Here is a 142471-nt window from a genome sequence, read left to right as displayed (position 1 = left end):
TTCACCTTTCAGGAAGATTTAACTTCTTTACAGACTTTGTGCACTCTCCAATTCTGCAAACTAAAGCAAATGGTAAAAATATCTTTCACCTGCCCAAGCAGGACCAGTGGAATTCTCCATCCCACCGGGGTGCTGACTAGTAGGGTATTCCCTGCAGACCTGTATCTCCTTCAGGAGAGCTAGGGAGAGCAAGTCGGTGTTGCGACATCAAACCTTTTTCTTCCTGTGTGGTGCTCAGTGCTAATGGGACTGTAAAGGAGAAAAAAGATCTTCTTTCTTGCCTCAAATCCTCCTACCCCTGTCCCAGTCCCAAGGGTCCCGTGTGATATGAGACATGTGTTTTCCTTTCATCCCTGCCTGAGAAACTCATGTTTCAGCATTAGCATGCAAGATGGAAGAGAGGCAGCATTTCTGGGAGGATTTCATCCCAGAGATTGCTTTCACCTTTTCCTGGCTATTTTCCCAACACTGACTGCAGCAGAAAACCCTGTCAGTTTGTTACCTGCTCACTCCCCGAGGTGGTGAGCTGAATCTCTTGACTCTGTCAGTGATGCACTTAGACATGGTGACAAGCACCTCTCACCAGAGGCTGCTATCGGCAGCTCAGGTACGAGGTGCTCTGTAGGGTGCATGGCAAAGGAGGCGTGGAGAGGGGAGGTAGCTTCTTATCTCACCAGTGAAGAGGTGTTAATTAAAGTGACTACTTTAACTTTTTCACGCCCTGACATTCTTTGTCAGCCTGATGAGAACGTGCATGACCCAAGTGGCCTCCCAGGAAACGCTGTGTGAGATCCACTCTCCTCCTTGGACACTCTTCACCATCCCCCCTTCGTCATCATCTCCCGCCCACCTCCCACCTCGGTGCTGCTAATGCATTTCCATTATTTATGAGACATCCCTTGGTGTTTCCAGTTCAGCCTTTCTCATTCTTCCTACTTTTTGCTTGGCATGTTGAGGTCCATGGCCCAGAAGTCAATATGGCTCAACACTCAGCTGCCAAACACAAATCCCTTGAACTTTTCCTTTCTAGCAGGGTTTGTTTTAAAGGAGCAATATGCGATCATTGTACATGGTTGTATGAACAAAGCAAAAGTCACAAGTTTTGGATTAATGGCTATGGAAGCCAGTGCCTTCTCAGGCTGGCTGTAAAATATGTAACCTATCATCAGCAGTAATGTGGACCAGAATCCTCTCAAAAGATGGAAAAGAGAATTCATCTCTTCAGACGCCCTCTGTTTTTTCAGACGCGCTCATGTTTTGATGGTTTATCTGTGACACAGCCAGCTGGTGCCATCATGGTTACAGGTTCCTTCTGCCTTGCTGTGCACAAGGAAACCATGTAACACATGATCAGTGCATTTCTCATGTACTGTCTATGTGAATAAGCCTTTCAGCTGCAGCACAAGTAGGTTTGAACTCATTGTAGTGAGTTCACTCGTTGCAGCACTGCTCTGTAGGGAAAAGGGGAATATATTATTCTTTTTTACAAGGCCTGCATTTGCACGCTGACAGAGGAGGCCCAGAGGAATGCTTCCTCACCAGACAGCAGCCAGACCTTAGCTGGATGACCTTACGGCTCGCAGACAGCAGTTTTACTAGCACATCCAAAATAAACCTGTCCTTTGTCCTGATGCAGAAACTGTACGGAGGCTGTTTCATTTAGAAGCCATTCCTTGGACAGCTTATTCCTCCAGTGGCCTGGGAAGGCTGTCAGCCTCTCCTGTGAACTATTTACCACATCTGCCTTTTGTAACACCAAGTTATTTTGCTGCCTTGTTCCCACTCCAGCCCCCACAGCAAGAGAATAATCGTGCACACCCAATTAAAGCCACGCACAACTCTCCTAACATCTTCTGCTGGCCTTCAAGGATGTCCATGGGTTTTCCCACTGAGAGTGAAGGTTTCTCATTTCCACTGTAATAGCCCAGGGCTTGTTGTCTAAATGTGATTTTGAATTAGGCAAAGGTCCATGGTTCCATGTCAATGCCAAGATGTGGGTGGGAGCGGAGGGGAGGATTTTTTCCTAGGGATTTGAAATCTCTTCTTACGCTGTTTCTGAAAGATTTCATCTCTCCAGGAAGCAGAAGTCTCTCGAGATGAGCTGTTTGTGCAAGACTCTGCCGTGTGGGCTTGAGCTGGAGCCTTCAGATGCAGCCAAACCAAAAGACTGCATTTTTTCTGGGTTGGGACCAGTCAGGATCCAAACTTCAGGGAAGGATTTTGGTCCAAGAAATTGAATCTGAGCTGCTCTTATCTTCAAGTGTTTCAGATGAAAGGGTCGCTTGAGCCCAAGAAGGCGTGTGAAATGCAGTCACCCTGACTTAGTTGTGCCTCCAGGCAGGAGATGTGCTGGGACAGTAAGGGCAGCTGCTCGTGGCTCGGGTGGGTGCGTGATGAAGTGACTTGACAAGGGACACACAAACAGCCTGTAGCAGAGACAAGGAAAAAAATTATCTAAATGTTGTTTTGTTATCCCTCTTTGATCCAGAGAGACTACTTTGGCTGGGCCAAATCCACAGCTGGCGTAAGGCCCTCCATATTATCCAAATGTCTAGGAAAGATGCAAACATAAAGATTGAGTTAGGAGTGAGTGGTCCTCATTTCTAACTGGAATTTACGACAGGAGCCAAAGTTGGAGTTCACATGAAACACATCCCATTTCAAATCACCAAAGCCAATGCCTGGGTTGGATTTTCTTCCATACCAAATATCAAGGCTGAAAGCGTGGCAATGCCTTGTCTTGAAATATATCTTATTTCCACGGTCTGGCTAAAGAGGTCCCTCACTCCCAAACCATTACAGCCTTTGTTTCTTTCCTAAATCTCACAGCACCGACGTTTGCCGTGAAATCACCAGGTCAGCATCCCCCTCCTGGCTTTACTCCTCCATTCTCTGTGAGCTTGCTGGGTTACACTCCAGGTTACACACAGGGAGATGAGCTGAGAATCCCCAGCAGCGACAGATAAAATGCTGCCAAGTGAAACCCACACTTGTTGCAGAGTCGTGTTTTAACCTTGTCCCATCCCTCCCCCTGTAGAAAGCCAGCCTGGGTGGGAAAGTCGAGGAGAAATAAGATGTTACGTTCATCCCGGGGAGCTGAGAGACGGGGGATTTGTAACTGGAGACCAGGGTGGAGGCGGGGGAGAAAGAAACACACAGAGATATTGATGACCCCCTATGTGGGCAGGTCGGCTGTCCCCGGCGCCCCTTTCACAGCACGTTTGGCATCTCTCGGCGCCATGCATCTCTCTACGTGCATGTCCCTGCATGCAGGCGCGGGCGGTGGGATTGGGGGGGGCGGCTCCAAAAGCCTCGCTGAGAAAGGTATTTCTTGTGGGGAGAAAGACGAGGGGGGGAAAGAAAGAGGGCAGGCCCCCTCGCTCCCCACTGAGTCCATTTCTCCTGCTTTGCCGGAGCTGTCAGCCTTGAATCCCGGTGGCGTCCCGTAACTAATTGACAGCAATGGGGGCCTTTGGGAGCCGAAGAATACGCATCCTTGCCGGGCGAGCGCTGGAGCAGGGGCTGCGCGGGCAGCTGTGGGGGATATAAAGGGCGGCTTTGAAAGCCTTTGTGCCTGCCCGCAGTGCGTGCGGGCGTGTGTGTGGCGGGTTTGTGGCGAGGTGAGGATGCCGGGCAGGGCGGCGGGGGGAGCCGCACGGAGAAGCCGCCGTGCACAAGTGAGGTTCTCCCAGGGAAAAGGGGCGGGGGAGGGAGGAAAAAGCCCCAAACGGAGCGAGGAGCGAGGTCCCCGCGCTCTCTCTCAGAGGCCGTCGGCGCTGCGAGCAGGGAGCTGGCGGGGGATTCGGTGTAAAAGCCAGGGCCGTCGCGAAACTAGATCTCTGTTTTTCATCCTGCCCTGGCCCAGACTGTAAAATATGACCTGCCCGCACGGCCGCCAAGCTGCAGCTTCGAGAAACAAAACCCCTGCTGTGCTTTTTTTCTGGGCTTTGGGAGCGGGCAAAGAAATCTTCCCTCCCAGGTGTAACCTGGCAGCTTTGTCCCTGTGGCCATCCTACCCCTTCCTGAGGATGCTTTGATGCCCACCAGAGGAAGAGCTGGATTTTTTTATTTTTGTCCTGAAGCCAACTGCACAACCACGTCTCAGCGTCACAGACAAAATATTGTCCGGGAGACATTTTTATGTTTTTGGCTTGACTCATGCAAAAATGCCCCATTGTCTGTGACATTTTAAGAAACAATCTCTGATAAAAGTACTTGCACATCTACAGCTGGAAAGAAATAAATTAACTGCTTGAATTTCTCCGGGGTCTGTCACTGTGGAATTGAATAACAGAAGCAACCAAATGGGGACAAGTGTGGAAGAAACAGCTCCCAAGGCAGCTGGGCAAGGGTGCTACTATCAAACAAGCCCAGCACAACTGTAGTGGCAACAAGGGACACTTATATTTTAGACCGAATTTGTACCCAGTTTTTGAGAAAGTGAGTGTTTGAAAGATGGAGCATCAGTTCATAGGTTTGAAGGTCAAAAGATATCATTAGACCAGCTAGTCTGATTGCTTGTGTTACAGAGACCCCAGGCTGATATCCAATTACCTTTACATTGAGCTAAATGACTTGTATCTGACAGTAGCACCTTTTTGGGTTTGGTTGTTTTTTTTTTTTTTTGGTCACAGTCTTTTGTCTCTTTATTTCAGCTAGGCCCTATGCAAAAAATGCTTGGACTCAGCCAGTCAAGAGATTCTGGGCATTTGGCAAAATGCAATTTTCATTCTGCGTTTGCCTCACTTAAGTAGAAGCTGTATTTTTGCTAGATCCTATGTGTGACAATACAGCACAGGAAGTCCAGCTCCTCACAGGTTTGCTTGCTGAGCAAGGCTAATTGCCCAGCTCTAGGCTAAAAGAGAGGTGCCCAGCTATCTCCCAAGTCAAGTCCAGAGGCCCTTGGAAGCACCCCAGTTCCCAAAACTGTTCATGCTGTGGGCAAGGCAGTGAGCCCTCATCCTTTCTGTTGCCGGTGAGTTATACACTACAGGAAAGGGGAGCTGGATTTCCTGGGGACTATAAACAGCTTTTTGCTTGGCCACAGGTCAGTGTGGGAAGGTTTTCTCCGCTAATCCAGAGTGGGCATGTTAAATGCAGGGAGCAGGGCAAGCCCTGGGTGGGCAGTTGGGCTTGCTCAGAGCATCCAGCCCATCTGGTACCCATCCAGTAGCTGGCTAGTGTCTCTGCTCCTGTGAATTAATGGTATTAAAGGGTGGATGATCAATTTGTGCTGTTGAAAGAGAATTCCTTGACCAACCAGAAAAGCAGTTCCTCATGTTGTTGGGGTTTTTTTTATAAGTAGAGAAAAGCATGAAAAAATATACTCATTTATCAATATGTTTGAAACACTTTTTTTTCTGGTTTGTTTGAGTCACATGGATGATGGTGTTGGTTTCTCTATGCCCCAAACACCCTCGGGCCAATACAGCTCTGTCCAAGCTCTGAAAGATGATGTTTGCTCCATCTAGTAACCGCTGGCTTCAGCCCAAGCTCCCAATGAACTCAGTAAAAAGATTGACTCAGCTTAAAAGGGAACATGACCTTAGTCTGTACCCTGAACAATAGTTCAGAAATGCCTGCCTGGCTGCGGGCTGCAGTGACCTGTTGCTGCTTGTGAGAGTTGCACTGCAGGCTCTGGGCAGCTCCGACCATCTTTAGGCTCCATGTTTGTGGAGCACCCAGTGTGGAATCAGTATCAGTTTTCTGATGGATGCTTCCACACATTGTTGCAGCAGATATGTGATAGCAGAGCCTGTCAGTGCAGGTGTGAGCAGGGATGGCACTGCTCTCCCCCTTCGAGCTCTGGAATTTCAGGCAGCTGTTTTGACAGCAGAGGGGTCGCTGGTTTGTGTGGGAAGAAAGACTGTGACTGCTAGCAGAGGCATCAGTTCAAGCCTACTGATTGCTCTCTCTTAGCTGACAGTAAAAATAACTCTATTTCAGATAGTACAGTGTTGTTCTTTCCATGTGGAAAAATCGGAAAGGCATGCAAAACTCTCCGTCTTTTTTTCCTGCCAACTGCCTTGATTTCTACTTCCACATTCCCAGCTGCCGCTCCTCTTCAGGTTGCCCTTTTTGACTCCTCGATTAACTTCTTTGTCCACCCGTTTACCACTCAGGACATGGCGACCTTTGGATGTAAATCTGCGCTGACGTCCCTCCCACTTGCGTGCTTTTGTCGGGGCTGACATCTGCGAGACTTCTTGTGGTGGAGATGGGAGGGAGCCGGGTGGATGTGGGATCTGGGCAGAGCCCTCCCCTGCCAGGGCTGCTGCCCACCTCTACTCTGTGTTGCTGGCTCCCCGTCCCACAGCTCAGCGCTTTAGCTTGGGATGAAAGAATCACAGATTTTGGTCTGCAGCTACCAGATGAGACTTGAGTGTAGGGGCAGCCTTCACTCTCTGGTGTCTGCTGGCTCAGGAGTTCCTGAGCTGCCCATGGGACAGCTGGCTCTCACCTCCTCAAGACACAGACCATCTTTATTATCAGGTTAATTTGGACAGGCATTCTTGGCGAGAAAGCCGAAGCCTGTATATGGGCCCAGCCCAGCCCACATGCAGTGCCCCTTGTTGGAGCTGCTGCTGTTTGAAATGGGAGCCTTGTTTGGAGGACACCCCCAGAGCCAGGACAGTGCATTTGCTCCTTATGTTACATCAGGGTGCAAGGTGTCCTCCCCGCACAGCAAGTCTCTGACAAGCCTTGCAGCTGTGAGGGGGCCACAGACCATTGCAGAGCCCAGCCATGCACCTCAGACCAGAGCTGACAGGTAGGGTGGGCACAGCACCATTTTCCAGAAGCAGGGCCTTGTAGACTTTTGAACCAGAGGCAACTTTTTCCCAAATGGTGTCCCAGGCTGCAGCATGAAGGCATTATTTGCTCTGAAGTGGGTTTTAGTCTGCACAGAGTTTGACAACTGGGATATGGAGTGCTGCCTCGTGGGTCCACTGTGATTTTTGGCAGTATCTCCTGAATCCTGCTCTGAAGCTTCCTGCTCTGAAGCTTTTCCGAAGTCCTGCCCAGAGCCTGCACCAGGGATGTGAGATGCCAGTTAAGGTTCAGCTTTCCAGCATCGTGTAGGGCTTTTGGCTTTAATTACACAGACAGAGCCCCCTTCCCCCAGCCTCCCCCTTGTTCCCAGCACAATGAGGTCAGACACCTGCAGAACTGAACTTTAGGGAAATGGCCCCAGAGCAAGACAAAGGCGTTGGGCGGTGGGGGACGGGGATGTAAGGGGCAGGCAAGCAGCTGCGGCAGAGGAGGCACAGCTGGATCCCCCCACAGCACTGCCTCCTTGCCTGCCCCTGCCTCATCCTTCTCAGGCCTGTTAGAGTAGTTCCTCCTTGAGAAAGCAGAGTAGTTTCTCCTCGAACTCCATGGTAGCACCACAGCTGCCAGGCAAAAGAGTCCCTGGACAAGCTCCTTGCTGAAAGCCTCTCTGAACAGTTAAGGGAAATGGTCTTGTTTGATGTTTACTCACTGAGCCCTTTTCTTCTCCTCAGCTTTACCCAAATAGAGAGAGACAACTTCGTAGAGGTGGAAATAGATGAGCTCTCCCCATCAGACCTGGAGACACTACGAATGGGCAAGCTCTGAATCCCTGCCTTGCCTCACTTAGATCAGTCTTTCTTCCTTCAGTGGAGGTGGAATGCAGATGGCATTGCTGAGCTGTGTCCAGATGCTTGAAAGACCTGCTTTAAATACTTTCCTAAAGGAAAAGGAACAATAAGCATTGCAACTGCATGAAGGGATATGAAGTTGTACTTACAAGCTCAAGAGGTCTGTGAGCTTTACAGAGCACTCTTGGCAAATGAGTTTTAGTGAAATCATACATGGGTTGAGCTATACCAGGTTTTTGTTTGTCTCTTCCCACTCAAGAGAAGGGAAATAAGAGGACATATCCATTCCTTAAAAAAAAAAAAAGAAAGAAAAATATTTCAAAAGAAGCAAACAAAAAAGAGAGGAGGACTAATAGGTGACCTACATTCCCACCACTGGTCTGCTTCTCTGTGTTCACATATGTTAAGTGGGAAGAAACACAGTGAGTAGATAATGAAAATGGGATGACAGATACAGTGGAGTAGGTGGATAATGAGAGGAAAAGAATTAAAAGGGTCATCAGTTCTCATGCTTATGGATTCAGCTCAATATACTAAGTGCCAGGAGAAAATCTGGGGAGTTGCATCATTCAAGTGCTTCCAACGAGATTTCCTGTGCTTCCTTTTGATGTCAGGCAAGTGGATCTTGCCCAATAGTACCTGCTTTCAGACAGCACTTCTCCCTAGGTTGCAGAGGGCATTGTATGAGCGCTGCATGAGTATAAGAAAGCATCTCTTTAATAAGAGATGACTGGTTGGAAGGGCCAAGTGAATTCCCCACTCCATAGAGGTCTGCAATGCAGCAGTTACAAGGCAGCAAGTTAAGCCTGAGCTTTGGACAGTGTTGGATTGAGGACTTCCAGTTTAGGCTCCATCTCCTTTTGGAAGGGTCTGTTCTGCCCTGGAATGGTGTCAGGCTTAAAGTCTTCTCACCTCACTGTCACACTGTGGGAATGTTGCTGAGGGGGTTCTGTGCCTCCCATCATCTCTTCTAAGGTACGACCCACTGTGCTGCTGCCTGGGCTGAGATGTGGTGGTGAGGGGTAGGGATGAAGGGGAGGGGGTGGGGGGAGAAGTTGGTGAAGAGGGTAAAGGAAGCAACTTTTTAAATAAAAAAAAATAAGTGATGAATAGATCGGCTAATCCCGGGAAACCTTGAGAATATAGAGCAGCGTCTGTGGAGCCTCCCTTTTTTCTTTTCTTTTTTTTAATTTTCCTTTCTTTAATTTCGCTGCAGCACGTATAATCAATTATGGCTTGAATCGGGGATAAGGGGAGGGAAAGTACTTCAATTCATAAATCAATTTTATACGGTCATCAGTCAGGTTGTGAATGCAAATACCTCTGTCGGTTTAGGTTATTCAGAATTAATTGACTCCCACCGGGCTGGGCTGCAGATGGAGAGAAGCTTTCTCACAAAGTCTGCTCAGGCTCAGCATGGGGGCAGGCAGGCGGGCTGGCTTCTTCCTCCTCCTCTTCCTCCTCTTTCCTCTCCTGGAGCATTATACTATTGGCGTTGAGGAGAGTTTTGTGTGTGCGTGTGTGTGTCCCCTCTGTGAGAGGGAGAGATGCTTGAAGAAAGAAAGGGATATGCAAAGATTAAAGTCACAAGCCCCCTCTTCAGCCCTGGCCTGCGCAGACACTTTTATGTGATTAGGAATGCTTTGCTTTCAAGGGTTTGCTTTTAAGCCTTGAGCTTCTCTTGAACTTCTCCAATAAGAAAACAAACAGCAGTGTCAAAGCCTCCCCTGTGCCTGGAATTCGAGCTCGAGTTGTGTCATTAAAGAGCCACTTCGCTACTGGGACTTTGGCATCTGAGTCACTGTTTCAAAGCCAGTCTGGGGCAGGAGAGATCGAAAGTCATTAAACATGTAGTGGTTGTTTTGGTGGCCTATTGAAAAATGAGGTTTGGAGGGTTTCAGGGCCACCGGGAGGACACAGAACAAATGCTGCCACCTGAATCCTCCCTCCTCCTCCTGCACCTTCTCTCCAAAGGCTGCATGGCTGAAATATCTGGCAAGCTGTATGGAGAAAACTCAAAGGATGGATTTGCTGGAGGGTGAAGAGGCAGCCCCTCTTTTTCTCTCCCATTACCACTACCCAGGTCAGCACTCCTCCTGGGCTAAAAGGCAGGGCAGAGCTGGCACTGCACCACAGAGGGGGCTCTCTCCATTTCCTCACACCCCCACACCCCAATCCCCTCGTGGGACTGCACCCATCCTGGAGGCTGTCACCCCACGTGGTACCCCAGGGCTATCACCCCACTCCTCTCCTGGCCCCATGACCCCTTCCCTCCTCCCTGGCCAGCTCCCTTTGTCTCAGTGGTTAGCTGATGCCATGAGTTTCCCCACACAAGGGACAGTCATCCTGGTTTTTGCATGGTCTCCCCAACCAGTCCAGACCTCAGACTGCCTGGCATGCCCACCACATCAGCCACCCTGCTCTGGAGGTTTGTGTCTGGTGTTGCCCTTTCCCAGATATCACACTGATGGAATGAGTGGGGAACACTACTTCATTGCACCCCCTGGGAAAGATAGCTGGTATTAACACTCAGGCACACGCCTTTCCCTCTTTGTTTTGGCTTGTCACACCTAGGCCTTTTCAGACCAGGACACGTCAGCTTCAAACTGCAGGAGCTCATCTAGAGAAGGAGGCCATCAGACATGCTTCAGTAGATACCTAACTATGAGATCAATTGCCAAAACCAGTCAGAGTAGGTAACCCTGTTTTCTGCCTGGGGAAACTGAGGCACAGATAAATATGTGGCTGAATCCAAAGCATCCTACTTTAAAAAGTGGCATAGCTGGGAATAAAGCCTAGGTCCTATTCTCTACACTCTTGTTATGGTACTCACCAGGACCCCGACAGCAGACCACCAGAGCTGAACCCATGGGGCATGTCCATGCCCTCTGCTGTACAATGGGCTAAGCACATCAGGTTTCAGCAGGGCCGGAGGCACTGGCACATTAGTGGAGTGCCGGAGATGACCCAGTGGAGCTGATCCTCACAATGCCATGGAAACAACAGGTCAGAAACACCAAAAGCTTGGAAGAGGCTGTGGAGGTAGCAATAACTGGAGAGGAAGCTTGGCTATGCTTAAAGCACCCCGGGAGGAGGAGGCTGCAAAGGAAGATGAAAGGAGCTGTCTGTAGCTGTCTGCAGTTAAGTGGGGAGGTGGGAAACGGCTTTGCAGTTCTTCAGCAGGAAGCGTGGGGAGCAGGTCTTGGCAAAGGGAAGCAAAAAGGAGAAGCAGAACAAAAGAGCCATGCAACTTCCACTCAATGCTTTCCTCCATTTTGGGCAAATCTGCTATTTGAACAGCAACCAAAGAGCCAGGTGCTTTGGATGGTCTTCTGCAAGGCTCTGCCAACTTCACAGCACCCCTCAGCTGCAAAATTCTCCGCTAGTTTTCACAGATGCAATTTCATCAGAGCCCCTTCCCACGACCCACTCTGCCCCCTCCGCCTCCACTGCAGTCACGGGCACTCCTACACACACCATCCTGCCACCCCATTTCCCCTCAGTGCTTCCCCTTCATGATAAACACTATGGATGGGAATTCATGAGAATATGAATGCCCCAAATTCGTCATCCTGTATTTTTTGAAATGAACTTGGTCCATGGTCTAGAGAAGGCAAACATGGAATTGTTAGCTCCAGCACCAACCTGGGAGCCTCAGGGAATTTCCCAGCCCTGCCACATGCCAAAGTACAACCCATTAGGAAGGATGGGCCCCGTGTTTGCAAGCCTGACAAGTCTTTCACACTGAAAATGAGAATTATGCAGACAAGTCAGCCTCTCTTCTGCTGAGCCTGTTGCACCTTGTAGGTTCCCCATGGCCAGCATGTTGTCTCTGCTGCGCCTCCTCTGTATGGCAGTGCCAGGGGGATGTCCTGCTCTGAGGCTGGCAGTGACTGGGCGCATGGCATGGGAGCGCACTGTATGTTTTGTGCGTGGTGTGGAAGGCCTCAGGCTTGTGGCAGTACCAAAAAGCTTTTGCCATATGGCTCTTCCCGTGGGAGTCCTGTGCTCCCTCTTCCTGTGACAAGCACCAGGAAATCCATGCATTAGATAAAAAGGTGTCATGATGGCCTTGTGCAAGTCCAAGTCCCATCCACCCACCAGCCTGACAGTAACCAGGTCTGACTCTTGCTAAACTCACATCCCTGGGGCCAAAAGCTGGAATCTGTGCTGCCTCTGCTAAGCCTTCTCTAAATTCCCTGCTGAATATCCCTGAGAAGATCTGCTTGGTGTTCATCAGGTTGGAAAACAGTTTTAAAAAAAACAAACATCCTTTGGGATCTTCCACCAAATCTGTAATATGTGAGAATTAACCTATTTTTAATGCACTGCCTGCTTTCCCCACACTCCCTTGCTGGCCTGAGGCTGGTTCATCTTTCAGAGCTGAACAATGCTTCGTGTGTTTCTGTTTGCTCAACATTTAGAGGGGAGGCCTTCCTCTCTTCAGTGTTTTCTTAGCATTTTTTAATCATGTTTATAAAGTCAAATACCTAAGTGACCAAAAGAGGGGCGAAACTGCTTCTCTGCTCTGCAGGGTACTGAAATCTCCTCTTGAAGTCAATGGGGAGAGCCATGCTCTGCTGAAATCCTGATCAGAGCTGGGGCTTTAGCAAAGGGGAGGAGTGAACCCCTTGCTTTATTACACAGCTCCTTTCACAGAGGCCCGGGGAAGGAGGGGAGAGGTGTGTGGGGGGGAATCTTTACATCCATGGTAGGACTTCTGAAGAATTTACAGTCATCTTTCCTAGAGACACTAAAGATTTTATAGCCTTGGTACCAGTGGTTACAATGCCCTATGGAGCACAGAGCTGAGTGTATGCCAGGGACCCCTTCATCTCACCAGAGGCTGGAAGGTGGCCAGGGGCTTCACACGGGGAAGTTTATTTCAGAGAGAGAAGGGAGTGAGGAAGCGGGAGAGAGAGAAGAGGGGAGAGAGGCCGAGCAGAGGGGGAGAGGGAAGGGAAAACAAAAGCATGTGAGAGTGAGGGAAAAAGGCAGGATGAAGAGCAAGGGAGGGGGAGCAGAGGGAGGCAGCAAAATGAGAGGATGCCAGCATGGGAGGGATGAGAGGAGAGACCCAGAAAGGAGGAACAGAAGGGAGAAATGAAAGGGAGAGAGAAAAACATTTTAGAAGTGGCAGAGGGAGGAAACATGAGATGAAGGAGTAACAGAAAAGGAGCCAGAAAGAGGGAAATGAAGAAATAGCAACTACGAGTAAAGTTAGAAAGCAAAACAGGTTCTGAGAGCAGGTACAAGAGGGAGGCTTGGAAGCAGCCTACAGCCCAGTCCCCCAGACAAACTCAGCACAGAAAATCAGGCTTTTCAGTGACTGTCCCCATTCTCCTGCCAAGTGTTTAAACTGAGAGAGGAGCCAGGGAGCACTTCTGCATACCCAATTCTGCACAGACCTGCACACCCAGGCTCCTCTTGGGCAGATATTCACAAAAGTGAATATGCATCTATACATGCATTGTGTGTGTGTGCATGCATGTGTATGCACCCTCACATGTATGTGCAAGCAAGTCACATATCCAACGCGATGGCATCTATGCTTTCCCCCTGCTCACACTTCTGTGCACCTGCTATGCCTGTGCAGGCTCTCCCTGTACCTTCACCTGCCTCCACAGCCATCCTCACACCCAGCTTGAGCTCCACTCACTCCTCAGCTGGCTGCAAAACAAGGCTGACACTTTGTGAAAAATGCTGAGGTTTGGATGTTTAGGTCCATTCCATGCTGGGGAGAAAATGAGCCTTTAAGAAGTTGGTTGTTCTTTTTCTTTTTTTTTTTCTGTCTTTTTTTCCACAGGAGGGAAAAAAAATCAGACAGGAAAATGAAGGCAGCAAGTGCTCCACCCTAGCACGTGAAACATGGACATTTAAGAAATGGTTTCTCTGACCTGGTAGTCTGTGAATGCAGATTTAATGACGATTGTGGTGGTCAGTTGTAGCCTGGTCATTTATAGCCCTAGGAGGCTATGCTTGAGGCCCCTAGCCAAGGAGTTACAGTGCTGTCAGGGCATTAGAGAGTCAGTTCCTTGTTCTTCATCCTGAGTCTGGCAAAATCAATATGCTGGCATATCTCTGGGTGCAGTGGGGTGATCTCTGAGCTCTGCATCTGCTTGGTTTGCAGATGGGGGGAGCGTTAGCCCAGGGCTCCCACACAGTGGTGTGCCTCCTGCAAGCGGAGCCAGGCAAACCTGGGGCTCTCGGGCCAGAGCGGATGTCGAGCTCCTGCCAACATCCCCTGCCCATCACTGTGTTTGTAAAGCACAATGTGCCAGCTCAGTCTCAGGGAGGGTCAGTGGCAATCATAAAGCTTCCTTAAAGCGAACATTGCACTCATCGTGCTTCTCTCTCATTATAATGGACAGAAAGGGGCTTGTAGCAGAGATTTTCTGTACTTTTATAGGTGTTGCCAGAGCCCAGAAAGGGTAGGGAACCAAAGGGCAAGAGACCTGGCAACTGTATATTGGGATGAAGAAGCAACAGCGGTTTATTATTCTATTAAAATTGCTCCCCACAAGCTGTGTAAACTTTCTCCTGTTGGAAAAACGCTGCACAAAGGCCCTGGGTAATACATTGTTAATGGGTCTCTCTCATACCGACAGTAACCACAGCTCCACGCTGGAGGACTCGGCAAACCAGCAGAGGAGGTAGATCTGTGCATGCCACCGCTGCAGGAGCATGTCCTGACATCTGAGCACCATAGCAGAGCCATGAGCATGCCAGGGGAGCATCCTCTCCACGTCAGTGTTAGTGTCAGACCTCCTGGGGGACAGCTGCATGTTTTTGGACACTTTAGGGGCATGCTGTCCCCTGCCATAATTTGGCACCAGTTGAGTGTATTTGACTTTAAATGGATGAAATGTAAAGAGACAGACCTTCAGTTAGACAGCTGTTGGAGAACAGCTTGAGGAAGGGATGCTTTTATTTCAAGACCTTCCAGATGCACGTTTCCTTCAGCTTGTAGTTCAGCCTTTCACTTGTTTGGCGGTGCTCATCTAATGCCATTGGCTTTTACAGCCTCCCTGTGAAACATCACTGCTTCAAAAATGCCCCTGTCCCCTCTCTCCCCATATTTTCTTTGAATTTTTTTGCTTTCCTGTAGAATAACCAAGAAATGTGTAGGGTAAAGTGCCTCTGGCAAGACAGAGAAAGCATGAATCAATAGAGTCACAGGAGTGCAAGCTGAGCACATCCTCTGTACCCAGCAATGGAAGTCAAATTTACTTTATTTTTTCTATTCTTATTTGGTCATCAGAGGCAGCCATAAAGCCAAGGCCATCTGCTTTGGAGATGTGTGGTCATTTCTGCTAGGAGAGAGTACCAGCAAGCTTGCATGTCAGGGCAGGAATAGAAAGGAACTGGCTCTTGTGCCAAGACTTTCTTGGTAATCCAAGGAATTCACCCACAAAAAATGCTCAATTAGTTCAAACTATAGTCCAGAGGGGCCCTGGCATCCTCAAGCTATAAACAGAGAAGAGAAATGGATCTGATAAAAAGACACATTTCTGGTAGGCTTGGAGGAATGCTGTGTGCTCAGTACATGAAGGGAATCTGCATGGCTGTGCACAGGTCTTTACTCTGGGGCCATGCACCACTGGTTGATTAAACCTTTTACTCCTGCTGGTGAATAATTATCCACCTGACCTGTTCCACCACAGGCAGCAAGAATACCCCATTAGTGACTTCTTCCCAAAGAGACTGGGGTGCTCATCCCTCATCTGGCTCTACTTGGCCTTTGGCAACGATGCTTAGGCCAGAGGTTTTGGTGCCAGGTGCTGGGTGCTGACAGGAACATCCCCAGGTTCAGGGACCCCTGCGGGAGACCTGGCTCTTGCAGGTGGGCAGAGCGCTGCCTCCCAAAGGAAAGAGCCTGGCACCTTGGGAGGTGTGGCCCAGGGCCTTAGTTCTGATGTTATTTTGTTCCCTGATTTTGGAAGGAGCAGTGGAAACAATTAGGTCTCTTAATTTCTCTGAGGCAAGATCCAAATACAGAAAAGAATACATCTCCCAGGCAGGGAGAAGTGGGGAATTAACTGCCTTTTTTTGGATGAGATCAGAGAAAGCTGATTTATGAAGCAGAGAGAAAGCAAAGTGCTTTTATGGGTAAAATGTTCCCTGCTTATTTCCTTTCTGTCAGACTACGTTCCTCCCACGCTTCTGGCTGTGAGCTTGCTCCTTGGAAGCCTGTTTAAGCATTTCAGCATGTGATGATTTAACTGGGCATGGATTCTGACAGATCTTTGCAAATAACATCCCAGGAGTTGCTGGAGGTGACAGCCTAACGCTGACTCGGGGCACGTTCAGGAGGACAAGGCTGGCAAGGAGAAACCCAGTCATCCCTGTGTGCTCCCAGCCTCTGCCAGGGCCCCTCTGAGCATCAGGCCCTGGGAGATACCCCTGGCCATCCGCTGAGATGGGGTGTGCCTGGCAACCTGCTCTAGCTGCTGTCTCCTTTGGACAGGCGGAGGAGACGCCGCTCCACGGCACCGAGGGCTGCAGAGCTGAAGCCTCGCAGGGTGCGGAGGCGTTGGGTTACAGCTCAGGCAGAGCGAGGGAAAGCAGAACAGGAGAGAAATTCAAGAAGTTGGGTGTGGAATGAGAAAGTTTCTGCAATCGAATTTCCACACACGGCGCTTTCAGCTCCTGCCAACGTACATAGGGGAAGGAATGAACTCAGGGGAACTCAAGAGGCTTATTCCTACTGAGGGAGAATGTAGCAAGCAACTAATAATGTTGAATTATGGGGCACCAGAACTGGGGCATCTCAAGTGTTGATGGCCAGGCTGTGCTGTCTGCCCTGGTGGCATGGTTCCTAGTGACAAAGACGCCCTGCCATGGTAGGTAAGGTCCTGGCAGATCAAGCTGCAAAGCTGCATGTGCTGCACCCACACTTGCAAGTACAGCCCAGTTTTCACTTATATAGGTGGGGGCATCAATATTGCCTGAACTGTGCAGAGGAACCACAAGTAGAGCCACAGTGGCGATCTGTGGAGCATGAATGTGGAGCAATTCAATGCAGGGATGTAGCAGGTTTTGGACACCCAACAGACCCTTCTGAGAATTGCTGGAAGGTTCTGGTACAACTGGCTGTCACTTCTGCTCAGGCACCACCCTGTTGATGAGGTATCAACCAGAAAGGACTCCAGAGCACCTGCAAGGACACCGTAAGGTCCAGGGATGGGAACAGTCAAACACTTGACATACCTTCAGAGGAGAAAATTAGCAAAGGAAGTGAAATTAAATCACCCCCCTATGAAATCAGGCAAAACAGGAAAATACAGTTTAATAACCAATAATGATATAGAGAAGCCCCCACGCTCAGACCCCAAACTGCGGTAGGTTTACAAGGAGGAGGGGAGGGCAGGGGTTGGAGCTGGGGGTAGGGAAGAGAAAGCTGTAGGAATTGACCTCTCTCCCCCCTGCCCCCTCCTTTTTCTTTAAATCCCCACCTAGTCAGGAGTGCTCATTAAGGATGGCTCTCGTTTCCCTAATTAGGCTGCCCCATTCCCTTCACAGGGCTCCAGACCTCTGCCATTCAGCAATAACAAGAATAACAAGAAACTCGTTATTTTACAACCTGGGCCGGGGAGGAGGGGAAGAGGGAGAAGATGGCTTTGTGATGTGCTGCTTGGAGGAAAACAAGCTCAGAAAAACCTGGGCCGAGGGAGGAGTCCCTCCTGTTAGGGAGACCTGGTCTCCTCTTAAACACTCTCTTGCCCTAGTACGTGCCTGCACTATAAGTAACGCTATAAGGAATGAGGATTTGTTTGAGGTGTTTTTCCCCCTTTCTGCAGGCTCATTCTTGAAAGTTGTTTTTCTTTCTAGCAATCATATGTATGTGTACTTGATTTTATGTGAAAAGTAACCTCTAGGGACTGTGACAAGGCATGAGCCATGCCAGCCCTGAGCTGGGGAGGAGGAGGTGGCAGCAGCGGCAGTGGGACAGTCCACGTGTTATGTGGTCGATATTGGGCATTCGGCAGCGCGAGGGAGGCTGTGATGGTTTGCCTCGGGGAGGGCAGCAGCGGAAGCCTGGTTTCAGCCCGGCTTTCCAAATTCCCTTTCCCTCTCGGATGCCGAGGCTGTGCACGCTCACCCAGTGGCCAGCCCGGCTGTGCCCCACGTGTGCGAGGTGCCCCCTCCAGCCACCCGCAGCTATGGCCCCTTTGTGACTTTGCCACCTCCATTCTGCATCCTGCTGCTGATCCCCTCTGGAGCGGCATCCCAGCAAACTTCCTTGCCAGCAGATGTTTGATTCCCAAAGCTGCTGTGGAAAAAAAAAAAAAAAAGCCAGACAAAGAAACCTATGCCTGTTTTATACCCATGGAGCAGAGATGGAGGATGAGTGAAGTGAGGGCTCCCTGAAAGACCCCTTGGGTCCCCGTTACAGCATCTGTAAGACGTGACCTTTCCTCTAAGCGTCGTGTTGTGTAGTATCCCGCCCCAGCAGCAAACAAGCCAAGTCAGCACAACCAAGCATGTGTTTAAGTGTTGTTCTGGATGAGAGGAAAAAAAATAAATGCTTGCCACCTTGCAAAATCAGACCCTCCCTGAGCATTTGGAATTAATTTTGTCAAAATGAGCTTATCATCTCCATAAATTGTTTCAAATCCACTCTGTTTTGCAGAGCTAAACATTTCAACATTTTATGCACATTACCAATGGAACCATCTTTGCTCAATTTATGCCTCATTTAAATAACTTATTACATCAGATACAGGGCTTTTTTTATAGCTCAGTTTTAAGCCTCTTTCTCATACTCTCTTTAAGACTTGTCTAAGTCTTTCAAGATGTTCTTTCAAGCCCTCAGACCAAATTAAAACATCATTCACTGGAGCTTCAGCACTTAGCAGTTTCTCAGAGATCTGGCAAATACTCTTTGAAATACCTCGGGAGCAGAAGAAATGCCAAATAATGTCTGCCTTAGTTTACACATTGAGATTTGAAGCATGAATGTCCAAAGTTATGCCTCAAAAGTAGGTGCAGGCATGTAAGCAAGGGATCCCAAAATTCTCTGAGGTGACAAATACCCCACAATAAAGTCCTCAGGGATTTATGATATCAATTACTTGGATTTTGCCTCCGAGCCTTTCTTACAAATGATGGTTCATATTGTTTTCTAAATTCATGTTCATGTCTTAACTCAGTTACATCTGCTAAGGGGTTTGGATTGTCCTGATTGTAAATAGACAAACAAGTATGTATCTGCTGGGACTGAGATTCACTGTGCCAAACCCTCTTTAAACACTCTTCTCTTCCACACACACAGGAAAAAAAAATTTAAAAGCCCAAACGCCCTAGATTTAGACCAAGGAAAATTGTTTCAGCTGAAACAGTTTTCTTGGGGTAGGATTTTTTGTGCCTAACCCCAGAACTTTGGGTCATCTGAAACATTTAGCAAATTGACATCAATTTTGCTGAATTATTTTGACTTAAAGAAAAGGAGCCTTGTCTGCAGGGGTAAAAAATCTCCTACTTAGCTCTGCACTATTTTTATGGAAGTGATGTGTCCCAGCATATCTATCAGATTAGGAAAGATTGTTGCTCAGCCTTTAGCTGTGATCAGCTTTCCCCCACCAAGAAACACTTAGCGAGGGCACGGGCTGGAGAGAAGGTGTGTTACAGCTTCATGGACAGCCTGGGCTGTTGGAGTCTCTTCCAGCCTATGGAAACATTCAGGACTTTACCTTTTCCTGCTGGTAAAACATAGCTTTGCCTTCCTGCCAAGAGGGGAACTTGGGGATGTTTTGTCTGTGCTGACCCTCCAGCTGGGGCCAGGACACGTCTTGGCCACAGCAGGATGGAAGAGAGTGCCCCGGATCACACAACTGGTTTTACATCTCCTCTCACTTCTCCTGTTTCAAGCAGAAACACATGGCAGGTATCTTTACAAGCAGAGGACATCTGCATTACACCAAGTGCATCTGGGTTGCACTTGGAGGGAAGCTCTGGAGTTGCTTCCAAAGGCAGACCTGATGTCTATACTGAAAGTAGTGGACATGGGAGTATGGGAAGGACCTGGTGTGCCACATGCTGGTCTGGAGGCATCAGCTTGGTGGCCCAGGGGCTGATGGATGAAAAGCACAATGTATTTGCACCTACCCTGGGCCCCCTGTGTTGAAGCTGGGCAGCACAGCTAGCGAGACACATTCCCTAGAGGCCTGAGTCACTCTACACTTTTCATTTTCTCCTTAGTCCACTCGTTAATTATGTGCTGCACTCACATCTGGGTGGACCAGTCGGGATCACAGTTGCTGGAACGATAGGCAGTCCCAGCAGATCTCACATCTCGTGGAGGTGGAAGTGGGGGAGACCTTACCTTCAGGCAACTGGGGCCCTGGGCCAGGGTCACCTACACCACAATGCCTGCCACGCTCTTTCACACGTGTGAGCACAATGGGAAGCGAGGCGCTCCCAGCTGGGAAAAGGCAGTTTGCAGCTATTCTGAGCCGTACTGGTTGGAACCCTCTTGTGAAAACAAACTGAGAGAGATGTCCCTGGTCGCCATTGACTAGCACTGCTGGGACAACACAGGCAGCTTTATTAGGTGAGAGAGGGGATGGAGGAAAAAGCCCCAAGTTCTCCTTCCGCCCTGCCCTGCTCCATTCCTGCTGCCCTGGGGCGCATTGTCCCGCTTTGTCCCCGACAAGCACGTGTGTCCGGTAGCACCGCAGTTATTTTTAGGCGGACTTGGCCAGCATCCATGGTGGTGGTGGCTTTGGTGAGCCGGGAGAAGCAGACTTTTCTCTCTCTGCCTTTCAGTGTTTGGAAACAGTGAGGCTGCCAAGGCAGCCTGTCTCCTGCTCTGCACTTCCAGCCCCTGGAAAGTGAGAATGAGCCCTGAAAAGCCTGGCAGGCTGACCAGGAGAGCCTGCCAGGCAGCCAGCAGCATCCTGCCAACACCAACGGCCCTTTGCTGCCATCAGCCAGGGAAAACTGGGGCAGGGGGGATGGAGAAGGGGAAGCAGCAGTGGAGGGAGAGGCTGGAAAATTGCACAGGTCCCTCTTGGGAAGAGTCTTTTCATTTCCTGAGCCTGACTCTGCATTTGTTATGGACGGGAGCAGCATGGGAGGTTGGAGCAGGGGGAAGTGGGGAAGGGCGAGGCATCCACTGCAGTCCCTCTGGGATTTCTTGTACATGTGTTTAGGACTGGGTCAATCTTCCTCAGAGGAAGGAGGCTGCTGGCATTAGCCAGGCTTGGAGACCAGAGCAACTTGCAAGTGACAATGCAGTTGGCCTGGGCCAGGACACTTGTGGGGCTCCCCCCTGCCTCCTGACACCTGGTTTGGCCATCCCAGGTGAGAAGGGACCAAGACATCCCTAGAAGGGACAGAATGAAGAAGCAAAGGACTGCTACACCAAGGGATGCTGCAGACCACGAGCAAGGCTGCATTGTGGGCAGCGCAGCAACTGGATAAAGGAGAGGTGTACTCTATCCCTGATGGAGCAAAGAGCAAGTCTAACAGTCAGCAGACCACTCAGCCAGCTGACACTGATAATGCTGTTTTTGCCTCAGCTACTCAAATCTCACCTCTGAATGAAACCAATTGTTTTCTTGAAAAAGAAGCAGGGGGCATGTTTTTCTACCAAAAGCTTTGCAGATACCCTGTGCCTCAGCAGGAGCAGCTAGGCCATCAGCAAGGCAGCAGTGGCAGCTGGGGCTGAGGGACAAATCTTTCTGAAATGCTGGCATGTGTTTCACTACAGACTCTTGTGGGAAGCCCACTCCATAGGGCCAGGAGCCTCTCCTCTCCTGGCTGCACACCAGGATAGCAGGGCCAGGGCAGTGGCTGGAGCCCCCTTTTTCTCTCAGAGCCCCTCCATTCCTGGCTCTGAGCCGTGCCACTGCCAAAAAGGCAAAGGACTCTAGTGTCTGAAGGGGAGGGAGAAGGAAAAGAGGAGGTGCAAGTGTGCGCGCGCGTGTGTGTGTGTGTTGGGGGGAGATGGAGACATCGGGTAAGAACAGCCCAGCTTTCAGAGTTTGGCTAACACCCTCTCCAGCCTCTCACTCAGCGTACACGGGGTCCCATGATCTGAGTAGCAGCCCCTCTCAAGCCATTGTGTGCCTGACCTGCTTAAATAAACGGTGTTATTTTAAGCAAGGGCAGTCGAGCATTTGCCGAAGGTCCTTCTCTTTCTTGCTCCCTTTCTCCCATCCTCCTTCCCCCCCTTTCCCGCTGCTTCAGTTTCCCCTCCCACCCCACTTTCCTTTACACAGCACGATTAATCCATCAAACCGAATGGGGGGGAGGAGGAGGGGCAATGAGCCCGCACTCCACTGAGCACTGAAGAGGCCCCCATTCATGGGTCAACAAAACCAGGGAGGACTCTTGGACTTAATCAGCCAAGGAGCGCTCCAGCCCTGGAGACAATTAACATCAAAGCAATGCAGGAGAAAGAGGAGACGGGACAGCCAGGAAGCCTGGAAACCCACATACAAATCCCGATTAAAAAGGGAGGGAGGTTAGGGAGGAAGTGGAGAGAGGGAGGATGCTCGGCAGCATGCGAGAGGAACTGATCCATGTCTGCCTCCAGGAGTGGGAAACTGAGGTGCGAGGAGGAGGCAAGACTTGCCCGAGGCCGATGTGCAGGGCAGCAGCATGGGCTTGCTGAGGGCAGGGTCCTCATCTCCTAAATTCTGCAAAAGCCCCTTGCTGAGGCTGCCCTGGGGTAGGAACCCACATCCTCAGCAGCTGTGGCACGTATCCCTTACACCAGCTGAAGTTTCATGAATGTCAGTGGGACTAGGATTAAGAAGCAACATGTGGCCGGGTGTTGCTAGCCTCCCACACCTCATTTTGAAGGTTGTTTCCAACAGTCTTGTCATAGTATTGTCACAATCCACATAATTGAAAAAACTTAATAATACTTTATTGTTACCTTTGGGCACTACATCAAAGACTGCATGCACCTAAACACAATAATCATATTTTGCCTTTGTACCAGATGGTCACTTGGCTGCTAATGTAAACTGGCAGTGGTCCCACTCAGTCCCAGGAAGCAGCAGGGGCTCCATGGCAAGAGCCTGGCACTCAGGCTGCATTGCCTATGGGGAGGGACAGCCGAGCCTGGAAACTCTCCTTGCACTGAAGCTCGGGGTTTAATTGCGGCTTCCTTTGGAAATAAAAGCGGCAGATGAAGTTATAGGTGAAGAAGGAGCAGCTCCTGCCCCTGTGGCTGCGGGCCCCTACGCACACGAGTGCGCTGAACCGAAAAGAAGGGGTTGCACACTGCTGAGAGGAAGGGTAATGGCAAAGGAGGCTGCAGGGCAATTTTCCAAAACTTTTGCTGCACGCTTCCCCCCTTCATGGGCCTCACTCTGCAGAGATCTTTCCACACCTCAGGAGCACCATGAGGAAATGTTAGGCTGCTAGTGAGCTGTTGCAGTTGCAATTTACCATCTTCTTAAGTTACTGTGGGATTATTGAATGGAAAATCAGATCTGTGCCACAGCTTGCTAGCACATTCCCTCTTCTCAGCCCCAGACTGTTACGGTCTCCTACCCAGAGCTCTGCAACAGGTAGTGCTGTCACCAGCCTGCAGCTGCAGCTACGGCTGTGCTGAGATCTTACAGTCTGTGTGAAAGCATCAGCTGTGATGGGGTTTGCATTACCTCCCTACCATCACCCTGAAAAAGCACCACAGAGGTGCCGGAGCCCTCCTGGAGGGGAGCAGGGTCTGTGGGCATCGTCTCGTTAAACCCTAGCAGCTCAGGTGTTCAGAGAGCAGAACACATGGTACACGTGGAAATGCCACCTCTCTTCCTGGTGATTCCATTGGCATTTTCCCTGATTGTACTTGCCTGTTTCAACCAGTAAAATCTCCAGGACTGGGACTTTCTCCTGTGGTGGGAAAGTATAAATCCTTAGAGCTCAAAAGGTGGCACAAAACCACTTGATTAAAATATATAGGGGGGAGTGCATGGTGCTTCATGATGGTTAGGCTTCTGATTTGGGGGTACGGGGCATTCTGGTTCATGGCTTTTGAGGAAACTCTTAAGAGGTACAATTCCATTGAAGGCTGTGAGCAGAAATCATGGAAAACAGAGTATAGAGACCAGGAAAAGCTCGGCAAAAACACTGCCAAGAGGACCTACCTCTTCTAGCTGAAAGATGACTTTCATATAATGAATTGCTAGGTGGCCCAATGAACCACTATGTTTCCATACCAGTATTTACCTCAGAGTCCATCACCCAATTCATACTATGTTTCTCAGTGTGTAAATGTTTGCTCCATCCTTCTGTACACTTGAAGCCCTGATCTACACAAGTGTCACTGTTCAGGGGCAGGCAACTGACAAGCTTTCCTGATGCTGATCTCCATAGCTTTGAACTGCGAGTGAATATCCCTGCGTACAGGGATAGAGCTAAGTGAATCCCTCAAAAATTGGGACCCTGAACAATGGGCTTGGGTCAAGATCAGGGCCCTGGGCCAGTTGCAAGTGGTGCACCAGATTCTGCAGGAGTAAGGGCTCTTTCCAGAAGGGTCGGGGCCACAGAGGGAGCAGGACATGAGTTGGGTCCCACCACCTCATGAACACATAGGTGGCAGCATGGGCAGGTCCATGCAGATAGTTATTCCCCACAGGAGAAAGGGGAACTTGGAAGCAGCCCACATTTCACACCACTAAAATTCCTTGTCCTGTGGGTTGCTCTGGCAAGGTTTGGCTGCTCTGGCTGAGTTTGGTAGCCATGCAGTAGCTCTGCACAGCTGGCTTCATGCCTGGCATTGTTGCCACCATGGGCAGACAGGCGAGGAGGAGGTGAGGGAGCACCGGCATGGGGGACCAGCTCTCAGTGTATCAGTTACATCTTAATTGCAGCTGTCTGGTTGCAAGGAAGAACAGGAAAGGGAGCAGAGAGCCAGCTTTGGCTTTTGTTTCATGCACTGAACTTTTGGGCTCCTCTTTCCTTTCTTCCACCCACCCTCTTTTGCTCAGATACAGCCACCCACAGGCTTGCACTACACTCACTCATGCTTTCTTGTTTTGTCCTGTCATGGCTCTTCTCCAAGAGCTCGGAGAGTCTCTTGAAGAAAAGGAAAGGGGGAGACAGGGTTGTGTGGAGGTAAAACACTATGCAGCACATTCCTTCACCTTCCTCCTCCTCTGCGCTGTCTCCTGAGCATCCCTCCCTTTTCCTCAGCAGGTACCTATGGAAAGTGACACTGTCAACAAACCCCCAGCAGGATCAGCCTTTGGTCTTGCTCAGGCAGCTGGTTCCCATTAAATGTTCTCAATCATGGAGAATTCTTTCTCTCTCATCTGAAATATTTTATTATTGCTTTTCCTTTCTTTCAGTTTCCTAAAGAGAAGGGAGGGAATTTGCATGTGTGCATGCAGTGAACTAAAGAAAGGGAATTTAGAACTCAGTCTTACCATGCTCATGTGGAAGGGTATGCATTAACCAGCTGCTGTAACATTTATTCTTTCTTACACACCCACTGAACTATTGCTCAGGTTTTCATTCCCCCACTACCTCAGGTGGAGTCCCCAAGGATGAGAAAGGTGCTGTTTCTTGAGCACGAGCCCCTCCATTTTCTTGGCTGCAACTAAAGGAGGCCAAGATTTAAACTGGGTTGGGTTGCCTGCAAGGCTGAGAGGTTTCATAGGAGCAGCTGAGAGCTGTGGCATTCCCATTTTGCCCAGGTGCCACTGGTTTTGGGGTATAAGAGGAATTACTTGGCTGAACAGTTTGTCAGCACCCTCTCTCCTGAGCTGACACATCTAAGACCACTGTCTGGTGATGCACGTAAGACCAGTGTCTGGGCTCTGCCTAAATCTGGTGAGGACAGGTCAGCCCAGCCAGGTGGGGACTGGTCCCAAGGTTGCTCCTCCAGCGAAAGGCACCCGGGGAAGCTGAACACGTGGGTTGGGCACTGCGTGTAGCTTCCCTGAGCTGTGTTGTTCTACTCCTGGCTCACAAGCCCTGGCAGAGGCTGTGCTGAGGCTCCCCTGAGGCAGAGCAGGGACTGTCCCTTGCTCTATGGCTGCTTCTAACACTGGGTTTAACACATGTAGGCCTGCTGAGGACTTGGAGACACAGTCGTGGGAGAGCACAACAGGACTGAGAGGCAAAGCACCCCAGGTGCAAGAGAAGACATATACCTCAGTCTTTGCCCAGGGCACCCCAGTCTTACCCCTCTGCCTTGCACAGTGATTCTTTTGGCCAGCAAGTTTTCCTGTTCACTCTGAGCACAGACAAGTGTTTTCAAGCCTGGGGCACCTACTTGCTAGGTGATTCCTCCATGCCTGTAACTCCCAGAGCTGTCCCTTCTTGCTGTGGAGCTACCGCGTTCTGGGACCTCCCCCAGGTCAGGGGCCCCCTCGCTCCATACCTCAGACCCTGCGTGGGGTGGATCATGCAAGATTGCCAAAGTTTGCCACAGGCTTCCAGCACTGTTTCCATGGGGAGATGCTGAAAGGAGCAGTAGGCTCTAACAAGGAGGACCATGGATGTGAGTGGTTAGGAGACAAAGAAGAGCTCCTTAAGAAGAGAAAAATGTATATGATTGCATAAAACCACGGTTTTGTTGAGACTGACTCATGGCCTGAGCAGCATAGCTGATCCTAGGGCTTGCTGCAGAGCTGTCTCGGCTCCAAATGACAGAATGGGTAATGCAAATTTTCCCTGGTAATTGTTCAACCTCTATTGCCTTTGAAAAGACAAAGAACACATGAAGCCCCCTGCTCTCTAATGAGAAAATGCCTGCACTTGGTTTTCTCCTCTGAAATTTCAACTCTTTCTCTCTGCTGTTTGTTTCTGCCCTGCTGCCTGGCTGTGGCCTGGTGTGATGCCTGCAATCTTCCTCCTGGGACCAGAGACATGTTTCTCCTCACAGCTCATTAGCAGCAACCACCATATCATCTTCAGCCATCTGAGAAAGTATCCTCATCTCCTTGCTTGCAACTGGCTTGCCAACAATTTCCCCGCAGGGCTGGATGGCAAAGGATCCTGCAGCTCTCCTGCCTTAACATGGACACATGAGAAGCAAATCAATCCCAAGTGCTTCGCAGTAGGGATGTAGCGCTGGAAGGGATCTCCTGTTTTACTATGTCTTGCCCCTTGCTATTGTCAGCAATCACTTCGTGCAATCTTCCGCACAAATGTGAAGATCCAAACAATCCTAATAAGTTTTAAGATTCTCCCACTACCCCAATTAGTAGACTCTTCCAGAACTTGACAGCTCTGAGGCTTAAACCATTCTGGTATTTCCAGTCTCAATTTATTCCTGGCTGGAGCATGCCCACTTGTTCTTGCGCCAACATTGTTCCAAGGCTTAAATAGCTCTGCTCCCTCCCTGGTGCTTATCCCTCTGATGTGTTTACCAAGAACAATCATATCCATTCTCAGCCTGCATTTCACTGGGCAAAATAAATCAACAGTCTCCTGCCTCACGATAGGCACTCTCTTCCCCTGACCACGCTGCTAGCCTTTGTCTGCATCCCCTATCAATGTTTCTCTTTCCAGTGCAAATGGCAAGAAGTGGAAACCATTCTCCATCACCTGTGCCCTGAATAGGGTCCTGAGCATCACTCCAGTTTTTACTGGTGCCTCAGTGGCCTAAGAAGGTCTGAGTGTGGTGATTTTTATAGGCACAAAGTGCTTCTCCCAATGGATTCTGGTTTTGACCCTTGAATGCTGAGTAAAGTAGTGCCTCATGGCAGTATTTTGACACCACTTAGGAGCCAGCAGCCCCTCTATGCTCTGAAGCTGTCATGCATGCTTTTGGTAAAGCACGCAAGACTTGCTCGCAGAACTATAGGGATAAAGTTACTCTCGAGGTTTTGACTCATTTGGTGGCACTGGCTGTTGAAGTTGGGTCTCTGATTTCCCAGCGTAGTGAGGCACCCTGGGCTGTATCACTGGATGGGCTTAGCTGAAGGATTTGTTACCTGGTGGTTTTCTTACAGTGCAAGAGGTCCACATAGGTTTTGTCAGTGATGCTTTCCTGGACATTTGGAATTCCTGTGAACACGATATTGAAAGGCCGAAATAAAATTATCTGGGTGTGAGTGTGCTTTTTTCATAATTTAGCATGTTATCTAATCACTTCATTTTTCACTTGTAAAAGGTGTACAAAGTGCAGGCGACAGATTTTCAGGCTAGGATATGCTGCAGTAGAAAGAAACAAATAGGTCTACTTTTCAGTTAAGCCAAACCTGGACTTCAGGGAAAAAAACAATCACTTTTGGCTTCTCAAAGTATAGGAACTCAGCCATGCTCTTAACTTTCTCTTACTGACAGCTGTCCTTCAGTTTCATTCAGTTCTGTTCTGTAGATCTGTAACAGCATTTCTTGTATCTTGGTGAAAATCCTGTTCTGATTTTGCTCGGTTCCAAGATCTCAGCAGACACGTTGTATAGAAGCAGCTCAGCAGAGTGATCTCCCTCTTGATGGATTGACTCCCTGCTTGAGAAAATGTTATTCTGACAGAGCACCTGTGGCCCAGACTGATTTGGGTCCTTCTCAGCACCAGACAAGTGTTGGTGTTGTACCATGGCATGCTTTGTGTCCATACAGAGAGGCTGAGGTGTAACAGGGAAAAAATACTCAAAAACTTAAATGGTTTCTTCCCCCCATTAAAGTCTTTTGTTTCTGAAACCAAAGCACAGTAAATCAAGGGGTTCTGCCTTAAAAGAACTTCACGTGCTCTTTATTTTTAAAAGAACAACCCCCAAACCAACCAAATCCCCAAGTCCCCAAAAGGAAGAGGAGGAGGAAAAAGATGGGACCTCAGAGAGGATTCATAAATCACATTGCAATGGACCTGGTTCCTGCATTCAGCCCACCAGGCAAAGCGCAGCACATAATGGGACTGGTGGGCCACGTGTGCAAGCAGACAGAACGCAGCTGACTTGGAGGAGACGTGCTCTCTCTGGCACATATAACACATGCTCAGTCCCTGCCGTGGCCTCACTCAGTCCCTCCTGCCAAAAAATAAACAAGCTGGATCAAACCTGTCATGGTCTGGAAGCCTTCAGCTCTCCCTTTATTTTAACATGGTAAGCATGGTCTGGTTTCCCAGCATTAATGCTTTGGCATAGTGCTGAAAACCTGTTCATTCTCCAGTTCTTGGACTGTGGCTTCCCACCTGGTCATCCAGGGTGTGCCCGGACCCCAGGCAGCAAGAAATTGGAAGGAGGGGAAGAAAAGGGCCACGCATTTCCCCAAAGCCAGACCTTTCCAAGATTTTTCCTGGGGGACTTCTTGCGGAGTTGCCCAGGAAGCCCCAGGAGGACAGCACCTGAAGTCCAGAACACCACTGCATCACCCCCACGCCCTGACACAAGCAGCCAGGGGCTGAGGCAGCATTTTGGGCACACAGAGCCAGTGAGGAGCCCTGCAGGCTGTGGGGGGGGGCATGCCCATTCCCACATGGATCCAGAGGCACGTCAGGCTGTGCGCCCACCTCCTGGGGCACAGGCTGCTGGGTGCTGCCACTGCTTTGCCCGCATACCGACCACAGGTGCAAAAGCATGGTCTGCCCCCAGATCCTCAATCCCAAAGCGTCCACATTCACATCCAAGCGTTTTGAGGCTCCTTCTCCAGTTATCCAAGCAACCAAAAGGTCACAGATGGTAGAAGGTAACAGCTCATGTGTCACCCAGCAGCCGTGCCCTCTATCTGGGAACAAGGGCAGTAGGTGGCAGATGAAATTAAAGGCCAGGTTTCTCTTTAGCTTCCTTCAAAATACAACTTCTCCTATTGCTCTGCTGAAGCCTGAAATGCTTCTGTTATCAGAAATGGCCTCAGGATGTTCACAAGGCTTTCCTTCAGTGTCCTTTGGTGGATACCCACAACAAGAAGATTGGAAAGAAGCTAAATCTAAGTCCTAACTGTTCTGCAACAAGCTGCAGTATGCAAGTATGATTTTGTTTCATGTGCATCTGGGTACTGACCTGACAGTATCCCAGGGAACTGATGAGTTCAGAGGGTTACTCACCTTGCCTTTGGCACCCCAGAGGCACAGAAACAGGCAAGTGTGATGTGATTTGGGCATTGCAGCATGGGATACATTGTTTTTCTTTTCTTTTTTTCTTCTTTTCTTAATTTGTCCTTTTTTCAAATAAAGGAGGAGGAAGGAATCACTCTCATTGGGACTGTTTCATCCTTTGTGTAAGGAAAGGGAAAGACAAATAGGGAATTCCAATGGCTTTTGGGACAGCCAACACCTGGGTGGTGCATTGTGCTTAAAATGGTCTCCAAAAATAACTAGGACCACAAAGGGGGAAAACTTAATAAGGATAATTAACTGGTTTCCATCTCCAAATGCTTTGGAGACATGAGCTAATCAGTCTGTAGGCGCATCCAAGCACACACAATGTCTGTAATTAGTTTGCTCTTCTACTTCCTTACCTCTTGCCCCAGAAGATTGCCCACCAAGATTCCTATCAGACAGAACAGGTCTCTTTCTGCCCTTTCTGCAGAGGCCTGACAGTCTTGCCTCCTCTCCTCAAAGTACACTGTCTCTCTGTCAGTCTGTCTGTCTACTTCCCTCCCCTGCTGGCCATGATCAAATTTCACTCAATGAATCACAGTCTACTGGAAACTCCCTCCGATCTTTGCCAAGAATTGCAAAGTTGATGAAAATGGGACTTGGAGCCAAAGGCATTTTAGCACAGTGTCTCACCAGTTCCAACCAACTGCATTCCCATTGCAGTTGGTTGCTTCTGGTTGTCCTGTTTCCGCTTTCAGCTTGGCACCTCTCCACCTGGAGCATCTTTCCCAGGATTATCATGATGATTACTTGATGCTGCAATACACCTCCAGGGCCCTCCTGGCAGATTCAGGCTTCCTTCCACCCCAGTGTTCCCTGGTTTGGGTTGGGTTTTTTTTCAAGGAAGAGGACTTGTTGAGACCAAGTGCCCATCTATCCAGATCACTTGTGTGAGTTTAAACATCTTCTCTGTTCCCAGTTATCTGGTACAGTTCTGCCCTTGAACCTTCCTTCCCTCTCTGACAATTTCATGGCTCTGCTGGTTCTTCATGCTAGACCTTCACAGTCTAGCAGAGCAGGTACCCCTTGACTGACAACCACAAGTCCTCTCCCAGGTGGGACCTGGATTCTTTGTGGAACCCAAGGCAATGTTACTTCACTTTTCTCCACCACTAAAATGAGCATAATAAACTCCATTAGGGGAAGACACTGGATTTAATGCTGGAGAGGTATCTCAAAATGGAGAGGAACCACTCTGAGTTCTCCTGGGGCTCTCCAGCACACAGAAAGGAGGTTTCTTCATGCCACCCTTAAGCTAACTCCCAAGGACTTAGCAACAACCTCTTCCTCAGGCCCAGGCTGAGATGCTGAAGCAAAGTCTCTTTGTGTTGATGTCGTCCCCATGTCCAGAAACAGACCTGTCCTTGGGCAGTTAAGCCTGGTGAGACACTGAGGAATAGTCCCTAGACATTTATGTGTTGATAGGAAGATTTTCATCCCTGAGGCTCTGCAGTGAGGTCCCAGGGCTCCCAGGCAGGACAGCATGCACAGTTCCCTTTGGGGCTCTCAGAGAGGCTGTAGCCCTGTCTGGCTCCTAGCACAGCCTCCCCAGGCCACAGTGCGGCTGTTGCAGGCTGTACAGGAGCACCACCTCCTTATTCTCCAGCCTTCACTTCTCCCTCTTGCCTTTCCACTTCTGCCCCTTGCTTTTGCTGTTTGTCGTACTTCCTATTCTATTTCCTCTCCAGGGCTCTTTTCTTATCCTGCCTGCCATCACCTCCCCCATCCCCTTCCCTCTTGTTTTCTCTCCTCTCCACCTCTGATCCACATCCAATCACCCCAGCTGGCTCCTCTTCTCCTGGAAGCCACCAGGGATGTGAGACAGATGCCCTGGATCAACAGGGAGCCACAGTTCAGTCCCAGCCCCCAGCTGGCTCCCAGCTCTCATGTCCCAGCTTCCCATCAGGAAAGCTCAAGCCCTGACCAGTCTGGGAAGTGATAAAGAGCCTTGCTGCCCCCATGCAAGGTTAAGTCCTCCCACAGGAGTAAGGAGCAGTACCCCAGCACAGGCGTGGGCTCTCTGACAGGAGAATGCAACGCGCCTCTGCCGCCTGCCATCCCGCACACGACCACCTAGCCTTGGGGGACAGCCACAAGCACTTATCAGTATTCGGCCCCTTGCCGTGAGAAGGAGGGATCGTTTTCCTTTCTGGGTCTCCCTGCTCCCCCTCTAGCCCTCTGCTCTCTCCTTGCCTCTCATCCATTTCCTTTGACACTGGTCCCAGGCCCACTGCCAAGTCTCAGATCCATTAGCGAGGTGCCTTGCTGACTGAAGCACAAATCAGGATGGATCCGGGTGCAATTAGCAGCTTCTAGCACCTCATCTGGAAGGCATTAGCTTGGCGTTTGGGGGAAGGGGTTATGGGTTGGGAGGAGAAGAGGGAATGGATATAGATGCCAAACAGAATAAATAAGCTATTTCTACCACTCCTAGGAACAGCCATCGAGAATCCAACAGCAACACATCCATGCAATAACCATCTGTGGGGGACACAGTTACTGTACCAAGCTGGCGTGACCCATAGACCTTTCCTCCTGGAGGATGTGGTTATCATGTACAAGAAGGTACCGAGATGGCATGAAGGAATGCACTTAGCTAACAGCTTGTGGGTGATAGCCCTCCTGGTTTTCCCTCACAAACAAAGGCTTGTGGTTATGGTGTCTGTAAGTGGACTTGGTCTACTTTGCCTTCCATCTGGCTCCCAGTGCACTAAAATCCCTGATAACATGATGGCATGGTGTCTGTCTGACGTGTGATGAGCCAAGACAGACTACCAGGTATTAGTTATCACAGCCCATTTGTGTGGTAGACACAATCCCCAATTAAACAGTTCTCATCAAGCCAGGGTTCTATATAAAATATATTGGCCTTAGTTTTCCTCACCTAGCCTTGTAGATACTTTTTAGGAAAACCTTGGCACTGCTCTCAGCAGAGACCCAAGCCATCCCCTGCTCTCTTATCAGCTTGCTCCAGGCTACAGCCAGGGTGCATGGATGCACAGGAGGCTGTGACTCCTGGGCAATCTCAGTCCCAAACAACAGGACAGAGCAAACATACTCAAAGCCTTTGTAGTCCCAGAAAGGTTCTGCTCTTTCACAGGCACAACGATGCTGTCACAGAACATGTCTCTGAGGGATTCCAGTATTACTGACCATTAGAAAAGGTGACTGCAAGAGTGAGAGAACCAAAGCCAGCCTGTTCATTATCTTTGCTTTTCCTTTCCCCTGGATCTCAGCTTTGGGGAGAAGGCAGGGTGGGAGTGGGGGACCTGGGGGCTGTCCTGGGCCCCTCTGTGGTGACAGAGCAGTCTGAAGGGAAGTTGGACCCAGAGGGAGACAGGGGGCCGCTAGCGGCAGGTGGCTGGCATGGCTCTGAAACAGTGCGTGTTGAACTGGGAGCATTCCAGAGAAAAACCAAACACCGAAACCCAGTCATCTCTGGCAGGAGAGCCCACCAGCCAGCAAAGCAAGGGGGCTGGCTTTTATTTGTTCATCTGTGTATTCATCTGTGATCCCCGTGCCCATACGCCAGATCCCCCTTGCCATAGCATGCACAGGCCATTCCACTTCCTGGGGCCACCTGCTGATGGCCAGGGGCTGGGGAAGCCAAGGCTTGCTCTGAGCCAGTGATCTCATGTTATTTCTGTGCAGGCAGCAGCTGGAAGTAGCTGGAAACATCTCTAACAATAATTTTTCCTACACCGGCTGTTGCCAGACGATGGTCTGTGAAGCCCTGCTGGTTAATGAGCTCATGGAAAGTGAGCTGCACCTGGGCTCCAGGGCCAGCCATATTCTGAAGACATCCAGCCCTGAAACTGTGGTGACATACGTGTGAGAGTGCCTTGTAGAAATGTTGAGGACTGATGATATTTATTGGTTCAAAGAGTTTGGCACATGTTGTTACATTCTCTGTTCTCTGCTGGTTACCCTGGTAGGTACAAGGTAAAGTTGGTGATGGTTTATGCCGTCAAGAGAATGGAGACTGGCAATGCATGATGCTGGACTAGCTTAGAAGGACAGTGGCTGGAAGGACCCTGTGACTGTTTTCTCTGGTTTTGGTACAAAGAGGCAAAATTGCAAGGCATGAGAGAAAGCCTGCACCTCCTCCTGCCCCATCTATGCCTCTTGCTAGCAAGCGGTGGCCAAAGCCAGGGATGGCAGAAACTGGGACATTCATCCTTTCAGCATCCTTGTTCACTGACCCAACGTGACAAGGAGGCAGCCCTGTGGTACTCAGTGTTTTCCAAAGAGCAGATGCACAATGCCTGGAGTACAACAGAATGTGGGAGCCTCCTCCGGGTGAAAAACACCAAGTAAATGTGAGAGGGGCAGAAAGGGGGGAGCGGATGTGCAATGAAGGGTGTGAGTGCCAGGGTGGCGGGAAGTGCACCCGTGCTGTGCTCTGGGGGTGCCACATGAGCAATTGTCTGCCCTCCCTCTGGCTGTGAGTGGCTGTGCCTTGCCTGCATCCTTGGAGGCAGAGAAGGACACCCGTGCACGCTCTGCCGGTGGCTGCCTGCACGTACTCTCTCGTTTTCCTGGCTGAAGCAGAGAGAGAAGGCCTGGTTTCGGTTAAGCCTCGGTCACACAAAGATGCCTTTCCTATTACTCTTTTGTTTTTCATTCTAAGCAATGTTCCTATTTAACTCTTGCAACTCTCCCCTGTTAGTGTAGCCTGCCCTGCCTGAGGGCTAGCCCAGGTCAGAGATAATTCAGGAACAAAGAGGAGTTGTTGGACTGTGGGGCTGGAAAACCCTCAGCCCCACCGAGAAGCTTTGGGAACCTCAGTATGTAAGAGGGATAATGCTGTTGAGAAGATCCGGGAGGCCAGGATGAAGATACTCCAGTGGTGTAGTGCTGAGCATGATAGAAATACCTAAAGAATCAGTCATGGCATTATCATGACTGAATTTGGCACCAAACTTCAAATCCACAGAGGGGGAGTGGGGGAGGCGGAAAAGAAAACATGCAAAGGCCTTTTCAAAACCCAAGACCACAAGAAAAAACTTCCTATAAACAAATCAAATGGAAATATTTTTTTAGTTCTATAAACATTTCCCCTTGAAGCGTTCAACCCAAATATTGCATCACTGTGCTAAGACATAAACAAATCTTGCAGTGAAAGAGATGCGCACCAACAATAGACTGCCCTGTTTGCCTTGTCCAGGCTGTGAGGAGTGCAAAAAACAAACAAACAGGGCAAAGAGTGACAAGCAGAAGAGAGATGTCTGAGGAGTACTTGTTTGAATATTCAAGGGAGAGAAGAAACACCACCCCACCCCCCCAAATCCCACTGAGCTTCAAGAAGGAAATTCATCTCCTTCAGGGTCCTTAGAAAGTCACAGCTCTGGCAGGTCAAGGACACCAGCCAAACTTGTCTTTCAGAAAGCAAGGTAGCTTCTGATTTTCCCCAAATATATTATTTAAAAATATATATTCTTTGACACAAGTATCTCTTGGGTAAAGATGTATTTATTTTGCAGCGATTGTAATGGTGGTATCAAGAACTAAACTGGCCAAACCGTGCTGTGATTTACACCAGTGTTGTACTTCCTATACAAGGAGCCCAGTCACACACCTATGGGAGGGTTGTCCTCTGAGAAGCATTTAGCAGGACTTCAGCAGGAGGCAGGGGTCTGAGGCCTGGCTTTTAGTTGGTAAAAATCCTTAGAGGCACTCTAGGAAGAAGAGTTTGGCACCAGATTAGAAAATGTGAAGTACCCCACAAGAAACACACCCCCAAGGAACAGCAGCAAAAGGTGATGCTGGGACACTCAGGACTGCCTTTTGCTCTGTCTTCCTCATGTGTAGGAACCTCTAATCCAGCTCTACCTCCTCCATTTCTCACGTTTTTTGGAATGCAGTTTGACCCTGTCGACATCATACTTCTGAAAGCAAACAAAGAGATTTGCCTCCAGTCCCTCCTCCTGCTCCTGTGCCAGGGAGAGCACTGTCCCTGCGTGGGAAAGGAGAGTGGACAAGGACATGCTGAGTGGCACCAGCAGTGAGGGACATGGTGTATTCACCATGGCACCATTGCACTCAGCAATTTTGGTGCTGCCTGGTGTCGTGTGTTTCAAGTCATAGTACCGTGCTGGGATCAGTATTTGGCTCATACCTCAAACAGACACTGTAGGAGCTGCCAGGGACCTACTGGCTTTGTCTCTTTCATCATGAGACACAGGCGAGGAGCTGCACAAGTCACTTGGGTGGGAGGGAATTTCATTCTTGTTCCAGCCCACACAAGAGACACTGTAGAAAGGGCCACCAAAAAAAAGCTTGGTTCGGTCTAATGGGAAAGTTTCACTACCAAAAAACTAGCATCAATTGAAAACTCTTGGGCAGGTAAACTGGCTCCGTATTCAGCTGAGATGAGACAGAAACACAGTTATCCATGATTCTTTGGCTGGGATCACACTACAACAAGCAGAAACAACCACAATTTCTCTGGTGGCTTAATGCCCTCCTTCCACAAGCCCTCCTGGCACTGAGCAATGCTGTGCGGGGTCCTCACACTCAGCAGCCCTGGCCGAGCTGCCTGCAGCACTGCAGGGAACAGTAAACCTTCTGAGACCATTTGATCTCCCTAGACTCTTGACAAAACCTTCTCCATGCATGCTTTCTTTGGTCTTGAGAAAATGACTTCAGGTGCTGCTGTGGGAGCTGATTTATGAGGGGAGGCTGACAGAATAAAGGGCCTCACACACTTCTCATGTTACATTGCATCTAGCTGGTGTGAATTCAGAGACATTTACACCCAGCTAACTGAGGGAGAATTGGGCCCAGACCCAGTTTATCTGTCTGACAACAGAGAGAATTAAAGACCTGTAAATGCTAAGCAGGGGTGGTCCAAAAATATTAGAATCAGAAGTAATGGAATGAAGTATACAGGAGTAAAATTTAAGTTGAAGAGAAAAGATTACAGCTGACATACATTCCCTAAGCCAAGTGTTCTGCCTTCCACAAGATGCTTCTAGGTATGGCTTACATCAGTCAGAAAAAGGGATTAAATGGGTTTTGGGTTCAGCGTGGTCTGGCACGCAGCAGGCAGACTAGATTGGGAGTATTTTGAGTACTGGTGTCTTGCAAGACATCAGAAGGCAGTCTGCAAGTGGATTACAGCATCCTTCTCCAAATTCCCACCCATACAGTCATGCTTCATGCAATATCTAACACATGCAGTCAAATGAAATGGCGACAAATAAAAGCAGCTGGTAGAAATGAAAAACGAAGAATTTCAAAGCTTTGCCTGATTTTTATTTGTCTATAACCGCTGGCTGCTGCTTCGTATCACGCCACGAAAGAATGTGTGGATTTCTTTTTTTCTTCCCTGAAAGATTAGTTTGTTCTTTGGCTTAAAAAAGGATCAGAAACACTAAGTTATATAACCTTTTAAAGTTCACCTAACCCTTGTTCTCAGAGACTGTAAATTCCTGAGCACCATGGCCTTAGCATCAGCCATGATTCTTTTTTCTAAGAGAAGACCTAGTTCCTAAAGTTTCAAAGAAATGACTGGTAGGTGCTTTGCTGTCCTGCTCTTAAAAATGCAGTAGAAGTGTATTTGTGCACAGCCTAATGAAAAGACAAAGCAGGGCATATATGCCCAGAGGCATGGAGCTGTAAGACCAGCTCTTTCTTTTTTTGCCTTTTACTGAGTGTCCAGATTGCAGTGGAGTGATGGTATCCAGTGGACACCATATAAAATAGAGAGGAGAGTATTAGGAGGACACTGCAGATAGGCAATGCATAGCCTGGCTGACCAGAAGGACAGGGACTCATAATGGTTCAAACATCAGCGTCTGCAAGGCTTAACACCAGAGAGTTGAAGATACTGAGGAAGATGATATTAAAGGTCCATATGAAGAATAAGGAACAAATAATGGAAAAGTGCAGGTTGGTAAAATAATGCTGTTCTGAGAGACATGTCCTCCAAGTTAAACAAGAGCAGCCTCCTTAAGGCTCCCCTAGCTGGGCTAGCCACTGGGACAGAGCAGGGGAAGGTAGGTCTAAGGAGAGTGACACCTCTGACATTGCTTGGGGTGTCAGGAATGTCCTTTGGCCAGCTGGTCCCTCTGAGGAGAGGGAGGTTATCCCAGGGTGCATCCTCACAACTTAGGGGCTTAGCCCTCCTTGGGCTCCATGAGCTCTTGGATGACCCCAAGAAGCAGCAGCTCATGCCTGGGACCAGGGGCTTCCCCACAGGCTGAGCCCAGAGTGGGACCTGCCAGTGCCGCGGGGGCTTCCCCGCGCTCCCTTCGGTGCCTGGCTGTCTCCAGGCTGCGGCTGCCAGGCTGGGATGTGGGTTAGCAGATTTTTTCCACGCTGTTTCTCCGGGATCCCTGACAGAGCCCATCAGAGCTGCCTTTTATCAGCACTGCACGCCTTAGTGAGCCTGTCATGACTCACACACAATGTGCTCTGTGCCGGATTAATCCGGCTGGCTTTCATGCTCAGGATGTGGGCGCCGGATGGGAGGGGGGCATTGGGGGCACAGGGACAGATGTAGGGCTAGTGGGGGCCCGGGAGACTGGGGATCCCCAGCCTTTTCACTTCCTGAAGTTAAGGACTTGTTTGAGGCTGTTCCAGAGGACAGGGTAAGCACAAGCCTTAAGCAATGAAAAAGAAAGATGGAAAGGCAACAGGTGGGAAAGAGGTAAGGGAAGAGAGATTATAGGTGAATAATAGGTGAATAAATGGACTACAACAAAGAGAGAATGTGATGCAAAGGGAGATCTGTGTGCCTTAAAAGGTAAGCTCCCTTGTTGATAGACATGACAGGCAGCTATTTCCCACAGGTGTAATTACCCAGGGACTGCGCTCCAGCTAAAGGGATCTTTTCAGTTTTCAGCATTAACCTGGAACACCTTTAAGATGCCTCCCCATCTTCACAGTTGTGGTCTGTAAACCACAATGACCTACTACAGATTAAGGGAATCATAAAAAGTGTGAAACCCTAAACCCAGCGGAGTCTGTACTAATAGGAATAAGCTTCCCATCAACTACTGTAGCACCAGGTTTCCATGCAGAGTCTCCAAAGAGAAAACAAATCTCACATGAGAAGAAAAAACCTGCTCTTTCCAACAAACTTCTACAAAACTAAAAATGGATAGCAGGGGGAAAGGATGAATCAAAGCTACCTAAGCCAACACCACTGAAACATCTTGGACTCTGCCATGATTTCCAGGTGAAGGGGTGCACACACACAGAGAAAAAAAAACCAAACTGATTTTTGAAGAGGTGGTGATGTTGCAGTTTTATGTACATACATATAATTTGAATGCATATGCTAAAACATTATATATATATCTCCTCCAATCTGAGATTCACAATGTTCACTTGAAATTATCTGTTCTATCTAATGCATTTCACCCATGAGAGTCCTACTTTCAGCACCTACTGCCCAAGTTCCCATCTCCACTTGGAAGGGTGAACTATTTTATAGAACGCTGTACTGTCTATCCATTGTACATGCATCCAAGAGTTTCCAAATAATTTCCTACTCAAGAATGAGAATAAGCTTGCCTGCCACTGAAATATCACTGTCTCTGGGTAAAATACAACACCTACTTAACAGCACAGAGCAACATTGTCACTGCGAAAGATGACATGCATGGTGTTGTTTTTACATCCTGTCCATCAGGGGAGCATTTCTTATCATTATTCTGAGACGGATTTTGGCAGTGAACCCAAAGGCAGGAGGGCATGTCCTACCTCTTTCTGCACACAGCAGGTTCCTGGTGCTCTTGTATCCAGTCTCAGGACTTCCCACATCCAGCACTGGCAGTGAGGTGTTTGGTCATGATCACAAACGTGGTTATATTTGCTTTCACTGCAAGAGAAGTTTTAAACTGTAGGAGAGTAGTTGCTGAGTTCTGAGGAAGGAAAGCACGATTCTAGGGTGGGGGAAGCTATTTATTTAGTGCATTTGTCTGATCTCCTTGCTCATGCAAAAAGCTTTACCAATTACCTTTGATAATTTCCCATTAACAAAACATTTTCTTAAAGACCCTGTCCTCTACTCAAAATGTTCAGTGACGTTGTAAAACACTTGCCAAACACAACGGGATCTCTCTGACTGCTGATCCCTGAACACTTTAAGGCAAGGAAACAAATGGACCTGAACCAAATCTTCTCATAGACTCACTGATTCTCCAAATATTTCCTATCAATGACCTGACTACAAACAGAATAGTAGTTCTTTACAACATCCCCTGTGGGTATGTGGCACAGAACATAGGCACAGCTGTACCCACCATATATAAAACATTTTATACCAAGATGTAACACCTTTTATACCAATATACGTACCACTGCAAAAAAAGAGAATGATACCTATGCGGGACTGTGTTTCTTACATACTGTTTTTACCATGTCTGAAACAGGAACAGTACTAATAAAACTATCTTGCTGCCAACCCCTCTCTCAAGAAGGAAAAGCTAGCACTGGTTCACCGCGGGTTTTTTTTATTTCAAAATACATACGTTATCCCTTGTGTGTGCTTTGTTCATGCATGAGGGGTAACATATATTCTGAAATGAAGGAAACACCAGTGAATGTATGATATTTCTGTCTGACATCAGGATGAGCTCGTCACAACCCAAGTCTATGTCCCTGACTTGGACCCTAGTGGTAAAACTAAACTGACATCAAGCTGGTTTAGTTTATGCCAGCAGAGATTTCCTAATATAGACAGGTCCTATCTCTTGTCCTTTCATCCCACCCCCCCTCTTTAATTTGGCTGAGTTCTGATGACTGAATCACTTCCCCCTTTGTTTCTCTGATTTCTTTCCTAATCTGCTCCTGAAAGATGCTTAGTTCCTGAATCCCTATACAAATACACTTTCCTTTCTAAGCTTCTCACCAGCCAAACAAGGTTTTATTTGTTTATCTAATTTGACATGCCAAGAGAGAAATGATCCCATTTCCTATGGATTATCAAAGTAACAAATAGCTTTACAAGAGGGTAAACAAAGTAAAACTCATGCTGAAACTCTTTTGAACTGGGGGCTTCCCAGTTCACAGCCCTTCGTAATGTGAGTCTTTCCCCTCTCCTCTACACTGTACACAAGATGACTTTCTGGTCACTTCGGACCATGGCCATTCCTAGAACTTAACTAGTCATCACTGCCTCATCCCTCCTTCCACAAACTTACCTTGAATTTCCAACAACATGGCCAGACAGCTTTGAACTCGCTCTATGATGGAGCATTTTATCCACCTTGTCTTTGCTTCCACAGCCTAATTCCCCCCATCAATTTTTCATTTTTGCAAAAATGCAGAGCTGGAAGAACCTGGTGGTGAGCTAAGAGCCTCCATGGAGGCAGGGATGCAGAACTGATTTTTGTTGGGAGTTTTGCCTAACTCAGGCGGCAGACATGGTACACCTAAAGCAGCACTCTGCAACACACCTCCTGCAATGTACATTTCTGGAGAATAATAGACAAAAGGACAAAACTCAGGCACGAATCTGGGCTAAAATTCGTAAGGACTCAGAGTCAGAGCTGCTGATGAGCTCCTCCCAGGACAGCAGACCCCAGCAGTGTGCAGCTTACATTTTTTCAGGGCACTTAGGTTTGGTGGCTGGGGCCTGGCTGGCTCCCCCCCACCCCCAACATCCCTTTCTGTTTATTACTCCTGCCGTAATTGGAAGGCATGTGTGGATGAATTAAACATAGCAGGACAGATGAGAAAACTCTCCCTCTTAGCTGGCTGAATGAGCAAATTTAACTGAGCCTGTTACCCACTGAGTATCGTGCCGACATGCCAGGGTCCGGTTTCCTTTGAGCTCGCCCTTTCATGCGGAGTCCCTCTGTGCCCCCTGCCTTGCTCCTCACAATATCAAACAGCTGGAGTTTCAGCGGCCCCGAGGAGAAGCCTTTGCATCCGACAGCAGCAGCAGTGGGAATTTTGTCTGGGATCAGAGAGGGACAGGGCCAATACGGGCAAATTGGTAGCTGAGGATCAGGGGGGCCCTGGCATCTCCAGAAGGAGATGGGACCCCCCCACCCCCCAGCCATGGGGCTGTGCTTGGTCAATGCCCAGAGTAAAAGTTTCCTTGTGCCTAAGGAACTGGGGTTAATGAGGGGGTTTCAGCTTTCATACTGCTTCAAGCTTCAGACAGGCCAGTGGCATCCAGAAGTCAGTTCTGGTGGGGAGTTTGAAACAAATGCGTGCCAGCCTAGAGCAGGCATCCCCAGTACAGCAACAAGAGAGCTTCCTGAAAGCAGGACTGCCACTGGCTTGTCCAGGGATGCCAAGGGGACATGGTTGCACAAGCCAGCACCCTGCTTTGTCCCAAGGCATTTCTTTTGGGAAGCAGGTGGGAAGAACAGCACAGGAAGGGCACTGCCGCATCCATCTATTCCCTCAGCCGCAGGGATAAACAGGGAATGTAATCCTGCAGGGCTGCAATCTTTTTTTCAAACTCTTTAACAAGCCCTGGGGCACTTCTTCGCACAAGGTAGCTCTAATTCTGCTCCCTCGCCTTTTTCTTCCCACCTCTGTAAGCCTAAAACCAGTTGGGGCTAATTCAATTCCGGCTTTAATTTAGGAGAGTTTACGACTGCTTTAAATTAGGAAAGCAGTGTTTTTCAGACAAGGCAGGTGCTAGAGGTCTTAGCACTTGTAAAAATTAGGCCACTTAGAGGGTGTCTACATATGGATTTAGCACTTGAGGGGTGTGTTACTGAGCAATATAAGGAAAAACTTGAAATCTTCGAAACAATTCTTTAAAAGATAATTAGACAACAAAGTTACCGTTTCAGAGGAAGGAAGTTTGTGTTTAACCTGATAAGTCTTTGTGTTCAACCTGATAAGCTTACCCATTGAAATGAAAGGTGAAGAAGCCATCAACACACATTCCCTTGGAACTCAAAAAATCCTACAGAAAAATCAGTTTTAATCTTTTCAGCACCCACGTAATAAAGCAAGGAAGAACCCCAAATCCAAATACAAAAACACCAAATCCTTTGCATCATCCTTATGTTCTCTTATGTGTGAGAAATGAGTAAGCCAAGAGATCAGAACTCTCCTACAGTGCCACTAAGCAGGAGTAACTCTGAAACCCAGTGGTGACATGATGAAAAATTTCAACTCTTTCACCTTCTTTGAAGACTGAAGGACTTCACGTTTAGAAACTACAGATCATGCTTGTCATCTATGCTCTTTTGTACATGGCAAAAAGGTGAGAAACCTATCCTGACCTTTCAGTGACAGATTTGTTTCAAGATAGTCTTTACTGAAGGGCCTTGAAAGACCAAAGATTTCCCTGCACTTCTAGGTAAATTTAAGTTTTGAGGCATGATTGATGCAGGGAAATGCAGTTACGAGGAACTGGTTTGGTTTAATCTTAGGGAGTGCTGTCATTGCTTCTCCTGAAAATTTGTGCCCGAAACACGTTCCGTGAGAGCAAGCACCTGCCAGGAAGGGATGGTTGGAAGAAAAGACCTTTCCATCCTTCTGGTATTTATTACAACTGAGGACCGCCGAGGATGGGGCGGGATGGCCGCCCAGGAGGGGCGCCCGGGGAGCTCCGGGAGCCGCTGGTGCCACTCCGGTGTGCGGTGCCAGCCCCGGAGCCCCGCGCCCGGGCGCCCCGGACCCGCACCCCTCACCCCGCACCCCGGGCCGGCGGGGCCGCCTCCCCCGCCCACAACAAACTTTTCGTCCCAACTTTCCCGCTTCCGCCGGGCGGGGAGCGTGGGGCGGCGGGGAGCGGCCCTGGGGGTCCGCGGCTCCCGGTTCGCCGTACCGGGGGGACGGGGATGGTGCGAGGAGGGGTACGGCGCTCCACCGCTATCCGGCTTTGGGGAAGGGGTTTTGAGTTTTCTCCCTCCTCTGGCTCCTCCTCTTCTTCCCTCCTCCTCAGGGGGAGGGGAAGGAGGGAGGCTCTTGGGGCAGGAGTAGCTGGAGCAGGGAATTGTTTGGGAGTTCAGTCATCCAAAAGCCGTCTCCCGTATGGAGGGTCTGGCTTCCCGCATCCCGGCGCCTCTTCCCTCCTCCTTCTCCTTCTCCTTCTCCTCCTCCTCCTCCTCCTCCCGCCGCGTCTGAGCTCAGCGCGGCCCCCCATCCCCAGCGCTAACCCGCAGAAAAAGCACAACCACTACCCCCAAACCAAGGGCCCCCCCACTTTCCCCTTCCTCCAAAATAGGCTTTCCCCCCCTCTTTTTCTCTCCTTTTTTTTTTTTTTCTCTCTGTGTGTGTGTGTGTGTGTGTGTGTGTGTGTGTAGTGAATTCCCCGCAGATCCGGCCTGGAAGTTCCCAGCTCCTGGAGTTAAGCCTCTTTGTTGCTTCCCTTCGTTTGGGGCATCTTTGTGTTTCCCCCCGCCTGCTCCACTGGAGACTGCGGTGAGTGAAAGAGAAGGGGGCCCGGGCCTGGTGGCCCTGGCGAGGGGCTGGGAGGACGCACGGTGGTGGCGGGCGATGGGGCGCAGGGCTTTCGCCCCATCCATCTTCAGGCAGCGGCAGAGTTCGGGAAGTTGGTGTGGGGATGTGAGGAAGGGGGTCTGCCTAGGGATGTAGGAGACATGACAGGGGAATAGTGGAGACCCGCTGGTCCCCACCGGGACGGGACTTGTTTTCGCGCAGGCAGGTGAGATGTGGGGGGCTCGGATGTTTCCTTCCAGCTCTTCCTCCTCGGCGGGTCGGCCAGAACTAATGGTGGGCCCATGGAACGCACACGCTCCGCGGTGCTCCAGGGCTCGCCTGGAACTTCTCCCGCAGCCTGGTCCACGACCTTGCCCCGTCCTCACTGCCGGCTGGGCGAGGAGGGACGGTGAGCAGTGGAGAGAGGGAGAAGCTGTGCAAAATAAGCCGCAGATCCATCCTCCATTGCTCGAACTCTTGTCAAAAGCTGCTGGGAGTTTACAGGCAAGAGCTGTCTCTGGCAGATGCGAAAGCATTTTGGTTTGTGCTCTGTGAAGGGGCTGCTGCTGCTGCAAAGAAAAGCAGGGATGGGTAGTTTGTTAGTAGAACTTTTGTCCTGTTCTGTGACCGTAGAGTTTGTAACCGTGGTGCAAGGATTAGGAGCGATTTGGGTCAGGGGAAGTAATTTTCTGCCTGGCAGTGGGATGTTGTAGAATTTGTGCACGCGTGCTTCCCTGCTTGGACTGCAACTTTGGCAGGTCGTCTGGATGGTGACGGTAAATAGAACATGTGCTGGGGAGAAAGCAGGGTGCTGAATCTGTAGCCATGTCCGAACCAGACTTTTTGAAGTGCTCTGAACATACTAATACTTACTTTGAAAAATAATAATAGACTTTAACCAATACCCCTGGCTGGCAAAAGGTACTTAATACAAATCTATCTTTGGGCATTTCCCCAACTAATTCTGGTATCCCACGTGTTATTTCACTGGCATTGTGTGAAAGGCAGTTCACGTCTATTAAAGTTGGGCTTTTTTGTCCTTGTTTGTTTTATAGAAACTCTCTTGACCTCTCTGCAGCATTATGTGAGTGGGATAACAGGAATCCATACACACACTCAGCACCCGCATGTAATTCCCAGCATGTCTTAAATGTTTTTCTTGGTGCCCAATTCTCTTAATTTCTACATTGCTACCGTAGTGTCTTTTTGATATGTTCATTTGCAATCTGTCATTAAAGTTTCTTTTCCCATGGGCTAAAAAACTACCATGGAAAATATTAGAAGAATGTGGGCGTTTTGTAAGTAGAATTTTATCTCAGTTTTCTTTTGAAACTAACTGACTCAGTGTGCCTACAATTAAGAGGAGGGTTCCTCCATATTTATGCCTATGTACTTATATGGCAGACACTTCAATTTAATGGGTTGAATATTGACGTTCATGGCTCAGGGAAGGATTTCAGCAGAAACACATCATGGGTTTGCAGTGAAGATTTGTTCTGTTTATTTAAGTGACCTAAAGAAATGAAGGTGAAATAACTTCCCATGCTACTAGGAGTCACGTGGGGATCTCCTGAAGTAAATAGGACAACTAGGAAGAGCTGTGAGCTCCCTGCAGGGTGCATGATATTCTCACAAGAAATAAATGGAGTTTTTTCCCATGTCCTTTTCTTAATCCTCCCCTTCAGATACCGTTACAGGGACTCATCCTGCGTATCCCAAGCAGAAGAGGTCCCAGTAGGTGTTTGCTGTGAGGGTTGAAGTCAGACACAGTGCAGTCCTCCCTGCTTCCTGCTGGGGAATGTGAGGCAGGTTCATCAGAATGGTGCACAGAGGTCCTGTGCAGATGGGAAAGGCAAGTTCATTTTTCTCCCACTCATACACACACACCCCCACAGGACCTTTATTTGAGAGGTAGCACAGTACAAGTAACTACCACACATTTCTTCTCTGCTTGGCACAATGAAGAAGTATTAGAGCTGCATAATTGTGCATGTGTGTGCTCCAAACTAGTGTGTAAGGTGTGTGAGTTCTGTGTATCCCTGCAATCTGGAGAAGGCAGCTTTTCTGTACTTTGTACTGGCATGATACAGAAGCACAGAGCGAGAGGTTCTTTGAGATTGCAAAGTGAAACCCAGTGCCTGGTGTTTGCAGAGGTCTTTCCAGCCTGCAGGGTGTGAGACTCCTGGCTTGGAGTTTTGCTCCCTTGAAGGACAGGTGAATCATTGCTCAGTCCACTTCACTCCATGAAATTCTTCTATATCCTCAAAACTAGCAGCAGACAGGTCCCTCCAAATCTTCACTACCAAACTGGCAGCCCTGCAATGCCTTCAGGATGCTGATATAGCTCCTGCTGTCTGACTGGGGCCAGCAGAATTGCCTCTTTGGGAGCCAGCTGGAGCCTCCTGCAGAGCAAGAAGCATCTCGGGAGGGGCTATGAAGCAGGCAGCCTGCTGTCCCCACGCTCCACAGTGCTGCAGAGGAGAAACTTCCTTTCCAGAGTTAGGAAAAGTTACTCATTTACGGCAGACCTGAATTTTTGTAGTTTCTTGTCATTGTTAGTGAAACACTTGACTGAAACACCACCAGATCTACCTGCCAGTGTTTCCTGGCCTCTTCCTGAACAATTATTGCTGCTTCTACCTGGGCTGTGGGAGGGAACATGGATGACAGGACAGGAAAGGCACTTCAGTTGGAAGGATGTATTCGGATGTGGAGATGTTTGAGCTGGGTCTGCAGCCCATGCACATGCCTTGTGTGACCTCACGTTTTCTCCACAGCCCTGTGCCTTACTGTTCCCATGCAGAAAATGGAACTGCACCCTGTGCTGGTGGGTTGAGCACTGGGAGGAGGGGCAGATATTGCTGTCTGTGTTGACTCTTAGTAGCTGACCTGTACCCACCCTCCTGTCTCTCAGAGCAGAACTCAGGTGCACTGGGGGGGACCCTCTCTGTTGTGCTCACCCTCCTAAGGACTGCCACAGGGCTGGAGAGGCACCTCTGTGCCTCCAAAATCGCTCTCTTCCCAGGCAAAGGCAGACTGTCTCCCAGCACTCCACCTTGTGTGCCTCATGAAGCAGGGGAGCAGTGACAGGGAAGAGTGTATTGGGAACCATGCTTTTTGTTTTAGCCCAGGTTGGCCTGCAGGTGGATTTTCAGAGACTTGGGCTCAGCTGGGCTCAGTTTAGTCACTCAGCCTGCATGATGTTACAACAGCAGTAGGCCAAGGTAACTCCAGGTTAACAAAAGTTCCTTTGGTAGTAAATAGTGGTGGGTTGTTCATTTTAATATCCAATGCTGAGTGCCTCAGAGACATGAGGCACAATTCCCTTGGACTTCTTTAATGGGCAAAGGTGACTTTGATATATTACTGCTGGTGTGTTACAGACCAAGGCTTGCAAATTTCTTGGTTTAAACCGTTACCTCCCAGGCTAAAAATTTGCAGTGTGAATTCTGCAGTTAGGCTGGGATATCCCACAAGGAAAAAGTTCTCTTGCTAAATCTTTGGAGACTTCCTGTTTCTGGTTAGACTGAAAACATCCCGAGGGAAAAAACCTGCTGCTGTGTATTTTGGTGCTCCTGTGGTCAGTCTCAGTTTAAGAGGCTGTTATGTATTCCAGTTCCTAGGCCACAAGAACAGTTTAAGGTGAATAATGACTAAATGAATTGCAGGTCCTTAGGTAGAATGGGGGTGAATATCATCTTTCAGGTTTCTAAATGTACTTTGGGTAATTGTTCAACAAAGGTATTGCAAGCATCTTTGTCTGTTTCTTGATACTGGGTTTAGTTCCTCTTGGCTCCAAATCATACAGCATCATGTCTGCTGCTTCATTGGCTGAACGTAGTGCTTGAGGCCGGTTTTCTGGAGGGAATGCTTGCAGAATGGGAAGCTTTCAAAATTTGCTTTGTATGCATATTTGTGCATAAGTCTTCTAAAATCTCTCCACAGGAGCATGTGCTCCAGCAACACAGCTGTTTGAGTGTCCATGGGAAGCTAAGACAAAAGGAATATGGAGCAGTAGAAGCAAGTTGGCTGAAAAGCTCAGAAAGATATTTATTGCAGGGAAAAGAAACCACTTGGTGCTTACACAGTCCCAGAGCTGCTGCAGGCGGTGCAGAGCTTTCTGCTTAAACAGGGAGCAACAGATCCCTGCCCTGAGGATGTTACATGCTCCTTTTATTAAAATGGCCTCTCTTCCCTGCAAAAGGACAAATGGGATGGGAGGCTCAGCTCTGCCTGATGGAGTTGGTAGCAGAGCACCTGGACTGGGTGCCTGTGAGGGCCTCTGAGGGCTGCCATTGTGTGTTGTAGGAGCTTTTGAGTAAGAGGCAGTGCCAATTTATTTTGGCTCTAGTGGCATTGATGGAGAGAGATGTGCGTCAGGGAGCGTGTGGGACGTGCTTGAGCTTCTTTGCCCTCCTTGTGGGCAGTGTGCCAGCACAGAGGTGAGAGCCAAACTTTATCCTTGCTTTCTGCTCAGCTGCTCTTGAGCTGTGTCCAGTCATCTTCCATGAGCAGCCATTAGATGTGAGGATGGCAACTGCGCCTTGTGCCTGTGCAGAGTGTTGGAGGATTGCTGGGCAAAGTCCAAACCACACCACAGAGTGTTACCCCTATGGAAACCTACCGTTGTCAGGTTCGCAGAGGTTTTGGGCTGTGGTGTCTCTGTATTTGTGTGTGAAAGCCAGATGGTGTTTTGGAAAGAGGTCATTTTTCATTAACTTCTGTGCCTGGCATAGGCAGTGAATCTTTCACCCCGAGCCCTGCAGTGGCAGTGCTGTTTTGGCTCTCTCAGGTCCACTCTGGCAAAGAGATTAGCCAGCAGGTTGTACTTTTATGCACAGCCATAGACCCAGGGCCCTGCCAAATGCGAGGATGTGTTCACTGGTTGTAATGTCAGCGAGTCTGAACAAGCTTTTATATCTGAAGACTGTGCATCAGGCCCTTCTGCTGCTCTTTAAATCACAAGTGCAGGGGAAAAGGGTGTAAAGATCCCTGTCAGAACTGTGTCGTCAGCTTTCAAATACCAGAATGAGGTTACTTTTTATTTTTCTTTTAGTTGACAAAAGGACAGGTTAGACAGAGCCCTGTGAATTAATGTGTTGAGTTTAGTGTGGTTTAGAAAGCCTGTGGTAATACAAACATATTGAAGTAGCCTTTGAGAAATATACTGCAAATATGGATACATTGGCCTGGAATACAGCATTTATTTCTAAAATTCAGCTTCTTCTGATAATGTCACTATAATTTATCCTGGTACTTTTAGGGAGAGCAGCTACCTTGCTTAGTGATGCCAGTGTTTCAGGGTGCAAGCCTGGGATGTGAGGGCAGCTGCATTTGATTGTCTACACCACAGATTTCCCCCCAGGCTGGGGCAAGCTGCTCTTTGCCTCAGTGCTCCACCTGCAAAGCTAAGTGGGACTTCCCTGCCTCCTTGTGGTGTTGAGGATAGCTCTGCTGGAGATCAGGAGAGACCATAGATTTGCTGGCCCTCAAAAAACCTCTTGGATAAGGACCACAGTTGGTTTCAGCAAAGAGCCTCCTGCAGCACTGACAGCCCAGTGGGAGGCTCCTGTGGTTGCCTCTGGGGACGTGTGCCCCTGCTCGCTGGGTGGATGTGGGCTCTGTAGGGGCTGCAGGATGCTTTTGGTTTGGAGGGCAGGCTGGATGTGCAGCTATAGCAAAGGCCCCCTCTGAGCGTGACCCTTGGGGAGCCTCGCGTAGGTAGCAGCAGTGCAGCTGCAGCGAACTTCTGGCTCCAGCCAGTGGTGGTACAGAGAGGCCATTGTAATCCTCTGTGCTGTACAGTGTACATCTCAACAGGCAAAGTGGCTCCAGGGTTGGTTGTTTCCCCCCACCTCCCCCTTCTCCATCCCTTCAAATCTACTTTATGAAGTTCCTCCCCTTAAATTGAAAATTTGGCCTTATCTTCAAAGAAGCCCTTTAGTGCCAAGCTTTTAAAGGTGGGAAGGAGGCGAGAGCAAAAACATCACATCCATTAACAGCCCAGTTGCCAGAGAAAATGTTTTTTAAATCATAATCTGAAACCTTAGTGTTTGGGAGCCAAAGCTGAGATTGAATACAAGTATGGGCCTTGTCCCTAGAGAGTCGCAGCGCTGGGAACATGCTGGCACAAAGACAGACCGTGGAGCGCGGATTCTTGTGCATGCACGCACACAAATAGACAATTATTTGGAAGCGAATAGTGGCCTGGATGCTGAAGAAATTTAATCTAGTGCCTTCTGCCCCAAGTTGCTCCCTGAGCTGTAGCTGATGTGGAGAGCATTCTCATTACTCCAGTGCTCCTCTGGATGGCAGCCCCCTCTGGAGCAGGAAGATTCCTGCTATTTGTTGGCCATGGGTGGTAAAAAGGACTGGCTGGTCCAGCTTCTTTAGAGCCTGGTGCTGTCAGTGAGAGATTTCTTTGGGGCCCCTGAATGGTGATGGGCATATGATTTTTATGTTTTATTTCTCCAGAAGAAAGCTGCTTGTGTAACAAACCCAACCAAGCACTGTCAGATTGAAGGGTTAGGTGTGAGTCCCAGTGTCAAGAGATATTCTCAGAAACATGCTGGGTGGGATATTTCAAAAACACCTGGGCTGACTTTGATGATGTGGTGAAGAGCCAATGAGACTTGGGCATTGAGAGACCAGACAGCTCCCCTCCTCACTTTTCAGTACAGGCTCACACTTGGTGGGTGTGCAGGATGGTCCCACTGTCACCACTGTAACAGCTGCCCACTGTAGTAGATTAGTCCTGACCATCTACTCCTGCATGGAAGTGGACCCTATTTCATAAGTGGCTATCAGGCAGATCTTGGCTTGTGAGCAGTTGAAGTGCAGCTTCTAAGCCAGAGTCATCTGGGCAGAAGGAGAGCAAGATGGCCCAATTACCCAGTTGTAATGGGGTTTGAATCCCATGAGGAGCACCCCATGACTAACTTCTTCTGGGACCTTATGGCATGGCCAGCCAGACCTTGCAGGAGGAGGGCTTGATATCTACTAGCTCTTGAGTACCTGTGGGGACTTCCTTACCCCTCAGCTGGCCAAGCAGGATATCAGGCTTATAGCTTACAGGCATTTCTGGAGGCTTTGTAGAGTGAGACAAGCCTGTGAGAAGCTGGTGCTCAGAGAGCACCTCAGAGAGGCATGCCAGCTGCTTTAGATGTGTCCATCATCACTTCGTCACTCTGACTTTGCCCTTGAGGTGTCTGGGACTGGCCTGAAGGGAAAAGATGTTTGCTTTCCAGCAGATGAAGAGCTGAGCTCCTGGTTCCATGCAGCTTGTGCCTGAACACCTCTGTAATGCTGTAGAGAAAGAGTCCAGGGCCACGCAAGGACTGGTTGCCTTTGAGGACCTTGCTGCTCTGGGTGCCTGAGGTACTGTAAATGTTGCAAGAGTAGTTCAGCTAATGTCACCCCAGCTCCAGATCCTGTCAGAGGTGGCTGCCCAGGCAGCAGAGAGGAAGAAGTCTTGGGGTCATGATCAACTATGCTGGATGACCATGCAGCCCATTAGTTTGATGATGGATGCTGAGAAAAGGAGGTCAGTACCAAGGTACAGAGCTGGAGCTGCTGGAGCCTGGGTGTGTTTGCTGACCCTACTCACCTCTTGGTAGGGAGGTATGGAGCCAGTTTCAGGAAGCCTTAGGGAGGAGTGATCTGGTTTACATGGCTGCAGCAAGACAAGCCAGCCCTGTGTCTTAGGACAGGTACCAGTCCTGCAATACTCCTGCTCCCACTAGAGTTGGCTGTCCTTGCCTGGTATGAAATGTGCTGTGGAAAATAAGAAATACGGGCTGTGGGATCCTGCTGATGGCATCATGAACCCTGTGGTCTTTTGTGGAAGGAAGAGTCTGCTACTTATATCATGTAGCAATTTAAGCTGGAACATAGTTGCTAAATATACAGTTGTCCTGTTTTCCTCCCAATTCCCTGGGCTGCAGATTTGGGGAGAAGGGAATAGGAGCACAAAGAGAACAACATCAAGAGCAAGTCGCAGGCTGTGTTTATCATTGAGGCCTGACCCTATAATCTCCCTGGGGATAGCTTTGGACATCCCTAACCTCTGAGCCACTTGAAAGAACCACCTTTAAAAAAATTTCCCAAACTAGTGACCAAGCAAATGAGTGCAAATTTCCTCAGCCACAAAAATGTGACTATAACCCAGTTTTTGCATAGCTTCAGCACTGAAGATAAGTACAGGTTTCTTGACTCTCTGGATGAAGGCCTGAGAAAGGCCTGCTGTGCCATCTTCCTCCATCACCATATTCCAAAACCTAAATTATTATTTGTGTTACAGTTGTGTCTACAAGTTTTAACCAAGGCTGGGAGACATCTATGATAGACACCATGTTAACTTGTAGTGGGAGACTGTTCCTACATCCCCATTCAAAACAGTGAAGCAAATGCGGAAGAGGAGATAAAAATAGAGCATGAGAAGGACATGTGTGCCTTGGAGTGACTTGGCAGGTCAGGACTGGAGCTAAGTACAGGTCCCATGTTGCCTGGTACTCAGTCCCATGCTCCATCCTCCACCTTGCCCTGCTCCTCAGAAGAGGTCGAAGTCGAGCATCACTAGATCTTGGTTGAAAGTTGTCTGCCTTGAAGCTGGGAGTTGTCCATAGCAGAGTCTGATCTTCCTCAGCCCTTAGCTCACATCAGTGGCTACATGAGCTCCAGTGAGTGGCTTCCCAGAGGGGCACTTGGCACTGCAGCTGGTGTTGGTAGCATCCTGCTGCTGTGCATGCCTTACATTGGGGTAGGCAGCGGGTCTTGCAGAGCTGGGGAGCTGCAGGGGGAGAGCAAGAGCTTGTGGCTGCAGGGAAAGAAAAGGAGCCAGTTACGTCTTTAATTCTCTCCTGTCAGCCAGTTTTCAGTTGTGGCATCATGCTTTGAAAGATAGCTGGAAGAGGAGAGTGCCAGTGTAATAACAGTGTTTTGCTTGCAGCGTGCAATCTCAAGTAGAACAGTATCATTACATAAATATTTTGTGCCTTCTTTCTACAGGGGGTCTGGGACTGTGCTTCTCCTGCTCTGGAGGCATTGCCTTTCAGTGCACAAGCCAAGAATAAACTCTAACAGATGCTGCTAAGGCCAAGTCCATGGCTTGTGTTGTGCCCAGGTGCAAGAGGAGACGTTCAGATCTCCATGGTCAGCAGAGGTACCTTACACTGTAAGGAGGTGCAGGAACAGCAGGGAGGGACAGCAGGGTTAAAGAGAGTTGCTCTTCCTGAGCACGTTGAGCATGTGTCTGGGGACATGCAGGGGTACCTGAATGCTAATCTGACCCCTGCAGGCACAGGCAGCCCAGCAGGGAGCAGCTGTGTGGACACCAATGGCAGGATACGAGCAAAACCTGGCTTGATGCATTAACTGGGAACTATCTGTCAAGGAGGATAGGATTGCTTCAGTGAAACCTGGGCAGGTTCCTTCCCCCATCCTTTCTGGTCTGCCTTGGAACACTGTTCGGGACAGCAAGTGACAGCTCAGATGCATCCTCTTCTGGTATCTATTTGCAAAAAGCTGTAGGCAAACTGTCTTGGGGGGCTGCTCAGGGCCATGCCCTACTGCTGTCTGAGTAACAGCCTAAACTGCAGTCAGAGGCTTTTTGCTCAGAGGAATGCTTTGAAATATATTGGTTTTAATGGCACTGTGTTACCAAGGGCTCTTTGTGTCTTAAGTGAAGAGATGACTTTGCTCTACTCTGCAGGAAGAGGAGCCTATCTGCAGTAGGACTCCTCCATTTTGCAAGTGGTTTGATGTGCTCTCTGCAAGCAAAGTAATTGAATTCGAATTGAGAAGAGATCTCAGATGAGGTATTTGTGCCCTTGCAGTTTCTTGCTGGCTCAGTCAGTGCCTTGGGAGTGGAAGAGTGGTGGGAGACTTCAGACAGCTGCACAGTTACGGCTTTTTCTTCTCTGTCGATCCCAGGTGACTCCCTGTGCGTGAAAGACTGTGAAGAGGCCCCAACATAGCTGCTGCCTTCGCTTCTGTCCAGCTGAATTAGACAGGGCATGGGATGGAAAAGGTGTTAAAAAATGGGTTTGTGCCACTCATCCATCCTCATGCTTACTAAGAATAATCTCTTCCTCTCTCCCAGCACACAGCCCCCTTTCAGTTTTGCCTCAGACCTCACAATGAGAACAGGATTGAAGCTGAGGCCTCTAGCATGCCCCTGTTCCCTGCATGTGTGCTGCCTCCCAAAGGATGTGGGTGCCTCTGCCAGGTCCTCGCACCCTCTTTTCTCCCTGTTTTCTGTCTTTAACTTCCCCTCCTCTGCCTGAGGTCCCTGTGCTGCCAGCAGCAGTTGCCGGGGCTGAGAAGGGCTTGTTGGGCCATATCCTGGGTACCCCTGCCCTTACTTGTTTTGGGGAAGGCTGATAAGGAACAACTGGGGGTGCCTCCCCAGGCACCAGCCCACTGCTGCAGAGGTGTTCCCAGCCCTCACCAACCCGAGGCAAGTGCCGAGCACTGGCGTGTCAGAGCGGGTCTGGGGAGCCCTTGCCCGGGCACGGTGGCTGCCTGCAGACACAGGCAGGGCTGCTGCCTCCCCACAGGTTATTCTGGAGAAACACCGGCCTCGAAATGAGATCTGTGTCTCTCCTTCCCTTCTTTTCCCTCAGCTGGTGCACTGGGGCTTGAGGCAACATTTTCAAGTCCCCACCAGCATTTCCGATCTCGCAGCGTTCTGCAGGCTGGGAGGGTTTGATGCTGATCTGTCTCCTTACAGGCAGGCAGAGAAGCAGCGGACATGGCGTGTGCTGAGGTGCCAGCATCTGCAAGGGGCATGTAGGAACCAGGCCAAAAAGGCTCAGTGAGCTGTTAATGAGCCACAGATGGTCAGCTTTATCTTGGAGCCTGCCGATTTGGCCTTCTAGAGCTTTCTGCTGAAGAAATATGTGAGTAAAAGCGGGTGGTAGGTAAGAGTTGGGAAGGAAGACCCTAAATTAAAGATCCTTAGACATATATGGGGTCCTCAAGAGATCATCTCTGCTGGAGGCTCATTGTGTTTTTTCTGAAGGTCTCCGTAACTGCTTGTGGGCTGCAAAAAAGAGACTAATTTTCCATGGAAGAATTTTATAGTTGATAGGTAAGAACAAGCAGAGGTTTATCTGTGGCTGTTACATAGGAGGATCTCCAGAGGCTTTGCTGGAGTACCAAGCCCCAAAGGCTGCAGTGGATGTGTTCCCCTCTTACACAGGGCAAGATGCTCCCAACAGATGTTTGTTATCGGCAAAGTAAAGCAGAGAAACAGAAAAACTTCAGCTGGCAAGAAATGCAAGGGGAAATTATAATTGTTTCCCTGTTGGGCTTGCAGAGAGAATTCTTGAAGCTGCTTTCTGTCCCACTGTAACATTTTATGTTTATGTATCTCTTTCATGAGGAACTATTAAATCCTGCAGCATGTTGTGGATGTGACTATATGAGAACAGCTAGTTTTACCCATCCTATGGGAGAGTGTGCCAGCTGCACAACTGGATCTAAAATCATGGAGCAGCATTTTCACAAAACTGAGTGCTTTTCTTCCTAAAAGAGTTCATAGTATTTTCCAAGTTAGGAAGTGGTCAATAATTTCCCTAATGGTAATTCTGAGATTGTATTTCCCTTAGATAGGTGAGTTTTCACAGTTGCTAGAGGGAGGGGAAAGACCTTATTCCTTTCCACTTCTAATGCTGCATTTGTGGTCTGTAGCAAGTGACAGTATTTAATGTAATGTAGAGGGTAGGTACTGCCTGAGCTGATCTACAGATGACTTTGCACTGAACAGTGAAAGGTTTTTTGGGGGGTATTTAGTGCTATGGGACAGTCACAGATTTCCCTTCTCAAAGAAAGCAATTAGAGATAAATGTCCTTGAGACAGAGGATGGCTTTTGTAGAGCACCTAATACTGGGTTCTTAAAGGAGTCTCTGTAAAATAAAGGAATCTAATACTCCTTATGTTCCTTTACTGGACAGTAATATAGGATTTTTGGAAGATCCAAAGAGTTCTAGATTTTCTTTTTTTCCCCTGGTAGACAAGCAAATGTCAGGGGTTTGCTGTGTCCTCCCAGAACACTGCTGGGTGAGTCTTTGGAGAAGACAATCTGATCTTTTCTGTTGAACATTTGCTAATACCTCTCAAGCAAAGGTGCTTTCTGCATTAAAAAGGCTTTCTAAAATGATAAGGCAATTCACAACACAAAAGCTTCCTAGTCCTTAGAAGAAGAGGTAGACTTCTTCAGTTAGATTATTAGCATTTTAGACTTAGGTTTTAAAAATGTCTTAGGCTGAGCAGAATACGTTGATAGATGGAGAACAGATTAGAATCTCCTGTTCTCACCCCCAAAGCCTAGGAGCTGGTGTCACTGTTTATTCCTGGTCTCTTTACTGCTTACAGTTCTCTCCAAAAATTACTAAATATATAAAACAAGGATTGGGTTTGGGGTTTGAGGTTTCTTTTTTTTTTCCTTCCCATATTCTAGGCCAGACTCTGACCACAGTCATGTATTTGTTTTTTTTTTTTCTCCCTTAATTCCAAATGGAGTCACATAACAATAGCCTGGAAAAAAAGTACTGGAAATGATTTGTTCACGAATTTATTTCCTTTTTTGGGCTACAAGGAGTGGGTTAGCATTTGGGTAAGGAGGCTGGGAGCTCCAAGCCATCTCTTTCAAGGTTGAAGAGGGTTTAAATGGGAACCATCCTGGTAAAATGAGAAGTACTGTGGAAAGGCAGCCTTTCTGGGGCAAGCATTTCCATTGCTCCATGTGCAGAGCCTCATGCTTGGGGCACCTTTTCTCAGCTGAACTTTATTTGCTATTTATGTAACAAGGTCTAAACAGGCTTTGTCTGCCACGGGCGGGCAGGGACTGACTGGAAGAGAAATGCTCCTCCCGTCTTGGGCTTCTTCAGAAGTGGGTGATTGTTTTCTTTCCTTAACAGTCTGCTAATAGGAGGTAGTGGGTGGTGTTGTCTTTCTTATTTATTTTATGTAGGATGTCATGACAGATGGTGATTTTGACTGTTGTCCACAGCTGCAGAAACTGATTGCTTTCTCAACCAAGCTATCAGCTATGATGGAGGCATCAGAGCAGGATGATCTGTGAAGGAGGAAAGCCTATCAGAGACATCAGAGTCCCAGCTGACCGTGTTCTGTCATTTCTGTCCTGAAGAGCAGGAGAAGTATTTTGCAGACAGGGTTAGGAGATACGTTTTCAGTATCAGGATCTTTGGGTCTTGGGAGGTGACACCTCTGATTACAAGGAAAATTAAAAGTCACCAGGTGGGACAGCAATGAATATGTGATTGCTGTGCTGGTCAGGACGGTGGTTGTTAAAATATCAAATAGTACAGGCAGTGAAATCTTGATATTTTACTGATGGTTCAATGTGTTTGGTCCTTATGGGAGAGAAAGCAGAAGCAAGTGGAGCTTATGCATACTGGAGAGGGAGAACATAATCTGATAAAGGCTAGACCAGTCAGTAAAGTTTTCAGATCACAGGAAATTTCCTCGAAGTATTTATTTATTTATGGCTTTGCTGAAAAATTTTCAACCAGCTGTGTTTAAAAATATAACAGTAATGAGATACTTAAAAAAGGAGTTAATCTCTCCCTCTCTTTGACATGCTGCAGAGCACCAGCTGTAGCACAAGCAAGCCCTGGGGAATCCAAGTGGCCTAGCTGTTCAGCCTTCGAGCCAAAGTCACACCTTGGGAAGCCAAACCCCAAGGGAAGCACTGGCCTGTGGCAGGTCATGAGGATGCTGGAGGGTGACCATTTGCTCATCTTCAAGGGGCAGCAGGTTTAACCTGCGGAGCTCTTCAGCTGCCCAAATCTTCTCAGTTCTTATGGACCCCAGCCACTTGTTCTCAGGGCAGCAAGACCCAGTTTTGTCTGAAATATGGGGAGGCCTTGAACTGTCTCTGACACCCCTGATGGGAAAATGCTGGAAGGAGGAGGAGGGGAAACCAAGGGCTTTTGTACTGAGGGAACAAAAAACATGCTCTGTGTGTCCCTGGGTTCAGCTATTACAGACTACAAACCAGACTGGGTTTTTCGTTTTGCTTTTAAATGCTTCTTTAGCCAATGCGATTTTTTAAAATTATTTTTTTGTCTGTCTCTTCAGGAGACAGAGCCAGTCTGGGACTCTTCATTTGGCCCATCCAGCCTATCCACAAAGCATGCACAAGCCATCTTTCCAGGCTCATTTCCTCTAGGATTCCCTATGGCTTTGCAATGGCCAAACCTTTGTGTTTGATGTCAAAGGTGGAAAGGGCAAGCTAGCTGTGCTGTGTCCTCCAGTCCTGTGCCAGTGGAGCTCAGTGCTGGGTGCAGGAACTCCATGAGAGTAGTGAAAAATGTGTGTGGTGATTGGCAGAAATTGTTTTGAGGAAGCACGTGCCTCCTCCTCTGATGATGGCATGGCACATGGTGGACTGGAAAAGCAAAGCATGTTAGTTTTGGTCCTGGGTGGAGGATTGTGGGGAGAAGTCTTGTCTCCTCTGGGCCCACTGGTTTCAGCTTCAAGATGCATATCACAGCAGAAAAAATCTCCTCTCCCCTGTTTCCTTTTTCCACCGCTGGTAGCTAATCAAGATTTGGTTTTAATGACTTCCCTCTACTCTCTCTGCTTCCTCTCCCCCTGCCCCACACATGCCTTTTTTATATTTTTTTATGCATTTCTTTTTGGCAGAAGTTGAAACACAAGAAGCATTTGGACCAAGATGAAAACAGTGGAGGAGCATGTTGGGCAGTGCAGTGCTTTGTTCTGAGTTCAGGGGGAGACGAGGGGAAGCGAGCGGGGACGGGATGTCATTTCCCAGATGGGGACCCTGCCAAAGATGTTCTTGCTTCAGAAAGCAAGGAGTGATTTTTGAGGCTGTACCACGTTTAACCCTTCGTTGACCCGCTTCTGCCATCCAGGGAAACAGCAAAGGCCTGGACCAGAAGTGGGATGGTGTTGTGTTATGTGGCCCAGGTGATGTGAATGGTCTCAAGCCAAAGTCTGCTGTTGTGACTAAATGCTGTCAACAGTTGGAGGTGCTTGTTCTCCTGTTGGAAACCCTAATGAGTGGATTAGCAATCTGCAGTTGTTTGAGTGAGGGTCCAACACTACTGCAATTGCTATTGGAAAAACAAGATCAGCATGTTCCTTAGAGGTGTTAGGACTGCTATGCTATCTCCTGCCCTGCCAGAAGCACCTGGTCAGATTTGGGATGCTGCTGAACTCTGCTTCAGCTCTTCACATTCCAGGGCAGGGAGCACTTTTGCCTTGTGATGCTTGGGAAACACCTTGTCTTGTGACCAAAGGAGCCCTGCACTGCTGGGACCACAGCAGCAGCAAGCCCCAGCCCTAGGTAGTTTGTGGTTGTGCTGGGGACCACTGGCTGGTCATAGCACTGGTTCCTTCTCTCTGTTTTGAGCCAGCCTCCCATGTGAGAAAATTGTAAGTTTGGAGGATATGGGGGGTGTAAAACCTCTATAGGCATGTATTTACTGCCATATTTGTAGCTCCTTGGGCCTTAAATATTGCATTGTGTGTAGGCTGCTGATTTAACTTCCCAAGGGCTGTTGCACAGTAGGAAATGGAGGGTGAGGATACAGGAGGGGAGCAGAGGAAGGAAAAGTTAAAGCAACTCTGCCTCTTCATTACTATTTCTTCCAGGTTATAAATACTTGGAGCACTTATGTCAGGACTCTAGAGGAGCTCATTTATCTCCTGATGAAAAAACCTCAAAGGTTTTTGTCTATGGTACTGGACTGTTTCTTGGTATGGAGGTTTGGCCTTTTAAATCTGGATGGGGTTCTCCTGTGGAAGGCCGCCCTCTTTCCTCAGAGTTGGAGTAGACCAATGCTGTATGCATAAAATGCATCAAGTCCCTTTTTGTCAACTCAGACAGAGTCACTATTCAGCACAACTAAAACTGCAAGCCTCTTCTTCATTAGGACCAGCAACCTCTCTGGCCCTTTGATCTCTCACAGTCTTTTTTCTCTAGCTAGGAGGATGACAGCTTTCCTAATCCCCCCATGAATCTCCTGAACATAAACACAGTCTAGGTACAAAGGTGTCAGTAATTTTGGGCTGCAGAACCACAAGCTTCCTCTTCCCATCACCTTTGGCTGCGGCATGAGAGTTTTGGATCACTTGTGCAGAATGCAGCTGGCTGCAAACACATCAAGGGATGGTTATACCAACATTACTGTGGGTGCATCCATGGCCGGTGACTAACAGAGAAGGGATGCATCCAGTGCTGGCCTTGAAACATGCCCTGTATCTCTCACACTTCTTTTAGACAGCCAAGAGAGGTCTGATCTATAGGAAATGAGTATAATGCCACTCTGGTATCCTCTGTTGGGATGAGGCGTGGAAGAACAGGGGCGTGTGGACAAAAGATGCATGTGTAGGATTGCCTGTGATGGGTTTCAGCTTTATTTTTGACATGTGCAATCTTGATTGCTTTCCCATGGAGGTCAGCAGACCTTGTTGGAAATTCTATGTGCATGTCTTACTGCACAGCATGTCTAAACTTGCATATTTTTAATCCATTTTCTTGGATCCTTTAAGTCATCCAGGTACCCTTTCCAGCAGTCTTGTGAACCAGGGGAGGGAAGCACTGACCGATGAATAGGGACCTGGGTGGGAAGCAGAGAGCAGCGTTTCCCCTCACTTGCCCAGTGCCACTGAGCACCCTTGGCTTCAGGGCTGGGATCAGCTGGCCTGCCCTCAGGTCTTTGGCCCTGGTCTCTGCCTCCTCATAAGCACAGTAAATACCGCTGCAGGGTTCTAGGTAAAGTGGGACTAAAATGCATAGTACCAATAGCTGTTGGGTGTTGCTCATTATCTTGGAGGACTCTTTTCCACCTGGACTTTGGCTTTATTTCACTTGCCCAGGTGATTGCATGTGTGTGGTGCAGGAAGGTGTCCACTGAACCCACACAGACTGCTGTACCCACAGCTGCCCAGGTCTGCAAATCTTATCCTGGATGAAAACATTTTGAAGGTGTGAATTGCTCATTGTTTGTCCATCCTGGTGGTGGGTCTTCCTGAAGTAGTTCATCCTTTTGGCTGCACTAGTGCCTGCTGATGGGCTCAGCTGGCCTGTGACTGCTGATCATGGGGTATTTGCAAATGGTGCCACACTGGCTCTGCTACTTCTCCTTCTCTGTTTACTAAGTTCTTGGCAGCTGGATGTTTGAATATTTGCTTGACAAACACTTTCCCTGCAGTCTCTGATTACAGAAAGTTTAGTCTGACAAACCCCAGTGAATTATCCTGTTCTCTGTTGTCAATGGTATCTCGCAGTCTCCCTTAACCACAATATTTTGTGTGTGGTGCAAACTCATATTTTCCCCTTGTTGCAATCAGCATGCCCCTCCCTGCTCTGTTCAGTTACCGAGGCAGTATCCCCAAGATGCTGACATCTGTATTTTACTAATCCAAAAATCCTGGGGCTACCAGGAAGCAGTATGGATAATAACACTGCATACCTGTCTAGCACCTTTCATCTGAGAATCTGAAATTATCTGACTCACATTCATCTCGTTACTGCTTGTACCAGCTGGAGTTTGCTATTCCAGTTTTTGCAGCCTGGAAAGCTGAGACACAGGGTAAGGGTATGTTTTGTCCGATAGAGGAGGCAATTCCAGAAATGTGGCATCATAACCTCCAAGACTATGAGTTTCTATCCCTCTCTGTCTTGCTAATTTGCCTCTGAAAGGGAAAGAGATCAGTGGGATGGTTGGTTTTGAGCAATGCTTTTTTGCAGGGATCCATGGCTTTATTTAGTGTCTCAGTAAATTCCACCCAAGAACAAAAAAGCAATTGCAGAATTTCTCCAAGGTAAGTTACCTTCCTTGGCTGTGGTCAGGGGTCCATAATGTAGTTCTCAGGAAGAAAACTATCCAAATATTGTCTCTTGTTGTCAGTTTGGTGGTTTGGAGTGATGCTGAGGGACAAGTGTTCATGGTTGGCCTGGATGGGTGAAGTTCTTACTGTGTTTCAGGGGTGGTAATGAGACTTGTGAAAACATGTCTGCAGGTGTCTGGGTGGTCAGGCTGGGCTGTTAATCCATCCAGCTGCTGGCCTGTTTTGGACAGGGTCCAAGACCAGGTAGGACACTGCTGCTTTTCTTACAGCCTCCAAACACAGCTGAGGACCTTCCAAGCAGACCTGGGCTGGTTTATGGTTTTGGGTGGAAACCACAAACAAACCACGTCAAATTGCTGGATTCTGCCCCAAACCAGGCAGAGTGCATAGGCTTCTATTTCATTTTGCTTGGAGATGACTGGAAGAGGTGGGAGAGGGAGGAAAACCTGCATGGATCCAGTGTTGATGTAAGGCTGTAGGTGATCCATTCCTAAAGCCTTCAAGTGCCAATTCCCATGGCTAGACCAGACTGATGAGGGAAGAATAATAAATAATACCCGAGCTGACATCTCCTGGGAGCTTGGGTTTAAGAGGAGGGATATTTTGTCTGAAACCCTTCCAGAAAGGGACAGTTGGGAGGGGGATTAGTGTAAATGTGGGCCTTCAACATATGTAATCTCAGCTGAGGTGATGGGGCAGTTGGGTCAGGGTTTCCTGTGCTGTGGGGCCCTGAAGCATAGTGTTCACAGGAAATAAGAAACCCTAAGAAAGGGGGAGAATTGCATGCCCCGGGGTGTAAAAGTGCATTTATTTTTCACGTGCTGCATCAGAACACGCTAATTTTTGCCTGGGAGGGAGGGCAAGTGGATGCAAAAACAGTCCAGTTCGCAAGGAAAGGGGTGGGGAAGTTCGATGCCAGATAGCTCAGAAAAGGTGGCTGTAGGACTGTCCCCCCCTCCACTTTGGCGCAGGGCACGAGATGGGCGCCCAGCCGTGCAGACCCTCCAGCGGGCATGTGCCGCGGCTTTGTAAGGGAGTCACGCTCTCCCCTTGAGCCCAGGGCACCCCCGGCTCCCCACTCTATCCCCCTTCTCACATTCCCTCTTCTCCCATGTGCTTTTATTCATTTTGCAAACAGTGTATGCCAAATCCGACTTCACAGCTGGCTCTGCTCCACGTGTTTGTTTTCTATGCCTGCGCGGCGCTCGCCAGCTCTGCTTGCGCCACGGCTCAGAGGTGGAGGCGGCGGGGGGAGAGCAGGGCTGGTGGGGAGGGAAACGGGAGCAGGCTGCTGCCTGCCAAGCCCTTATTTGTTTAAAGCTTAAGCCTGTTTGAGAGAGCCTTTTTGGAGTGAGGGGTAAGTGGCAGGGGTGGGATGTGGGGGAATGGAGAAAGTAAACTGTGCGTCAAGGAAAGCAAACTTTACAGCTGGAATTGCTGCTGATGCTTGTTGTGTGAAAGGCCTGGGGAGGGGCCTTTGCCTCTGTGCTCGGGCTTTTAGCGTGGGTGCGACTGTGAATGGGCAGAGGTGAGAAGCGGGAGCCAGTGGCCAGTCTGTGCTGTGCCCGTCATCACGGGCGCTGCTGCTTGAGGAGCACTGGCTGTGGCACTTGGCAGCGTGTCCTAAGAGCTGGCTGGGGCGCAGGCAGGTGAGTCTCCCTTGCCAGGCTCTGAGGCAGCAGCATTTTGCCATCCTTTTGTTGTGGAGCATCCCCTTGTTGACAGAGAAACCATATGCCGGCCCTGCCCATCTGTCTGTGCAGGGCTACGTGAGGTCTTGCTTCATCACCTGCCATGTTTGGCTGACTGTCCTCAACAGGACCATCATTCTTGGAAAGGCGTGTTTATTGTTGTGATGGTAAATGGGGCAAATCACATGCAAACACAATCTTTAAAAAAGCCTAAACAATGCAACCTTCTCCTGTTTCATCTCTGGGAAGAGGGGAGATCTGTCACCCATCCTGAGACCCCACTGCAAGTGTCTCGCCCAAGATTTTTCACCTCGGGGTGGGCCCTGTGGGGCTTTAGAGCAGTGTGGCAGCTGCTGATCATGGCACAATGAGGGCTCTGGCTCAGCCCATCTGGGTTCTGGCACTCGGTGCTAGTCCCCACACCCCACCTTAGGCATTTGGCACCAGAGTATTTTCTATGGACAGTCATTTCTGTCCCTTTGTTTTGCTACCCTTGAGCTTCCTCTTGTGTTTTTTGGAGTAGTGACATGTCTTCCAGGGGAAATTTGTCCCAGCAGAGAGTTCTACAGGCTTTTGACCTGCTCCCATAATGAAAATGATTATTGTTAGTGAAAAGCAATTTAGTGACAGCTATGGAGAGTAAAAACTCCCATTTATTCCCAAATTTATGAAAGAAAAAAGATCCTCAACTTTTAAATATCATCTTCAAAGGACAAGAAAAATGGGCTTGTGCTCTTTTGCATCCCAGCAACAAGTTATTGCTGAAAAGAGTGCAAACTAGAAGGCAGTTTCTCTTTATGGTGGTGATGGGGATGTCTCTAAAGCCAGCCATCTGGGGATTAAACTTTGTATTGACGTTACTGGCAAGTACTTTGTCCTGTCTCTTTTGTGTGCTCTTCTGGATTTTGATGTCAACTGTGTTAAACTAGCCTTGTGCTTGTTAATGCAGTTTCTGGGCCCGCTCCCATTGAAGTCATGGCAAAGATCAGGCTGATTTTGGTGCCAGTAGAATCAAGTCCTCTGTTATAATCCAGAGCTTGTGTTGTTTTAGCAGGTATTTCTGCTGTGCCACTGGCTTATGTTTATGATAAGCTTGGTTGGTTTTTTACTGCAACAGTGGTAGGCACCCTTGCTCTTCAAGTACACACTGGAAGAAGGTTCAGAGCCTAGGAAAGCTACCTGAATCTTTGCTCTGCCAACAGGAAAATATCCCCATAGCAGCTTTCCTCAAGGAAGGCTTAACAGTGTCACTGGCAGTTCCTGTGGACTTCTCTGGTTTGTGGTTTGGTTTTTTTTGTTCGTGTATTTGTTTCACTCTATTACTGTTTCTAATTGGACATGGAAAAGATTTTTCTATTGTTCCTAGACAAAGATGATTTGAGTTGGTTTTTTTTTTTTAGTTTGGTACTTAAAGGTAGGCTCATGTTTAAGCATATGAAGATGTGGACTGCTCTTAAAAAGCATCCATAGCTGCTTTCTCTCTGGCTTGTGATCTCCTCTGTGAACAAGAGCTTCTGAGTCTCAGTTTGCAGGTGGCCATGGCTGTCAGACACTGAAATGTGCTCGTTCCCTCAGCACTCCTGCTGTGCTCCATGCAGATGCTGACTGGTGGGGTTTGTCCACCACTCCTCTGTGCTTTGGTTTATATTATACAGAGAGAGGAGTGTTTCAGCTGATGGTTACCAGCATGAATGGATGCTGGGATATTTATTGTCTGTCCTGTTGCAAGCTTGACCCCATCACGTGACAGAAACAATAAAATGGAGATGGGTCTTTTCAGAGCAGCTCAATGTCACACCTTTGCCATGATTTATGGTCTTCTTTCCCATTATTGACCACTGGTCTGGCTGCAGAGAGGCCGTAGGGTGATATTAGGTAGCCTAGGGTTTGGGGTTTTTTAGCGTTGCTGCCACATCAGTGGCAAAATTGTTGTTCTGGTCAACATCTTGGTGTCTTGTAGTTGGGGAGTGAGAGTTGGCTGTGTGTGTTCCCCAGGAGCTGCTGGGGAAGTGATGCAGAGTGAAAACAGCTTTGGAGAACATCCTGCTCGGGATCCCCACGGAAAAATGCTGTTTCACTGGAACCAGAGCATACTGTGGAAGTGTATCTGTTGATTAAGCTTTTGTCTTAAAGCAGCAAGGAGATTCTGGTGGAGAGCAGGAGTGGTTTTCCTGCTGTTCTGGGTAGGCCACATTTAAATTAAGTGGAAGTGTGTCAGCTGGGGAGAGAGATTTGCTTGAGAGGTGATGGTGTGAGGTGACAGCCCCTTCTCAGAGGAAAACGGGACAAGGATTTGAGCCTGGATATACATGTGGCAGGTGAGCTGTGGCATTGCCATGTCCTTGCCCTGAAGCAGTGGGGACAAATGCAACATAAGGAAATCTGCCAAAATCCCAACTCCTCTATTTCTTCTTTCTTGACCCTCTCATCTAAATTTAATTTTATTGCTCTTTCTTTTCTGTCACCTTTATTCCACGCTTCCCTTTAGTATCTCTGAGAGCTTTTGCCCAACATCACTTTCCCTGGGTCTGCCAGGCCTGCCTTCTCTCTGACCTCTCCCTAACCCAAGAAGCAATTAGACTCTCAACATCAGATTTCAAGGTTTGGGTTTTTTTTGTTTGCAAAGGATGAGAAGGGGAAAACAAAAGCAGTGCCCCGAGTAATGTAAACTACCCACAGGCACATCTGTGCCTGTGTGATGACAGCTCCTGGTGGGAACTGCCCATGGCTCCCTGCGCCCTCCTCCACTGCAGCTGCTGACAGGGAGGGAACAACCTAAGGCCCGGCTCATGTTGATGTAGGATTCGGCATGGGGGAGCCCAGACCAGAGCCAGCTGCATCAACTGGCACTCACCACCCATCCTGTGGGTCCCACAGCATCAGTTGCCAGCAGAGCCATCCCCTGGGCTTTTCTTGCCCAGATGCACACTCTCACTTGTTCCCAGCTCTTTGTTACATGCTTTGCTTCTTTGTCCAAACAGCAAAAAGGTGTAGACAGGTAACTTTTGTTAGTGCTTGTATCAAGCATCCTAAAATAAGTAACTTTTCTACCCAATGGTGTGAAGTCTAGAGGACATGGGATTGTTTTTCCTGTGTTTAGTACAGCATCTGCCTGCAGCTCTGACTGCATTGACACTGATCTCTGGCTTTAGTTGTGATGGGAATGATAAAGTGAGTATTGTTTTCATATGGCAAGATAGAATGCTTCAGGCAAGTATTACAGTGCAGTAAATCTCTTGCTTCTAAGACTCAAGGTGTGTTTTCTCATCACACTGGCGTGCGTGGATGACCCCTTCCCTGCTGCCTCTTCTGAAATATTTCTTACCATAAAGATTCAGTATTGTCCCATAGTAAAGCCTCAGAAAAGCAAGACTTTGTTGCTGCATGGTCAGATGAGTTTGTAGCAGCTGTGGGGAAAACTGAAAACACTCCAGAGCAGGTAACTCATCTCAGGTGTGTGACTACATTGACGTGGTTTTCAAGGGGATCCTGACCCTTTTTTTTCTGACACCTGCCTTGGCAATAGAGTAGGTTGAGCTGCACCTCTGTGGGGCCTTGGTCTCGTAGGACCTTGATAGCAGCAATTCTGCTGATTTTCTGACATTTGAAGATCAAGGCCCTGAATGCAGGACCTGCACCCTTCTGTAAGTGCTGCAGATATACACCCCCTTCAGGATTCCTCAGCTCTTTAAACTGGGACCTTAGCTGCGAGGCAGGAGAGTCTACAGGTGGATCAAGGATGAGAAGGATGGAGAGCGCAGAGGAAAAGTTGGTCTAAAACTGTGGCAGCTCTCCCAGTTTGGAGTGAAGTTGGACTGAAAGGTTTTGATTGGAGAGGCAGCCTGTCCTAGCCACGGGGGCAGCCCCGACAGCTGCTCCAGGGCCACTTTCTCCCTGCGTGCACTTGGGAGAAGGACCCAGAGAGCAGCCAGTAGTTCCAGGCTTGTTGCAGCAACAACATCTGTTTCCTAGGTGCACTTTGTTTCTGAAGAGGCTGTGCAGCACGCTCCATCTGCGCCCTTCTCTTTTTTTTCCCCCCTTTTTTTTTTTGCCGCTTGTGCCGCGATGGGCAGCAGACAAGGACGGCGGCTCCTAGGGGAGGCAGGCGCTTCCCGGGAGGACCCTGCGCCAGCTCCGTGCCAGCGCTGGCTGTCGGGCTCTTTGCACCCGGAGCAGTATTGTCAGCATCTTGACAGCTGGCCGGCTGCATGCTTATTAGTTACTACTTTCCTCTTGCCTTCCACCTCTCCTTCGCCGCCGTAACCACCTCCACCTTCTCCCTTCCCCCTTCCCGCTCCTGCCCCATCGGCTGGCCAGCCCTTGGGGAGCCCCCAGCCTCTCCAGATTAGAGCTCTCCAGGGACTTCGTCCTTTTGAAAGGAAGAAAGAAGGGGAAAAAAAAAAACGGGGGGGGGAGGGGGGAGAAGGAGGGGAGGAAAAAAATTTATTAAAAAAAAAAAAAGAGAGAGAGAAAAGAAAGAGGGGGAACAGAAGAATGAAAACAGACCCAAGGGGCAATAGTCCCTCGAGCCATTTCACTGCATTACAATGAATATGGACTCTATTAAGCTCCGTTCTGCCTGTTAGTGTTTCCCAGGGCAACACAGCTCCCATATGGCAAGCATGCAGCAGATTAGGGTAGGCCTCCGGGCTTCATTGAGGGCCCGAGGCTTGACTGGCAGTTGAACCCCATCCTTCCCCCCCCCTCCTCACACTTGACACTGCCTGTGTTTATCTAAAGCAAAAAGGGCCAGGGTGGGAGAAGGGGGCATTTGGGGGGTTATTGTCCCGGGCAATGGGAGAGGGCAGGGAGAGGGATGGGGGGGTGATGAGGGAGGGAGGTGGGATGGAGGAGAAAGGGGGTGGGGGGGCACAGCCCCTCATACATATTCAGGAGGGGTCTTGAATGGGCAGAGGAGAAATAAAGCAGATGGAATTCATGTTAAAGAACAGCCACAATCGCCCTCCAAAAACAAGGAGAGAAAAGCGGGCAGCCTTAAAGGAGCGTAGGGAGCAGCGTTTATCCAATTAGCAGGGTTGTCAAATTGAATTTACTCAGAATGGAGGGGGAAGCCGGGGGGAAGGAGGGAAATTAAGTGTCTAGGGCATGGGGGGAGCATGATATTGAAGAAAGGACGTGGGTTTTCTTTTTTTCTTACGCTTTAGCCTTGTCTTTTCAAGGACTGGAGCTGCTTTCAGGGCACGCCAAGGGGCAGCAGAAGCCAGTGTGTATACTCTGTTTTAGCACAGGGCTCCTCTCCTGATAACTGTCTAAAAAAGGACATGTATCCTGTGGGACAAGGCCATCTTTGCATTCCTGGCCCGCCTGCACTAGGGCTGTCCCAGGCTGGCGGGTCCAGCCACCCTGGGACCACCATGCCACAGGCAGCGCCCAAAGCGAGCCACACTCACGGTGCCTCTGCCATGGTGACACTGGGGAGCCCGTAGTGGGTATGAGGGTGGCATTTCGTTCTTCAAGCGGCCTCACACTTGCTGGCTGATGAAATGCCAACGTGAAGGGGTTTGCTGGAGCTCAGCAAAGTCAGCTTGATCAATGCCAGCTGGAAAGTGGCGCTCAGTTCAGAGGAGTCGTTGGATGGAGAGGTGCCAGAAACTGCAGGCATTGGGTCCTCAGGGATATGTGCAAAAGTCAGACAGGCTATGAGAAGGCTTTGCATCCTGTTGCTAATTCAAAGCCAGCATGCCCAGTCCTCTCCCTGGTGAGGCTGCAGGCTGTTGTGGAAAACTGCTCGGGGAACTGCTCAGGGAAGTAACTTCATCCTGAGGAAGACAGAAGAAAGTTACGAAGGTTGTTGCATGTTTGGTTTGTTGCTGGTTTGGTTTGCATGAGCAGTTCTGCTCAAAGAAAAGAGATGTTTTACTTGCAAGTTAAGTTTATTTTTAAAGAGGTGTCTGTTGCTCAGGACTTGCTTGAATTAAAACTGTGGTTCTTCTTTAGGGTCACCTAGTTGCAGTTTGGAGGCAAACCCACTGATCTGTGGTGGTTGTGCCATGCCAGGTTTTACTCGGGATATTTTCCTTCTGCCTATAAGCATGAATTTATTCCAGACACTTTCTCTGTTGTGGCTTTTTGATGGACTCTCTGAGCTCACAAGCAGACAGTAAGAGAGTCTTTTTTTGCCTAATCACTTTTAAAAAGGGAGGAGGGGACCTCCTCATACAGTTAGTCAAGGGCTATGTTAAAAGAGCTAATGCACTCTTAAATCAGCTCTCAGTGCTACAGAGGGAAAAAACAGGCAAGCTTTTCTCCCTGTTTCCACATACACTGTGCTACCACCTTGATAAGGTGGTGTAACATTGGGTTCTGCCTTTCTGCCCTCTCCTGATACCAACCACTTCCCATTTGGGATCCTGCCACTTCCTATGGCACCTGCACATCCATCCCCATCAGCTGCCCATGCTGTTACATGGGAGCTTCTGTCCTACACCAACCTGTCCTTTTCCAAACCCTTGCAGAGAAAATGAGCATAACTTAACAGTGTGAAATTAATACTTTGGAATGGGGACAGGGGTTGGGTAGAGGTTAATTTTGCCCTGGAGGATGTTACTGTTTGATGGGTTGGGGAGAAGCAGTCAGGGATGCCCAGATTGCTGTCCATGCCCAGGAATCATGCAGGGACTTTGCAGCTGATCTGCTCAGGTATGTCACCTGGACAGTATTTTTGCAGCTAGAGGATTATACAGTTGTACCATGTCATTTTTCAGGTGGGATGGAAAAGATTGGGGGTCCGAGAGCAGCTTGCTTGATGGGATGGAGGTCCCAGTGAGAGAGCTTTTGTTTCTAGCCCTGCCTGGCACTGCTTTACTGTATAACCTTGGGCCAGGTTGGCTTCCTCTTCTAGCCCTCAGATTCCTAAATTTGTAAAACAAAGGGATACTGTTGCTCTTTTCTCTTTCACATTTTGTTTTTCAGTGGTTTGTGCTTAATGGGGGAAAAATACTGTATTGTATTAAAAACCAATGATTACAAGTAAAATTGGCTCATAGTACTGTGTAAGACATTGCTTTTTCTGAAAAGCTAAGGTCTCAATGTATGAAACAGAGAGCTGGGAGTACCATTGTCCCTACTTGACTTGCTGGAAACAGAGAGCAGCTGCAGTGAATTCTCCAGAGTCACCCAGGGTGTCCCCAGCTGTTAGCTGGACTGAAGTTGCTGCAGCCTTACCCTTGGTGCAAAGCAGTGCCTACTCCTTCCCACAGTTGATCCCTTGCAGGAAGATGTGCCCAAGGTCTGTTCTGCCTGACACAGCCCCAGACCAATGTCATGTGCATGGGTGACGTTCCCAGCTCCCGGTCTGCCTGTGCATTCCCTCAGCCTGCCGGCGGAGCTGGGATGTGTGGTGCAGGGATGCTGCCCCGGAGCTGGGGCAGAGGCTGGTTCCTATTTGGGAACCTTGTAAATTACAGGCAGTGTGGCAGTAACGAGGGCTGCTTGGCTGGCCCTTGTTAAGCAGGAGGGGGCTTGGGGCTGTGAGCAGCATTTCCTCAGTAAAACCTTCAGTTTCTAATCAGCAAACACCTCTCCTGCTGCCTGTGCTTAATTCAAATCCCCTTTTCCTTTCGAGTTTTGTCACCCCCCTGCACAGGCACGGGCCTTTCTTCCCTTTTATATCTTCACCTCTGGTTTTCCTTTCTTGCTCCGCTGCCTTTGCAGTGCCCTCCGTCGCCGCGGTACAGCTGGGGCAGGGTTAGGTGTGTGGTGGGAAGCCGAGCCGACAGATTTTACACCCCCACCACCCCTCCTTAGCTGATGAAGCTCTCGTTAATTTTTTTCTCTTAATGGCCCCTCCTTTGATTTACTGGGCTGTCTGAAAGGGACTTAGAGCTCCACAGACAGGAAATTGTTATTTTAACCTGTCAGGAAAGAATTTAAAATAAATAAACAAATAATTTTTTTGTTTGCCCTCACTCTTGAACGTCTTTAAATTATTTTAACTCTTTCTTTTCCTAGATAACAATTAAGCAGGAGCTGTCAAGGCTGGTGTTGGTGGCTGCAGAAGTGCTGGCAACCAGGGGCAGCTCACAAGGTACCTGCCTTGGGGAATGGAGGCAGCAGAGCAGGACGCTGTCATGCAGCAGCCCTGCAGCCCCTGCCTGGGACCACCACCTCTGGGAAGTCAACTGGAATGCCTGGGGCCTCCTCCACTCCCCACCTCTGCCTCCTCTCCCACTGCAGTCCGCTCTGGTGCTGCTGGCAGGGACATGAGGCAGATCGAAAGCTGCCTGATTAATAAAGTTCCTTGCTTTGCACTATTGCAGACTGCTTAAGGGCAGCATTTTCAAAAGAGGTCAGCTCCCATTTAGGCATCGAAATAAGTTGGTTGCCTATTCAGGAGAGCTCAGCATGTCAAGAACTGAATGCTTTTGAAAATCTGGCTTCAATTGTGGAAGCTGAGAATTTCAAAATCTGGCCCTGGATCCTAATAGTTCTTTTGGAATTGATGTTTTCATTCATTTTCTTCATTATTTTTATGCTGGCCATTTACTTTTTGTACTTCACTCAGCTGTGAAAGAAATGGCCACATGTCCCTATTTAGAGCTCATACCCTTGCCTGGAGGTTTGGGGAGTGTCATGGTTTTAGGTACCATACACTTGCTGCAACACACCTTCCCTCCTCACTCTCTGCTCAATACTGTTCAATCTGCCCAGTGCCATAGCCAAATTTTTTGAGCTCCTCTTTTTTTTCTCCCCATGTATTGCTCTTCATCTTTTCACAGACCTGGGGGCAGCCAGTTCAGTCATTGCATCGATGTGCCTGGGTGGTCTCCTAGCTCGTGAAGGGGCTCATGCTCAGTTCTGCGCCTTTGGCTTTGCCTTTCTGGCCAGAGGCTCTGTGCAACGCAGAGCTGCAGGGAGGTCTGGTTGGGAACGTCTTTGCCTACCCCCTCCCTCAGCCTGGACTCCAAGGAACAACTCCTTTCCATCCAATATTTTTCCATTCTGCTGCCAAACCCATCCAGATAGGGGGAATGAGTCAGCTTTGCTCCATAGGCTTCCAGCACTGAGGAACCAGACAGTAGGTCCTGCCCCAAAATGTTTCTTCCACATCAGTGTAAGGCTTTCCATCTCCAGGAAACCTTAGGGTGTGAGGTGTTTTAAAGCCAGACCTAATTCAAAGTCTTTTCCAGATGAGTGTACTTAGTGGGACATTAACTTGTGCATCAGCAGTGGTGTCAATGCTGCATGTTCTGGTATGGACAGACCCAGGGCACTTTTACAGCCATCATCAGTGGTGACTTGCCCTAGTGGCTGTGGCCTAATGAAGGGTGCTTTGGTGGCTGTCTTACGTGGAGAAATAAACTCGAGCAACTCAGGTGGGTCTCCAGGTCAATCACTGAAGTATCGTGTATGACACTATGTGCTGGTTGGTGGGGGAAATGTTGAGACTCTCCTCAGGTGGGGAGAGTGAATACCAAGAAGGATGAGGTGTGTGGGAGGGAAGTTGCTGTCTTGTCTCTTTGGCACTGGAGGTTACCCACAGGGATTTTCACATGTAATGGGGCCGTGGTGTGCAGTAGCTGGAGTATGGCCTAGCTGGTCTCTCTGGGTGCCTTCAGGATATGCCCGATATCTGAGCTCTGTCCATGCTCCTGCATGCCTGGAAGCCACACTGGGCTATGCTAAGCTTGACTTAATTTACCCTGCCTCTTAGCAGGGCCTGTCATCTTGGCCTCACAGCCACTCTTCCCATGACTGTGTAACTCCTGGAAAGAGCTGCCTTGTGTAGAGCCTGCTGGGCCAGCCAGTGCACTGGACTCATACTGGCCTGCAAAGTGCCATGTAAAGATGGTCTTTGTGGCCTTCTCAAAACTCCAGCCGCACGTTGCATTACTTGCTGTTTTTTTCCTTTTGAAATCACCAGCTCAGAGGAGGCTTTTCTTCTCTCTTCTCAACTTTATATGAATGTCTCTTCCATTATTTCTCCTTCAAGCAGGGCTCTGGGACATGGTGGGGGGAAAAGGGACAGCTTGTGAGGCTGTCAGAGGGACAGCCCAATTTGCAGAGATGCATGCAAGCCAGCTTGCTGGATTCTTGCTGTCATGATGGGGACCTCAGTGTGGCTGGCCATGGACATTGCCCTGTGCTGCACTCTTGCACCTTTGCTGTCCCCAAAGGCCAAGCAAAGTCATTTAAGAGTAGCTTGGTGGTATTTCCCCAAATGCTGTGGTTCCTTGCTAGCAGTAATCAGCCTTGCTTTGAGCAACTCACCAAGCCTCTCAGGGGGAGCCTGTGTCAGTCGTTACTTCTGGAGTTAGGAAGTTTAATTTTGGGGGATTATGCTTGGAGGGACTTGTGCCCTCTTTTTGACTGGGATGGTTATGGAGAGCGCATGTTCCAGCAGGTGATGGCTCAAGCAGTGACCATGGTGGAAGTAGGAAGTAATGACCCTGCAGAGTCAGGTGCTCTTGAGGATGGTGCTTGTGGCTAATGAGCTGATTGCTAATCAGCTGCTGCTTGGGCTGTCTGCCATGGCTGCTTTGCGTTCAGTCTTGGGCTTCTTCCCTATAGACATACCACAGGAGCAATTCTGCAGTGCCTTAGGACTTGCAGGTCATCCTAGTGCTGCAGCTGAAGGGAGCTCAAAATCCTATAGCTGCATTATGAGGCCAGTAGAGGGAAATCTCCTCTTGATTTCAGCCTGTTGCCTTTGATTAAAGATGAATTCATTCTGACATCTGAGGTGTCTCTTGGGGGAGCTACTGAGATCTTTAATCCCTCTGACCTGACTTGTCTGCTTTAATATTCATTCGTTCCTGAGTCTCCAAAGCAGCTGCTGCAGTGTGCAGCTCTTCACAGCAACCTGGGTTGTGACAGGTGGCCTTACATTTCTAGTTTTTTGGGGGCTAGTTGGTACTTTCAAATATGAACCTGGTGGTTTGTGTAGACTCAAAACAGGTGGTGTGTTTCAGGCAGAACAGTTAAACTGAAGTGTTTTCATAGGTTGAGTCTCTCAGTTAGAATGGACTTGTAGTGCTCATTTACTTTAGTGCTCAGAGTAGAATATATTCCAGACATAGCCAAGAAGTGGCAGCAACACTCAGTGGATCTTCAGTGACACTTTGTTGAAAATGTTTGTGTTTTGTTCCTGAAAATTGCCTGGTGTGCATCACTGTCATTCACTGTGCCAAGTATGAAATGGGGAAAGGGAGTGTGTGTCTGTGTGTGCTCGTGTACTGAGGGCTGAGGATGGGATGTCTTGGGAGACTCCCAACCATGTCTGGGGGAGAGGCTGGAGAAGAGAAATGCTTGCATCAGTGTCTGTAGCCTCTTCAGGCCACTGGCTCGGTGAATCTGTGGCAGTTTAAGGATGTTGGTGGAGAAGCCAGGCAGGGCTGGAAAGCAGAGAGAAGCTGAGGGTTTCATCCATCGTGTCTCTTGTCATCCGCAGGAATCCACTGCCGCACATCCACTGCATCCCCTGAGGCAGCTTATGGGACCCTTCCCTGGGCGCCCCAGGTCACACCGCATGGGATGGCAATGACACGTGGAAGGAAGAGGCCCATGTCCCCCATCCCTTGCCTCGTGCTTGCGGCCGCCAGCTGTTTTGCCAAACTGAGTGAGTGTCTGTTCTGACCCATTTTGGTTTGCCTTGATGCTGTTTTGCGTAGCCATGCCTCAAGTACAAAGTGGTTTTCTCTCTCTCTGCTGTTCCGTGAGTAGCCTTGACCAAAGGTCTAGGTTCAAACCCTACTCCAGAGGAGGAGATACATTTGGAGTGGGACAATTCTCTCTGGCAGTGTCAAGAAGAAATGGGGCTGATGTACATCTCCAAACATCAGGGTGGGTGTGTGTGGAGTCAAGGGGAAGGTGCAGCGCAAGCAGGGGCGATGGGGAATGCAAAATGTACAGCACCACAGCTTTTTTCTCCATCCTTTCTATTGCTGAGTCTCACAGAGCTTTCTTATTCCCATTTTTTCCCTCTGTGCAGGTGAATCTCTGCAGGTCACAGTGCAGCCTGCTTCCATTGTCCAAAAACTTGGGGGTCCAGTCAGCCTGGGGTGTGTGGTGGACCCGCCCCGAGTGAACCTCACCTGGAGACTGAACGGGAAGGAGCTGGCTGGATCAGACGAGGTGCTGGGTATCCACGTGGAGCGAGGGAAGCTCGTCATCACGGCTCTCAACAACCGCACCGTGGGGCGATACCAGTGCATCGCTCGTGTGCCCGAAGGAGTCATTGCCAGTGTCCCTGCAGTGGTCACCTTAGCTAGTGAGTAGCTTCAGTTCTCTGCCAGCCCCTGCTTTGCTTGGGCCATCACTCACGCATCTTGAGAGGCTCATCTATTCTTGCTTGTCCATGTTGGCATCAAGGGATGACTCCTTTGGTGTAGGCCATTTTGTAGCGTTTGTGATTGTGGACTGGCTGACACGTTGTGTCAGATGCCCAGCCTCACCCAAGCTGTCCTTCTTCTGTGTGGTAGGCTGCAGACCTGCCCTGCAGGGAGAAGTTTTTGCAAGACCAGGGAATACCCGAGCTATGGGGTTTGTGTGCCTGGTCAGTTTCCTGACAGTCATGCTGCCTCCTCTGGTTCCTGACGTGTTGAGTGTACAAATAGTACCTGCTGGTGCTGATGGCCAAACTGCTGCTGGGGCTGCTGCAGGACTGCTGCCAGCACAGGGTCAGTGTGTGCTAAGTTTTACTGCCTTCCTGAGACACAGCTCTGAGTGAGGGACTTTGCTCCTATCCCTGAGCTTACGTGCTCCTCACTGCTGCCCTCTGGCATTGGGAGACGTGTGCATGGCCAGAGGTGTCTTAGGTGGGGAACTCTTCTTACAAGTGCCTGGTTTTGGCCAGATATTGTGTGTATTTGGCCAGAAAGTGCTGTGTTTGGATGCATCTGAGAAAGAGCAGTGGAAAGCCCCACCTTCTCAGAAGCCCACACAGTGTTTGGTGGAGGTTGCCATTGCCTTGCAGTGACAGTCCCTGAGCGTAGAAAGGGCTTCATCTTTCCCAGCAAAAGGGAGTTTGGGGCTAAGTCTTAAGAAAATGAAGAAGTGAAGATGTTTGTGCAAAGTGGGGCCTGACTTTGCTTTAAAGCCAAGAGCTATTGGCTTGTCACTGATACATTAATCAGCAGTGAAATGTTTAGGCCAGGCTGGGTGGGAGGAGGAGGAGGCCAGGGAAAGCAAGGAGAGAGTTGCTGAACTCTGAGGCAGGGTGGGAGGGGGTTGTCACGGGGCCGAATCTGTCAGGGGATTTGGCCTGAGCCCCATGCTGAGATTAAGTTTCGGAGAACACATTCCAGAGCAGAAAGGGGGCTGTGTGTGCTGGTGGCCTGATAGAAAGAAGGAGAGGAGGGGAGAGGTGGATGGGATTACCAAGGGCATGGTTTGCATTTAGGAGAGTAGGGTGTGCACAGCTCCTCAGCCTGATCAGTTCCTGCTTAGCTGATCCCCTTTTCTTTTTTTACTCGCACCCCAACCCACCCCCACCAGCTCTATCTCTCCTCGGAAAAGTATGTCTGACCTATCTGCTTTGGTCTAGCATCAGTGGTGGATGGGAGACAGGTCCTAAAGCACCAGAAGGCCCCACCATGTCCTTCAGGCCAAATCAAAGCCACAACTGAGTAGTGCATCAGTCCTCTCCAGGTGCCAAATCACCTTCGCCTGCTGGGGGTATGTGTGCAGAAGAGAAGGACTTGGCCATTGCTGTGGTCCCTGTCATGACAAATGGACTTCTGAGAGGAAGTCAGGAGCACCATTCAGTGGAGCTCACAGAACTGGAGCCAGAGGTTGGATGATCAGGCAACTAATCCATTGTGGAAAACCCCTGTGCTGCGCTGCACTGCGCTGCATGGGTCCCTTGTCCTCTGGGGAAGCTGGGGATGGCAGAGGCTGTATCCCACACACCTGGACAGCCTTGGGTGATAGAGAGCACTCAGGTGGGGAAGATTTAGCAGTCAGTGAGTGAAGAGAGAGAGAGTGTCCCAGTAAAGATGTGGGACTGAGGGTGTAGGAGGAAGACCTCTTCTGGATGGGTTCAAATAACCAGTCTCATGTTCATGAGCTGAAGGCTGCTTGCAACAGTGGCACTGCAGTGGTCTGAAATAACAGGAAGCACCAGTTGGTGGTGGGACTGAGTTTGAAAGCTGTGGTAGCAGGTGTGCCCCAGGCTCTGTCTCCTGCTCCAGACCTCCTCTGCAGGACCTTGCTCAGAGCTGATTCAGTGGCGACCATGGTCCTGGGAGGGAGAGGAAAGCCCCTGGCAGGTCAGCATTGCAGTTGATACATCTTCTCCAGATAACCTTCAGGGCTGAAAGAGAACCATCTGAAATTCTTAGTTTCCATCCAGAAGTTATTTTGGAGTGGCAGGGGGAAGGTGAAACTGGAATGTGAATGAAAGCAGGGGGGCGGGGGGAGCAATGGAAATATTTTCAAGGCTTAGGTTTATTTTGGAGGAGGACCTGGAGTCATTGAAAGAAGTGACTTGCTAGGTTTCAAGGAGTGTAGGTAACACTGTCTGGCAAACTTTTAGGCTATTTCCCCTCCTTTCTTTTTGCCTTCTTTGAAGGAAACAGTCTTGACTGCCCCAGGCTCTGTGTGCCCGGTCCCCCGGGGCCTCCCTGTGCTTTGCTGACAGTCAGCAGGTAGATAACCATCACTGCAGTGCCGGCAGCCACAGCGTAGCCCTGGGACTGATACCTCCTGCTCTCATCTGCAGCACAGTGATGCCGAGTCCATCTCTCTGCCCCCTGGCTCAGAGAGCTGGTTGAAACTTGCATTTAATTTCTCCAGCAGAGATAAAATAGCTGTTGTATATCCAGGAGGTGGAGGGTGGAGGGATTTGCAGAAGGGAGAGCTTTCATAAAGTGACAAAGGGAGTAGCACTTCAGGCATTACTTGGGCACCTTTGAGTCCAGTTAGAGCTGACCTGGTGCTCCACACAACCTTGGCAGCCTGTGGCATGTCAGTGCAGGTCACTGCAGGTCGCACCTGCTGATCACTGCTGGCCTGGCCATGGTGCACAAGATCAGCGCTGCAGGCCCCAGGGCAGCACTGCAGTCTGGGACTGTGTATGGATAAAACAGGAGTATTCCTGGTTTTCCAAGCCCAGCCTTAAGCCTTCATATGGATGACAGCTGCAAAGAAGACAGATACTTTCTGTGCCTGATTCTAGGGAGCAAAGTTGCCATCCTGCCAGCAAGCCCTGCCCCAGCCCCTCTCCTGAATAGAGGTGCTGTATGTAAAAGGCATGGCTGCAGTGGGATCTGGTGGCGCCAAGTAATTCCACCAGGGACTTGTACATGGTGCTGAGGGCTGGTTCTGTAACAGCCAAAGGTTTGGAAGGTCAAGAGCTCTTCGTGGAGCTCACAGGGGCAACTGAAGTGCGGGGCTGGAGCAAAGCTGATGCACAGAGGTGGCAAGAGCTGTGTAACTCCCAGCACTCATCTGCACACAAGGAAAATCAGTGTAGCAAATAGCAGCAAGCCTGACCTGGATAGACATGACATTTAAATACAAAACAGAAAAATAGATGAGGGGTGCAACAAAGAAACTCCACCCATTCCAGTGTCCTGTGGCCAGGGATGTGGGAGTGCAGGTACCTGTGTCCCAGGGAGGCTCACTGCCCTGTTCCCTCCATCGGTGCCACGGGTGAGGTCAGTCCTCGGTCTTGTGGCAGCACGTGTGAGAAGCTGGACCTCAGCATGTGGTGCTTGTGGGCAGTGACCCTGCACGGGGTTGGGCTGGGCATCCCCCAGGAATTTGCAGCTGCTTTCTGAAGACAGCCCCATTCATTTTCCTTCACGAGGGCCTCTCCTCTGATACTCCCCAGAGAAATGGCAAGAGGGAGGGAGGGAAGGGGATGGCTGCCTGTTGGAAAAGCATTTGCAGAGCAGGCATGGGGGCTCTGGCCCCGGGGGCAGAGGCGGTGTGAGGAGGGGAGAGAAGGAAAACACAGGTGGTGTTTTGTGAGCCAGCAGAGTTGTGGCATGAGGACCGTGAGACGGGCCCAGGGTGGGGGAGTGGGGCTGAGGCATGGTGGGGGAGATGTGCTGGGGCGGTGTGAGTAGGCAGGAGTCTGTGGGGCTGTGCCTGTCTCAGCAGGGTGGGAGGAATCTGGTGGTGACAGCACCAGTGCCCAGGCTCCTGCGGTGCTGGCTGGATGGGGAGTGAGAGCCATAGCCCTAGGCTGCTCTCACAGCTGAGGGGGGAAATGTGGAGGGTGCCTGCCCCCAGGATGGAGAACTCCATTCCTGCCTATTCCCCTTCTCAGGCTCCCTCCCCTTCCCTCTTTCACCCTTCCCTACGGCAGGGAGGACTTTTACCTTGGGGGTCATAGTTTTATTTACTATTGCTTCTTCTCCAAAGTTATTTATGGTCTCCCATTCATTTAATCGGGTCTGTCTCGCCTGCCTTGTTGCTTGGCCCCCAGCCCTGGGATTCAGCTGGTTTCCCTCCCCAGTGACAGCAGCACAGTTGGCTGCAGGGCTGACCCTCCCCGCACCCCAGCTCGCCCCATCGCGCCTCGGAGCTGGCTGCAGATGGACACAAGCAATGGCCTTTGGTTGCACTCCCTCCTAAACAAAAAAAGGGGAAAAAAAGGGGAAAAAAAAAAGCCCTGTTGTCCCAGCAGGGCTGGGATTGGCAGCACTCAGTCTGCCTGTCTGCAGCACCTCCTGGACAATGGCTGGTAGATGAGGACTTGCTTCACTGTGGTCAGGCATGTCTTTTAAGGACAAGAACATGGGCTGGCACGCTGGGTGCTGCCATATGAGAAGGAAAACACAGCCAATGAGAAGGGATGTGGTTTCTCCCAGCTGCAGTGAATGTTAGACTCTGGTGCAAATTGCATGTTAGATGTGGGACCTGGCTGCTGCTGGCTGGGCAGCTGAAGGGGCAAGTGCTGCATATCCCCTGGCAAGTCCTGGCATGGACCCTCTCCTCCACCCCTCCCTGCCCTGCCCGGCCTGCTGGGGGGAGCATATATGGTCCCTCCACAACTTGGGGGCAGCTTGTCTGAACCCCCCAGGGTGAAGCCGGTTGTCCCAGCTTGGCACTGCACCCTCTGTTTTGCTGTGCTGGGGCCAAATGCAACAGGATGTGTGTGGGGGAGCTTGTCCCATGCACAGAGGGGGACGGGGTGACCCTGACCACCCCTCACCATCTCTGGCTGACGCATCAGTGCTAAAGGATGGCTGTACATGCCCATACCAGTGGCGAGCAGGGCAGTTGAGATCACCCGTGGCCAAAATCCACTGGCAAATAAATCAGTCTTGTTCTCTGTGGGGAAGCAGGAATTTAGGGGAGTAGTTTGGCAGGAAGCTCATACACTTGGCATATGAGAAAGTAGTTTGTCCCAGTTCTGCTGTTTTTCCCCTCTCTCCTGCCAGTTTCACTGTGCTTCTCCAGAGGCACCTGGTTCTTGCTCCCCCAGCCACCCCAGGATCCCTTTTCTCTGTTCTCTCCCCCTCTGTCCAAAGTTTCACTCCTCGTGCCTTGCTTCTGGGCTGAGGGGAAGCCAGGAAGAGCTGCAGGTCCTGCTCCCTATTGTGGGGCTGCAACACCCACAGCTGTGAGATGTGGGCTGAGCCACCATCTGGGGGGCTGCATGTGAGAGGTCCCCCTGTCTGCCCAGCCCACAGTTGTCCCAGGAGGTGCCCTGGTCATCATTTTCCATCTTCAAGATGGCTCTGCTGTGCCAGGACCTTGGGTCTGCTCTTTTTCCAGGCTCCTGGGCCCCTTCTTCTCTTCAGGGTGTGTGTGCATGTACACGTGCTCGTGTAAGTGTGTGTGTGCAGATCCCTGCCAGCATTGCTGGAGCCTGTGCCTTGGCTCTAAAATCTTAATTTGGCTGTGATGAATCCAGACCACCAAGGCGCACATTAATTTTCCTGATGCTCGTTTATATTTTGTTGATCGGAGAAACATGCGCAATGTGGGCAGGCAGACACTGAGCTTTTGCCACTTCTCCACCTCTTTCCATTTCTGTGGCTCTTACTATTTTATTCCTTGATCAAATATAAAAAGCAAAGAGGAGAAAATATCCATCATCATTCCCCTCCCCAGCAGTAACTTTCGTTGGAGGAGGAGCGTGAGGTGCTGCCAGCTTTTCACAAGTTGAGTTAACTTTCATCTGGCTTTAATATCCAGTGGAAACATGGCTCCCCTCCTCAGCTTGTCTTAAAGGATTAATCACATTTCTGAAGTTCACCCATATTCCTTCTTTTTATTTTTTTTTTTTAATTGAACAATGCCAAGAAATTCCAGAAGTATTAAGCATGTTCATTGCAAATCATTTTTATGACATTGCAAAACCTCCCTTTCTTTTCAACCTCCTCCCCTTCCCTCAGATCTGGGCCCGGGACCGCTGGCTCCCCCAGCAGCCGCTCAACAGCCCCTCCGCACCGCACTCAGGGAGGCTTTCTCGACGCCTTGCCAAGAGAGCTGGTTTTTATTTAAACTCCATAAAGGATCTTGCTTTAATCAGAAAGTCTGCTTGAGAAATTTCATGTCACTTTTCCATGACTGTGGGTGGGAGAAGCTTGGAGCCAGAGTTGTCTTTTGCTCTTGGAGCGCTGCTGTATTTCCCAGAGAACAAACCCCACATTTTTCTGCTGGCTGGGGCTGCCAAGGAAGGCTGCCTGCCGCCCGCCCACCGCCAGCCCTCCTGCTTCCCCCGCTCCCCAAACTGCCCGAGGTCGCTGGTGCCACATCCTGCGATGGATTTCTAGGGGTGAGGGAGCTGTCGACAGCACGTGGCCATGCCGTGGCTGCAGATGCAACACATTGCCTTAGAGTGGGGTTTTGCAAAGGAAGTGTGGTCTCGTCCAGATTTAGTGGCATGCCACTCAGGAGATCTGTTAGCCCTGGGTCCTGGGAAGAGGCACCAACCTGAGCCTTGATGTGACAGCGTGACCTGCGACCAACTGCGGGATGTGCCATTGTCACTAGCGGTCGCCTGGGCTGGTGTACAGCATTGTAAAAATGCATGTGAGAGACTTTCTTCCTGGCACAAAACCTCCTCCCTCACACCACAGACTGTCTGAGACAAACTTCAAGCTTGCAGTGCCTCAGTAAGATTTGCCATCACACCCAGAGAGAATGGAAACCAGTTTTGTCTCTGGAAAGTTTTGTGGGGCCAGGTTGGCATGCTCCCTTGCCCTGCCAGATGTAGGGTTTTACTGCAGTCCTCTCCTCCTGCTTTACAAAAACAGGGAAAATAAAACAAAAATCACTTCCTGTGCTTCCAGTCCTGCTGCCCACATCAGCCCAGCCAGGGCAGGAATCCCCAGCACAGCCTGGCAGGGGGATGTGGTGGGACAGGGTTTTCACAGATGCTTTAGGGAAGGAGCAGCTGTGCCATGTAGAAGAGGAGCTGGTTTTCCTCTCAAGTCCCTGTTCTTTTAACTGGAGCGTGGGCACTGCTTGGGCACATGTGAAGCATTGTGGTTAACCACAACTTTCAGCTGTGAGATATTTGATGGGAGCAAGAGTGCCCAGAGCACAGATGCCAATTTCTCAGGTGTTGGAGGAGCTCAGAGAGCATCACAAACTTTCTCCCACCTGGCATCTGTACTCTCTTGAAGCAGGCTGGGCTCTCTGAGTTACAACTACAAAGTCAGCTTCTCGGTAGCATGACAGCAGTGTGTGAAATAGCAGGAGGCAGAAGGACCTTTTTTGGCCTCCTTTCAGTGCTGCAGTAAGTTGGCTCATTTTTTACTCCCAGGCCAGGATTTTTCACACCCAGTTTCCCAGCACTGGAGCAGGCGGTCTCTGCAGAAGCTGTGTTTTAAGTTACTCATTTTGTAGGAAGAAGGCGAAAAAAAAAGTGTGAAAGCAGGCCAGTTTCCCTAGCTGCTGGGGTCAGAGCAGTCCTCTGCTGGCACCATGATGGAACAGCCCTGAGTCCATGGGGAGAGGATGAGCTGACACTGAGATGTCCAGCCAGCCACTGAGATGCCTTGTCCTTTGCTCTTTTTGCAGATCTCAAAGATTTCAAGTTTGATGGCCAGCATGTGATTGAGGTGGATGAAGGGAACACAGCCGTGATTGCCTGTGACCTGCCTGAAAGTCACCCCAAGGCTCAGGTCCGCTACAGTGTGAAGCAGGAGTGGCTGGAGGCCTCCCGAGGTGAGTGCACAGGGGTCTGTCCCGACAGGTTCCCTCACAGGACGCTCAGTTTCACCCTTCCTTACCAGCAGTAGCTGTCTCTGCCTGCTGCGTCCTCATCCCTTTGCCACCTGTCTGAGCACAAGTTAGTTCAGGGTCCCTGGCGTGGTCTCCCTGATGTCCATGCTGCCTGGGACATCATGTGGTTTTTCTTCAGGACACTGCATGTCTTCCAGGAGGCTGGACAGGAACATATCTTGTGACCATGTGACATCTTCTTTTCTCTCTCTACAGACAATTACCTTATTATGCCATCTGGGAACCTTCAGATTGTTAATGCCAGCCAAGAGGATGAGGGGACTTATAAATGTGCTGCCTACAACCCCGTGACACAGGAGGTGAAAACTTCAGTCTCCAGTGAGAGGCTCCGTGTGAGACGTAAGCCACTCTCCCTTCACTGCACATCTCCAGCTTTTGGAGCACAGACCAGTGCTATGGCAGCTGGTTTTCTGTGTGAACCATTACCAGCGCTGAGAAAACTCCTTTCCAGCAGCAGAAGGCCCCAGGGTCTGCTCCTGGAGTGTGTGTATGCAGCCCTGGCATTGCTGTGCTTCCTTAGGATTTGTTCTTGGTAGTGGGCAAGCAAAGGCCCTTAGCCCTTTGGCAAGGTGGCTTTGCTGTGTGTGTGAAACCCTTAGAGAATGTCCCTCTTGTCCTGCATTGCCATTTACCTGCCCCAGCACAGGGAAACAGTGTGCCCTACCACTAACCCTACCTACCCAATGCACAGGGTACTCTCCCACCATCCACCTTCCTTCCCACCCATCTCCTTCCTCTCTCTCTCCTCCCCAGGCTCCACAGCAGAGGCAGCCCGGATAATCTACCCTCCTGAGGCTCAGACCATCATTGTCACCAAGGGCCAGAGCCTCATTCTGGAGTGTGTGGCCAGCGGGATCCCCCCACCGCGGGTCACCTGGGCCAAGGATGGCTCTGGCGTCTCCGCTTACAACAAGACGCGCTTCCTGCTCAGCAACCTCCTGATCGACCCCACAAGCGAGGAGGACTCGGGCACCTACAGCTGCACGGCTGACAATGGCGTTGGGGAGGCCGGAGCCGCCTTCATCTTCTACAACGTGCAGGTGTTTGGTGAGTGCTGCTGGAGCTGCTGTTTCAGAAAGGACTTGGACCCTCATCGCTGCTTTTAGGGGAAAAGACTAGCACCGATGCACTCTCCTCTTCCTGGACAAACCCTAATGTAATGCAAACCCCTGCTTGTGGTTCCAGTTTCCAGGAGACTAGACATTCTTTCTTGAGGGTAGTGGTTTCTCCTTCTTGGCTCCCTTGGATCCCTTGGATCCTCCCTTCCTCTGCAGAAGCTCTTCTCCTGTCATTTGTGGCACTGCTTTTGTTCTAATACTTTCTAGTGGAGGACTGGTTGCTTCTTAGACGTATTTGACATTGGCATAAGGAAGAGACATTGGAGTGCCTTGGTTTTTGTTCTGTTTTGTAGGGAAGCTCTCTATGGGGTGGAAAATGTAAGGGATACTACACCTTAGGTATTTCTACCATGCACACTTCCCCTTCTCACAGTTGTTAGGGAGACTAAGCCTGTGTTTCACAGATTGCATTTCATCAGGTGCCAGTGTGTTGTGGCACAAGCACAATCTTTGCAGAGTAGCATTTCAGCTCAGAAAAATGGGACTTGTAGATGTCTGATGTCATGTGAGATGGCAGATGGCCTTGGACTACCTCTGTTTGCAGTTTGTGTGGATGCTGAAGGGGAGGAGCATTGAAGCAGACCCATGTGGGCCCCCACAAAGGAAGTGGGAGTTTAGGGTAGGAAAGGATCCATCACTCTGCTCTCATCCCTGCCAGAGAGGGAAGTGCAAAGCCATGACCATGCCATGCTCCCAGCCAAGTGGCACTCAGCAATCTGTGGTTTTTCCTCACACAGAACCCCCAGAGGTCACCGTGGAGCTGTCCCAGCAGATCATTCCCTGGGGCCAGAGCGCCAAGTTCACGTGCGAGGTGCGAGGGAACCCGCAGCCCTCGGTGATGTGGCTGCGCAACGCGGTGCCGCTGTCGGGCAGCCACCGGCTGCGGCTGTCGCGCCGGGCGCTGCGGCTGCTCAGCGTGGGGCCCGAGGACGAGGGCATCTACCAGTGCATGGCCGAGAACGAGGTGGGCAGTGCCCAAGCCATGGTGCAGCTGAGGACAGCCCGCCCGGGTAAGCCACTCTCTCCAAACTCGTGGCTATTCAGTCACAGCCTAACACACAGAACAAGGACAGGGGAAGAAAGTTGGTGTGTTGCTCCTGCCTCCTGTTTAACCTATGCTGCGAGTGCTGTTCTGCCTGGAGTCTCCGTATCTCCCTGTGGGAACACATGACAGCAGTTTCACTTCTAAGGGCAGGGCCATGTGTGCACCTTGGGCAATCGCTACACAAGAGACATGGGACATCTGGGTGTGGTGCCTCACCCCATGGCTTAGCTCTGCCTCTGAGCTTGCACTGAGCAAGAGCCTAAAAGCTGAATTCACCTGGGGTAAGAGAGGTACCACCTGATTCCTTGGACCCTGTTGAACTTACACAGGGTAAGAGGGACTTCAGAGAGGCAGGGAGCCCTGTGGTTTATAGCAGGGGAAGGAGGGATTGTTGCCAACACCTTTTTGAGTGGCACAGCAGGCAGCACCACACAAGGGGCTCACAGCTCTGCCTTCACTGCAGCCTGGGATGGGCATTTACCCTGCCATGACACCTTGTCTTCCAGGAGCTCCACTCAACCCTGGGCGAGATGCCCAGCTGGACTCGGCTCAACCTCCAACACCACCTTCCAGGGACAGTGCCTTAAAGCTGCTGCCCTTGGATAAAGCTAGACTGCCAAAGCCTGGAACAACCCTGCTAGCAGCATCTCCACAGTGTGCAGCCAACAAGGAGCTGGTGACTCCAGCCGAAGCCCCCATCATCCTCAGTTCTCCACGGACATCCAAGACAGACAGCTACGACCTCGTGTGGAGACCCCGGCCTGACAGCAGAGCGCCCATCCTCTATTACGTGGTGAAGCATCGCAAGGTATCACTGTTTTGCCCTGCTCCCATCTTCCCTCTGTGCCGTTCCCAGGCAGGCTGGTGGCCTCACCACACATTTGACACCTTGTGAGCAGGCGTGTTGGGGCAGGGGCACCCATCACTCACTGATGGCACTGGTTAGTGGGACCTCCTGCGCTGCAGCTCAGCCTGTTGAGGTGTGATGAGTACAGGCTGTGAGAGGAGGTTTGCTGAGCTGTCCAGGAAGAGCCCAATGGCAGAGCCTGTCTGCTGAAGTATGCAGAAGGCACATGCACACATTTTTCCGGTAGCTTCCACTTCCAATTCTCAGTTGTGTCCTTGCACAAGTAGGAAGTCCTGAGGGCAGGTTGCACGATGACTTGCTCTGGAATGCTTTTGTCTTGGCACAAGCCACGGGGACACCTCTGCCTTGACCGGCTTGGGCTGCAGGACACAGAGCAGCAGCCTCTCCACTGCATGTGCCTGCCCTGCCCAGCAGCACTGAAGTGCTCATGCTCAGTGAGTGTGAGGAGCCAGCAGAGAGTTGCCATAGCCATGCTAAATCCTCTGGGAAGGTCCTTATCCACTGGTTTTATTCTAGAAGCTGGAAGGCAGTGCACTGTTGGGTACATCTCTTGCAGGTGGCACAATCTAAGCACGTGGTGTATGGCCGAGTCCTGCTGGGGCCCAAGGGCTCCTCCCTCTGGGGTGCTTCACAGCACCGTGGGCACAGTGCGGGCACAGCTGTAGCCCAGCAGTTTCTTTAAATGGCGAAGCATTGTCGATGGAAAAATTCTGCTTTTGAGGTCTAAGGTATCTCTTTCCATTTTGCTGGAGATAAATGGGAAAAAAGAGCTTGAATTTATTTGTCTGCTGCTTTTCTTTCCTTTGAGTAGGCAGGGAGTTGCAGTAGAGAGGCAGGTGTTTGAGTATATTCCAAAAACTTGCTAGAGCACATGTTTGGGATTCACAGCCACTGCAAGGCACTATTTTCATGTACATGTGAATATATGTATCTGTTTTCCTGGAACTGTGTGATTTTGTGAAAATACAGTGTAACAGAAGACTGTTACAATCCTTGATTTCTTTCTAAACAAAACTTAAGATGAGGATTTCAGCTAACCATCTCTGTAAAGAGCCCTTTAAAACAAAGGCAGAAGATGCCAGCACAGGAACACAATAGGGCGAGCTTAAATAAAAAACAAAGATGCCAAAAGCATCCCCAGACTATTGGCTCTGGTTGTCTGCCAAGAAGAGATTTATTCCCCAATGGTGTATCATGTAACTACCAATTCTGCTTGCGATCTGAACTCACAGCCTTGGAGTTTGTCCATATTTGTTTTGTTTTTCAGCGCTTCACCTGGAAGGGGCCGTGGGGCAGTGAAGGTCACCGTGGGTCACTGCAGTTTGCAGTAATATGTTTTCAGTGTAGTCCAAATTCTCAGCTGGAGACTCTTTCTTGGGATGCTTAAGGATTGTGTGGAATGGAATTAGTCCCAATAACCCTTAAACTTGTTTAGAAAGAGTCTCTTTCTATCCAAGATCCTTAGGATCAAGTTATATAATGATCTGGTTTTGACACTTCTGACTGGAAAAGCATGTGTGTGGAGAGGGAAGGAATCAATTCAGCGACAAAAGAAAAGGCTCTTTGTGTAGAAGATGGCTGTAAGGAAAGTTAGACCTACTAACAGGAGACCTACATTTGTACTGGGCAAGGTTCTGCTTCTTCTCTAGAAAATATCTATGAATGTCTCTTTTTACCCTGTTCATACGCTGCCCCTAAACTCTCAGCAGCCTGCAAGCAATCAGATGCCATGCAGAACTTACTTTTTTTTCTTAAGAGTTTCTCTTTTTCTTTCCTGGATATTAGCAGCCTTTAGGGCTCCCCTCCCTGGCCTCACAATTTTGCAGGCTCAGGAATAAAAATAAAACGAGGCAGGCATTAATCAGTCAGTGTCAAACGCTTGGAGAAGATGAATGATACAGCAGAGTCTTGGCATTTCCGTTCTGTTGCGTTGCCTGCATTACTAATGCTCCTTTCGGCACCGGGTCACTTCAGTGTCCTGCCTATTTGCCTGCAAAAATATTATCTTTGCAGCTGGGGAGAAGGAGGAAGGTCCCACCTTCCCTCCCCCTCTGCATGGGGCATCAGGGTAGCACCAAAAAACAGTGTTTCCAAGCCTTTCTGAGGGCTGTGGCCATACATGGTCTCCTCCCTGCAGAAACTTGTGCTCCAGCATTATGGTTCTTCATTTCAGCCCCAAAGTGCCAGGGGTGAGGCTGGATAAAACTCAGTAAAACAAACTTCTGTCTGGGTACCTCATCCCATGTAAATGGCCAGCATCTAAATGAGCAGCTCAGCAGCTGGGCTGCAGGACAGGTTTGGCTCCTAAAGCAGCTCAGTCCTGTGGCTAATGCTGCATCTTGAGGGGCACGCCCACTCCAGAGACTTACACACATTGAGGTGTGGTGGTATCAGAGGGACCCAGAGGACAGAACAGGGCTGACTGAACCCTGGGGTCAAGAAAACACTCTGGGGCTTAGGTGACTTGTCCTGCTTATACCTGAATTGCTTGCTGCAATTCCTTTGCAGAGAGGGAAGGTAGACGTGATTAGTACACAGCTTACTAATAAAGCTTCTGAGCTCAGTGCCCACAAGAAGCCCAGCCTGCCCCCAGCTCTGCAACGCCTGCATTGGTCTCTCAGCAGGTCACCAACGCCTCGGACAGCTGGGCAGTGAGGGATGTCCCAGCCTCGCAGCACCGCCTGACCCTCACCAGGCTGGACCCTGGGAGCCTCTACGAGGTGGAGATGGCTGCTCACAACTGTGCCGGCGAGGGACAAACGGCCATGGTCACCTTCCGCACCGGTAAAGGGCAAACCTTCCCCTGGGTTCCCCTCTGCTCTGAGTCGGGGGGGGGGCCTCTGAAACATCCTGTCCCAGCCCTGAGCACAAGGCACCAGCCTAAGGACAATGGGTGTGTTTCTGCTCTGGAAACCCATCTGCCCTCAGTTTAGAGCAACTGTCAGAAGGGACAGTGGAGGGTAGGATGGGGAAAATTCCAACCCATCCTCTATGTGGGTTGGAACGAGTCCCTTCTTCCCTTGGTGTTGCAGTTGAACACTTGCAGAACCGTAGAAAATGGGTCTATCATAAATGTCAAGAGGTTGTTTAATCCATCCTCTGCCTGGAGACAGGATCACCCTGGGGAGGTTTCCCATCAGGTGTTCATCTTAGCTGTCTCTGAAAGCCTTTCCTGCACTGAAGGAAACTCCAAGCCTTCCCACACGGTCTGCTGGGTGCTGAGCTGTCTTTGCCAATAAAAGGATGTTCCAAACATCTATGCTAAGTGCCCCTGTCCCCTGGCTGGTTTTCATTTCTCCAGAAGGTGTGGGGAATGGCGTTCCCTTCATAGCACCCTTCCCCATGGTGTTGAGCTTGCTCACATCTCCCCCCAGGCTCCTGTCTTGTGATAATCACTACCTTCTCAGGCAGAATCTAGCAACATTTCAAGAAAACCAATATAAGTTGTGGAAAATTAAATATGAAGGGGATCTATTAACAAATCTGCCCCTTTAGCTTTAGTTCCTGCCAGCAGGCTGAGTGCTTTGAGCCCCTAGGGCTGTTAGAATCCAGGAAGTACTTACCTCCGCATCCTGTCTGGGAATATTTGCTTTCCTCATCACAGCACAAGCTAGTTCAGAGAGCGCATCTCTGCTCTCTTTTACTGATGCCACCTCTCCCTTCTGCACAGGCCGGCGCCCAAAACCAGAGATTGTTGCCAGCAAAGAGCAGCAGATCCAGAGGGATGACCCAGGCACGAGCACTCAGAGCAGTAACCAGGCCGACAACAGCCGTCTGTCCCGTAAGGCCCTCCCTGAACTGGCAGCGGCAAGGGTGAAGGGTGCTGGGTCTCTTATGGGTGGCAGTGGCCAGGCCATGCTGGGGTTGAAGTCTCTGCTGGGTAAATCAAGACTGCAATGCTGGATGGGTGGTTTCTAGTTCCTGACAAGGAGAGGTCCTTGTGGGATACCCCTGCTACTGCCCTTGGCAGACAGTCAGTTCTGGAGAGCAGGCAAATCCCACTGCCTGGCCCCACCTTTAATGCAAGGACTTCTCAGCAACGCTCTGCCTCTTGCTGAGTTCCACACGGAGGGTTCGGAAAGCCTTGTCTTGGAGTCTGTATGTGTGGGCACAGGAACAACAAACTCTGCTGCACCAAGGGTGCTGATGGAATGTGTGGGAGGAATGGGGACCAAGTCCCTGCATGTCCTGGCATCCTCCTCTCTCAGCCAAGCCCTGGCAAGGGGCAATTAGTTCTCATTATAGGGGTGCAGAGTGCTCCATTTGGGTATCTTGCTGCACTGGAGAAACATCAGATCCTTACTGGTCAATCCAATTTGTTGTTTCCCACCTTGTCTCTATCATTACTATTGCCATTATCATTTCTCTGAAATTCTCTCCTTCAATCCTAATCTTCCTGTGAAGTCCCATCCTTCAGTCTGCCCCATACTCATTCATTTGTTGCCTTTATTTTCATATCCATAGCTCCGTTCATCTCTTTCCCTCCCATCTTTTGACTGTTTTCCTGTCAAGTTGCATTTCCACAGTTCAGAACTTTTCCTTATTTCCTTCCCAGCTGTTTCTTCTCAATCTCTTCTGTTTCCATCTCCTACACTTGGCTGTCCCCAGCATCACTCTCCCCCTGCTCACAGCTTCCACATCACCCAGGCTTTTTGCTCCATCTCCAGCCCTGCATCCACCCCTCTCACTGCTCTCCCTCCCATGATGGGTGATCACACCTCAAACCTTGTCTTGTCTTACTTGAGCTGGGAGTGGAAAAGGAGCAGGATGCAAGCAGGAGTAAAAGGTGCTTGCGGGCACAAACTGAAAGGAGTGAGGATTTAGGGGTGCCAGCTCTAATGAAGACACAGAAGGAAGAGAGCATTCAAGATTTACAGAGCATGTGGGTGGGTGCAGTGCAGGTAGTCCTTCACCCACATACCTCTGAGCTACTGGATCCTCCAGACAGGTTGGGCGGAATATGTTTCATGTCCTGATCTCCTTCTGGGTCCCTTGCAGCTCCAGAGGCACCGGACCGTCCAACCATCTCCATGGCATCAGAGACATCTGTGTACGTGACCTGGATCCCCAGAGGGAATGGCGGGTTCCCCATCCAGTCTTTCCGTGTGGAGTATAAGAAACTGAAGAAGTTGGGAGACTGGGTCCTGGCCACCAGTGACATTCCTCCCTCTCGCCTCTCTGTGGAAATCCCAGGCCTGGAGAAAGGTAGGCAGGTGCTCTCCTCCCTGCTTCCTGGAGGTCTGTAGGAAAGCTGCAGGGTCCCTGGAGGATGGTTAACCATCTGTCACATCCTGCTCAGCCCTGGCATGTGTGATCAAAACAAAGCTTCCCTGACTCCCACCTTAGGTGCGTGGGGAAAAAGCTGTAGATGCTTCTCCAGTTTCTCCAGCTGCAAAGACCAGCATAGGTTTGACCTCCCTTGGGGAGGCTCAGGCATGCTTCTCTGTATTACAGGATACAGTTACTAAAGGCATTTGGTTTTGCTGTTTACCAGACAGGACAAAACTTTCCTTAGCCACAGGCAAGACAGATGGGCACACAAATCCCATTGCACTCCACATGAGAAAAGATCTCATCACTGAGCTGGACAGCTTAAAAGGGGAACATAACTACCCCAAACTAAAGACCAATAAAATGAAATTTGGGTAAAAATAACTTAAGCTTTGAACTGATGTTTATGTACTTAATTCCCATGGAGTAGAGGAAGAATGCCTTTCCATACCTGCTTTCAGGTCAGGATATCCTTTCAGGCATTTCTTAACCCCCTACACACCTTCCAAAACTGCTATCTGACCTTTGGACCATCCAGACGGGAATTGGGGAAGGTAAATAAAAGCAGGCTCCACCTAGGACATAGCTGAAATGTGGCCATTCGGTGTTTGTACTTCCATGACAAACTCCCTGTAGGCTCTCTGCTTTCTGGAGATGTAGCCCCTCTTCATGCTCAGGGCTGTGCTGACAGTAGAAATCTTGGAAGACTCCAATCCCTGTAACGCTTTTACTTTGCATTTTCCCCATAGGCACATCCTATAAGTTCCGTGTGCGGGCGCTGAACATCCTGGGAGAGAGCGAGCCCAGCGCGGCGTCCCGGCCGTACGTGGTGTCCGGCTACAGCAACCGCGTCTACGAGCGCCCCGTGGCCGGGCCCTACATCACCTTCACGGACGCTATCAACGAGACCACCATCATGCTCAAGTGGATGGTAAGGTTTGTAGGGGTGGGGAGCACTGCAGGGGCAGGAACCAGGTGTGTGGGTGCTCCTTGCCCACTTACACCTCCTCCAGGTTACCACACTGGAGCCTGCCACCAGCACAAATGGAGCTGGGATACAAAAGCTGTCTCTGCCAAAGGACGACTGGGCTTGGAACCCATAGAAGGGCGGGAAGTCAGAGAGCCTAGGAAACCCTTTCCATCTGAATGTAACATTGCATACAGGAAGATTTCAGTGGGTAACCTTGGAGTCTTGACCATTTTGTTCAACAAGCACAGTTCAGTAATGCATGGGGTGGCTGCTTGCTCTCCTGGCCACATTCCTGGAATTCATTAGCACCGCTCTCTGTCCTAGTATTTTCCAGCAGATACGTTCTTCACATTCATTTGCTGGGTAACAATCCTAAATGCTGATAATCATTTACAGCAGTCCACTCCAAAGGATTTTTAGGAGTGGGTAGGATCTTCTGGATCACAAGCCCAGATCCAAGTGTTTTCAGCAGCTTAGAGTTTATTTGGAGGGATGCTTTGCTCTCCTCTCCTAGCTGCTTCTAGCCAGAAATTGCCACAAGGCAGGGTGGGCACTGCTATTCATTTAAACTCAAGCAGTACCTTGATAAAATACTGGGTGAAAGACAGCAAGAACACACAGAGCTGGGACAGTACTGCCCTGGGTGTGGGGGAGGAAGAGAGCTGTCTTCAGAAACACAAGGCTCCTGCAGTGACCAGTTCATGGCAAAACCTAGTTGGTCTGGAAGCCATGAGCCTACCGGAGTCAAGGTGATGGTGTGCTTGCCCATGCCCAGCTGAGTCACTGTTGTTGAGGAGTTTTTTTTCTCTGAGTCATTGGCTGTGGCTGCTGTGAGAGGTAGCAGAGCCTGGAGTGACAGGCCCAGATTCACAGCTTGTCTGTTACCTGAGAGAAGCAAAGCTTGAGAGTAGAAAGTAGCACTCAGCTTTTGCAGGGAAGCCCTTATTGTGCAAACCAGTGGCAACATGAGGAAGATCCCTCTGCTAGGTTTTGTTCCTGTCCCATCCCATTTATCCCACCTGTTCCTCACCTAGTACAATACAGAGCATTGACATCTCTGCTAATTTCTGCTCTCCCTCCCATTCTCTGCAGTACATCCCAGCCAGCAACAACAACACTCCCATCCATGGATTTTACATCTACTACCGCCCCACTGACAGTGACAATGACAGTGACTACAAGAAGGACGTGGTGGAAGGTAGGAGAAGTTGAGAGACTGGTCCCAGCCGCTGGTTCCTACTGGAAGACAGCACAGCCAAAAGGAGCCCTGTGCACAAAAGGCAGCAGCTGTCCAGGCTACATTACCTGGCACTGCTGCAGAGCTGGGCCAGCTGCGTGTTCCCTGAGGAAGCTACGAGCTCCCTGTGCTTGTTCCCTCCTCAGGAGATCGGTACTGGCACTCCATCAGCCACCTGCAGCCAGAGACCTCGTATGACATTAAGATGCAGTGCTTCAACGAGGGAGGCGAAAGCGAGTTCAGCAACGTGATGATCTGTGAAACCAAAGGTAAGCGGCTTCCCCGGGCAGCTCTGGGAGCAGAGCCTGCTGCCTTCCCTGCCTGCAGCTGTCAGAGCACAGCAGGGCAGGAACCATCCCTGCCTGGCAGTGCGTCACCCAAGCTCCAGCGAAGTGGTGGAGGCAGCGCTGGGGAGAAGAGAGACACAGGCTCATCCATGCCATTGATCAGTATGTGACCTGTCTGTGTACTTGTGCAGAGTCCATCGCTGCCCCTCAGAGTAGCAGTTTCACCTTTTGTTTTCCTATCACATAGGTAGTGACTGGAAGCAGAAGGGCTAACTTCCCCTTGCTGTGCTGAACTCCGGTGTTGTGTTAGAAGCAGGCCCCATGTTGTCTTCCAAGCAGCTGCACTGTCATGACAGGAACAGCATTAAGTCCAAGCGTGTGCTTTGGAGAAGCTCTTTTGGTTTTGCTTTTGCTTGAGCAGTCCAAGAGCAGATCTGGCAGAGCTGTGAGCCAAGCACAGAGGCCTTGTCTGTACTGCCGTATGCATCAGCCTAGGAATCCTGTCATCCAGGAGTGCTTCTTTAAAGCCGCCATAGATCTCTGGCCACTCCACAGCAGTGTAAACGTTCCTGGATTGGGCTGCTATGCCATCTGCCATGTCTCTGTCTAATGTTCTCTCTCTTCTTTCCACAGCTCGGAAGTCTCTTGGTCTGCCAGGTCGTCTTCCACCCGCCACAGTGCCCCCTCAGCAGCGTCCTCCACTCAGTGGTGGGCACAGAGGCCTGGGGACAGGAGCCATGGTGGCCCGTTCCAGCGACTTGCCGTACTTGATTGTAGGCGTTGTGCTGGGCTCCATTGTACTCCTCATAGTGGCTTTCATCCCCTTTTGCCTTTGGAGAGCTTGGTCCAAGCAGAGTAAGGGTTGTTTCTTGAGGGCTGATTTACAGGATGTGGTTTGCCTGTGGATTAAATCTGACCCGGGGTATAGTTGCATCAAACACCCAAAATGTGAGGGAATTGTGGGAAGCAGGGAAGGGGTGGGTCGAGGGCAAATCTCAGATGGAACCCCATAAAGACAAAGGCCACTGTTTGTCTCCTGTCCTGCTTGCCTTGTTGCAAAGGAACCTCTGGGACTAGGGGCAAAGGGGCACTACATTTGCAGCTGTGTAGGGCCCCTTTCTGCCATTTGTCTCCAAGAATACTTTGCGTGCCAAAATAGCTGCCTGATAGGACAGCCTAACCCTATACAAGCTGAGCTTCAACAAGCTTCACTTTACCTCTCATTTTTGCCTCAGACTTTCTTTCCCTTGCCTCTGCAGAGCAAACCATCGACATGAGCTTCCCGGGAGCTGGGCTGCTGGTGTCATCCTGCCAGTACACCATGGTGCCTCTGAGAGGCATCTCTGCTCCTCGTGCCAGCGGACATCCCTTTGTTAATGGGCAGCCCTATGCCAGCAGGGCACATCTGAATGGCATCTGCCCCTCTGCAGGAGTGGGGTATGCAAGCACTAAGCCCCGAGATTACAGCCCCGATGAAGTGCCACAGGTGAGTCCACACCTGGGATCAAGAGCTGGTTTGTCATGAGCTGGAGGCCACACTTGCAGTGAGAGGACTTCTCCAGATGTGGCTGGCACACTTTGCAGCATGTAGAAGTGGCAAGACTGCCTTCCCAAAAGAGGTTTCCCCTTTGCAGTGAAGTCTGAGACATGGGGGGAACAGGAAGGTCTCCAAAACACTGCTGAAGGGGTAGTTTCTTGGGCCAGTGGCTCTGAGTATGGAGGAGGCAGTGAGAAAAGGCTACTCTGATGGGAACAGTTCCTGTTTCCCCTGAGCAAAGCTCAACAGGGACTGACAGTGCTGAGAACTCTGTAAAGGGTAACAGGCAGTGCCAGAGCTGAGACTATAAATTGCTTATCCCCCACTGATTCAGCAGTAAGTGTGCAGTGAGCTTTTCAGTGCTCAGTTCCACTGCCCTCAGAAACAAAAGAAACAATTTCAGCTTTTTCTGCCTTCTCCTGTAAGAGTTTCAGCAGTGTGCCCCAGGGCTCTGACTCACAGATCAGCACCTGCTTCTTAATGCTGCCATGTGCCATTGCTCTGCTAAGAATCCTTCTCTCTCCTTCCAGTCACACGAGGAGACCAACGCCTTGCTGCAGGCAAGAGTGCTGCAGAATGGGAGTGCCCAGCAAGACTACCAGCCCTCCAGGTTAGAACTGGTGTGTGGAGAGGGAGGGTGCAACTCCACTGGGACCCACAAGACTACATGCTTACAAAAGCCTGCCCTCAATACGCTCCCATCCGTCCCAGCTCTCTTGGGAAACAAATCCATGCTCCAGCACTAAGCTGCCTTGGTCTAAATTCTCTTCGCACAACTCATTCCTCTGAGGATTTCAGGAAGGAATAATTTAATTGTAGAGATGACCAAGACCTACTCCACTCTGTCCCCTTTTCCTTCTCCTGTTCCTAAGTGGGAGATTTAAAAGGAGGATGAGAGAAGCAAACATCTGAGATTGATGGTGATAAACAACTGCTCCAGACTCTGCCTGGTGTCCAGCTGTGAGTGCTTTGTGTCTCTCTGTTCAGACATCTTCCGTACCATGCTCCCTGTGAGGCACTACTCCTCCCAGCTCCTGTGGCACTCACCAGCTGTTGGATCATGGATACCAGGTCCCACATCACCTCATTCCCCTCCCACAAGTACATCCCAATTTCTGCTCTTCCCCTCATCTAGGAATGTTCTGTGTCATAGCATTGATGAGCTGGCTGAGACATGACACAGGTAGTATCTTTCAAGGAGGAAAGATCTCTTAACAGCACTGAACCTCTTTGCCTGCTTCCCCAGATTGCCCAGCTCCAGAACAGAAGACAGCTCTTTCCTCTACAGTCTCCCAGATGACTCCACTCACCAGCTTCTTCAGCCACAAGATGACTGTCCTCACCTTCAAGAGCACTTTGTTGGCCTCCATCATCCAGTGATGGGAAGCAAAGTGGGAGGCCCTAGCCTGGATGCTCGACGGGATACCCTCTTCCACCAAGGTCAGTAGTTTGGAAAACTCCATGCCTCCTTCATCTCATCACTTTAGGCTGATCTTGAAGGGAAATCTCACTGCAGAGCCTTTCTGATGGCTCATGTTCAAATGCTGTGAATCATCTCCCTAAGGCCTGATCCACTGATGCCTGATCCCTGTAGTTCAGATCAAACTTGTTTTGCATAATCATGGCATCACATTCCCACACGGACTTTCAGAATGCAGATCTTCCTCTTTGATCAGACTACCCCTCCTCAAAAAGTGAGCTGTTCACTAGAAGCCTCCCTCAGCATCTCTCATTCCAGTGTGCATTGTAATCACTTCTTGCTCCTTTCCCCCTCAGGAAGCCCTTGCTGCTTAGGCCTAGTGCCTGTTGAAGAGGTAGAAAGACTAGATTACTGCCAGTCCAGAGGAGATCTCCATGTCCAGAATCCGGTGATCTCATCTTTGGGTCAGGACCTACCAAGACATCTGAACAGCAGCCCTCCACCACTGAGACCCTTAGAGACTCATCCTCCCACCAGCTAGGGACCAAGCTGCCTTTTGCAAAAGACTTATTCTAAAGAGAAAAAGAGAAAGGGTATTTATTTTTGTATAACACCCCTATTTATATATTTATGCACTTGTATATAGATGTATATGTGCCTTTTGTAATGCTATGGAGACAGAAGGCATCCTCAGCAAGGTCACAGGAGGACCCAGGAAACAAGGCAGCAGCTCTCGGTGGCACCTGCTGTCCATCAGAGCACACAATGGAAAACAGCTGGACAAGAGACACTGCAGGACATGGATCCAAACAGAGCTGCCACCACCAAGATCCAGCACCCTCTTGCAGCGAGGGCTTCACAAGAGATAATGCTGTCACAAAGGCCTTTTCCTCTCCCCCACAGGAAGGTTTGTTCCAGGAACACACTCCTGTGAATGGACTGGAGTTATGCACTCTGCCTGATCAACTTAAACAACCTTTCACATACACGCCATCTGCAGCTGCCTATCTGTAAAGACAAATCCACGCTTTAACATCTAAAATAAAGGCTTTAGTCTTTGCTGTGCCTGGCTCTATGCTAATTCCTCACACAGAATGAGCCTTCTCTTTTTTACCTGCAGACATACAGCAAGCAGGACACCTAGGGAAAGGTGACATTTTCCTGCAGTTAGAGTTTTCCAAATAGTCACTGGTGATATTTAGTCTGAGCTCTTCTTGTTTCCTGTCTCCAGCTGAGTCTCTGGTTACCCAGCTGGCAGTGTATGTCTTGTGCCCTTGGTTAGGCCAGGGTTTCGTGCCAGACAGCCCCTCGCCTGGGGCTCCAGCCATTTCCCACCACCCAGGGCACAACCTGCAGCTGCACAAGAGCTCCCTGCACCAGGGGTATTGCTCAGCAGGGACCCCCTGTAAAGGCAGGCCGCACAAGCCCCAGTCACACGCTTGTGCTGGGACCAGCAGGAAGTTCTTGTGCCTGGCTGGAATATGGCTAGAGCCCAGCTGAGCATACACCAGACAGAGACGCAAAGACCAGTGGCAAAAGGTGGGCAGTGGGGAGGACCAGCAAGAGCAGCTGCAGGTTGTTTAATTTGTTCAACTAAAAATTAGCACCTCAGAAGCCTTGCACTGGAAGAACACAACCCCTCCACCCTGGGGCTGAAGGAAGGTAAGTGCTGTAAATGATCATATGCTGCCACCACACCAAATAAGAGAGGCAAAAAAAGAGTAACACCTGAAAACACACAGAGCTTGGCCCTCTCTCACTCATCAGGCATATGCAAGCCCGTGGAGTTACAGGCTGACTTTGCATTGTTACACCCTCCTCCTGCTAGGTAAATTGCGACGTCCTGCCCTGAGGACAAAGGCCTCTTTGCTTTCTCCAGGCAAGTAGCACCACCCTTGACTCTAGCCCAGTTAGCAGAGCAGGGCCATCGCTGCTCAGCAGTAACAAATGCTCACTTGAGGCAGACCTCTTCTACCATTCTTGAGAACAAGGTACCAAAGCGGTATTTGCCCCTGTGAAACTTCAAATCAGCTTTCCACAGCCACTTGCTTGAAGAGTAGACACAGACATAATGCACGCACAGACACAATGCACACACAGACACACACAGGGCACCTTGTCCAGTGTAAGCCTCTGCAATGGACTGATAGCAGTATTTAGTAGTTTTATTTGCAATTTTTTATTCCCTATCAGTTGCTACAGTTGTATTTTGATAGAAAAAACAAATATAACCCTTTACAACTAAACCCCTATATAGCCAAAACAATTTTGCACTTCCAGGCATGACTGCTGCCAGAGTTAATTGTAAGGGTGACGAGGATTGTTAGGTAGCATTTCTGAACAGGGAGTTGGAGTCTCAGAGTCCTGTGGTAAAGGTTGTAGAAAGAGGCACCCACCTTTTCTGCTAAGGGAAGAGAGTTCTTTCACTTCCTCTCTATTCTGACCCGCTTGATTTCCTCTCTCAGAAAGACCACGTCACGAGTCGTGTGTATGAGCCGTGACTCCAGCCTGGCTCTCTCTTTGATGTCAGTAGTTTGGGAGTCCTGAAAATCTCTGCCCTGTATGGAGAAGAAAAAAATGGCTCCTATGAAACATGGAGAATGAACAGTAGAAATTCATTTCAAGCAGGGAAAGTGAAGCTTTGCAAGAAGCAGGACAGCTCCATGACTCCTCCACTCCTTAGTCAGAACTACATGAAAGTCAGAGTGAAGGTTCACAGACTTACTCCCTAGAAGAGAGCAATAAATCCACTTTCCATTGTAATGCTTTGCTAAATGACCGTTTCCATGTAACAAAGGAATATTTCTTTAATTCCTGCAAGACATATTTTAATTAGAAGTAAGATGAGTTTGTTTCAGTCTTAGAAAGCAGCTAAGTAAGAAATTGCAGAGTTGCTAAGGTATGGAGCAGCCACTCAGCCTGTCCCACTCATAGCCCAAACTGCTGACTGCAGAGCAGGATGTGAGACCAGGGAGCTGGTGAGGGCCAGATGATCCCTTACCCATTTCTGAACAGTCCCAAACCTGCAAGCATTGCAGTGGCTAAAAGACTCACCAGATCAGTCGTCAGCGATTCCAGCTCAGTTTCAAGCTGATGCTTTTCACGGCAAAACTTGTTCAGCTGGTGCAGCTTGCTGGTGTTTTCCCTTGTCAGCTTTGTTAGCTGATGCTGCAGAACTACAATTCTTTTCTAGAAAGATGTAAAAAGTTGATCTGGGATGAGAGAGGACAAAGAGTGTGGAGTGGGAAAGAAGTGCTAGGCACAACGTAAATGTCAAAAAAGACAGGTAAACAACAGACTTCTCCTACGCACACCACCTGATCTCACAGTACCTTTAGTGCAATGTCATCTTCTTGTTTTTAACCTATATATATATACTGCAAATGCCTAAGTAAGTAAAGCAGTTAAGCAAAAAGTAGGGGAAAAAGAAAGCCATTAGGTACATAGTACTTCTGTACCCTCCTGTGCTTTTCTGTAAGGGCAGCATAAGCGTGTTGCCTGCTTGCACCACAGTAGCTGAGCCTTAGGCCCCCTCAAATGGAGACATGAACTTTCAGACTGCACAGACTGGCACTCCAGGCATGAGCCGGAGCCTGCCCTGTACTCAGTTTGTCACCAAAGGCACTGGGAGAAGGCAGTAGGTGCCTAATGCCACCCGAGAACCAGAGAAAAGCATTCTGCAAGAGCTTCTCATAGGGAATGAAGTAGGACGATGAGGTTTTGGAAAGCGAAACAAAGAGATCAACTACTTCCATGAAAAATAGGATGTGCATCAGCAACTGGAGCAGAGGTAGGAATGATGATGGGAAATTGGAGTTGAACATTATGGTCTATTAATGACAAGTGAAAAAAAAAAAAAAAAAATCAAACATGAGCACGTTCACAAAAGATTTTAGTGTAACTATTCAGCCCCCAGGGAAATGAAGCCATAATGGATCATCGTAACACACGTCTTCCTCCTCTTCCTGCTGCTTACCTCCCATTCTCTGAGCTCCACAAAATGCTCATATTCTTTCTCCATTATTCTCACTTTCATCTTCTCCATGGGTATGTTAACAGAGTGTGCTTGAACTGCTTCAAAATCAACCAGCCGACCAAATTTCTCCATCATCAGATGATTGCACCTCTCCTCCAGTCCTAACATGGCACAAATGGCAGCACTGTCATTCATTTCTTAATAAGAATTTCTGCCTTACCCCAGCTTTTTGTGTGAGCTCTTTGGTATTTGCTCTGTAAAAAATAATTCACACAAAACCACACAGAGCTCACAGCTGAGTAATGCCATTTGTCCTTGCCCATGATCACGCCTGTGTAGTCACTAAGCCACACTCTAAGCCAGTCCTAGTAAGGCACTCCCACACCACAGGCTGTACAGGACCTCTGCAAGTCTGGTGGTGCTAGACACAGCTTTGGGTTTGGCTCTTGGGAAAGTATTTTGAATAGGGCTTGTTTAATTCTTCAGATTACAAGAGGAGGAAATTGCTAGAAAAAGCTTATGTATCTTTGGGGAAACTACTTTTTTCCTAGGAGTTCTGGTTTACAACCAGAAATAGCAAACACGTATCCAGACTTCCAGTGTCTCATCTTAGTCAGCTCTACTTATACTAAGTTCCCAAATTATTTCACACAGCCTGGTGACTCTGCAGTGCTGGAGAACTACAGCTACTCCATCAAAACAGTCCATTTGATCTGTTCTATTTTCTGCAGTAACCCTCTGTGACATCTGTGCAAGTATAGAGACCAGACATGGTGAGTTACCCACACCCAGTGAGGGGGACAGAAGGAGCATTGGCAATGCTGTGTTGTCCAGAGTCTCTGTCACTCACGTTGAATCTCTGCCTCCATCTCCTTTTTGTCCTGGAGAAGCTGCTTATGCTGCTCCCGGGCCTTCTTATGGATCTCTCTTTGCATTATCTTTTCATTACGTAGGTCCACAATTCTCTTCTGCAGGTACTGCAAGGACTGGTTGGTAAATACCAAAGTCTGAGAGAAGTCACGGGGCATCTGCCCATCAACCAAGCACTGCACCTGCAAAAGCAGCCAGAAATAAGCAAGGCTGGCTTTACTTATTAAGGATGCTGGAGATGTCTGTATATCAAATGTGATATATACAAATGTGATAAATACAGAACCAGTGAGTGAGGTAATAGTAAGCATGGGCACAACTCTTTTTTTGGGCCAGGGAATTGTGTAAATGAATGCATTGTATCCAACGTGGCATTATTGAATTGGGCAGAACTCCCATTAGTTTCAATAGTTTTCGGTCTTTTTTCGGGTTTTTTTTTTTTTTTTTTTTTTGAGGGGGTGTTTTGGGGTTTTTTTCCCCGGAGAATATCAGTAAGTATGGACCTGAAGGAAAATACCATGCTGAACCTATAAAGCACTTGAAGACTATGCACATTTCAGCCATGGGCCAGCCTGCCTGTCCTTACCTTGTTTCTGTCAGCACAGGAGAAGGCAAAACAAAAAACGGAATTCTAGAGGAAATAGTAGCATCAAGTTCAATTAAGGGCACTTCCCTCCCAGGAGACCAGAGTGGATGGGGAACTAAAGGCCCCAAAGAACAGTAACACTATTGTTTAGATGTACACAGGCCATTCTGCACGCGCAGATGCACAACATCTTGAATTACCTGATGGAGTCTCAAAGGCACAACTACATACAGCTCATTCAGTCTCTGCAGCTTTTCCCACTGAAAGGCCTCCAGTTCCCTGTTTGTTGTGTCCAGACTGGCTTCTACTTCTTTTTCCTGTAGAAAGACAAATTGTGGACAAACAAAATCCTGTAGTACTTAAAATACGTAAGGCAACAGAGCTCTGTTAGAGTTCCTGATCCAAAGGGAAAGAAGTATATTAAAAATGTGCTTTTTTAAAATTACATGTGATAGGTGAGTTTCACAGGCAAACCCAAGGCTCATCGACATATATGCAAGCAAGATTCCAACCTGAATACCTCTGCACACATGTGCACTCCTAAATGTCTCCTTAGAGAAGACCAGTATGTATCAAGAGACAGCTGCTTTGTTTAGCATCTAAAGCACTTGTAGATCTACAGAGCCTGCAAGATAATTTTTATTGTGCTATGCCTGGAAATGCTTATTGATTCTGCATGAGAAAGAAACAATTCAGACTCAAATATCATGCCCCAGGGTGAATATGTGGCAGCTGGCACTTAGGAAAGCCTTTAAAAACTAAAAAAATGTTCTAAGTTAAGCACACTTGATGGAACATTTTTGAGACAATAAAAGTGCAAGACTTGCATAACGTTATTTTGGTAGCACTCTCTCTCTTCCAGATAACTCTTCAAATTAAGATATTTTTGAATTAATACAAATCAAATTTCTTAATGAATGCAGGCGTTCAAAGAAGCTAAACAGAAAATTTGTACCAAAAGACTTTATTCAGTGGTTACCTGTGACAAAGAGCAAAGGAAAATAACTAAAAGCAAAAGAAATAGATGGAAGAATAGAATTATAAAATGTTTTTAATAAAAAGCATTTATTTTAACCTGGATTTGTGTTAGGGTAAGTATTCTTCAATCTCTCTCTGCTCCTTTACACACACACAGAGGATAGGCCAGGCCACACCATGTATTTCATCTGAACCAGAGAATCCAGTTCCTGCTGCTGCACGAGGCTAGACAGCTGGGAAGGAACCGGACCTAAAGCCTCCATCCAGCCCCATGAAAGCTAAGGTTGGACCAACTTGATTTACCCTTTTCAGGAGAACAGGTGACCCATGTTGAGTTGCCTCCTGCCTCTGTGCTACCATAGATACCTCTTCCTAAACAAAGGCCTCTCAAAGAGTTAGGATTTTGTTTTTAAATCTTAGACTAGCACTAATCACTAGCACTACATTTAACATGCTGATGCTTGCTGAGAAAACATTACAGTACCTTTCTGGCCAAGGTATTATATTCCTTTTTGAGGTCAGCAGCAACTTTCTTCTCCTCTTCTAAAGCCTTCTCAATGCCTATCCGCTGCTGCTGCAGCTGGATGGTGTTCCGGAAGAGGTCCTCACTGCAGCCTGAGAGGGAAGGGGTCAAAGAATAGCTTACTTTCACTGTGACTGCACTGGAGTTACTGGGTAGAGCTGGTACCTTCTCCTATTGTGCACAATCCCAGCATTCCCCGTAATAACATTGTGGGTTTGGTTTCCTAGAACTTCCTTAAACATGAACCCATGGACCACGTGCCTCCATGACCAGGTGAATGTCTTGGATGGATCTTCTTTTTCTTTACATTCAGTCAAGACCGTTTGTTTCCAGAAGTCAGATTAAATGCATCAAAGCCAGCATTAAAGCCAAATGCTCAAAAAGTTAGCTTTTGTAAGCAATGCAGTCCCAGTAATTAATACATGTTGCAGTAAAATCTTCAATTTTGTGAGCACATAGTTGTTTCTCCATAGCACCCTTCCCTACAAATTATGAATTTGCTGCTGGGATCATTTAAAGCTCTGTTTGTAAACAAAGCTGTATTTCATAGAACCTGTGTGATGGTAAGGAAGATCTGTGAATTTCTGTCTAATACTGTGATTTCAGTAACGCTAAACAAGGGCACAATTATGCCCAAATCAGCAGGCATAATAAGAAAAAAGAGGGTTCAATAAAGGCAAAGAAAATTACACATAAAGATTAAAATATGAAGAGGCTAATGCAACACGTAATTTCCCTATTAAATTAGCAATTTGGACTTTCTGAATAAGAAGTAAAAATCTTTATTTCTTCCCAACATTCCATTGAAAAATGAGATGAATGAGGAGTTAATAAAAAAATTCCATTTGTGGAAATGATATTAAAATCCAATTTTAAAAAAAGGGGAAGGTGAATTGTTGGTAAGCTCGAACTTGAAAATGAAGCAGTGCTGTTACATGGTCACTGACACACCACTCACAGATTTTTTTTTAAAAAACATCCTAAATTAGTTAAACTTGTACAAAAGAAATGGAGGGAGAGAGGTTGCCTGCCTTTTTTGAATGCACAAATGAAGAGGATTTTGCAAAGTAAAGCTCCTAACTTTTCAGAGCAGCCTAGCAACAGGCAATTGCTGCATAAATCCACGAGGTGGTAACAAAGAGCTTCAATTAACACCATGAGGATCTCCCTCAGAACGTCCCTGAACAGGGAGGGATCCAGCCAGGCCAGGCAGCTGGTTTCCAGAGAGCAGCTAAAGCCTTACCACTGCTCCAGTCCAGAGAGGAGCCTTTTCTCTCCAGAAAATGGCCGTGAAATGGTGAATGCTTCTTTACACAAAATAATTAATCCTTAGTGCTTAGCTAAGTTTTATTTTTCCAAACTTCTTTAATTAGGGTAGTCTACACTACCAGCAGTTTTATTATCTTGACCAAAGTTTCCTGGGGAAAAATGCTGCGCACAGGAGGGGTACACACATTCCAGCCCTTCATGGCTTTAACATGCAGTGAATAATTAAAAATTCTGTGTTTTCTTTTCAAACACATAATATTGCCCCTAAAGCTAAACAACTAGTTAACACAAGGAAATAACAGCTTAGGTACCTTCTGGGCAAACAGAGCCATCAAAGGCTACATCTTCAGATCCACAATTTTCTTCATCAGTCTTTAAGTCAGGCTTTTCACCATCCTCCTCTTTGTTCTCCTTTTCTTCATCTGAAAGAAACAGATAGGCTGCTTGCAAAACACTCCAGACCCACCAGCTATGCATTATGCCAATGTGCTGGTGAACACAAGCCCAGTAACCCATGAAAGATCATTCTGGTAGTATGTGAATCCAGGCACCTTGTGCCTATTGCATTGATCTGATGTGATGTTTTCACAGAAAGGAAAAAGAAAAAAGAGGAGGGAAAAAAAGAGGGAGAGAGATCACCTAGTAGTGGAAAAGGCACAGGTGCAGCCCATGTTTTTGGGACTTACTTCAACAATATTTCCTCTCTTTATATGTGTTAGGAATTCAAACAGTGTGGGTTTACCATTATACTACAGAGATTAATCTACCAAGCAGAGTATGGAAACATAACTCTGTCATAAAAGCATCACCATTGTCTGCACTTTTTGCTAATCATGTCCCACTTGAAACCGAAAGCCAAGTCAGAGAGAGCACAAGTATTTTAGCTCAGTAAGACTGCCTAGCTTTAACAGCTTAAAACTGAGTCACTAAGACAAATTAAATCCTTTCCATATTATGTTTAGTCCTGTGACTAATAGATGATTGCAGATTAGGTTTATGATCTCTCATTAGTCAATGGACAGATTAGAGCAGAATGTCACGAATGTGGCAGACTAATCACTTATCCATAGCTCCCATTGGTGCAGCATAGGAAGCACCTATTTAAGGCTGTGCCTCTTCCTCTTACCAATTATCAGTCCTCAGTATTGACTAACAGGACGTAAATTGCAGGAGGTCTTATCAGACCAACTGCAGTCATGTTAGAAACTGGATTACATCATTGTTATCATTCATGATGACTGCCACAGAACACGCTGTCAGTCTATAAACAAATCTGGATAGGGCTGATCTATGGGGTTTTGAACTGACTGGAGTGTTGTGTGTACTCAGGGCTCCAGCTAGACAGAGACATGTACTTGACCACATGGAAATATGTGCAACAAATCCATAAAGCAGAAAGAACAAAATCTCCAACCTGCTTCTCTTCCTAGTTCTTTTTTTCCCACAAACTCAACTTCCTTCTTCAAAATATCAGTCAGAAAATCAGCAAATTCGTTGTTTTCTCCAAGGGATGCTTCGAAGCTGGCATAAAGAGCTTTCTCACGTTCTTGAAGCATTACAATCTCACACTTTCTATCCTCCATTTGTGCAATGTAGCTCTTCAATTTTGACTAAGCAAACAAAAAACTACTTCAGTTAAAAGGTACAACCCATGTGTATGTAAATAAGATGCATCTGTGAAGACGTGGAAATGCAAAACTTGTCTTTCTCCCTTTAAACCCATGTTTCAATTAAGCATCACCTAGAAGTATGTTCTTAAAATATGTGATTAGTCACTTACGCCGTATCATGAAGGACCTATTAAAATACAAATGTTAAGATTATTTCAAAAATAAGTATTGGAAGTTAGAAGTGACCATCCTAGTAGGCTGATCATCATGAGTTTCCTGTTTTTCAAAATTTAGCATTAGTCACCAGATCAGTGCTCAAACAAAGTCAAGGGATGCCACCATTTACTTTATGGTTTGCTTTTGTTTTAAGCCATGCATTAATGGTACACGTGGTCTACTTACTTGTATGTCCTCTTGTTCATTGATGAGGGTACAGATTTGCTCCTCAAGAAGGTTCTCATGTACCTCAAGTTTCTTCAGGATAATCAGCTCATCACAGCATGTGATGCAGCGCAGATCAGCACTTTTCATCTGCATATCCATCTTCAGTTTCTTGTGCCGCAAAAGGCGAAGTTCAGCATCGAAGTTGATGACCAGTGTGTTGATCTGGAGCACAGGAGAGTTGAATCAAGAACAGGAAAAGTATTACCAGTGCAGTCAAACATGCAAAGCTAGAGAAAGGAGCAGAAGGGGAAAATTCTCTCTGCCAAATCAACAACTCAGACTTTCTATTTCCTAGACAGTACTTAAGCACTTAGAAAGACAAAGTTAATCCCAAATGTGTCTTTGTTCTCAGCACAATAATAAAAGAATCACCAGGTCTTCACAGGAATCTTTCACTACATCCCCTCCATCCTTGAAGTATTTTACTCTTCCTAGAATGTTTTAGAGTAGTCTGTAGTTTACAGTAGTTTATGTAACATTCCCAGATGCAGCAATAAATAAGTCTTCTGCCTTGACAGACTTCTTTCGAAATAGCTGCCAGCTCTTCCCTTAGACATTTACAGCTAAATCAGTACTAGCAGCTGCTAACATTAACTTATAGATGTGTGATGTTTACAGCAGAATTTGGGTATTCCCTAAAAACCTTCATACACATAGACACAAGGGTGTCTGTGTTGAGGCAGACCAAAGAATCAATGGCCAGCAGCAGAAAATAAAGAAAAGGTGCTAAGAAATGGAGCGAACAAGTGAACAGTGGCACACCTCTGGTATACTGCTCTCTGTACCCTCCTAAACTGGCTTAGGAGCATGCTGAGCTTGAAGTGGTATGCTTCTGTTCAACAGCTTTGAGTGGATTCTTCTTCCAGACTTTATCAAATTATAGCTTCCCCCACATCCTAGCACTGAGTTTCCACAGCTTAGCTATTGTTGGATAGGAAAACTACTTTCATTTGCATGCTTCAAGCTTTCTATGTGACCGTTTCATTTAATATCTCTCCTTCTTTAAAGAGATTATTCCCACTCTCCTTTTCTAAGCTATTCAGAATTTTATCGCATCTCTACAACCATTTCAGTTGGTCTTTTTGCAGGCCAAAGATACTTTATCCCCTTAGATGTACCTTTGAAAGAATCTTTTCCATGACTAAGCATTTTGGTTACTCTCTTTTGTAGCTTTTCTAATCCTACAAAGTAGTTTTTGAGACCAAAAAGTTGACATTACAGTTGCTTAAGAGCTGAGATCATCATGAATCTACTAAGTTGTAGTGATGCTCCTTTTTTAACTCTGTAATTTTTCAAGTTTTTCAAGTTATGTCTAACATTTTACTTGTCTTTTTTTTTTTTTTTTTTTTTTTGGCCACTAAGATCATAGTTTCATGGAACAATCAATAAGAAATCTAAGATCTGTTTTTCAAGTGATAATAGAACACAGGTCATAGTTATGGATTTATACTGATTAACACTGCAAATTTGCAACAGTTAGCATTTTAGAGTAGCTGCAATCCTGAGACAGAAAGGGTTTTGGATTCATTTATGATCCAGTGGGATTTTTTTAATCTGACAAAAACAACTTTCAATTACCTACCTTTTTAATCAAGGTCTCCTGCAAGTATAGATTTTTTATCTTCTCCCTCTTTAAAATTTCCAGTTCCATTTCTGTTGGCTCTGCTTTCTCCATGTCGAAAGCCTTCTGCTCCTCTGTGACCACCGCTGATGCATCTCCAGCCTGTGCCATGGGGTCACCCTCTTCCACTGGAGGACTTCGGAGAAACACGTGCCTAAAGGCACGAGATGAGGGACACCCTTCCAGTGGTTCCTTGAGCTTTGCCTTGGCCTCCTGCTCCTCTTTGAACTTTAGGAGGACGTCACTGTTGTACTCAATTACTTTTTCAGGAACCTCATCTGGGTGCAACTGAGGGATCGGGGGAAGAGGGAGATGTTCTGATAAATCTAAGCTTGCCTGTATGGATTTCAATTCCTTCACTAAACCCTTGATTTCCTCAATAATAGAAACCTTGAGATCCCGCAAAGACACAATCTCTTTGTTCATATTCATTTTCATCTTATGGATCTGCAAAGAAAAAACAATTTTAGTAGGATTCTCCAGCAGAGGAAGTAGTCTTCCCCAACACAAGAAGGCTAACATTAGGATTATTAATCATTCTGTGATACAGGGATATTGTATTAGTTGACTCTTTTTACATGAAGTAATGATTGAATGTGATCTATCATTAATATACTTGTCAGAAACTTCTCTGATCTTTATAAAAGAAAATAACACACCACCCACCTGAAGCAACTGGAATTCCTCATGTGTATAAGCCCAGAATCTATGACAAGAACTATTCCCTTTCTTTGTCCTAATGAGTTGTGTTAATCACTGGGTATCTGGTAGCATCAGCACTACAGTGAAGTGCTGAAGCTCAAGTGTGAGACTAAAATGATCCAACAAATCCCCTGAGACTGTAGCATTGCTTCTATAATGCTTAGACCTCACTGTCAAAGTTATCCAGTGTCACTCTTTTGCACTCCAGCCAAATACAATGAAAGACCATTCCTGTGAGAAGGATGAGGGGACAGAAGTCACAAGGAAAGCAACAAAGATACTGTACAACATTTGGACTTAGTATGTCTTCATGGTTAAAAGATATGTGGCAGCTGTAGGAGTCCTACCACAGCAATGTGACTCCAAAAGATCTGGTTTCTCAGCAGGATTCCAACTCCAGAAGCAGTGATTGCCAAAGTGCAAATACAGAGAGGCCACACTAGAATACTTGTCCTTGCTCACATCCCTGTATTTGTAAAGTTATTTCACGGCAGGTGTTATTTAGCTCACTGTTTTACTAGATTATAAGACTTTCTTATAATTCAAAAAGACAGGTGTTCCTGCTGAAGCACTAGTAAAGGTAAATTCTCTTTCTCATTTATAAAGTGCCACCCTGGATTGATTCTGGTTTGGGTTTGGTGAAGCACAAGACAGTTCACAAGAGAAGGGCTCATTTGTAACTAAAGCTTACTCAAAACAGCATTCTGTCCTTCAAGGCCTATTCCCACACTCACTTTGAATTCCTTTCAAAAAATTTCTTTAGTGATTAATACACTATCCTCACTTCCCCCCAGAAATGGGGCAATATACACAGTTTTACATACCAACTCTTCCAGGGATACAAGCTGCATCATCTTCTTCTCAGTGTTCATTCGCTCGTGTTCGGTGAGTGTGTAGTTAGTGGCAGTCTTCAGCCTGTAACATCCAATATTTGCCCGTTCTTCTTTGATCTCCTCAGCATCTTCAGAATTCTCATAGTTATCTCTAGGTTTGCTCTTGTATCTGGTAGGTACAAAATAAAGCTGAACTTTCAGACAGAAGCATACAAATGAACAGTTATTTCATACCCTCATGTTGCACATGACTTGTGCAACAAAATTTGGGAGGTGAAAGAGTGATACATCTCTTTCAGAAAAGAATGGCTACCTTGGAAAGAATATCCTTGCACATTTAAATGAAAATCCCAGATTTTTTTTTCCCCTAAGAACTCTTAAAATACAGCTCTGCCATGGAAAAGTTTAAATCTTCACACTTGGACTGAGTTCTGGATTAAGTGAGTACATGCCGCTATCAATTTCAGGGAGCTGCACATCAACAATCTACCAGCCTGCAGCTCACAACACCTACTCTACATTGTTGAACACTCAATAACCTCAAAAGCTTTGTATTCTGACTCTACATTGGCCCCATTCCTTGTCATTCGTCTCCTAAGGAAGAACTTCTGTACTTCCATGAGCACAGAATGGTTTGGGTTAGAAGGGACCTCAAAGATCATCTCTTTCCAATGCCCCTGCTATGGACAGGGGCACCTTCCACTAGACCAGGTCACTCAAAACCCCATCTAACCCGGCCTTGAAAAAGAGGTTATTCGAAGATATGACTTAGGTTAGATATTTGGAAAAGGTTCTCCACCCAGAGGGTGGTTGGGTACTGGAACAGGCTCCCCAGTGAAGTGGTCACAGCACCAAGCCTCACAGAGTTCAAGAAGCGTTTGGACAATGCTCTCAGGCACATGGTGTGACTCTTGAGGCCGCTACGTGCAGGGACAGGAGTTGGACTTCGATGATCTTTGTGGCTCCCTTCCAACTCAAGATATTCTATGATTCTGTGGAAGATGTCCTGTCCCCCTTTCTTGCCTCTCAAGATAAAGACCAGCATGGAGCATGAAGGCATATCACACTCACATAATGGCTGAGATGCTAACACTGCTGACCTCACCCAGCTGTTACAGTGTCTGCTCCACATGGTGCTGGCAGGATTCACTAAAAGTTGACTGTAACGGCATAGGTGTCTCTCAGTCATGATCAATTTAGACACATTTTACTCCCTATCTGAAAATGTAGCTACCTAGCTAAATTAAGATTTGATAATATTTTAGATGAACCATAGAAACTAAATATATTTTAATGCTCTCTCAAGACTTAGTGATACGTGAAAATTCATCTGTTTTAATTACAGCCCTTAGGATTATAAAAACCTAAGCAGAGAGATTATAATGCCATAGGACAGCTAAATAGTATTACTTGACCTCAGACAAGAAGCAGAACTAAAAGGGAACAGAATCCAGTTCAAGACTCACAATTCATGCCACTCTGCCCTCCTCTTCATGATCTTGGCTTTCAGTGCATCATATTTCTCAACAATTCTTCTGATTTTCTCACGTTTGCTTTCTATATAACGCGTGGTTGGCTTTCGGTCCTCTGGTGTCTCCAGCTTTTCAGCCTCATTCTCAAAAACTACACTTTCTGAAACAAAAAATAACCATCTGAAGATGTAAATACCACGCAGCACAGTGCAGTCCCAGCTACTGGAAACTCCCCCGGACAGCTCCTGTAGAGCTGATGTAAATCAGGATAGTTCTGTTGTAGTGGATGTTCTGAAAATATTCAGGGTCTTTGACTTGACTTTTAGTCACATTCTACCCATGGGGCTGACAGACAATTGCTGGCATTGACCTAAACATGAAAAACATACTATGTATGAGTGTTACTTTGTATGTAGGTACAAAAAAAACCATACCACAGCTATATTTCTTTACCTGTACTTACACATCTATTTCTTTATCTTGGACTGGGGAAAACAAACTGAGATGAAAGACAGAAACCCTATTACTGAAAGATTTAAATGGTTGTCATTACCTCTATGCACAGAACTTGTCTCTCTGGGGATTTCTTCTGCTCGTTCTGCCTGTTTAAGTGCTGTCCACTTCTCTTTAAGTACTGCCCACTTGCTGTCCCCGTGTTTCTTATCTGGGGCATATTTCTCGGACATTGTTAGAAGGCTGTAGGTGGAAATCTGATGATTGCTTTGGATAGCATGAACAATAAGAGTAAATTCCAGAGAGTCCCGAAACCTGGAATGCCAAATTAGACAAAACTGTCTGATGGCAGTGGGCACAACATACCATTTTGCCTGGACCAAAAGGGCATGAATAGTGTAGTTTACTCATTGCACATGCAATCATTATATGTAAATCCACAAGTCAGTAAGTAATTGCATAGCATGATAACATCTGACACTATCTATTGGCTTTTATCCAACCTAGGAATGGAGATGCTCAAGAATAAACACATTAATATCTTCACCAATATTGAAACTTACACTAGGCTTTTCATGGGAATAACCCTCCTCTTCCATTAAGGACTGATTAAAAATATGCTCATTCAAGCCTTTTTCCCAGTCACATACTCTGTGTGCCTAAGGTGTTTTTGTTATTGTGTATTTCTTTTATTAATTCATCTTTTGCTCTTACCTGGATCTATGAAAACCAACACAAAATGCACCTCATGCTTAAACTTGTGTTCTTCAGAAAGTTTTGTTTCATAACTTCAAATTGTATAGAGGACATTGTATTAGCAATGACACTAAAATATCTGACAGATATGCAAGATGTCTTAAAAACAGGCATTCATTTCACAGGTTTTTTTCAATGTTTCAGTAAGAGTTCTTGGTTCTTACTGAATGTACAGGCAAAACCCCAGGCAAACAGTCTCAACCAGCTTTCTTCATATAGAAGTGAATCAGAATTAAGTAATTTCCTTCATTTGACTATCTGCATTTTTACCAAAGATTCAGTAGAAGTAATTACACATAAATATTAATATATACTCGCATGTATGTTCCAAGTAAAATAAGAAGTGAATCATAACAGAACAGATGAAATATTGATTATATGAGAAAGAGAAAAAAAAAATCACATTCTTTTTCCTTGTGGGAGGTACAACTTCATAGACAATAAGCTCTATGGAAGGTCAGGGAGAGAAGTAGAAGAAAAGTGGTAATTACTGTGTTTGTAGTTTCTGCAGTCCAATCAATTGTTTCTCGTGCTCCCAAGCCAGCTCCTTTTGCACTAATTGGATTCTCTGTAGTTTCTGCCTATCCAGCTCCTCAAAGATCCTACAGTCCATCTCAAACTCCTGCAGGAAGATGCAAAACTCAACATCACATTATTTTGGCTACTAGGTCTTGATAATAAATATTTTTACCTAGGTGCCATAGTTCCATGCACATCAACACTAACCTTTATTTCAGAAGCTATCTCCACAGAGAACCACATTTTTCTCCTATGCTTCTTAATTGGCACAAATCAACAGCTGTGATTCAGAAGTCCCAGCAATTTATATATTCCTAAAACTACCTTAATCCAAAATATTGGACATCTTTGGCCCCAACATGATATGTAGCAACATTTTAGAAGAAGGTCCCTCTAAGGTAAATGACCCTCATAAAAGCCAGGTGTACCTCTCTGTGCAACTGCATGTGCTTGGGCAACTCCTGATTCTTTTGAAGGAGAAAAGCAAAGTCATGTCTCAGCGCACTTAACTCCTCTCTCTTCTTATTTTTCTTTTCTTCAGCTTCCTCCATTTTCCGTTCAAACTCCTTTTTCTGCTTGTATTCCTCAATACTGAAAATGCATAAAAAGAAAATGGCATTATCTCAATGCAAGAGAGGAAAGATTACAGTTTACATGACCTTTCAGACTTCCCTGACAGTCTTAAATTCTCAGTGAACTCAACGGTTCTTAAGGTAACTTAGAAAGGAATCATCTTCCTGTATTTTTGTACATTCCTAACATCAAGGGGCTTTGACTTTTTGTTGTCTCTGTAGTCTGAAGTTAAGTATCTCATAGTACAATATTTGAATTACTGCCAGAGAAAAGCAGATGAAATGGACAGAAAGGCTGAAAAAACTGTGTGTTTAACAAAGAGATGACCTAAATTCAGGGTGATCAACTTCTTCCTCCTCTTTGTAAGCAAAAAGAAATACATGGACTGAGGAAAGAGCTACCAACAGTTGAAAGTCCCTTTCATCATTATCTAAGTATCTCTTACGTGTAGGCATCAGGATCCTTAATATCTTCAGTAGCCTTCTCCTTCTCAAAACCACTCTGGAATAAAAACATTGTCTTGTCTTTAAACAAGCAGTTATAGTTTCAACAGACAATAAAACTTCTAGAAACAGTAAGAGAGAACTCCCACCACCTCTTACAAAATCAAAAGAAATCTTCATTTTCAATGTTACTATCTGGGCCTTAAATATCAGGTTGCAGTGTTTCAAGCAGAAAAAGGAATGAAGCTGGTTTATATGTAAAAGAACTAATGAAACATAGTTCTTAGGGACAGAGAATAAAAATCCTGTAACCTCTCCATTGGCATAAATCATTGCTTGTCCTAACTTCACTCTGTCCCATAACATCTTTGGTTCTCTACCCCCCTAGACCCAATTCTCTTGTCTCCCCTCACTGCCACATTGACAAGAATCAGTGTGTCCTGGATTAATTCCAAGTTACATGTGTAATTAATCTGGTTGGCTTCTGCTGACTGCATAATGGATTCACAATTATCAGCTGTGAAGAATGACAGATGGATGGACATTGCAGTAGCACAAGCCTCATTTCCCTAGGCAATCATGCTCTGAAAAAAGAGGGGGGACCATCACCCAACAATTTAGTTGTACTTAATTGAACTTTAATTTAACTCAATTAGTTTCAGATGATTTGTATTTGATTCTCTAAGAATCTCATTAAGTTTAATGAAGATAGAATTTTTAAAATCTTCCACATGACTTAAAACTAGAATAGATAGCAATGAAGATATACTTTGAAAAGGGAAAAACTCTATTAGGATGGTCATTAAGCAATGTTGTTAGCTCGAACAATAGAACTGACCATAAAGGTCTTTATACAGAGCTACTTAACTATTCAAAACTATAAATCTGTATATATATTTTATAATTGTACATTAATCACTTCTTGTAATGCTGGAGCTAGCAAGGCTCTGATATCAAAGGTTCTAATCATTCACTTATAGAAAATAACTCTGACTCTATTCTCAATGCTATATATTCTTGTCATGCTGGTAAAGAATTCCAACTAGCTGAATGACCAAAATCACAATTTCCTCTGTCCCTGTTATCAAGCATCCTTCAAAATGTAGTTACCAAGCAGTATTAAAATATATTTAAAAGTTTAATTTGTTTTATGTTGACACTTTCAAGATTTTTAAACTCTACTGAATGTATGTCTACTGTAATATTTATTGTGCACAATGGCACTTCTTTACTCAATAGCTCTCGCTGCTTCTTTCAAGTGATATTTATTTAATTCAGACACCCTTAAGACTTTTTAAAAATTTAATAAAGTCGGAACATTTTCAGTGGAGGAGTTGACATCCCTCCTCTTGTGCATTGTCAGTAGAACTGTTTCTGAGTTCCAGTGTCATCTGTTCAAGCATGCTAGAGGTGAGCAGCTCTACAGTGAGTACAGGACACCTGTAAATTCATTACTACTAATGCTGTCCAAGAGTGAAAGAGCAACAGGATCAGCATCCTGTTGTGCTATTTTGCAAAGGTAAAAAATCCATTGTGAATTTTAGATGAATGGTACTATATGTATGGAGAAACTACACATTTGATATTCTCCAACAGTATTTCTAGACTCCCCATCCAGAGCAGAATCAAACTTTACTGGAATTAAACCCAAGGAAGGTATGAAGTATGATAAATCCTTGCAATTCTTTCATTCTAGGAATATGCATGACTATACCTTTGAGTGGGAAAACACTGGTAGAATATTACATCTGAACAATACATACTGTGTTTATTTGGAGAAAACCACAAAACACCAAGACCAAACAGTGCACTCACAGAGCCCATTTATTAGGGAATGTTTTGCAGGAGTTGATCTTCTAAATTGTTTTGGAAACTTCAACTTTTGCTATGAAAAATCTTTTAAAAAAGTAATTGAACTATGTTTGTCCACCTGGGTAGTTTCATACCAAATAGGCCTAATTCAGTGAGAGAGGGTACCAGCTTACCCTAGGAGGGGGGATTATGACTTTTAGCTCTTTGGGAAGCTCTTCAGGAAGCGCTTGCGGAAGCTCTTCCTCTGAACAGATGTCAAATGTAAAAATGTTTCCATCTCCACCACAGGTAACCAGACACCGATCATCACGACTACAGCAGATGCCCCGGATCTGCCCATAATCATTGTCATGTACATTCAGGTACCAGTAGTCCTTCAGGGCATCCACGGACAGGTCTTTGTCATTGAGAGGATAAGCACGCAGTGAGCCATCCTGCATCCCACAGAACAGCAAGCGGCTGCTGGTACTGTTAAATAAAGAACAAGAAACAGTAACAGCAGCAACTTCTAACAAGCAAGCTCAAAATATGAAGAGAGCTTATCTAGCTTAATAGCAGTCACTTTCCCAAGTTTGGAACCTGGGAGCAAAATATTTGGACCATTTCAAGTATGTGTGATTTTACTACAAAATGTTTTTCAGCTAACTGGCTGCTCAGGAACATTCTAGCACTTGTGAGGTACCATAGAACTATCTCAGCTCTGAGTTGAGCAGTGTGGCAGACACCAAATTAAAAGCTAGAAAAGCAGTTTTTTCTCCCTGCTCCCCATTTAGTACAGATGGTGGTGAATGCAACAGTAGATTAAAGCCTGAATTAAACCTGTCTCCTTTTGATGCAGAACATGCCTACTCTTACAGGGAACCCAATACTGGGAGTCTGAAAACAATCCACCTTTTTCATTCATACATATCACAGAACATCCCTATATTCTTAGCACAAGAGGGATGGACTGACTTCTCCAAGTTGGTCTAATTCTCTTTGGTAACTATGATAAAGAACTGCTCTTCTGCTGATCACTATATGCAGGGACTTCTAAGGGCTCTCCTAGAGTTCTACAATGTAGGGTGGTTGAGTCCTAATCAGTACTTACTTAGAAATCAGACTTTTTCATCTTTGAAGGTCTTTTTAATTTATTCTGTCAGACACATAGCCCAGCTATGTCCATTAGGAATTTTAAGTGAAACTCAGTTCCAGGAAATCCAGAGAGAGTTCCTGTATACTAGAGTAGAGCCACAATTGAAAAGAGACAAAGGAGCATGCACTCCTCCCTTCCAAGTTCAATTTTATCAAGCTTTATCCCAGAGCTATTTGTTACATTACAGTGTTTTACCAGAAGGAGATTTGGTGAATGGGATTGTCATCGGTGTCCTCCATAGGAATCAGTTCAAAGGGTTCATCTTTCCTCTTCTCAGGGTCTTCTTCATCATCATGTGAGAATTCGCAATGATAGAGAAACCCTGAGTCGTACCCACCCTGAAGAAGAGAAGGACCATAAAGAAATGGTGATAAAAGAAAACTGAAGCAGCTGACCAGGTAAATATAAATTTCAGAATAATTCTTCCTTTCTTAAGGATCTAAGATAGGTTAGAAAATGTTACTTCCAAACACCTAGAGATCCTATTTATCCACAGACAGAAGTCTGCCACGATCACTGGCATTACAAGCCATTCTACCACTGATGCCATGATGATTTTTGCCTTTTCTTTTATACTCCTGTTATACCTTTTTACAACTTCTGTATTCTTAGTGCTTTTTGCCTACATTCTTGGACTTGTTTGTTCAGCTAAGAGACAAAATATTTTAGAAGCTCCGCAGTTAGGGATCAGTGTGCCCCAGACCCCAAGGTCCTCTCCAGAACACATTCTGTAAACTAAGATAGAACCATCCAGGGGAAGGCTCCTTGGGGAGGGGGGCTCACTCGAGCCTCTCATTGGGGAATTTTTGATAGATATGCTAATTAGAAAGACCTATAATGTTATACCAGATCTTTTGAGGGGTGCACTGTGGTGTGCATTTCAGTGCATTCGACCTGGACGTGTGCACTCAAGGATCCTTAAAATAAATACCAAGGTAAAATCCCTTTTTCCTTTCTAACCATGTTTGACTCTTGATTTTAAGACCAGGAAAAGGCATCACTACTTTGTTAAAATTCTACCTTCTGCTTGTGAGGGAACAGCTCAGTCTTTGTGCCCATTCAGGCACCACCAAGAGGGGTACCTACCAGAAATATACCAAACAATCTGAATTGGAGTGACACTACTGGTTTACTTCACAAAACCACTGAAATTGTCAAGGATGAAAGGAATTCAATGTCCTAGGGATGGCAGGTTTCAAAGGGAAAGGTTGTGACATCATGCAATCCCATCAGCATGAAGTAAAAACTGATTTACCAAGGAAAGCCAAAATTTTCCTGGTGCTGAATAAAAGCCACAGAGGATGGGACTGGGCTCCTCTGGTATGTAGAGAGGTGGCAATGGTTCTTCTTCGGGTTCTTCCTCTTTAGTTTCTTCTATCTCAAGTCCCATCTCCTTTTGTTGCTTTATCCATTCAAGCTTTGCTTTCTCTTTCTCCTGCTTTTCTTTCTCTCTCCGTGCAATCTCCTCCGCCAGCTATTACAACAAGCAGAGAAACACTGAGACATGAAACCAACGCACTCCCCACATCACTGACTGAAGGAGTGTCATAAATGAAATCCAAGGTGGTCCTGGCATTATACATACAGAATATCTACAGAAATCTCTTTCCTGTCAACTAGGCAGAGATCAACCAGACTTCAAGGGGCTCTCCAGTGAAATGCCCCCATTTCCCTCCTCTGAAGTATTTGCTCTTGGTCCTTTGAAACAGAAATAATTCTGAATGACAAGCAGACTTCAACATTTCCTCAGAGAGATTATTCCAAATCTTTACCATTATGCTTACTCCTACATAAATCCTAAGTCCTGTCCCCTGCCTGCCCTGGAGAAAGAAAAGCACTGGCAAGCTGAACTCAAACAAATTCTAGTGCATCATTGGTATAGAGCAAAAGAGAGAAGCTGTAATGGACTTTATGTTTTCTGAACAATGAAGGAAAGATTTATCAAACCTTTAAAACTCCCTTCCATTCAAGCCTACTGTAGCCTAAAAAAGTATCAAACATTCTCTAAAATATCTAAGAAGATATTAGATTGCTGAATCAGCAAATCTTTAAATATTATCAGTGGATCTTTGTCTGATTTACCTTTTAAAAATCTCCTGTTCTAGGGACTCTACAGACTATAAAAAACAAGTTTAGTGCTTCACCACCCTAACTGTGAGAAATCTTTCCTTGCATTAAAATTTCCTTGTTGTAACTTATTAATTATTGATCTATTTCCAGAGGAAAAAGAGAGCAATTAATATCCTTTCTCTCTGTAGAAACATTTTTTATTTTTAGCATTTAGAGTGTTTCTCAACATTATTTGACTAAAAAAAACCAAAACAAAACAAGACCAACCAACAAACAAAAAAGAAAACCAACAAAACTCTACACACAATCTTTTAATCGCTCCTTCAATATGCATGCTTTGTGATCATTCTTATGGGTATTGCTGTGAAAAAACACGTAAAGATCTTTCTCCTGAGTACTGACTTCCTCCAAGTTATAACATGAAATGAAGCTTTGCCTGACATTGAGTAATACAGGAGCAGTTAACAGAGAAGGCACAGAAATCACAAGTTAACAACAGAGCCAGAGAGGCTGTTCGTGGTGGATTGAATATGGAACTGAGAGCCTGCTCACTGGAGTTCCCCTCCTGAGCTTAACGTCAGCTTGCATTTTAGTTTCACAAAGTTAACTACAGCTGTGAATTGGCACAACTCTTTTCCTTTGGCCCCACATATTCTTTTTAAATACTGAGTTGTTCAGAAATGAAACGCACACCTTTAAACATTTTTTAAAAAACAGAAATACTGCTAAATAAAGAGAGATGTTTCATGTTTTGCTCAAGGTGACTACATGGGGGTTTTGTAACTGTTCAAAGGAATTTCCTATAGGGCCAACATCAACCACAAGAAATATTCTTTTTGTGAAAATTACAAAAATTAAAATATTTTGAGAACTAGTGCACTACCTTTCCCTTTCTCTAATGCTGTCTTCTAATTATAATCAAAATTTACATCATGCTTTCAGTGCCATGTAGGTTTTATTTGAATAAAACAAAACCAACTTGTAATTTCAAGCTACAAATGGCATTGTAATTTCAAGCCACAAACTACCTGGCATTCTGTTTCAAGGAGCTTAGCAAAAACCCTGTGATGAAATATAGGGACTAAAAACTCTTTTGGGTAGTTTTGTCACCTGGCACAATGGAGAAGATTAAATTCTGCCACAGAAGGGTTTTTTACCTTGATTCGGGATTTAATGCTATAAAAATGGAAGTACTGTGTTGGCAGGTTTTTTATGTGATAGGTGGTCACTGTATCCTGCTTCCAAGGGAGAGGGGCAGGAGCCTGGACAGCAAAGCCATTCTCACAAAGGATGAGCAATGTGCTCTTGTCCTGTATAAAAACACAAATACAAATATAGGGCAGATGTACAAATGGAATTGAGACAAATGGGAGGAAAAGTTAGTCAGTAGATGCACAGGCACATAGCCAAACTGCAGCCACACTTACCTGTTCTCTTATTTCAATGCACACTTTTAAATGGACATCAGAAATCAGTGAGCTTCTTTTATGCTAGGCAAAGCTAAGGAATTGAAATCCTTGCTGTGTCCAAACCAGCTAAAATTCTGACACTCCTGAGCTTGAAAGCAGCATGATGATGTTTTGGAAATTTGGTTAAATTAAAAGACGGATTTGACCCAAGAGTTAGGAGGTTTGGGGTTGATAATTTCATACATTCTCATACTAATAAATCTTTTATATCATCAAGACTTGGCTCAGAGTCTTGCCAAATGCTACTTACCTCTCAGCTTGTTTTTTGCTGGTACCTGACAAGCCCCTTAAAATGCAAAGTTAGGAAGAATAGATGAGGTGAGGGTAATAATTATTCAGTGTTTTGAGATTTTAAAAGACAAGTCCGTATTTAGGTTCAGTTTACATAAGCTATCTGGAGAAAAGAAAGAGGGTTATTTTATCTGACCATCACTAAAAATGTGCAAAGAGGGCATATTAGAGTTGCTATGGAAACCCTAAGAATGATACGATTCCTGTGTCTATAGGATCTCAGTTTAAAAATGCGTTCATTAAATGTAATGTATTTAATCACCAAAGTGCTTCTTTAAAACAAGAAAAAAAGACGTAGTGTGACACTCAGATGCTGGCACTGTGTTAAGCAAGTGTTTCCATCAGGCAGTGGAGGCCAGATACTGGTAGACAAAATTACTCAGGCAGAATCTAACACATCCAAGACACAATGAGTGCTTTTTTAGTAAGAGGGAGTACCTTGTCTTCAAGGAAAGGACTCCAAAAGCAACTGTCAGATCAAGATCTGTTGTTTCTGCAGTAAGATAGAACACATACCAGCAAGACTTCTTTTGCTAGCACGGTTTTTAGCAGTTCCAATTAATAAGTAAAAATACCAACACTTTGCCACTATGCACGTGTAAAATGTATCTTGTCAGCATCTAAATATAATGAATAGTCTCTCCTCTAAATAAGGATACTCGACCAAACAAAATGTCAGATGTTACCCTAACCCTAGAACACTTTTAAATATTAGCAAGAATCTATTTCGATATGTCCTGACACATTTCAAACACAGAATGTGAATTTCAAGAAGCACCCAAAATCTTGCTTAATGTGGTCAAAATGCTTTGCAAAAGCCTGTCTTAATATGGGCACGAGTCCCAGGCAATAATGCCCAAATAACTTCTTTGTCAAAAAGAATAAGACCTTCCAAAAGCTAAGGAATAAGATTGTTTCTTCAGGTCAAGGGCTCAAAAAGCAAACCAAAATCTTGTGGTTTTCATTATCCAAAACCCAAAATATGTCCATAGTGACTGAGCCAGAGATACAGCTACACAGAACCTGTTAGAAGCTGTCATGCTGAAGCAGCATGAAGAACAAAGTAGCAAAACATTGTTTGTATTGTCTATAGAGAAAAGGGCTAGAGTTATGGGTCTTCATCTATTTTCATTGGAAGTTCTTTTCAAAATGATATTTTAACACTGCATGGAAGGAAAGAAAACAAATGTGCTCACATGAGAAGGTGGAGACCACTGTAATGCCTGTACAGGCCCAGGGACACAGATGAATCCAATTGGCTTGTATTCATCCTCAATAGCAAAAAAGAAAACTGTTTTGTCTTTACTCTGAGGAAAAACAAACAAACAAACAAAGATGATGACTGAATCAAAGCTGACCAAAAAATTCAAAAGACTCTAAGCACTTTATGACATAAGCACATACTTCCAATTTTTTTTTTTTTTTTTGTGGTTAAACAGGGGAACTTAGGACTGGATTTCCATGATGATTACTGGGAGGAAATAAAAATCCTACCCATGTTGCTCCAAGAAACATGTTGCACCCAATAACTGTTAATTGCTCTCATGGGCCTCCTCTGGCATCCCCAACCACATGCTTTCTGCCCATTGGCCCAGGATCTCCTTTAAATCTCAGGCTCAGGCCTGATTTTTCAGATAAGACAGCACAAGCTGATTTCCCCAGATAACAAGAAAATCCAGAACTGGTACACAACATGATTCATTGTAGCTTAAATCCTACATTAAGTGAAATGCGTGGCAGTTCAGCTCAAGGAACATGTAACTGCAAATGCACTGATCAGGGCTAAGGACTAGCTTTTAAAAAGAGACACCACATTTACTGGAAATCATCTCAAAGACTACCAGGCATAATGACAAACTGACTGACTGACCCTGTGGTAAGGCTGAGTAGCAGCTGGATTGCTGCCAATGTGGTGTATCAACAGACTTGCTTTTACTAATTCCAAGATCCTACTAAACTAATTCCAAAATGAACTAAATCCACCTTCAAAGGGGATTACAGAATTCACACTAAACAGTCCAGTAATTCACAAAATGAATTGTGTGAATTGCATGGTTGCTTTCCTACAGAAAAACAGATGTGTGTGCAAACAGACCCTTCTCCCAGCACAGAGAACTACAACAAGCAATCAACAGCAGCAACAGAAGTAAAACTGTGTTGTCAGTAAACAAACTTTATCTCTTTAAATAGGCTTTACGTTTGTGGCTTAATAAAAATAACCAAACTAAATGATACATACCCCTGTGGCAAACACACGTCCCTTTCGTTCATATGCCAAGGCTGTAACTGCAGCAGCATGAGGTTTGAAGACTTGTTTCAGATTTATCTCTGCACTCTGACTGGCCTGTCTGGCATGACCAGGCAGCAGTCTGGGATCATAAACCTCAATTATGCGGACAACACCATCTTCAAACCCCACAGCAATCAGACCTCCTTCAGGATTTACCTTTAAGTGAAATGAAGAAAAACAATCACAGTGTACATCTGAGAGCTTAGAAGAATAATCCATATGGCACCTGCTCTGGTGTTTACCTGCAACTCACCTTATGTGGAAGCGTTGCTCAAGCACAAAGAATATTTCATACATGGGAAATGTTGTTTATTCTCTCTAATACCATGAAGGAAGAGAGAGAACTGGGGCCTATTTTTTGGGTTGGATTGTGCTTTGTTTTTTTTAGTGATAACATGCCATTGAGACTGAAAATGCTAATGAGGATGTGCTTGTAATGTCTGAGGAAGAGAATTCATACTGACATTAAGATATATCAGTAGCTTCTTAAGGAGAAGAGTCGGAACTCAAAAAAGGAGTTATATTACCCTGAATATAATATGGGGTACTAAATGTAAGTATGATTTTTGAAGAGGTCAGGGCACAGGCTTGGGTCTGGCTGACTCCGTGTAAAGTACAGGAGTCAACAGGGACAGCTACTTGAGACGGAAAGTAGGAGTCTTTACCATAAGTCCTGTAGGTAAGCCAATTGCTAACAATTAAGAGAGGCTTGAACTGTGATAAAGGTTAGCAGAAATAGGTCTGTGTTTTAGCTGGATATAGCTGAACTTGTGGATTTAGCTGATATTTGCCCTACATGATAGTGTCTTGATGTCAATTACAAGCTGACTTCAGTGTTCACTTATCTAACAAGTATACTGTTAGGCTTGCCTATGAGGAGATTATGGCATACAGATGCTTTAAAATATGTTGGATTAATTTTTCTCAGACTAGTAGCACAGATTTTCAATTACATTTGCACACTTTGAATTGTGTCTGAGTATCTAATGTGATTTCAAATGCAGCTAGATAGACTAAGTACCCTTTGTTTTTCAAATTGGGTTTAGTAACAATTTTCATAAAACTGAACTGAGTCAGTTTTGTGATGCTGCACAATTTATTGTGGCAGACAGCTTACCTCATGAATTCACAGGTCACCACTTAACAACATCTCTGAAAGCCTGCATGGCCAGAATTATATTTTTATAAAATATTTCTTTTTATAAAATGAAGGCATTGTCCCAGTGGAACCCTCACCTTGAACATTCAAGTAATTATTTTACTCCTAAATCTGCTTATAATTAACCCATCGGGCTTGCTGTGTTTTCTCAAGAACATAACTAGACACTATTTTAATTAAAATTAGCAAATATGTCTAAAAGTGATAGACTCCACACTCCACAAATGATCAGTTCTGGCAACACTTTTTTATGATTTATCTCCAAATGTTTGTGATTTGTCTGGGCTGTCATTTCAAAATGTGTTAACTAACTCATGTTAATTGACAATTGCTCTGCGTGGGTTAAATAGAAGCTGTTAGTCTACAAACTCAGACTACTTCCCATACTGCATACTAAGATCTGATTTTAAAATCTTAGGAAGGCACAAAGTCGGATACCTGATAATCCATAATAAAGTTAAACTGTACCCATACTGTATGCAACACACTACTCCACAAACTTATATATACATCCTGCTATGGTAAATTGCACTGGGGCCTAACAAATGACCTCTAGTGTCTTGTTTGGTGAGCAGCTTTCTGGATGCTGGCAGTCTCATAGGCTCCTTGATGAATTTTTGCTAACATGCTAGGAAAAACTCACAACAGCCGGTGCCCATGTCAGCGCTGTTCCTCCCTGTTTAAACTTGATTACACTCAGTTGGCTGTTGCTGCCAAAATCATAGATGCGCACTGACCCTGTGGGGAAATGAGACAGTAAGAATTTATTTCTTGCAATAGCACTTACAGGTTAGGATTTATGCAGAAATGTCTATTTATTTGAATTAAAATCTGGATAAAATGTATGTTTTCTCTTTTGAGTAATAAAATGCCTGCCTGGAAAGATGACTGATGGTTACAGAGTACCACAGCTAGCATGGTGCTCATGAACAAAATATATGATTTCTTCACTCTTCAACTTATACAGAACCAAGAGTTGTCGAGGCTGAGGGTTGTAATAAGAAGTCCCATGCTTACAATCCACATGTAATTTTCAAGAGAGCACAGAACTGTGGCATACTGTAAGGAAAATCTTTACTGACAACATAGGAAAATATGATAGGCTACTACTTGGGACTGCCTAGGGACGAAAGCATTTAAAGGGAGGAAAATATAGGAGATTGTCCACAAAAGATCCAATTTCACCAGAGGGAAATTTAACAGATTTGTAGGCACACATAGAATTCCATTCCAACTGGCATACATCTGAAATGTCATTGCTCAACCGGTAGGAGTTTGTCTTCGGGCTAAAAGAATATGTGCATTGTATAACACAGATAAATTACATGATAGTACTGACAAGAACTGAGTTAAAAGACCTTGCAGTGTTTTCTGTGCAGGTAAATGACATTGTTAATGTTCTGGCCAGTAGTTCTTCTTTCAAAGCACAATAAAGCTAACAGTGAGAGGCCTAAACAGCAATATTTATACAAGTTAAATGAATATGTCTGTAATTACATGTTATCTGTTGTTGAGAGCATAATAGCTATAGTATTTTCTAAGAAAAGCACAAACATTAATATTTGCAATGGCTTACACTATGCTGGAGGTGTACGTAATTCCTTACAAAACAAAAATCCCAACACCTATTAATCCCCAGCCCTGAATACAAGTGCTGCTACCCAAACCAGATGTCTCTTTTGTCTCAGAATGTCTTTTCAGCCATTCCTTCAGAACAGTGTACAAAGTTTCCCATTAAAAACTTCTGTTGCTAAAATCCCAGGTTTTTAAGATGAAGCAGTATTAATGCGTTGTTTCAAATATATATATATTAATGATTTGCCTCAACTATTCAAGAACTGATCCCAGGAATAACAACTGTGTGTAAAGTGACTTTGCAAGAGCAAATGCACAAATGCAAAACACAGTAGCTGCAAACTGAGCATCATTGCCCTTCAAAACCAATAATGGCAGTGCATGAGAGGAAAGGAACACTGTACTTACGGTCAAGAGCCGTGGTGGCCATCAGGCATGTAAAGGGAGAGACACCAATGGCCTCAATCCTCCCCGAGTGGAAGGTACACACGCGCTCTGGGTCATGGGTCTGCGGCGCAAAACAGAAGAGAAATTCTGCTGCATGCTACTCTTGTGCTCTCCAGTTTGGGTTTATGCTGCCTGGGAAATCATTTCATCATCCAAGGAATTACAGGCTTTGCTACTCTTTCTTTACATTAGTTTGTATAGTATGTGTCTTTTATTCACTATAAAATTCTTGGATCATATTTTACTTTTCACATCAGAATTTTATTCCCTGCAAGGGATTGTTCCAGAGCAAAAATTAAATGCCCCCTTTTTTACCTCTGCCATCTACTTCTCCACCAAAAACATCTCCAGCAGCAACACTAGTTACTAGTAGGATAAAACATGACAAGAGGGTTTCATCTTCGCCTTGTTTTTTTCTAGTTCTTTCTGTCATTTAAAGACTACAGTAAGGATTGGTTCAAACACCTATCTATAGAGGAAATATCGACACTCCTTGAACTCATTTCCTGCATCCATGTAACTTTCATTACCAGTTTATCAGAATCAAGCTCCTTTAAAGTAACTTGAATTTGGCAGCTGAAATTTCAGGAATCAAAAATCAAATTCCTCTTTGTCACCCTGCACAATCATTATAATCAATTACATTTGAAAATTTTTATAAAACAAAATATTTGTTCCGATGCTAAAATTTTCTACTGTGCAACTTCATAAAACACAAATTCCATTGCAGGTGCAACCAGAATCCTGTTACAGAATGTAATAGGATATGGCTCCTTTTGCAAATGAACTGAAGAAATCAGAAGAAAGAAAAAATAAAACTACCATATTTGAAAAAGTCAAATCCAGCTTCCATATTGCTCCACTTGTATCCTGAAGAAGAAAAAAACATTTATTGAGTATTTTCAGACTCAATTTGGAAATAAAGCTGCACATGGTGACTTCTTAAAAACTCCTTAATGATTATCATTGTGAAACAGAAATTACTAAATGCAATGATGTTGGTCTTATGAATCCCATCCATCAATTCACGGCAATAGAACTTGGACAATACCTTTTGTCATTCTCCTATCCTTATGCCAGTCTCACACATTACTGTACACTAAAAACACAGCACAGCATAACATAGCATAATGCAGTTGGAAAGGACTTGCAAGGATCATCTTGTCCAACTCCCTGATCACTTCAGGCCTGACCAAAAGTTAACTCATATTATTAAGGGTCTCTATTAAATGCCTCTTAAACATTGACAGGCTTGGAACTTAAATCACCTCTCTAGGAAGCCTGTTTCAGTGTTTGAAATAATAATAACTAATAATAAAAATAATAATTTTTAAAATAATAATAATAATATAGGTAGGTAGGTAGGTAGATAGATAAGATGATTTTCTATATATCCAGAGGAAGATTGAATTCCACCAAAAATAAACACGCTGGTTTGTAATGGACTCCTGCTGTTACTTACCATCACCTCCTTCATCTTGTGTTTCTCTGTAGGGATGTATGTATCTGAGTATGTCTTACCTGAGCATACCAAAAGGGCTGTCCATGGTCATGAATTTTTGTCATGAAATTCAGGCTGACATTCTTGCCAACCCAAAGTTCACTCATAGGCTCCACCTCCACTAACCCTGTGTCATCCACAGGATCAGCAGTATCTATTACCTCGAAGTTCCACACCTTCACGGCATTGGAAGAATTAAAAAAAAAAGAAAAAAAAAAAAAGCAGGGTTTTTTTTATAAGACTGAGTTGTTTTCATACACAATAAATACAGAAATTCAAAATTTTAAGAAAGCAAAATCACTGCTTTGAATATAACCTAGAACAATGACAGGAGCTTCAATTCAGCCCTGGCATTAGCACATGGCAGCTTCAGAACTATGCAGACCAAATGATATCTGTGGGCTCTCTGCATGGCTCATACTGAGGCAGCACAAACTAATGGGAAGTCTAACCCTTCCGTGTTCTGCTCTGTTGGATAAGGACAAGATATAAGTTAGCATGCTTATAATCAAGTGAATTTTCCTAAGGGGATAGCACCAACCTATAAAACACAGAAACAACAGTGTCTGAAACCTTCCACTGTCTACAGATCAGTTTCCCATTGATTATCTGGATCATTTCACACATCAACAGAAGACACATCATGTCCTCCCTTAAAGAGCAGGGAAATAAGATTACAAAATTCTTGATCATTGGCAGTTGAGATCAGAAACTGGTGTTATACATAAGGAAGACATCTTGACCTTAATTTATAAAATTATATGTTAGCTTCAGGATGATTTTTCTTGTAATTGTTCCCCTATTTCAGGATACCTATCTCCGAGATGCTCATTAATTTCTGTGTCATTTTAGCATTAATAATCTGAGCTTTTAAATACTCAGAAAATTAATTTCAAATATTCCTGTAGTTTATTATTTATCTTTGAAATAATACTATGCATTAATAGGCCTGAAAATTATAAAGACGAAAAAATGTTAGAAAGCAGTCAAGAACAAAGCTGTTAGAAGACCACTGAAGATTATTTTGATTTACTAAAGTAAAATCTGACTTATTTATTACTATTAAACAAGGGACACTGCGTGCCATGCTGTCCAATTCAAACACATACACTGTGGAGACGTGCTCTTATTTTCTTTGTCCTAAAAATTAATTTTCAGAAAGAAACTGCACTCCAAAATTTCCTCCAAAAACCTGGTAAATGAGATACATAGTATTTACCTGCTGTCATACATTTGCACACCTAAAGGCAGAGCAAAAGAAAAACTCACCCGAATGACACCATCTTTTCCAACAGAGTAAAGATCTCCTTCATCAAGAACTAACTGGGTGATAGGGCCCTCGTGACAGGGCTTGTGTCCAACTTGACAGAGCTCTACTTTAATGAGGCCAGCTTCCCAAAGCAGAAAATTGCCCCACTCAGTTCCTGAGACAACCTTCAATGCAAATGAAGATAAATATATTAGCACCTGCATGCAATCGTGCAGAAATACAGGCAAGAACTCAGTTAACATTTGTGGCTTCCTTCCATGAATGCATTAAATCAATAGCAAAGTACAGACATTTGCAAGAGAAGATGTAAAGGGTGAGGAGGCTCAACTTTTTAGCAGTGTGACATAATTTGCAAATGGTTGTCGATTAGGACCAACAGTCTCTTTGTATTTCTGTACACTGACGTTTTCGCTACCCCATTAGAAGACACTCAGCTCTGAGCCAACAGAGACCTTTTCTCTGTGAACTACAACACTAACTGTATTTTCCAATTACTACAAAGCAGGCCAGGTTTTGGGCAGATTGATGGCAACAATTCTCAGAACTGTTCTGATTCTGATTCTCAGAACAGCGCATCACGGGCCTGATTCAAAACATTTTGAAGCAAATAGTAACTCTCCAACTTACAAAGCAGACTTTATATCAAAGCCTAAAGGGGTACATAATATTTTTTCTTTTTGTCACTTTTCCTTACTTACCTTCCCATCGGGCAGCTCCACAAAACCCGTAATGTCGGACACTGCTGTTTTTCCAAACCTGCCTAAAGCTCCTTGTAACTTGAGACCAGTTAATGTGAGAGCCATCTTCCAGAACCTGAGTATAGAAAAAACATCCCTGTCTGATACAAGGTTTCTTAAACACTCTTCAGTCTCTCTCAGACACTGCAATACCCTTACCAGGCACGCCTCCGAGGTAAGGGCTGCTCATTTATTACTCTTTTTCACAGGAGAACCTGGGCTTTTTTTCTTTTGAAAATGAGATAAAGATTTATAACTACACAAACATTTCCCTATGCTACTCCTATGAAAAAGCTAGAAAAAGGATTTGGAATAGGCAGAATGAAGATTAAACTACTATTTAAAATTAAGAAGTGTAAAATGCACAGCTACATCTTTCCAGCTACAACCCATACACATAGTTAGGGGATACCTATTTTATTCTTGCTGTCTCCAGTGTATGATGCTCAGCTTTGTAAATCCAAGGGACTGAGGTCTTCACTGAATGTCATCCAAGCCCTCTTGCAGAATTGAACTGTACTATAAAATCTCACTGAGCCAAAGGTTTTATCCTAAATATTAATAGTTATTTCTATTTGATCATTAGTACAACATAACTTGAAATTGCTGCATTGCAGAAAAATTAACATCTACTGCAATTAGGGATGGTTCAGGGTGTGCAGGAGTCATTACATTTAAGAGAGCTGTTGAAAATTGTAATTTGAGTCAACATTTGGGTGAAAGGTCACATTTATCATGTTATAAAAGCTATGACAGTTTATTTGTAGTATTTTAGCTCAAAAGAAAGCTTATAAGAGGGTTTGTTCTTTCAGATTTCCATAAATAATGCATTCTACACCACATTTGTTCTGTGTCTAAATAAGTAATTTGCTATTTCAGACCTACTTTGCAACCAAACTATAAAGCAAATCTCAGATTTTGATCTGATTCCCCTGTTAAAATTCAAAGAAACTTTAGATGCATTGTAATTTTAAAGGTATCATTTTTATTACGATAGGATCGCACTCATATCTTAAGTCTCTGTTGTGTTAACATTTAAGTACTGGATAAACCCAGAACACAAAATGAAAGTTTAAAGTCATTTGGTGTTTGGTCCTTTTTTACAAAAGGACCCATGAGCTTAGCAGAGAAGGGAGTATATGGAAGTGTATCTTTTGTAGGCTTCTGGTGGGATTAGAGGGTTTCTGATCCATGACTTGGCAATCACCTCTAATAGCTGTCCAAAGAGCAGATGAGCTCAAGAAATCAAAGGTAGAAGGCACAGAAGGCATATATCCTATGTTAGGCCAGCTAGAGGACATGTATCTATAAGTATTTTTCATTACTTCTTCCCAGTGTTTGTTGAAATTACAAGAATGGAGCCAGCGGTACTGACATTTAACATCAAGCATCATCCTTTTTGGACAGCAAAGGCGTTGAAAGATTTGTTTGACTGGCTGAAGGTCCTGAAATTCCTCCTTTTTGTAAAAGCTAAGTAAAATAGCATTCCTCATTAGTACATGTTTGCTAAGGATACATTCTTGTTTGTCATCTCCTATGTATTTTGACTGCAGAGGTGTTACGTATTAAACCTACCTGATGTGTCCTGATCCACCTGTAGTTAGATGCTCTTCATTCTCAGCAGAAAACATGACCTTGTAAACATCCTGTGCAAAAGCTTTTGACCTCAACAGAGTCTCTTCTTGTTTCCAGTCCCATATAGTCAACATGTAGTCAGGGCTGCTCCCAACACTGGCCAGCAAAGTGCCAGCACGGTTGAAATCACCAAAAACATAAGCTGTCTCTGTTCCACCTGAAGAAATGTACAAGCCCCAGTACACATGCACAGGAAAGATAGAAACAATACAAAAATCTACTCAGAAGGAGCTCAACTTTCACTGAGGTTTTTTTTCAATAGGTAACAGCTCTAAGTTGGCTATTGATCAAATAAAAGTTTCTTCCCATGCAATAATAAAAAACTTGAAACCAGTGTTTTCTATTTTTGCTGTGAAGGACCAAAAGATTCTATTTCCTTCTAAACTAAAAATGATCCACTACTCCATCTGCTGGGATCTTTAAACACTAGTCCATCTGTATAAAATGAAAATAGAACTTTTTACACTACCTTTCAGTATTCTGTAGGGCCTCACTGAAGGATATGTGTAGATGACAATGTTTGGCTTCCCTCCTTTTTCTCCTACGGCAAAGTACTCCTTACTAGGGTGTGCCTTGAAAAAGCAGAAGTCCTGTTGCACACTGTAATGACACCTTTGTCTTTATCCTGCTAGTTTTTGAGTTACTGTATTCACTCACTCATTAGTCAAAACACACTGCCATAAATACTAGATTGCATTTTTCTGTGTGTTTATTCTGAACAACTGCCAACCTGTTGCTCAAGATCAGAATGAAGCCACTTTGCCCACAAAATGGTATATCACACATACACTGCAGAATCACGACAAATGGTGAATTAACCTGCTTTGTGATCCATTCTTTTACTATTCCTGCCTCACTCAACCCACTAGCTAATCTTTCCATAGCAGCATTTGTGTCAGCAGCTATCTACTTCAGCAGACAGCTGCAGAAAAGCCATCCTGAGCAACAGTATTCTGAAGGTGTAAAAATGTACATCGATTCCCCAGAAAAGGCTGCTTACAATGAAGCAGGACAGTCTGAGGCTGGTAGTCTGAAAGCCTGGCTCATGTGCAATAAAACTGAGAGATGGCAGAGCTTTCACAGGGTAAGGTGCTTCAAATTCAGAGACAGCACTTGAGACTCCAAGCTCTTGATAAGTTTAATAGAAAGTTTAATAGAGTGAAACCAGATACTTTTTCTCTCCATTTGTGCAAGAGCTTGATTTTCTAAATTTTAATTGCAAGTAAGACTCTATATTAGTGTCAGTTGTGAATAGGACAGATGAAGTGTTGAAAAAAATAAGAGTTTCTATGAGCCAGAAGATTTAAGTAAGAATGTAATAGTGCTAAAAATTTATCCCACCTGGACTTGTCAATCCTTTTAGGTACCTGAGCCTGGGACTAAGGTGTGCAAATACTTGTTCTCTGCCAATTACATTAATGGGATGAGAAGCCCATGCTGCATGGTCCACACATTCCCTTAATCAATACCATAGTTTCTTATGTATATGCATGTGCAGCTGTAGAAATCTCCCATATCTGGCAACCACAACCAAGCAAACAGGTTTTTTTCTTAGATAGTGACTAAGGTTCTTAAACAAGAAACAAGAGCCATACTGTGATAAACCCAATTCCACCACCACGGCTGCTCCGGACATATCTCTGATGTTTAGTTCTCAGGTTCTGGAGCACCACCTGGTTGCCTGCTATATACACCACAGTATGGCTATCCATTACCATCAGATTTACAGGTCTGGTACAGTCATATCCAAAAGAATGTCTGGGAACAGTCCAATAAGGAAAAGATTAGACACTGTCTTTCTAGAAAGTTTACTAAGTGGATAGAAATGCTTAAACTGAAACTGAAATGGGAATACTGAAACTAGTGACTAAGCCTGAAGGCAGGAGATAGTTTTCTTCAGTATACAGTGAAAGTAAAATATATGACTCTGAGAGGAAGGCACAAGTAAAGGCCTTCTAAAGTTCATATTCCATCTTTTCATCTCCAGTAGGGGTACACCTCTTGCTTCTACTGGATCCTTTGGAGCTGTAAGGAATTCATACTTTACCTGTGTTCCCTTTTCAAATAAAATGTAAAAGATGTGCACCAGATTACCAGGAACTGTCCTACAGACAAGAGATCAAACCAAGCAAGTTTTCAAGCTTACTTCTTAATTGTGTACAGGCAGATGTAGAGAAGGGAAAATCCAGTCTTCATTAGCAACTGAACTGTGTCTGCAGAGAAAACCACCAGCATATATGAAAGACACATATCCTATCTTACCCTACTTGACCATACCTATCAAAGAGTTTATTGTAGCTCTTAACTGATGGGCATCACTTCCTTTATTCTATCAGTTTAGATCTTCTGAGCACCAGAATACAAATCTACTTGGTTCCTTTCCCACTTCTCCCTTATGAGCTACACAGCAGCCCTTCTGCCCTCCCCTCAGCTTCTTGGGGAACACCAGTGTGGCTGCAGAGAAAGGGAGAGTTTTGCAGGGCATATTCTTATGCTAGTCTTCTGCCTGGTCACATTAGCTTCTCTATGATCTAGTTCTACATGAGTACTTATAATAGTAAGCATTATGCCCAGTAAGAAATGTTTATGAGGTCAAGACAACATTTAAGATTAAAGTCACCCAGAACCATAACTGGTCAGGATTTTTCCCCATGTCTCAACCAAAGGTATCCCACTAATGCCACATAGGCTACTCCAAATTTGACAAATACAATTTTACGAACATATATTAAATATCATTAGCTTTGAATTTGCACAAGCTCAACAGAAAGGATACTTAAAGGTAAGAAGGTCAGTGGGTATCTCAGTGTCGTCAGTGGCATATGGGCCTGAATATACATCTTCATACGTATAGAAGAAGTTTTCCGGGATTTCCTTTTTTACCTCCTCAGGCCTTTTTTGTGATTCTGAGGATACTTGACTACTGCCTTGTTCTTCCAAATTGCCTTCTGCACCTCAGAAATGGGAACATAACAGAAATTTATATTCACCATACGTTTTGGGTTAGTTGCTGATATTTGCACCTAACCATTAAAGGGAAGGGGTCACAATTGTTAGCCTCCTTTGACAGAGCAATAAATACTTCAGAGCTCAAAACAGGGGTCCCATGTCTTAGTAACTACTTGTTCTGGGACAGCCTGTAACAAACATTCCCTCAAGCTTTTAAAAACTTTACTGTAAATATTCAAAACTGAAGAGTTGAAACAAGAAAAATTTTGAGACCATTTGAAAAATACTGATTTTAAAACTTGAAGACTTACCAAAGCAGTTCAGTTGAGGTTTGCTTGATGTTTAGGTCTGCACTTTAGAAACCAAACAAATTTTAAAGTGTCTCTTTTCAGTAGCTATTGAATGCACATTGTTACACAAAACAATTAGTAAAACCACATATAATGAATCACCAGAAGACACCATTGTCCTCAAGAAAGAAAGCTGCTAATGTGTGATCCAGAGTAGTTCTTCACTGTATTGCAATGCATAATACTGTCAACTTGACTTCCAACTAGTCATAAGCACTTGTTAAAAGTAGTTTCCAGTGGGATACATCAGGTTAAATATGTTCTGTAAGCATTTCATGCTGTCCTGACTGTTTTCTCTCCTAGGTGTGCCACAAAAAACAAGCAAAGGGGTCAGAGACCAGCCAGGCAAAGAGCAAAGTTAAGGCAATTGGAAGGGAGCAGAAATACTCAATCACTGTAACTGATTACAGCCTGAGGTGCTGTTCTAAATAATAACAGTGAAAAATAATGAAAACTAGAAAGTACCGGGGGTTTTAAGTTTGTGCCAACATGTCCTCAATAATACTTCCAGTATCTGATTCCACTTGGTCCCCTTCTTCCTCCTGTTCCTCTGCTTTGGTGATTCCTTTGAAACACTAGTTTTGTCTTCTTTTGCAAAGTATAATTGGGATCACCCTCTTAGGAATTAATTCCTTGGACTAATTTGCTCATACATGCCATATTAAATAAATATATAGTTCTGTAATAGTAGAAGAATCTCCTCTGTCCAACAGCATACTTCCTGCTGTTTAGCATTAAGTGTAAGGAGAAGTTTGCTTCCAAAAAACAGTAATTTAAAACTCTCTCAGGGGAAGGAAAGAAACCCGTCCTATAACAGGAAAAAGGTGGAATAGGAAGATCAAACAAATGCCAAAAGTAATGTAGCAATGCATCAAAAAATCCTTCTAAAGTGGATTTGTTATTCATGCTACCTGGATCTAGTGTGTTAGATGACATGCAGGACAGTTGAAATAGACACTGGACAGGCATTTCAAGACGAAAAATATGTTAAAAAGAAAAACACAGGCCTCTGACTGAAAGAGTCTGGTGGAGTTAAAAACCTGATTTCAGTATTATCTACAAAGAGAGGTCTAAGCAGCAAAAAATTTCAGGGGAGAGACTTTGTGAGCTGAGGCAGAACAGGAACAGCAGGCACAGTGCTTAGTTCAGAACTTCACTATGAACAGAGTAAAAATAAAATTTGGCAACACCAAGAGCAGGAACTGGAGATGAACACTTACTAGTAAGAAAGGGGTGAGTGGTGAAAGAAGCCAGAAGTTACTGTAGGTTCAGTATTGAAATCACGATACAACGGGGAAATACTCACCACTGGGATCTGCCTGTGCATCTTCTCCTGGTTCCTCATTGTTTCCCTCCTGTTCCATTGGAAAAGATGGATGTCCTCTCTCCCTGGAGGTGGTAAGGAGGAACGTTTAGTATTGTTGCCTTTATGTGCCATTTAGACCATTTTCATTTCCTCTCAAATGCTTTGAGATTCCCAAAGATGGTATTTGTCTTCTGCCTGCACACAAGTACAGATAACCCAAAGATTTGGCCCAGGTTTTAGGACTCCAGGCTCTGAATAAATTGCTACAGCAAGACTTTCATCTAAATACTGTGTAACAGGGGGAACTGACAACTGATTTAAATGTTTTGAGCTTCTCTTTAATATACTGGGAGGAGATGTGCTTTTGAGACGAGGCTATTCCTCCACTCTTCTGGTGGGCTTCACAAAAACATCAGGACATAGACATTCTGAGATCATCTAATATCTTGAATGGAAAAGCAAGAGAGATGAATCTTTAAGGAAAAGGGACTTTATCCAAAACATTTTATAATAATGGAAAACAAATTTTAAAAGTTAACACAATTAAAAAATAATAAAACAGCTTAATAACATTCCTCCCTTGTGTGATTTTCATCTTTCAGACTATCTTTTTCAGAGTTCTACAATTTTCACTAGTTACTACAGTCCTCTGGAGTGGAAAAGGTCCAAATTTGTCATATAAAAACCAAACACATTGACCATTTTTACAAAAGTCTCAAAAAGAAGCAAAAAAGCATAAGCATTGTTCTTACTTTAATTTTTTTCTGCTTTTTGATTTCAAATGTGTTCTCCATCTGAACACAAATGAAACACCTTAAACTGCACATTGGAACAACTTTGTATCAATATTACAGCACAAAAAAACCTATCAGAAATCAGAAAATTCAGAAGTTGAATGAAAAGAAACATGAATACTCAGAATAAGAAATATGGGCAGGATGCAAGCAAATCTCTCTTCATTTGTAATCATGACTTTGATACCACTAAAAAATCCCTAAAAATGCACTTCCTGTTTCCAGCTTTGGGTCAGAATCCATTTGGAAAAAATATTTTGAGGAATTTCAGGCTTTTCCGATATTTCAGGAAAGGCAAAGTGTCCTAACATAATGGCACCCATGAGAAGGACAAGAAGGACAAAGAAATATTTCAGACATGTCATTCTTGTTGTTATACAGCCAATCTTCATCCAAAGGTTCTGAGTATCTGCCACAATCTGACCTTCCTGCATAATTTCACATAAGAATTACAAATGAGCTTTTATCCCTTAGGAGTGCTGAGGAAAACTTGAAAACAGACAAGCAGAAAGTTTTACATTTAGAAAACAAATGAAAATAAAACAATTGCAATATATCTCAATATATTTAAATGAAATTCATGAGTTTTTAATGGGGTAACACCACTGATATCACTGAAGTTGAAGAAATAGTTATAGACTATTTGCATAAATAGATAGTGGAGTGTTCAGAGACCTGAATTCTAATTCCAAACCCAGTAATGACGTGTACAATTTGTATCAGCCATTTCACCTCTGGCTGTCTCAGTTATCTCCTGTGAAAAATTAGATAATAATACTTACCCATCTTAGCGAAGTGTTTTCATATCCACAGAGAAAAGAGCAATGAATTTTCAAATTATTTTAACTAATTAGCAATCATTTCTCTTCTAAAAATTAAGACTATGATAGTTTTCATTATAAATTAATTCCTATCTGGAAAATGCTTTAGGCTGAAAGAGGATATGAACATTTCTGCCTGCGTTGACATCTAGTTAAAGAAAGATACTGCAGTGTCCACTGTGCACATTTTTGTGATGGCATTCAAGCACTGTGCCTAAGAAGATTTTGAATTTAAGGACTCAGAAGAGGCTCATGGGGGGTAACGTGTCTACTTTGGCTGCAGACTCTGGGATTCATGAGTTGGCTGATCCAAAAAACTCCAGTGCAGGCTCACCATGACAAAGGCATTCATCTCTCTGAATGTTGATTTTATTTTCCTGGGGGAAACCTGGGGGGTTTTGGCAGGTTTTTTTGAGGCAGGTTTGCTAAATCAGAAGGATTTAAGCCTTTTGATATTGAAAACTGAGATGGTGACAAGTAGAACCGGTGTGACAAGTCTAGCGGGAAAAAAACGCTCATAATTTTTCTACCAATGCCTGACCAGGGCAGCCTATTTTCTCCCTAGTCCTAGTAAAGCAAAACACTGACTTGAAATAACTGTACCAGATCCACATCAGTGTCGTCATTTCCAAGAACTCCATCAGGACTGAATTCAGGTTATCCTTGTTTCAGTGGACAGTGCAGCAAGTTGTGAATTTCAGCAAAGTTCCATTTTCTTTCAAATTGTGTTCATTCAGGTATATGTCTTCAGTTATTTCAAAACTAAAATGTTCTTTATCAATTTTGCTGCCACACAGAATCTTTACATATAGGAGCCTCTCAAAAATTCTCAGTAAATTTGGACATTAAGTGATTTCTCATCTCAGACAATTGTCTCATTTATTCAAAATACAGCATAATTAAATCAAATGGGCGTTTTTTTGCTAACACGTAAACAAATTCAGTGAGATGACACCACTTTCTTTCTATTTTGTCATCCTACACTTTTCTTCTTTCCAGAAAAAAAAGATGTTTAAATGTGTAAGCCTCATAAATGCAGTTCTTGCCTTCATAAATCCTGTGACTGACACTTCAACTGCATAAAATACATGAAATTAAATAATGATCAAAAGGCAGCCTACAGTTTTACTTTAGAAAACAGAACATATCTAACAGTTATTTTAAGCTGTCTCTGCCCCACACCATTAACTCTTTAGGTGTGCTTAAATGACAGCACCTATCAGCTTTTACATCCACAGAAGAGTGATAATCAGTTCTGTCCACTAATTCAGTTTATGTAGAAATAGGGAACTATTACTGCAGAATAAAACTGCAGTGCTATTAGTACCAGCAATAAGCAAGAGATTTAAAAAATATCTCTACATTGTGCTACTTCTGAAGGATTTTATTTCTTGGTTCATTCCAAAATGTGCTAATTTTTTTGTAGAAAAGCTTTACCCACTGATGGACTTTGGAGAGAAAAAAAAAAAGGACACTTGGTCTTTCCTTCAGGAGAGATTGTATGTTATTCCTTTAGCTGTTTTCATTCCACATGAAGGAACTCAAGTTTGTCCCAAGACTTCCAATCCTGACTCCTCCTAGCACTGCATTATGAGCTCTCCACGCTACTCTCTCTGCTCTTTCTGACCTGGGCTAGCACTGGTCTAAACACAGCTGCAGCATTTGGGTATCGTGAGGGATGTCTGCCACGAGGAACTCCATACTGATCATCTCTTCCAGGCTGAGGCATCTTCTTCGAGTCTAGCTCTGCTTTGGATGTGCCAGGTTTCTTGCCATCTGCCAAGTCCTGTTTCTTTAACTCATTTTCAAATATGGTCTCCTCAGCACTTCTTTCTGAGTCTTTCATTTCTTTTTGAAAAACAGCAGACCATCGACCAACTCTCTCAGTACTCCTTTTAGCTTTCAGACCACATCAGAGTACATCAGCAATTTACGGGGCTGCTGCTGAGTGCAAAACGTGCAAACAGGAAAGTCTTGTGAAATTTACTTTCATTAAAAAAAAAAATTAAAGTCTTTTAGTGCTTATATACGGAAAGAAAAATATCCAAGTGTAAATCAGGCATAGAAACCAGTGCTATCTGTATACCATTATCCATCAGCATTACTAGAAAATTAGTAATAAAAGTCAGTTTAGGCAATCAACCCAAGATCCCAAGGAAAAAAAAATGTACTAGAGAATATGGCTGCTCTTACAACAGCTAGAAGACTTGAGAGCAAGGAGAATAACAGAGGATATAAATTCTGACAGCAGTTAGGTATATAAATTATTTACTAGTCAGAGATGGAGACAGCAAGGATAAAGCTACAAAGCAGGATCTAGACACATCATCTTTATCACAGCTCCATTGTCTCTCTTCTCCCTCATCAGAGAGAGAAAAGACATGGACCGGAGCCCTGCTATTGTTCTCCTCACTATGTTGCACACATGCGGAGTATTCTCCTATTTAATTAGGAGAAATAAATCTAATTTCTTTCCAATCTAATTTCCAGTCTTGTACCTAAAGTAGCCCTCTGTATGATCCACATATCCTAGCTCTGCCACATGCAAGTAAGTTTCTTAAAGCCTGCCCTGCGAATAAAGGTTACCAGGCTTTTACTAAGCAGAAACAAGAGCAGGTGACATCACCAGTTACTTATTAACTTAGAGCGTAAAGAAAAATCATAAAAATGAGAGCAGTGCCACAAATGGAACGAGCAATGAAATCAACTGCCTCACACATGGTGAAGAAAGCCCAACAAGTCCCACATTTCAGAGGAAGTACGGGATGGTCTATCCCTGCTGAAGGACACTCACTGCTGTTTAGCGGGGATAGCAGAGGGCAGGCAAGGGACACCTGGCGCTCCGCAGGGCGGGCAGGGGAGGGAGCCTCAACAGGGCCTTGGGGAGGGTGCGGGCACAGAGGGGCCCCGAGGTCGCAGAAGCTGCGGGGGCGTGAGGAGCGGGGCTACCGGGGACAGCCCACGGCACTCGCGGGCCCGCCGGGGGTGGCTGTGTCCGGAGCTGCCGCGGCCTCTCCACAGCCCCGGTGCCTGGGCCCGGAGCTGCCGCGGCCTCCCCACAGCCCCGGTGCCTGGGCCCGGAGCTGCCGCGGCCTCCCCACAGCCCCGGTGCCTGGGCCCGGAGCTGCCGCGGCCTCCCCACAGCCCCGGTGCCTGGGCCCGGAGCTGCCGCGGCCTCCCCACAGCCCCGGTACCTGGGCCCGGAGCTGCCGCGGTTCTGTCTCCAGGCAACCGCGGCGGCGGCGCAGCGCCCCGGGAGCGCGGCCAGCGGGCGGGTCCGCGGCGCTACCGGGCCAATTACAGGGGATAGTGGGTGTTTTACTTTGGGTTGTTGGGGTTTTTTCTTTAAAGTAATCTCTGCTTTGGCTACGGTTGCGGACTTTTCAGAACTCAGCGGGAAAATTAAATTAGCGACAGGACGAGAGGACATAGTGTTGAGCTGCGCCAGGGAAGGTTTAGGTTGGACATTAGGAAGAATTTCTCCACAGAAGGGATGATTAGGTATTGGAATGGACTGCCAGGGAGGTAGTGGGGTCACTGTCCCCGGTGGTGTTTAAGAAGAAACTGGACGTGGCACTCAGTGCCCTGGTCCAGTTGACATGGCGGTGTTCGGTCACAGGCTGGACTGGATGATCTCGGAGGTCTTTTCCAACCGAGCCGATTCTGTGATTCTGTGAATTCCCCAGACGTTCTTCCCACCCGCAGTTCGAAGCGTGCTCTCCCGTGCGCCCCTCGCTTAGGGCGCCCTGCCCCGGGCGGCGCAGCTCGGGCGAAACCTCGTGTGT

The 142471-nt window shown here is 46.5% G+C and overlaps 2 protein-coding genes across 8 annotated transcripts; one reads left to right on the top strand and one right to left on the bottom strand.

Moving 5' to 3' along the window:
- The first annotated feature begins 43519 nt into the window (after positions 1-43519).
- Positions 43520-98506, top strand: BOC (BOC cell adhesion associated, oncogene regulated). Of its 7 annotated transcripts, none has more exons than XM_048293970.1 (22): positions 43520-43971; positions 53699-53804; positions 53920-54016; positions 54719-54887; positions 74936-75103; positions 75476-75754; positions 83470-83616; positions 83890-84033; positions 84448-84741; positions 85550-85822; positions 86364-86665; positions 89347-89509; positions 90396-90506; positions 91724-91930; positions 92746-92927; positions 94059-94164; positions 94350-94472; positions 95124-95345; positions 95750-95976; positions 96558-96637; positions 97274-97467; positions 97804-98506. In XM_048293970.1, exons 5-22 carry the CDS (start codon positions 75019-75021, stop codon positions 97986-97988), a joined length of 3324 nt encoding a protein of 1107 aa, XP_048149927.1. In that variant the 5' UTR covers positions 43520-43971; positions 53699-53804; positions 53920-54016; positions 54719-54887; positions 74936-75018; the 3' UTR covers positions 97989-98506. The 7 variants fall into 7 exon arrangements, with proteins under 7 accessions (XP_048149927.1, XP_048149926.1, XP_048149928.1 ...); XM_048293969.1 differs by having other exon boundaries at positions 53920-54030; XM_048293971.1 differs by lacking the exons at positions 53699-53804; positions 53920-54016 and adding an exon at positions 53823-53919.
- A 1080-nt stretch (positions 98507-99586) lies between these two features.
- CFAP44 (cilia and flagella associated protein 44) lies at positions 99587-141880 on the bottom strand. Its single transcript, XM_048293965.1, is given in 35 exon segments — positions 99587-99895; positions 99898-100005; positions 100502-100636; positions 101424-101584; positions 102274-102475; positions 103080-103196; positions 104342-104472; positions 105961-106071; positions 107064-107259; positions 107662-107865; positions 109286-109771; positions 110851-111028; positions 112326-112491; positions 112885-113099; positions 114032-114162; positions 114488-114650; positions 115078-115133; positions 117061-117355; positions 118218-118360; positions 119278-119496; positions 121250-121402; positions 123049-123159; positions 124092-124298; positions 125945-126039; positions 127285-127384; positions 128146-128193; positions 128845-129000; positions 130094-130258; positions 130793-130907; positions 132407-132623; positions 132936-133038; positions 134062-134224; positions 135243-135414; positions 137072-137154; positions 141481-141880. Coding segments are annotated over 34 exon segments (5430 nt in total). The 5' UTR covers positions 137130-137154; positions 141481-141880; the 3' UTR covers positions 99587-99745.
- Between the last annotated feature and the right edge of the window lie 591 nt (positions 141881-142471).

Source organism: Corvus hawaiiensis, chromosome 2, assembly GCF_020740725.1.
Source record: "Corvus hawaiiensis isolate bCorHaw1 chromosome 2, bCorHaw1.pri.cur, whole genome shotgun sequence".
NCBI lineage: Eukaryota > Metazoa > Chordata > Aves > Passeriformes > Corvidae > Corvus > Corvus hawaiiensis.
This window is presented reverse-complemented; position numbering and strand designations above follow the sequence as displayed.

Bases quoted from the DNA above. Each gene is read 5' to 3' on its own strand.
- BOC (XM_048293966.1), top strand. From the start codon at position 72,806: ATGAAGGGTGCTTTGGTGGCTGTCTTACGTGGAGAAATAAACTCGAGC. The intron at 75,755-83,469 runs GTGAGTAGCTTC...CTCTTTTTGCAG, and splicing joins TGCAGTGGTCACCTTAGCTA to ATCTCAAAGATTTCAAGTTT. The intron at 96,638-97,273 runs GTTAGAACTGGT...CTGCTTCCCCAG, and splicing joins CAAGACTACCAGCCCTCCAG to ATTGCCCAGCTCCAGAACAG.